Consider the following 144179-nt stretch of genomic DNA (forward strand, 5'->3'; position numbering starts at 1 on the left):
TAAAACCATGAAGTCCATTTGATTAAGAAGCAAAAAATTTGGGGTGCCTGGGTGGCTTAGTCGGTTAAGCATCTGACTCTTGGTTTCAGCTCAGGTCATGATCTCATAGTTCATGAGATCAAGCCCTGAATTGGTCTCTGCACTCATAGTGCAGAGCTTGCTTGGGATTCTCTCTCCCTCCCTCTCTCTCTGCCCGCCCCCCCCCCCACTCATGCTGCCTCTTTCTCTTTCAAGATAAATAAACTTAAAAAAATAAAAAAAAATAATAACAAAAAGGAAGTAAAATATTTACATTAAGGAGATAAAAATGTTTGGATGTGGGCCTCCCGGATGGCTCAGTCAGTTAAGTGTCTGACTCTTGATTTTGGCTCAGGTCATGATCTCACCATTTGTGAGTTTGAGCCCTGTGTCAGGCTCAGCATTGTGTTTGGAGGCTGCTTGTGATTCTCTCTCTCTCTCTCTCTCTCTCTCTCTCTCTCTCTTTCTCAAAATAAACTAAAAAAAAGTTTGGATATGGTTATCTGTTGAAATCAGTTATATGTATGCACTTGGTCTGTTTGTGGAGGAAAAATTAATCTGAAAGAATTAATTAAACAAGTATGAAATAATTGTATGTGGTATCATGAGAACATAATTGAATCTTGATTTCTATGTTTGGTCTATGACCCTTTATTTTGTGATGCTTCTTGGGTTTTTCTGAGGGACTGAGAAATATTATCTGATAATTTTTATGGGCCTGATGTCTACTCAAAGCATGCAGAGATTTTGAAGTAATGATATTTTAAAAAGATTTCAGGCTAGATAATAAACTGAAAAGATGGAATAAAATGACAGGCATTGCAGTTATTAGAGAATGGCAGGTTAGAAAATAAAATACATCGTTTCTTCGTCAGTTTGGGCTGCTATAACATATTACCATAAAAGGGTGACTTCAGCAACAGACTTATTTCTCATACTTACAGAACCCGGAAAGTCCAAATCAATTTGATTCTTGGTGAGGACATCTTCCTGGCTTACAAGAGGAGGGTTATCTTCTGGTTATAGTCTCATATGGTGAAAGAAAGCTCTGGTAATCTTTCTCATTTTATAAAAGTCACTAATCCCAACATGGCAGATCCACTCTAATGACCTTACCTAAATGTGATTACTTTCCAAAATCCATCTCCTAATTACCATTACATTAGGGTTTACAGCTTTAAGATGTGAATTTGGGTGGATACAAACATTCAGTCAATAATAGGTTTACTGAAAAGAAAATGGTTGACAAAGAGGCAAGACTAAAGTCAAAGGGAAAGATTTTGCTTGCAGCTTGTTGACATCAGGAAACTTTTTTTTTTTTTTTAATTTGTGGAATTTGGGGATGAAGCAGTCTACTCAAAGTCATCTAGTTTTGAACACATTTTAGTGTGCCTCTACTTTAATCTCTAGTGGAACAAGATGTCCTAGTTTTATGATTGAAAGCATAATTATAAGAAGAAGCGTGAATTGATTAGTATATGTCCTGGTGTTTAAAACAGTATTCTTGATTAAGAATATCTGGAATGATAATTTTAGATCCAATTCTGCACTTGGTATTTTTTGATATTGTTCCTCTGTATTTATTCTGTCTCATAGTTACATACAATATGGAGATGTATCCAGTAATGCATGTCCCTTTTGGAAATGAAACATTATCCCTTGGGTGTATGGCTATGGACAAGGTACTAGTTTTCTGACAGTATCTGAAAAGATCAGAATGAACAAATTCATAATCCATCATGGGAGGTTTCAAGCAAAGAATCTGGTCTCTGTAAGAATTTCGCATAGCAATTATTACAGGGATTTTGAAGTACTAGTTTTTTTTTTTTTTTTTTAGAGATAGTATAGAATTTTGGGGATTTTGTATAGTTTTGAGTTTAAAACACTACTGTGTCCTTTTTTTATGCCCTCCCAACTCTATGAAATGAAGTAGGCTTGAATTATCTATTCAATAAGAGTATTTTACATGTTCCTTTTAGTATGTTGACTATAAAATGAGATTCTTTTTAATCTCCAGAAAATATTAAAGGTGTTCTCCAGGTGGAACAAACACAATAATATTTTCTGGGGTGTGAAATAATTACAAATTTAGCCTTTGACAATGGCAAGTTTTAATTCAATTTGAAAACGTAACAACAAAATAATGAGCACTAGGTTTTGTATGTAAGTGATGAATCACTGAATTCTACTTCTAAAACCAATATTGTGCTGTAGGTTAACTAAATAAAGTTTAAATTAAAAAATAAATAAACAAAAATAAAAACTTGAAACCTTTAAAAACATTTAAACAACTAATTAAAGGTCATTTGTTACTGTGGAAATTACCATTGTGGTAGAGATTTAGAGTCTTGCTTTACTCAATTTCTCAATTCGTCTGGGTTATAAAAATGACACACAAGATAATATTGGGTGTCCAAATAGTTTTGGGTATAGTACTCCACATTATGCTTGAAATGTTCAAGGTAGTTTATTCTGCCACATTTGGATTTTTATTGTTGTTGTTGTTGTTGCATAAAAACAAGTCAAAAGATTATTTTAACAATATTGAGTATATGAGAGAGATTGAGATAGCTGATATTTTAATTGGTGAGATCAGTTTGGTGTCTTTTGAAAAATAATCATTTATATTAAAGAAATCATAGTAAACAACAGTTTTTATAATATTGTCTTCAAGTTAGTAAGAGCTTTTTACTTTTTATAATAAGAAATTTCTTTAGTATAGACTTTAATCTAAACCTTGAGTTACTTTGGATATTTGTTTCAGGGATAAGAATCATCACAATTAACAGAATATTTATAACAAAATGCCTGGTAGGCACTACCTCTACTTAATAACTATCCCTTGATCATACTTGTGATAATATAATCAATTAATAGCTTGACATATGATAACTCCAAAGACAGTAATCTTTAACATTGAATATGAGCTAAATTAGAAAAAGGCATGCGTTATATTTTAGTATGGCCTTTATATATACTAAAAAGAACTGGTAGGTGTAACCTGTAAATGTTACACAAATAAGCATTTATGCAGAAAAAGATTTTTAGCACATTAGTGATTAGTTGGAAAGGTTTTGATGCTTTTCATCACTCAGCTATAACTGGTAAAAAAGTAAAATGTGTTTAACTATTGGTCAAGAGCACTGTCAAGAAAGGCAGTTGTCTTATAATAATTCTTTAATTTTGAGTAAGCCTAAAACTTAACATTGTAATGTAGGCACAAATATTTAAAAGTGATTAGCATGTTATAAATATTTAGTCAGATATTGTAAAGTTTGCATAAGAAAGCTCATTCAGCATGGAGAACAGAAGGAGTATTGAGTAAATAAAATATGGAGAATACCAAATAGATATAATTATGTTAGTACCATAATTTTTCTAAACTAAAGGAAAAGGAAAAAAAAAAAGAAAAAAGAAAGAAGCCATTTACCTATCAATAAGTTCTTTAAATAGAAATGGATAAAACCCTCCAATCAAAAACCAAAAACTGGCTGGATCAAAAAACAAAACAAAACAAAACAAAACAAAAACCATCAACTATATGCTGTCTACAACAGAATCACCTTAGACTTAAGAACACACATAACCTAGGGCACCTGGGTGGCTCAGTCAGTTAAGCATCTGACTCTCAGTTTGGGCTCAGGTCATGATCTCATGGTTCGTGGGATTGAGCCTTGAGTCAGGCTCTACGCTGGGTGTAGAGCCTGCTTGGGATTCTCTCTCTTCCTTTCTCTCTGCCTCTCCCCCAGTCTCATTCCCCATTTCTCTCTCAAAATAAATAAATAAACATTAAAAAAACAATACAAAACACACATAAGCTGAAAGCAAAGAGATGGAAAAATAGTCCAGGCAAACTATAACCAAAAGAGAACAGTGGTGGCTATATTTGTATCATACAATATAGACTTTGAGTCAAAATCTGTTATAAGGAATAAAGAAATTTATTTAATTCATATATAAAGCAAATATTGCCATATCTGAAGGAAGAAATAGACAGCAATAAAATAATAGCAGGAGGCTTCAATATCCTAGTTTCAATAATGGAAAGAATATTAATAAGGAAATAGCATATTGAACACTATAGACCATATGAACCTACGAGACATATAAAGAACATTCTAACAGCAGCTGAATATATATTCTTTTCATTTGCACACGAACAATCTTCAAACCAGATCATGTGTTAGATCACAAAATAAGTCTTAATATACTTAAAAGGATTGCCACAATGAAATGACTAGAAATCAGTAACAGAAGGAAACTGGAAAAGTTATGAACTGGTGGAAAATAAATAACACAATCTTGAACAACCAATAGATCAAAGAAAAAAATCAAAAGAAAAACACACATAAAAATCTCAAAACAAATAAAAGCCAAAATACACATGCCAGAATTTGTGGAATGTAACAAAAGCACTACCAAGAGGAAGTCTATAGAGGTAAACATGTTAAAAAAAAAAAGAAAAATCTCGAATAAACTAACTTTACACATCAAAAAAATAGAAAAATATGGACAATCTAGCCCAACAGAAAGCTAAGAAATAATGATTAGAGTATCAATAAATTTAATAGAAGTAGAAAAAATTTAAAAATCAATAAAACTAAGAATTGTTTTCTTTGAAAGATAAGTGAAAGATTAGTAAATTCTTTAAAAGATAAGTAAACCTATAGCTAAATTAATAAAGAAAAAGGAAATAAAATTCACATAAATGAAATCAAGAATGAAGAGGAAGCATTACAATTGATGCAACAGAAATTCAAAAAGATCACAAGCAAGTAGCATGAACAATTATACAAGCAAATTGGGTAACCTAAAAGAAATTGATAAATTTCCAGAAAAGTATGACCTACCAAGACCAAATGATGAATCAATAGAAAATATGAATAGAACAATGATAAATAATAAAGTGGAACCAGTAAACAAAAACTTCCAAACAAAGAAAAGACTAGGACCAGATGGCTTTATGGGTGAATCCCACTAAACATTTAAGGAAGTACCAATTCTTCTCAAAATTGTTCAAAAAAACAAAACAAAACAACAACAACAACAACAACAACAACAACAACAACAAAACCCAGAAGGAATGCTTTCAAAACTCAAATTATTAAGTCAGTATTAACCTGATACTAAAACCAGAAATACACTACAAGAAAAGTAAAAGCCAGTATTCCTGATAAATATAGGTGCAAAAATCTCAACAATATACTAGCACATTAAAGGGATCATAAACATGACTATGTGGGATTTACCTCAGGAATACAAAGATGACTCAGTATACACAAATCAATTACTATAATAATCCATTAATAGAACAAAAGATAAAAATCACATGCTTATCTCAGATGCAGAAATTTTTTTTTGATAAAATGAAACAAACTTTCATGATAACAAACTGTCAACAAACAAGGTAGAGACGGAAATTACTAAAACATAAGAAAGGCCATACAGGACAAGCCCACAGTCAAAACCATACCAAGAGTGAGAAATGAAAGTCTTTATTTAGGAAGGACCAAGGTCATGATGCCCACTCTTAGCACTTGTATGCAACTACTGCTGTTAGCCCTACCTAAAGAAAGGGATTAGGCAAGAAAAGGAAAGAAAAATAACCAAAACTGAAAGTCTGAAGTAAAATGATCTCTGTTCGCAGATGACATAATTTACTATGTAAACATAAAGACTCCATGAAAAATACCGTTAGAACTAATAAATCAAATCAATAAAATTGGAGGATCCAAAATTAACATACAAAAGTCAATGGCATTTCTATCCATTAACAATGAAATACTTATAATGAAATTAAGAAATTAAAAACAATCACAGAGGTGCCTGGGTGGCTTAATCAGTTGAGGGTCCAGCTCTTGAATTCAGCTCTGGTCATGATCTCACAGTTTGCGAGATCCAGCTCATGTCAGGCTCTGTGCTAACAGTGGGCAGCCTACTTGGGATTCTCTCTCACCGTCTCTCTCTGCCCGTCCCCTGCTCATGCTCTCTCTCTCAAAACAAATAAATAAACATGAAAAACAAATTTGAAAAACCAATCACAATTATAATATTGCCAAAAAGAATAACATATTCAGGAATAAACTTAACGAAGGAGATGAAAGACTTTAACGTTTAGAAAACAGGCAAGTAAGACTTCATTAAACACACACACACACACACACACACACACACACTTCTGCACATTAAAGGAAAAAATCAAGGATATTATATAATGGTCAAAAAATATTTGCAAACTGAATATTTAATGAGGCTCAATAACCAAACTATATAAGGAATTCCTACAACTGTGTAGCAAGAAATCCCAAATGGTCTGAATAAAAAATGAGCAAAGACTTGAATTGACATTTCTCCAAAGACATACAGATGACCATCAGACACATGATGCTCAACATCACTAATCATTAAGGAAATGCAGATCAAAAACACAGTGAGATATTACCTTGCACCTTGGTATGGTTATTATTAAACATAAATATATAACCATTAGCAGGTGTTGGCGAGAATGAGATGTGGAGAAATGGAAATTCTAGTGTATTGTTGGTGGGAAAGTAAATTGGTGCAGTCACTATAGAAAATAGTATGTAGGCTTCTCAAACATTAAAAATAGAAGTACCATATGGTCTAGCAATTCCACTTCTGGATATACGTACAGATGATTGAGGTCAGTATCTCAAAGAGATAGCTGCACTAACATGTTCATTGCAGCATTATTCATAATAGCTAAAATAGGAGAATGACCTAAATGTCCATCAACAGATGAATAAATAAGTGTGGTATGTACATACAATAGAATATTATATATGGTTAGAAAGAAAATTCTGCTCTGCACAGCAATATGGATGATTCTGGTGGACATTATGCTAAGTGAAATAAGCTGGTCACAGGAGGGTAATTTCCACATCATTCCAATTACGTGAGCTATTTAAAACAGTCAAACTCATTGAAACAGAGAGGGGGATGGTGGTTTTCAGGGGCTGGGGGAAGAGGCAGATAAGGCATTGCTGTTCCATGGGTATATACTTACAGTTATGCAAGATGAGTAAGTTATAGAGATCTGCTGTATAGTGTCAGGCCTCTATTTAACAATACTGTATTGTGTGATTAAAAACGTTGAGAGGCTAGATCTCATATTAAATGGTATCAGAAAATAAATAATAATTGAGGGAAATGTGAAAAAAAAAAGTACGTGGGGCACCTGGGTGGCTCAATTGGTTAAGCATCTGGCTTTTGGTTTTGGCTCAGGTCATGATCTCACGGTTTCATGGGTTCGGGCCCCATGTCGGGCTCTGTGCCGGCAGTGCATAGCCTGTTTGGGATTCCGTCTCTCTGCCCCTCCCCCCACTCAGACTGTCTCTGTCTCTAAATAAACAAACAAACAAACTTAAAAAATAAAATAAATATGTGAATAAAAAATGAATAAATTTCTAGAAAGTAGAAAAAGATAAACTAAGAAAAAAGTTCCATAATGTAGACTATTATGTTAAACTTATTTCCACATGCTAAAATGAGAACGTGAACATTTATTATTTAACAGATCCATTTTTGCCAATGATAATCTTCTTTAGGAATACTGTATTAGTTTCAACTGAAATGGACTATGAAATGTTAAATTTTTATTTTGCTTATAAATATTTCCCAGTAATGCTTTTACAATTCTTATCTTATAAGCTAGTAACCTAGGGCATAAATATTATGAGAGCTAAGCCACTTTCTCCCCCTGAGTTGCTTATGCTTTAAATATTTAAAGCATAAGTTGAATGTATTTCTAGAAAGCTTGTTTCCTTTATATATATCTGTGTGTAAATGATTATTAATTTTTTTATAAACCAATCAAAAGAATTTTATCTATGAAAATTTAACAAAATTTATATTTAGATACCTTAATTCCCCCCAAAATAGAAAAAAATATGGAAATTTATTTAAAAAAATAGTTTATGCTCTCCAGACAGAAAGCTGTTATCAAATCTTGGGCACAGTGTCAATAAGCTACAAGTTTTAAAGTTGAAACAGAAATATTGGTTTTCATTAAGAATGTTGATTAGTAGAGTAAATAAGGATATAGTTAACATCACTGGACCTTTCAGAGCAGCATCAGTGGTAAAATATGAAAGTTCTATAAAGTTTCTCGTGAATCCACCAGAACAGTTATTTTTCTAATTGATGGGGAATTGTGAGATACCCCCAGCTGACAGACGGTAATAAATTAGGACCTTTAGACATATAGCTGCAATAAATGAATTGTGCTGACAATGTGAATAAGCTTGGAAATGGATTCATTTCCAGTTGAGCCTTCCCAGATGAGAATACAGACTGATTTGTGAGGCCCTGAGTAACAGACCTAGTGTTGCTCTACCCAGATGCCTGATTCACTGAAACTCTGAGATAAATTTGTATTGTTTTAAGCCAATAGATTTGGAGTGATTGCTTACACAACAATCAGTAACTGTGTTGTACTTTTTAGAACACATTTTTCCTATCTCTGCCATCTTTAGTCTTAAAGACTCTTGAGAACATAACAATGCTGTGTGCTGTTTGTTTTTGATATTAACTACTACCACCACTACAAAACCAAAACCAAAACCAAACAAAACTGAACAAAGCAAAAAACCCTGACCACTTTGAGCTAGAGATTTGGTTTTCTTTTTTTTATTCTAAAGTGTTACGTAAGTATGTTACCGTGCTAGATTCCAAATGTTCCCACAGTGGATCATTTTATATAAACATCATCTTTTGCCTAAGATTTCTTTTTGTTGGTATTAACTATGTGGTCCATAATGAGTAGATTTAGAACAGAATGAAATTTTGGACCTCACACCATTCAGAATGGCTAGTATCAAAAAGACAAGAAATAACAAGTGTTGGTGAGGATAAGGAGAAAAGGGAACCTTTGCGCACTGTTGGTGGGAACATACATTGGTGCAACCGCTGTGGGAAACAGTATGGAGTTTCCTTAAAAACCTAAAAATAGAAACACTATATGACCCAGTTATTCCACTACTGGGTATTTACCAGAAGAAAACGAAAACAGTAGTTCAGAAAGATATATATACTCCTGTGCTTCTTGCCGCGTTATTTACAACAGTCAAGATGTGGAAGGAAGCCATGTCCATCCATAGATAAATGACTGAGAAAGATGTGGTACATATACATAATAGAATATTGCTCAGCTATAAAAAACAGTGATTTCTTGCCATTTGAGACAACACGGATGGACCTGGAGGATATTAAGCTAAGTGAGAGAAGTCAGATGAAGACAAATACCATATGATTTCACTTAAATGTGGAATCTAAAAAACAAAACAAAAGAAACAAACAAAAGAACAGACTCTTAAACACCGAAAATAAACTGTTAGTTGCCTGAGGGGTGGTGGGTAGGGGGATGGGCAAAATAGATAGAAGGAATTAATAGTTACAAACTTCTTAAGCCAAACTGCTTGTATGGCTCAGTTGGTTGAGCATCCAACTTCAGCTCAGGTCATGATCTCACAGTTTGTGGGTTGGAGCTCTGTGTCAAGCTGACAGCTTAGAGCCTGGAGCCTGTTTCAGATTCTGTGTCTGCCTTTCTCTCTACCCCTCCCTGCTCACACTCTGTGTGTCTCTTCCTCAAAAATAAATAAACATTAAAAAATTTTTAAAAAAAGAGTTACAAAGTTCAGTTATAAAATAAGTCACAGATGAAAGGTCAATATAGGGAATATGGTCATTAATATTGTAATGACATTGTATGATGACAGATTGTGACCACACTTATGGTGAGTAATGTATAGAAATGTCAAATCAGTGTGATGTATACTTGAAATGAATATAACATTGGATATCCATTATATTTCAATAATAAAAAAAAGAAAAAGCTATCTGGGAGGTATGTAAAGACATTCATTTGGGTTAAAAGTCACACTTTCACCAAATGTAATAGAAACACAGATGTCTCTATGATCGGAAATTCAAGATATTAATGGCTTCTATAACATGTAGACTCAAATATCAGTAAATATCTGAATTCTATAGAAATGTACAAATAAACTAATAACATGAAAAATATAAATTCACACTCATTTGCCACTTGAAAATTAATAGAGCATCTACTATTAAGCAGAAATCTCTAAATGAATGTACCACATAACTAAAAATCAGAATCCACACTAATGTGGCAAATGAAGACAAATAATTTCTCAATGTTCAAACCAAAATCAGAACCAAAATTATTCTTGGATAAGAAGGCATTTGGCACATAGAGAATTACTGACAGTATTTTAGAGTTCCTGGAATGTCAAGGCACCTGTTTGGATAACATATTTTGTTATTATTATGCAAGTGAAATCTCCAGATGTATGTCAAGGAATATACTAAAAACTTCCAGAAGTATCCAGTCAAATATTTAAAGTAGATTTTGTGAAGTGAATCTTAGAGACATTCTTGGCCCAAAATCAAGGAGGCATATTTCTTCTTTTCCAAATCGAAAATTAATTGTGAAATTTTTCTGAATTTGTTTTGATAGTAAGGAGAAGATTCAAAATCCCAAGATTAGCCATCAGTCAGAAACAATTTTCAAAACAGCTCCTCTCATAATCACATATAACTCACATTGATTTCCTCAGAGATATGCTAACGAGGTTCTCTTTAGCTTCATGAGTGTTTTCTATATTACAGTAGATCTGGAGACTCCTCTATCTTGGGATGGGAAAGCAAAGAGAAGGTTTGCCCACAGAAAAGCTTACTGGACACTATCTGTTCAGGTTATTTATAGGTAATTAACAAATTATGCTGATTTAGTGTTTTAAACCAAAACACATTTTATGAAGTTTTACAAATATATAGACCAAGAATTATGCAGGACTTGTTTGGGCAATTATTTTCCTCCATGTCATGTCAATTGTTCTCCTGGTGGCATTTAGCTGATGGTTTTGCTGGACATGACAGTCTGTGTTACTTTCATTCATGTCTGGTGCCTTCACAAAGATTGACAGAAGACTGGGCTTGTTGGATCTGTTTAGTAGAGAGCCTGGAGCATAGAGCTATCCTTACTCTAGAGTGTTCTGAGTACCAACATTTCAGGAGGCCCAGGAAGGGATTGAAAGGCTTCTTACCACTTACCTTTAGAAGAGCCAATATGTCACTTTTGCCACATTCTATTAGTCAAGAAAGTATAAGTCTATTCCAGATATACCTGGGGATGGAAAGATGGTAAGAAAGAAGACAAAGTAATTCCATCTCATAATGAAAAATGATATTTATGTAGAGGAAAAGAAGACATTAATGACACTCATAGTGGATACAAGATACTTCAGTTCTCCCACTAACTCCAAAAATTAATCTGGAGTGCTAAGCTATTTTTTAAGATAAACCTGATCTTTTGAGCAGTTTAAGGTTTACTATGAAAATAAGCTGAAGATACAGAAATTTCCCATAACCTCTTTTCTCCACACATGCATAGTCTTCCTCATTTTTCATTCCCACCAGCAATAAATGAACATTTCACCCAAGAGAGCAGAATACACATTCTCAAGTGCACATGGAACATTCTCCAGGATCACATTTCCATATGCTAACAAATCTGAAAGAGAAAGAAAACAGTCTTAAAAACAATAAAATTCTTACAATAAATTTAATTAAGACATGAAATATCTGTACAATGAAAATGAGACATTGATTGAAGAAACTGAAGAAACACAAATAAGTGGAAAGATATCTCAATTCATGGATCAAAAAATTAATATTTTAAGATGTCATATATCTAAAGCTATGTATAGATTCAATAAAATATTAAAATTCCAATAATATTTTTCACAGACATAAAGTAATCCTAAAATTTTATATGGAGCCACAAAAGACCCCAAAAAGGTAAAGTGTCCTGAGAAGGAATAATAAAGGTAGTCACCACATTCCTGACTTTAAATTTTATTAAAAACCTACAGTATTCAAAATAGTATGATACTGCATAAAATCAGACACATAGACTAAAAGAACATAATCAAAAGGATAGAAATAAACCCATGCCTGTATGGTCAACTGATATTTAACAAGGGAATAAAGAATATACAGTGGGGAAAGAATAGTCTCTTCAATAAATGATGTTGGGAAAACTGGATATTAACATCCAAAATAATGAACTTGGAAACTTGTATTATACCAGACACAAAATTTAAATCAAAATAAATTTAGGATATAAATGGAAGTCCCAAATTGCAAACCCCTAGAAGAAAACAGGAAAAAAAGATCTTTGACTTTGGTTTTGGCAACATTTTTTAAAATATGACAATCAAAAGGATAATCAACAATTGACAAAATAAATAAATATGATTACATCAAACTACAAAGATTCTACAAAGCAAAAGAAATAATCAACAAACTGAAATGCCAACCAAGGAAATAGAAGATAATAGTTGCAAACCATTTATCTGATGAGAGATTATTGTGTAATTCATATAAAGAACTCATACATACCATTTAAAAAAATCTGATTAAAACATTGGTAAAGGACTTGAATAAACATTTTGTAAATGATCAATTAGTACATGAGAAGAGAGTCAACATCACTTATCATCAAGGAAATACAAATCAAAACCACAGTGAGATATCATCTCACACCTGTTAAAAGGGCTATCATCAAGAAGATAAGATATAACAAGTTGGCAAGAATTGGAGAAAGGGAACACTAGTGCACTGTTGATGGGGATGTAAATTGGTACAGACACTACTGAAAACAGTATGAAGGTTCTTAAAATTTTAAAATAGAACAACCTTATGTTCTAGCAAACTGATTTCTGGGTATAAGTTGGAAGGAGATGCAATCACTATTTTGAAGAGATATCTGTGCTCTCGTGGTTCTTTCTGCATTATTCACAATGGCTAAGATATGGAAATGACCTAAGTTACAAGTGTCCATTAATGTATGAATGGTTAAAGAAGATTCAGTGCATATATAAAATAATAGTATTCAGTGAAAAGATGAAATCAATCCTACCTTTCTTGACATCATGAATGAACTTTGAGGGTATTATGCTAAGTGAAATAAATCAGAGAAAGACAAATGCTGTATGATATATCACTATATGGAATCTGAAAAAGCTACCCTCATAGCAAGAGTGAATAGGGTGGTTGGTGATTGCGCCTGAGAAGTGGGGGAAATTGGGGCATGTTGGTCAAAGGGTATGAACTTACAGTTATAAGATGAATACGTTCTGGGAATCTAACATACAACATGGTCACTATAATTAACAAAACCATATTGGATACTTGAAAATACTTAAGAGAGAAGATCTTAAATGTTAAATCACCATACATATACAAAATAAATAGATACATCAGGGGATGGAAATGCCAACTAACTTATTGTAATTATTTTTCAATATATACATGTATCGACATCACATAGTATAGCTTAAATTTGTGTATTTTATATTTCAATGATAGTTTGATTAATTTGGGGAGAAAATAAAAAAACATTTTTAATTTCAAAGAAAATTTTAGAAATTATGTATCTTTGACATCCATTTTATATCTTGACAATCTAAGACCAATATGCCATAGAAAACTGTCCCAGGTCATTTATGAATAGAAAAGAAAACAAAATAATAAAATTATTATCACTGGGTCTCAAATAAATGCTATGCTAAAAATCATTTTACCTTTTTTTACTTATATTGTAGAGAATTTCTGTTTAATGTATTGTGATACAACCTCTCTAGTTAAATCATATACTACATGTGAATCCTGTGACTCCATAAGATTTCATTGGCTTCTGGTGTGCCTGGGTGGCTCAGTCAGTTGAGCGTCTGATTTCGGTTCATGTCATGATCTCATGGTTTGTGAGTTTGAGCCCCGTGTCAGGCTCTGTGCTGACAGCTCAGGGCCTGGAGCCTGCTTCAGATTGTGTCTCCCTTTATCTCTGCTCCTCCCCTGCCCACACTCTGTCTCTCTCTCAAAAATAAATAAAGATTAAAAAAAAAAAAGATTTCATTGGGTTCTTCAGCTTTACCAGGACAATTTCTATCTTTAAATATCATTACAATATTGCTTACTTAAAACATATAGTGTGTTTAGTATTGCTTTCTCTCTATTAAGTTAATGATTATATTTTAGGTGGTGCCATTTTTCAGAGAAGCACTTGTTTTTCTGTGTGGGAAGTGGTGGGAAAATCAGCTTTGAAATAACAATTAGGAATTGAGATCAATCCATAAAGCTTTCTTGGCATATATTATTTAATTTCATATGTAAAGTTTCATTTGATATAATCAAATTTTGTCATATCAAAGTAGAAAGTTCAAAAATAGGAAAACATTGAGTTCTTATTCACAATAATTGTGTTAATCATGATTGCCTAATAATTTCAGTGCAGAGAAATTTCATTTTGATAATTGATTAATGTCATCAGTGGGAAACTCATGACATGAAAAATTAATTGCTGTACTTCACCAATAGAATCAGTTAGCTATTAGCACCTAAATATATGCATTAACTTCAGCATCTGCAAAAGTGACACAACCAATTTTTGTGTGCTTCCCGATACAATTTAATATTAAGCAAATGGAACAATCTATTATGTAATCTTTCTAAAAAAAAAACTTGGTCTGTATCTTATCAAAACTTGACGGTCTAATTGAACTTAGATGGAAGTCAAGTGATAAAAAAAATTTAGTATACCTCCAAAAACACTTATCCAAGAATGATATTTTCTTCAGGTCAACCAATTTAGTTTCTGTAATAAAGTAAAGATAATAACAACACCAAATACAAAAACAGTATGCAGAGAGCAACTGTTCTAATACAAAATAAACTTAAGAAACACAACCAAGTCCAATGCAATGTGAACCTGGGATGGATCTTTATTTACATAAATGTGTGGAGTGATATTGTTATGTTGTTATAACATCAGAGAAATTGATTATTATTAGCTGATATAAAAAAATCTGTTTAGTTTGTCTGATATGATAATGGTTTAATGGTGTCTGTGTTTTGGAGTTTCAGGTGTAGATATAATTTGTGGTTTTCTCTCAAGGTTTTAGCAAAGAAAAAGAAGAAAAAGAAATATGTAAACCACATATAAAATAAAAGGGAACCCTGACAATTTAAGTAATAAAACCTTTCACTATATTTTCCTTCATCCTTCAAATATATATATGTATATTTTTCCCAGTTTTTATTTAAATTCCAGCTAGTTAATATACACTGAGTGTTATATGTAAGTGATTAATCATTAAATAAATTTAAAAAAAAAAGAAATACTGAATCTTGGAAAAGAAGCTAAAAGTAATTTAGTTCACCTCCCTTATGGAATATTTAAATTTTGTTTTTCTTTTATATATGTATATGCAGACATATACAGACATACTACAATGGACAATATTATAAATTTGTGAGGCCTGTATAAATATATGGTAAATATGATCATTCCTTATTATAAATATAATATTAATTACTTGAATAAGCAGTCCATGCCAAAAACAAATTAATTAATTAATTAAAAGTACCCAATATGCAGATCAATGTAGATATAGACTGATGTGAGATATGGGCTGGGGATATACCAATGACTGATACACTGATGACATTAATAGCCATGATATCACAAAAGGAAGGAGGAAGAAGGAGAGGGAGCAAGAAAATAAATAGGGACTAGGAGAGAATCAAAAACTGGGGCAAACTAAGTGCATTAATTGTGGATAAGGAGAGTAACCAGCTAAGAATATGCAGAAGGAATAACCAGTGAAATAAAAGGTAAACACTTTTATCACTTATGTAGTATGTAGTTATGTAGTATGTAGTATGTAGTTATGTAGTATCACTTATGTAGTATGAAGGTTAAAAGACAAAAATAGTAAAATCAGTTATATCTACAAAAGTTATTTAAGGGATACACAAAATAAAAAGATATAAAATATGTCATATTCATATAACACGGAGCAAGGGAATAAAAACGTAGTTCTTTCAGAATGTGTTCAAACTTAAGTGACCATCAACTTAAAATAGACTACTATGTAGATAGGATGTATATATGAAACTCAGTCAGTTGAATTTTTTGGTTCCCCCATACAAAAGTTTACACTACAGTGTAGTCTATTAAGTGTGCAATAGCCTTATGTGTAAAAAAAACCAATGTCAATAACTTATTTAACAAATACTTAATGCTAAAAAATGTTAACCATCAAAGAGCTGAAATACTTTTGTTGGTGAAGAGTCTTACCTTGATTTTCTTGGTTGCTGACTGATCAAGTTGGTGATTGCTGAAGGTTAAGGAGGCTGTGGCAATTAAAAAGAAATAATGTTTATTTATTTTTGAGAGAGAGAGAGAGAGCGAGAGCATGAGTGGGGAAGGGGCAGAGAGAGAGGGAGATACAGAGTCAACACAGAGCCCGACACGGGGCTCAATCTCATGAGCTGTAAGATCATGACCTGAGCTAAAATTGGACACTTGACCTACTGAGCCACCCAGGCATTCCTGTGGCAATTTTTTAAAAGAAAACAACAATAAAGTTTATCACATTTATTGGCTCTTCCTTCCACAAATAATTTCTCGGTAGCATGCCATGATGTTTGATAGCATTTTACTCACAGTAGAACTTCTTTCAAAATTGGAGTAAATTCTCTCAAACCAGGCTAGTGCTTTGTCAACTATATTTATGTAATATTATAAATTGTTTGTTGTCATTTCAATAATCTTCACAGAATCTTCATCAGAAGTACATTCTATTTCAAGAAACCACTTGCTTTGCCATTCCATTTGAATCAACTCCTCATTGGTTAAAGTATTATCATGAGGTTACAACAATTCAGTCACATCTCCAGCCTCCATTTATAATTTCAGTTTTCTTTCTATTTCCACCACATCTGTAGTCACTTCCTCCACCGAAGTGTTTAATCCCTCAAAGCCATCAGCAAGGGTTGAATCAATTTCTTCCACATTCCTGTTAAGGTTGATATTTTGACCTTTTCCCATGAATCATGAATGTTCTTAATGATAATCAGATAGTGAATCCTTTGCAGGAGGTTTTCAATTTACTTTGCCCAGATCCATCGTAAGAATCACTATCTGTGGTAGCTAGAGGCATATTAAATGTGTTTCTTATAATAAGACTTGAAAGTCAAAATTACTCCCTGATTTATGAACTGCTGCATGGATGCTGTGTTAGCTGGCATGAAAACATTACTCTCACTATACATTTTCATCAGAGCTCTTGGGTGAACATGTGCATTGTCAATGAGTTTTGAACGGAATATTTTTTTCCTGAGAAGTAAGTCTCAACAGTGGGCTTAAAATATTCAGTAAACTGTGTTGTAAAGGGAAGTGCAGTCATTCAGGCTTTGTTGTTCTCTTTATAGAGCACAGGCAAAGTAGATTTAGCATAATTCTTAAGAGGCCTATTGTTTTCAAAATGACAAATGAATGCATTGGCTTCAACATAGCTTCCTTAGTTCACTGTCTTATATAGGTACTGATCATGGCAATCCAAAACAATAGCAATAGTAAAATAAGTGATCACTGATCAGAGATCACTATAATAAATATACTAATAATGAAAAAGTTTGAAATATTGCAAGAATCACCACATGGTAATATAGAAAAACAAAGTGAGCAAATGCTGTTGGAAAAATGGTGTCATAGATTTGCTTAACACAAGGTTGCCACAAATGTTCAATTTGTAAAATAATGCGATATCTGTAAGAAGAAGAAAAAGCATAATAAATGAGATATAAAGACAAATAGAAAATTCTGAAATAAGTTGATGGACAGGGACACCTTACAGAGGAACCAGGTAAAGAAGTACACTAAGTTTCTTAATAAACATAAGCACTGCCAACCTATAATTCTACACACAGAAGAATTCTCCTTCAAAAGTGAAAGAAAAATATCTTCTTACTAAGGAAAATATACAGATAGCAAATAAACACATGAAAAGATGCTTCAGATCATATGTTCAGAGAAACACAAATTAAAACAATAATAAGATACCACTGCACATCTATTACAATGGCCCAAATCCAAATCACCATTTGACAATATCAAATGCTGGTGAGGATGTGAAACAATAGGAACTATTGATAAAAATGAAAACTGATATACAGCCACTTGGAAAGACATTTTGGCAGTTTCTTACAAAACTAAACATACTGTCATCAAACAATCCAGCAATTATGCTCATTGGTATTTACCCTAAGTATCTGACAATTATGTACACAAAATCCTGCATGTGATGTTTATAGCAGCGTCATTCATAATTGTCAAAACTCAGAAGCAATCAAGATGTCCTTCAGTAGGTGGATGGATAAATAAACTGTGGTACATCCAGACAAAGGAATATTATTGAATGCTAAAAGGAAATGAACTATGAAGGCATATTACTAAGTGAAAGAAACCAATCTGAAAAGGCTACATACTATATAATTCCAACTGTATGGCATTTTGGAAAAGACAAAACTATAGAGACGGTAAAAAATTTAGTGGTTGCCAGGGACAGTGGGGCAGAAAATAATGAGCTGGCAGAGGGCACAAGAATTGAAGCCCAGTGAAACTGTATGATACCAGTATAGAGAATATCATTGTACATCTTTCAAAACCCCTATGATGTATAGCACCAAAGGTGGATCCAATGTCAATTATGGACTTTGCATGATAATGCTGTGTCAGTGTAGGTTCATCAGTTATAACAAATGTACCACTCTGTTGGGTGATGTTAATAATGAGGGAGGCTATGTGTATAAGCAGGGATAATAACGGGATATGTCTATAGCTTCCTCTTCATTTTGTTGTCAACCTAAAACTTCCATCTAAAACACTTTATACACTTTTAAATACCATTTACAAAACACGAAAAATTACTTAGTAATAAATCTAACAAACTATGTGCAGGAATTATAAGTAGAAATCTACAAAAAAATTGATGACATAAATAAGAGAAGACATAAATACATGGAAATTGTATTTCATATTCACGTATCAAAAAGACTCAATATTATTAAAATTTCAGTTTTTTTTAAATATGATCTGTAGATGTAGTGCATGCCTCATCAAAATCATAGCAAGGTTTTTAGAAATAGCAACAAACTAAATCTAATATACAGAAAACAGAGGAACAAAAATAGCCAACACAATTCAGAAAAGGAAGAACAAAAGTTTCAGACTCACATTAGCTGATTTTAAGAGTTACTGTTAAGCAATTTTAATCCAGACAGTGGTTCTGGCAAAAAAAAAAAAAAAAAAAAAACAAAACAAAAACAAAAAAAAACAAACAAACTAATTAAACAATGGAACATAATATAGTGTCTATGAATGTACATAATATACGTCTAGAGGTACATACACAAATATTGTCATACACAAATATTGTCAACTAAGTTTGGTGAAATCACAAAGACAATTTGATAAAGGAAAATGATGCTGGATCAATTGGAAATCCATAAGTAATCATCATCACCATCATCATCATCATCATCATCCAGAGACCTTATGCCTTACACCAAATCTCAAAATGAATCATAAAGCTATATGTAAAATGCAAAACTGAAAAACTTCTAGGAGAAAATATGGATTTTCATGGGTTTGGTGATAAATATTTAGATACAACACAAAAAACACAATCCAAGAAAGAAAAATTGATGTTAAAACTTTATTTAAATTAAAAATTTATATTGGGTGCCTGGGTGGCTAAGTCAGTTAAGCATCCGACTTCAGCTCAGGTCATGATCTCCCGGTCCATGAATTCAAGCCCTGCATCAGGCTCTGCGCTGACAGCTCAGAGCCTGGAGTCTGCTTACGATTCTGTGTCTCCCTCTCTCTCTGCTCCTCCCTCACTTGCACTCTATCTCTCTCTGTCTCAAAAATAAATGAATATTTTTTAAAAAATGTGTAAGAAAGGCAATGTTAACATAATAAAAACACAAATTTAGGACAGAGAAAAAAATTTGTATATCATATGCCTGATAAAAGATATATTGATTATATACAAAGAACTCTTACAACTCAACAATAAGAAAACAAACAACCCAATAAAACTGGGCTAAAGATCTGAGAAGATACCTCATTAAGAAGATATGCATACTGCAAATAAGAGTGTAAAAATGCACACATTAATTTTATTGGGAATACACCTATTAAATTTATTTTATACCTTACCACACCAATCATGCTTCTAGATATTTAGCAAACTTAAAACATATGTTCACACAAAATTCATTCGTATGTTTATTGCAGCTTTATTCATAATTACCAAAACCCAGAAGTAGGTTTGAATAGGTGCCTGTTTAAACAAACTATGGTACATACATACAATGCAATACTTTTCAGTGATGAAAGTAATAATCAATCCATGAAACATGGATGAAACTTAAATTCGTAATGTTAACTGAGAAAAGGAAGTCTGGAAAGGCAACACATTGTGTGATAGTCCAGTCTAGTTTGTGATATTCTGGCAAGTCAAAATCATACAGATGGAAAACAGAGCAGTGGTTTAAAAACCCTAAGGGTTAGATAGGATTGGAGAAATAAAAACATGAAGCATAGGGGATTTTTTTAAATAGTGAAACTACTCTGTATGATATTATAATGGAGGATACATGATACTTGAATGTATCAACACTCATGGAACTTTATGACATGAGTAAAACTTAATGCATGTAACTTTCAAAAATCAATATTAAGATGTAGAATTCTATAATGGAATACAGACAGCAGCAAAAAAAAAATAATTGTATTGCAAACTGACATAATTTGACTGAAGTGAGAAGGAAAACAATGGTGGTGACCCAAATAACTTTTGAAAAGGGTGGACAAACAATAAGACAAACACTGTGTGGTAAATTTGTTTCTTAATGAGGATAAATGTTATTAATCCTGAAACCACTGTGTATACAGTGATTCTGTATTAACTGTATTAACTGTATAAACAGTTAATAAACAGTGAATGCTATGAATGAGATCCCTCAGTATTGCATTGGTTGAGGTGAGAGAATACAGATAATCAAGAGGTAGAGATTAGAATAAACCATGTGGTAATAGAATACAATGAGACACATCAGCACCTCAGAATGAACTCATTTGTAGCTTAATGTGGATTAAGTTAATACATCTTTACATTCGTGTGTGTGCGTGTGCATGTGTGCATGTGTGTTTGCAAACCCAAAGCCTATATCTTAGTTTCTTTTTATATATATATATATATATATATATATATATATATATATATATATATCTTAGTTTCTAATACTATTCTGCAATAAAAGAGATTATGATTTCTTGGAAAGATGACTAATTCTAGGACTGAGACAGGTAGTATACAAAATGAGCTCAGTGCATCTAATAATGCCAGAGAGTAAGGGAGTGCTCAAATAAAACATGGCATCTTATGTCAAAGGGACATAGCAACTAACTGAAAATCCCTCAATGGCTAGAACAATTTGAGTGACAAAGTGTAAAATAAATATCCTTGAGAACATACTGATAGGAATAAATTACTGAAGAAAGAAATTGGGAGAAGACCAATCTCCTATACAGAATAGTTCTAAATAATTTATATAGATATTCCCCCAAGGAGTTAGAGTGTGTTTCCTCACCCTGTAACTGTGGGCTATGTATAGTTTTCAAAGAATACAGTTTAGAAATAGGCTAAAAGAGGGGTGCCTGGGTGGCTCAATCGGTTAAGCATCTGACTTCAGCTCAGGTCATGATCTCATGGTTTGTGGGTTTGAGCCCTGCGTTGGGCTCTGTGCTTACAGCTCAGAGCCTGGAGCCTACTCTGGATTCTATGTCTCCCTCTCTCTCTCTGCTCCTCCCCTACTTGCACTCTGTCTCTTCGTCTCTCAAAAATAAATAAACATTAAAAAATGTTCTAATAATAAAAAAATTTAAAAAAAGAGATAGGATAAAGGAAGTAACATTATATGTAGAAACCAAACATTAAGTCAGCAAGGTAATTAAGGTTAACATCATCATTGATAAGTCTCGCTGATAGCATGTATTCTTGACAGCATCATAATGAAAATGGCAGTTTATTTCTGTGGTCTAAAACCGATAATCCTGGTTGAATCACGGAAAAACATTAGAAAAACCCAAACTGAGGGACTGTCCACAAAATGATAGACCAATACACCTAAAAAATTTCAAGGTCATCAAAAATAAGGGAAGTCTGAGAGTCTCAGCCAAGGGGAATTAAGAAGATACGACACTAAATATACTGTGATATCTCATCTAGAAAGCTGGAACAGGAAAAAAAAAGTCAGGCAAAATTAGATTTTTTTAAAAAATATATGGGCTTTAATAAATAATATTGTATCAGTATTTTTTTTAATTAATTGTAACAAATCTACCACAGTAATGTAAACAGTTAATGACAGTGTAAACTCAGTGTAGGATTTTGTTTCCAGGAACTCTAACCAACTTTGCGATATTTCTCTAATCTAAGGGACGCCTTGGGTGGCTCAGTGGGTTAAGCAACCCAACTTCAGCTCAGGTCATGATCTCAGGCTCTGTGCTGACAACTCTGAGCCTGGAGCCTGCTTCAGATTCTCTGTCTCCTTCTCTCTTTTTCTGTCCCTCTCCCACTTGCACTCTGTCTCTCTCTCATAAATAAATAAACATTTTTTGAAAAATGAAATAAAATTAATTTTAGGGGCGCCTGGGTGCCTCAGGCGGTTAAGCTGCCAACTCTTGATTTCCGCTCAGGTCCTGATTTCATGGTTCCTGAGATGGAACTGTACCTCAGGCTCTGAGCTGACAGTGCTAAGACTGCTGGGAACTCTGTCTCCCTCTCTCTCTCTGCCCCTACTCTGTTCTCTCTCTCTCTCGCTTTCAAAATAAATAAACATTAAAAAATAGAATAAAACAATTTTTAAATAATTTATTTAAATAAGCAAAAAAAAAAAAAAAAGAAAACAAAGTTTACCTTATCACTCTAACATAGAAGTAGGGAGTTAGATCAATTTTACATTTAATTTTTGTTCTCAAGACTGCCTCAGGGGAAAATAACCGACAACTTTTAAGTTACTGCTTAATACCACGCATGTTCAGAAATGACACTGGCTTTTAATCTCTCCTTTATATACTCTTGTTGTATGATTTTTGTAAGTTTAAGTCTCCTTGTATGATTATTTTAAACTAAGTTCCAATAATAGTTTTACAGAATTTGTACTTTCTCCTGTATGCTTCTTTGAAATCATAGCTATTATATTTGGTATAGAATTTTAGGGTTAAAGAGAAATAAAGTCACAAGATTAATACCTGTAAAAATAATTAACATTTATTAATGGAGTTATAAAATCATACACTGATGCTGCATTATTAAAGGAAATACAGATGTTCTTCTTACAAACACCGAGTCTATATGACAAAAAGTAAAATAAAGACTCACAACTATTTTTCTTTCATCATTATTAGTATAACAAACCAACAAAAAAGTTTAGATCAATATTGAGTTAGGCAGCTGTGATCTGAGGTAAGCATATTCCTAAGTCAAATAGTGAGATTATCAGATTTTCATCTCACATTTTGCCTAATGGTCCCATGTTTGATTATAATTATTCCAAGTACAGTTGACCTTTGAACAACATGGGAGTTAGGGACCCTGACTCTTGTGCAGTAGAAAATACACACATTAACATCTGATTCCCCAAAACGTAACTACTAATGCCCTACTGTTGACTGGAAATCTTACCCATAAGTAGTCGAGTAGCACATATTTTGTGAGAAAAGAGAGCACATATTTTGAGAGAAAAGAAAATGTTATTAAGAAAATAATAAGAAAGAGAAAATTATAGGTATTACATTTATCAAAAAATCCATGTAAGTGGACCCATGCAGACCCATGTTGTTCAAGGGTCATCTATACTGCATCTTCCTCTTCCTTCTAATTTTCCTAATGAAATTCACATTAAATAGCTATATTATTAAGTTATGTTGATTTAATCATGCTGATTGATGGTACAAAGAATGTCTTCTGTAATATTATTGAATATAGAACACATAGGATTTATTAATTGCTGGAGTAATATGCAATGATTAATTTCCCCTACTTACAATAAAAATGATTTAAAAATTATTAGCAAATTTTCTTTTTTTGTTTATTTATTTGAGAGAGAGCGTGAGAGAGCAAGGGAGGGGAAGAGAGAGAGAGAGAAAGACTCTCAAGCAGGCTCAGCACTGCCAATGCAAAGCACAATACAGGCCTCGAACCAATGAACCATGAGATCATAGTCCGAGCCAAAATCACAAGTCAGATGTTTAAATGACTGAGCCGGCCAGGCACCCCAGAAAATTTTCCTTTTATAAAGAGCTCCTTTCCCAAGTCGATCTTTATTTCAAAATATCAGTGCTATTAATAAGCTTTGAATCCTGCTAACTAAAAAGGCTTTTGTTCTTAATATTCAAAAGTTGTCCCCTCTGCACTAATACAATTCCCATATATGTTTAAAATGAGATTCACTTTCATTCTATAAAAGGAATTTCCCAATTGATTTTGCCTTTTTTTTCTTAGTTTTTCCGTTTGTTTCTTAAAATTTTTTTATTTTAATACTTAAAATAATATATATACAATAGAATAAAACAGGCAAAACTTCCTGTCTACCCTAATGAAACATATGCTTTAGTATTGAAACCATGTATTAAGGGTAAAAATTTTGACTTTTATTTATAACTAAACCAAACAAAGGCGAGAGGTTAGTTCCATCGAGCTTGGCCATGAAGCTAACAGAACAGTTTTCAGAAGATTTTGTTTTAAAACTCTTTTAAAAAAATGTCTAAGACTTTGAGTGCATTGAATTATTGGTTTTAATTTTGTTTAAAGTATAATATGCATGAAAAAATGAACATATCACAGCAATATAGGACAAAGGATTTTCATAGTGAAATATGCCTATTTAACCAATATTGAGTTCAAGAATCCTAAAATTACCAACATGCCAAAGACATATTTTATATTCCTCCTTTAAAAAAATTTTTCTTTAAGTTGGTTTATTTTGAGAGAGAGAGAGAGAGCATGAGCGTGTGCACAAGTAGGGGAGAGGCAAAGAGGGGGGAGAGAGAGAATCCCAGGGTCTGACACAGGGCTTGAATTCAACAAACCATGAGATCATGACCTGAGCCGAAGTCAGATACTTAACTGACTGAGCCACCCAACCTCCCCTTTTCTTTCTCCTTGGAGAGTAGTCTCTATGCTGATTTCTAAGAGCATAAAGTAGTTTCACTTATTTTGTGACTCATATAACTGCAATTCTACAATATGCATTCTCTTGTGACTGGTTATTTCATTCATTTTGTTTGTAAAATTCATTCACATTTTCACATGATTTTACGTCATTCTTTCTCATTCCTGGATATTACTCCAGTATTTGAATATAGCACAAGTTGTTTACCCAGGCTACTGCTGATGGACTTCTGGTAGTTTCTAGTTTTTTGGCCATCATAATTAGTTTTTCTATGAATGTTTTATTACATGTCATTCAGGAAAATATGGAAACATTTCCATTGGGCCTATAACTTGAATTGGATTGCTTAATCCAAATGTGTGCAATCAAACTTATTAAATACTTCAAAGCAATGTTCTAAGTGGAGGCAAAAATTTATATATCTAGCATCATATATGAGAGTTCTAGTTAGTCCATATCCTTACTAACATTTGACAGTTCCAAAATTTTTATTTTAGTCATATTGGTGTGTGTAATGTGGTATCAGTTTTAATTTGCAGTTTTGTTTCCATTTCCTTAACTATTAAAGTTAAGCACCTTCTCATGCTTATTGGCAATCAAGTGTCTGAGTTATTTGCCCAGTTTTCTATTGGGTGATCTTTCTTTTACTTCATTGGTTTGAAATACTTCTATATTATGAATATATACCCTTTTTATATACATGTTTTGCAAATATATTTTCCAAAAATGCTAATGGCATGTATTTTCATTGGTTTAATGAAACCTGTTTATTAATTAAAAAGAGAACTTCTTAATTTCAGAGTCTGATTAAGTTTTTCTTTTAAATTTACATATTTTCTTTTTGTTTGAATAATCTTTGCCATTACCAATATTATAAAGTTCACCTATGTTATTTTTTTCTAATATTTTTAAAATTTCTCTCTGGCATTTAAATTTGAAATTCATCTGGAATTGTTTTAAGTATTTAGTGTGAGCAGAGAAAAAGATACATCATTTCTATATGGATAACCAATTAACCCAGAACAAGTTATTGAAAAGACTATTTTGCTCTCCATTCTGTTTCATCAGTCAGTGCCACAATCTCTTAAATTCTACAGCTTTATCATGATATCTGGTAGTATAATCCCCTGCTTTTTTCTCTTTCAAATTACCATAGGAGTAGAAGTTTTGGATTGATTGTATCAGAAGCTCAGGGTACCCTGTTTGCCAGCCCACCAACCACTTAACTGGTAAAAGTTATTTAAAAAAAAAAATGTCTGTTACCTATAACAAATGGAGAAACATTTACCCATAAAACATACTAAATCTTTAGAAGAACATCAATAATCTATGGCCTTTCAACTACAATCTTCTCCTATGCCTCTCAGGTTCTATGTCATGTAAATTCTATTCTGAACAGGTGTGGCCAAAATTATGGTGCCTATTTCAACTCTCAGCTCCACCTCTGGAACTCTTCATGTAAGCATGCAAAAGGTGCAAGGAACTCTGATTTCATGACTCAGCCCAACCACCCATCTTCCACTCCTAGGCTATGGGTTCTGTTCTAGGTACAGCAGACCTAAAATATTGAAGATGTAATTTTCCCAATCTGTCCCAGATTGCTCATACCAAGATTTTATGTCAGGACTAGTAAACTAAGAAGATATGGTATACCAGGCCCTCTTGTAGAGTGGAAAAGTCACTTCAGAAGAAGTAGGTCACATGGGGCGCCTGGGTGGTTCAGTTGGATAAGTGTCTGACTTCGGTTCAGGTCATGATTACCCAGTTATGGGTTCAAGACCCATATGGGGCTCTCTGCTGACAGCTCAGAGCCTGGAGCCTGCTTCAGATTCTGTGTCTCCCTCCCTCTCTGCCCCTCACCTGCTCACACACACTCTCTCTCTCTCAAAAATAAATAACAATAATTTTTTTTTGAAAAGAAGAAGAGGTAGACCATTATTCCAAACATCCAAACATCAAGGCATAGATGTACTTCCCAGGCAAGAACTTGGCCATAAGAATAGCTCTTCTTGAAGAGACTGGCTTTATTTGGAACAGAAATGTTTATGACTAAGGGCATTGTCAAAAACAATGGAGATTTTGGTAGCAAGAAATTAAGAGGGAGCTAGTAGCTCAATAAACTGAATAGCTATAAGCAAAATGGCAGACCAGGCAGAACTTTAGCAGAAAGAACCAGAGAAAGGAATAGTAAACAAGATTCATCCTGAGATCACACTCATCCTTAGGTGTTTATTTGTTAGATTGTGTATTTATGTAAGCCTGCACCTATTCAGTAGCAACCAGAGTATGACCTGTGGTAGATCTGAAGCCTTTGCTAAGCTATATATGTTTCCATGGATGAGTGTGGCAATAGCTTCACCATCTGAGGAGCAGCCAAGAAAATAACTGTAGTGCTACTAGTCCCTAGTTGAATACAGGACAAAATCACAAATTACCTGAACTGTAAAAAGTCTTCAAATAACACACACACACACACACACACACACACACACACCCCATAGCAGAGTGAAAATCTGAACCAAGGGTCTTGGGTACAAACTTTTATTTAATAATAATAATAATAATAATAATTCCAGTATAATGAACATACAATGTTTTATTAGTCTCAGGTATACAATATAGTGAGTCAATATTCATACACATTACTTAGTGCTCATCACAGTAAGTATACTCTTAATCCCCTTCACCTATTTTACCCATCCCCCACTCACCTCCCCTCTGGCAACCACCAGTTTGTTCTTTATATTTAGGAGTCTGTTTTTTTTAGTTTGTCTCTTTTTTCCCTTTGTTTGTTTTGTTTCTTAAATTCCATATATGAATGAAGTCATAGAAGACATACAGATAGCCAAGACACCTGAAAAGATGGTCAACATTACTAATTATCAGGGAAATGCAAATCAAAACCACAATGAGTATTGGTGAGGATGTGGAAAAAAAGGAACCCTTGTACACTGTCGGTGTATATATATGTGTGTGTGTGTGTGTGTAAATATATATATATATATATATATATATATATACACATATATATATATATGTATGTATTATATAACATTTGCAACAACATGGATGGATCTAGAGACTATAGTGCTAAGTGAAATAAGTCAGAGAAAGGCATAAACTATTTTAACTAAATGTCTCCTTTTGACTTGGATGCTAGAATTAGCAGAGAATTCTAAGCAGCTATTACAAATCTGTTCCAAGAACTAAAAGAAACTACTTTTATGAAAAGAGAAAAATGTAATAATAATAAAAACTCATCAAATAGAGAATATCAATAAATGATAAAAATTATTAAAAAGAATCACATGTAAATTCCAGAATTAAAAAGGTAATGAGCCCAATGAAAAATCCCTAAAAGAATAAAACAGTAGATTTGAGTTGGCATAAAAAAAATATTTACAATATGAACAAAAGAAATAATCAAAAATGAAGAAGAATAAGGGCTCCTGGGTGGCTTAGTTGGTTAAGCATCTGACTCTTGATTTCAGTTCTGGTCATGGTCTCACAACCATGAGACTGAGCCCCACATTGGACTCTGTGCTGGACATGGAGCCTGCTTGAGATACTCTCTCCCTCTGTCCCTCCCCTTATCAAAAAAATGAAGACAAATAAATATTGCAATTAAGTCATATAAGACATTATTAAATGTACCAACATACCCACAATGAGAGTTTCAGAAGCAGAGGAGAAAAAAAGAAGTGGGGAAAATAGATATTCACAGTAATAATGACTGAAAACTCTCCAACTATGATGAAAGCCATTAATCTACACATATTAGAAATTCAGTGAACTCCAAGTAAGACAAACACAAAAAGTTCCATATGCAGACACATCATACTAAAACTTCTGAAAGCAAAGGTAATAGAGAAAACCTTGAAAACAAAAAGAGAAAAAATGACTTATCACATCTAAGGAAAGCACAGTAAGCTTGACAGCTGACTTCTCATCAAAAACAATAAAATTCAGAAGGTAGTGGAATGACATAGCATGCTGACAAAACAAAGGCGAATAAATATCCTACATCCGTCAAAGATACCCCTCAAAATCCAAGGATAAACAATGATGTCTTCAGCTTAAAAACAAAACAAGCAAAATAAAGCAAAACACACAAAAAAGTGGAGAGAAATTATTTTCAGGAGACCTGCCTTAGAAGAAATACCAAAATGAGTTCTTCATACTGAAAAGAAATGATAGCATCAATAGTCATTTCCATGTGAAAAAAAAAAAAAAAGAATACTACTAAAGGTAATTTTTCAGATAATGATAAAAGATAGTGTAGTTACATATTTTTCCCATCTCTTCCATGATTTAAAAATCATTTGCACAAAACATAAATAATAAAGTTGTATTGTTAGACCTATAAGGTAGAAATGTAATATATTTGACAATAGCAACACAAAAAAGAAGAGTAAGACTGACATTGTGTTAGAATAAGGATAGACATCGTTTAAAATATGCAGGAAACAATGAACAAAGCCAGAAATGGAAATAATGTTTATCAATTACCTGTTAGTACAAATGTGTGCTAACATTTTTATGGCCAGCAAACTAAAACTTATGGCGTGGGGAGATTTATTGGGTTTATTTTCTATACTCATAAATTTGTTCTCTTCTTTCTTAAAATAAATCTGAACATGTTTGCTTTTCTTCCTCTGGTTGTTTCATTCACTTTTTAAAAAGGAAAATAAACATAAAAGAAAGAAAGGAATTAACCAAATGGTAAATGGTTACCAATCAGCAGGCAACTCTGCCTTCTTTCTCTGGGGACAGGGTCTGGGGGCAGGGGAGGGCCACTGTCAGCACTATCTCCATTACCTTTCTTGTCACTTGGAAGGGCCACTGGACATTGCCTTGATATTTATTGCTTTAGATCTCCCTCATATTATAAGTCTGAGGAAAACAACCCCTTTTCAAAAAAGACATATGGACCTTCATCATATGGATGCAGATATATTCTGGACCACATTCTGTGCCGTCTTTCACTTCACCAACATCATCCCAAAATGGTAGTCTGTATCTCAGCATTGAAGTGAATCCAATTAAAGCCACTGAAGTGAGTCTAATGCACAGTAGAATGATCTCTTAAAAAGTGAATTCCTTTTTTCTCATGCTGACCTCTTCAATACAGATATCTTAGATATCACATTTTACATATGTAAAACCACACATACCACAGTGACCAATTTGGGGCATTTAATCCCTGCTGCAACTTTGAGTTGCACTCTGTCCCATGGCCAAAAATCTCCCTACATTATTCATCATGGCTGTTACATCTCTTTTTATAACAACCCCTGCATGGGATCCTGTCCTGCACATAGACATCTTCTGGCCACTGATAAGATGTCCCATTGCACTGCTCTGGAAAGCCATATTTATTGTCTTCATTTCTAAAATTTCATCTGATGGTATGAATTTGCAGTATTTGCAAAAAAACTCAAAAGTGCAATCAGCCTCAGGACTCAGTGCAGTTTGAAAGAACACATATCCTTTTCCCAATGTTATAAGGATCTGCCGTCAAGATTCTCTCCTTCAACCACACTGTTCCCACTGTGCTTCCATAGAAAGATGTCCCCTGGATTTTAAGAGTTGTTCATGCATTCTTTTTACGCAATAGTGTTAAAATCAGCATAACAGCATTTACTGAATCGACTGGTCTTTAACTTTGTTGGATATGTTACACACACTGTTTACGCATATGTACACATTTTTTCATCCTGTTTCATACTCAAATTATGATTGAACTCATGAGTCACAGTGAATGCAAAATCTCTCAAATTGACCCCTTGGAAACTTTCAAATACACAATCAACCTGATGCTTACATATCCCTGCATGTAAGTGATACTCAAAGTAATGTTAAAATATTTATTTACAAAAAGATGAGCCACAGTAGGATGCAGGTGAGAATTAAAGATGATTGTCTTCCAAGTACAAAGATTCTTCCATAGTCGACTTTGTCATGTATTCCATGGGATTTTCTTGACTCTAGATCACAAACCCAAATAAAACCACATCAATTGTCAATGAATCAAAATAAGAATTGCTATATTGGCTACAGTGCAGGTTTCCTCTTGCATCTATGAGATATTACTTTCTGAATAAAGAAATCAATTGTGGTCTACCACCACTGTCTGTTTAACAAGATATATGTGGTTCCACCATCCCTCATAAGAACTATATTTCAAAGAGGAATTATCCCTTTCTTAAAACTTCATTTGTTGTTCTTCTCCTTCTGTTAAGCCACAGTTTGTGGGTAGAATTTTTGTCTCTTCACTGGCAATAGTATACACCAGATGTTTAAATGTAAAAAGCCTTTTGGGCTCGATTTCATAAGCAATATCATTTATCTATAACATTTCTCAAAAGCGACCAAAACAGGAGTTGAGGGCAACCAAGGGTTCCAGGTCCTTTGTCACATAACCACAGTAGTAAGTCATTTTGGACAAAAGTCTAGTCCTTGAAAAAAAGAACTTTGATCTGTGTAAGTGAACACTGGGAGGTGTCTGGACAGCAAAAGCTTCTCGACTTTCAAATGGAGAACATGTCTCTGACCCCCAAAACACAGACTGTAAGAGTGCCAACATGGAGGCTTCATGAAGCCCCTGCCCATTCCCTTTACCCTCAAGGGAATTACCACTTCTGGAGACCATGGTATTGGGAGCACCCAACCAGAAAGGACCAAAAACACCTCCTGCCAGAACGGGAGAATAATCTCACATGCACCAGGGTCTTATGGAGCAATCATATGGATCCATTGATGAAAACAAAAGAGGACAGGTCAGGAAACATCACTTTTCATCTTCTCCCTCTGAGCTGGCTGTATGCAGTGCTGATTTTTAAGGATGTTTCTTTCGAAAGATTAAACTATCAGAGGAGAAACACTATAAAAATTAAAAGAAGTATAGAATGAAGATGGTTATAAGCATACTGGAGTAGAGAAGAAAGAGAAGGATCCAAGATAAAAGTGATTAGCGTTTGGCCCAAGACATCGCTCAATGTATTGCTTTGGATATGTTCTTAACATTCATGAAGCTGAATGATATTGGAAGAGTAGGAGAGAATGGTGATTAACTGGAGATCGATAATTATTAAATCTGAAAAATGAACACATATGGATTATTTTACTGCTCTCTAATACATAAATATCTGTGAACATTTCCACAAGTAACATTTAAAGCAAAAAGGCCTTGGGGAAAAGATGAACATAAATCTTAATTTTCTGGGGATATTTCAATTTACATATGTTGACTTCACATACATATTAATAGTTTTTCCTTTAAATTTCAAATGATAAATTACTTGGTCACACTACTCAAGAGATGTATATGCAAAAATTAATCATAAATTGTATTACAAAATCTTTCATGGTAGTTCACATATACTATATGGCACAATTATGTATTTACTTGTTTTCCCCATGCTCTCTCTTCTAACGCTGTCAAACTGTAAGGTGTTAATTGCAAAGTGTCAACTATTAGTATCCATTGTAATGCTTGGTTACTTCAAGTAATAATAAACAAAGGTAGAATTTGAATGGGAAATATTTTGAGGTGTTAGATGTGTGTTACCAAACTGTGTTTATGATTAATTTTATTCTTTTTTTTAAGTTTACTTATTTACTTTGAGAGGGGTGGGGAGGGGCAGAGAGAGTGAGAGAGAGAGAATCCCAAGCAGGCTCTGCACTGTCAGCAGTGAACTCACAAACAGGAGATAATGACCTGAGATGAAGTCAAGACTCAGACACTTAACCCATTAAGCCACCCAGGCACCCCATATGATTGATTTTATTCTTAAGAAAAATAACATGTTTCATTTTACAATGAATATGTTTTGCTCTTGTAATTAGGAAAAAGTGTTTATTTTTTATTAAAAATAAAACCTATGATTCTCTCCTTCTGCCACAAAAAAAAAAAAAAAAGAAAAAAGAACATGTTTCAAATCCTCTGGCCATATGAAATATAAAACAAACGAACTTAGTTAAGAAAAATTGGAGGGGTGCCTGGGTGGCTCAGTCGATAAAGCGTCCTAATTCAGCTCAGGTCATGATCTCACAGTTCCTGAGTTCAAGCCCTGAATTGGGCTCTGTGCTGACAGCTTCGAGTATGGAGCCTGCTTTGGATTCTGCCTCCCTCTCTCTGCCCCTCCCCCACTCATGCACTGTCTCTTGCTCTCTCTCTCTCTCTCTCTCTCTCTCTCTCTCTCTCTCTCAAATATAAATCAACATTAAAAAAATTATATAAAAAAAGAAAAGTTGGAGATTGAGGGATAGTGTAGACAAAAGGAAGTGGCTTTAAAACTGAAGAGAAAATTAATGAATCCAAAAGGAGCGAGGGAAAGTTGGGGGAAGGTGTGGTTGTCTTTCTGGGGCAAAATCATTAAACTCTAGCATTTTTCAAATTGCAAGCTAACCTGCTCCAGAGATTGACTTTCAAATGCGTTTATCTCATATTTGTGAAAGTGAGAAATCTGGCACTGGCACAACATTAGCTGGAATATTCTCTCATTACATTCTTGCTTTGTGAAAGAATTAATAAAAGCCACAAAATGGTGCAGACACTGTTACACCCTTGGGAAAAACAAATGAATGATATAGGCCTAGCATACAAATTTGGGCAGAGTAATTGGGATATGAATAGACTTGAAGGGCTTGTAAAATTGTGTTCAATATTTTACCTATATGGTGCCTGTTTTATTTTTGTAGTGAAAGGTTCCACAGTCTTTATCAGGTTATAATGATATGTGATTATTTAAGGTAATGACTATAAGAATCTCTAGCCCAGTTAAAAAAAAAAAAAAGAAAAGTCTGTTATGAGAGATCTAACACACCACTCAAAAATCACTTCTCATAGAAGGTGATATAAAAATGAAAGATGCCTGATTCAGCACCTACCATCTCCTGAATGCTTTATTCATGTCTGCTTACTTTTTCTACCTTGATTCAGTGTGCCTTGACTTCTTCTCTCTCTGAAATCATTTTCCTGTCACTTCCTTTTATGAAAAGCAACAATTGCTTCTTTATTCTTCGTGGAGAATTCCTTATTCCTACTTAATCCTACTAAAACTTATATCTCAACAATCTGAAGCCCTGCAGAGGGAAAGATTCCCATAGTCAGAATCCCCATATACCATACAGAGTAGACAGATGGTCATAATTTTCTTTGATTACCAAAGCCACTTGCAAACCACTAAACTTGGTAGCCATCTCATTAAATCACTATTTACTCTTTAAACAACAACAACAACAACAACAACAACAAAATTCTTACAGCTCAAGGAATTTTATCCCTGTTTTATAGATTTCTTCTCCACCATCTTATCCATATTCTGACTATGTTTAGCAAGCAAGTGGACAACGTATATAACATCTAGCTTATTCTACCTCCAAAACTCAATTTCATTGATCCCTAGCCATCAACACATGGCCATGACCTATATTATATTATCACACTCTCAACTCTCCTGGTTCTTCCATCTTAAATAGCTTACCACGATTTTTATTTTTAATCTAAAGTAACTCATCAAATTCATAGAGGACTTAAATAACTGCTCTTTCCATTTTATTGCACTGTTCTCAGGAACACATTATTTTCCCTTCCATTTTCACAGCCTTTTGTGGAGTCCATTAATTCAACCACCATTTTCCCAACTCCTCAACCTAAAACGAACTGATTCCTTCACTACTACAACAAACTGCCATCACTCCTGGGAAAATGTCATGCTATGTTTAGGAAGATGCTTAAAAGAAAGTAATGCAATCAGAATTAGAATGATACCTTGATACCCCAGTCAAAAGGTTGAAATTATGAATATTTATTTCAAAAAACTCTTATACATTAATACTTTGTCTTTTGTTGTCCACAAGTTTTTTAACTTCCTGAATTTCTAAATTTCTTCATTAATGCACAGAGTGCTGCACTGAAATTCTACATTTTTTTTTGTCTTCACCACTTATTACTGTTGGCTTTTGATCATGGTTGTTTAAATGTTTAAGCCAAGAATTCCTCATTACCCTTGTTTTAAATACAGGATTCAATATTTGTATTAAACTTTACTATCAGATTGTAGATAGGAAAAAAGGATGTGCTTCAGGTAAACATCATCCTCATCATTAAGGTGACAAAGTGCCTAGTTTACCCAAGTACTTTCCAAGTACTAATGTGTAGGCACCATACAAAATGCCAAGAACACATAAAAATAACTCAAGATCATGAGCCAGAATCTTTGTCCTCATTAATTATTGTATTTGATGACTCCAGAAACCAAAGCTTCTGAAGCAGTATAACATTTTCATTAGTAAGTGTAATAATGACATAGTATAGTGACTTCACGTTATGCTGCTAGATTTTCTATTCATCTTGTATAAATGCTTTTTCCTTCCAACAGTTTCTTCAAATTCATCAATATCTGTACTCTAATTACCACCCCCCTCTTATTCTCATTCATAGCCTAAATCAGTGTTTTCTAAACTAACTCCTCCTAAAACACATTTTTGCCCATCTCAACAAACTAAAATACAACTGAATAAGATACATTAAATGGCATGAATCCTAAACGGGATGTCACCACTTGGCAAGAAAGAATACTGTTGTTTGTGTGTATGTGTGCATGTGTTCATATATTCATATATGCACAAATATATTCATGCATGCATATATTCATGCATGACCAAATACTGGATGCTTCTCTCCTTCACAGCTAAACTTCTTACATAACTTAGCAGAAGAAAAATTAGTGAGGTTTTCATGATCCCTTCCAACTATAGTCCTTATACTTAGTTTGTCTCACCAATCTTATGGACAAAGATTTTTATTGGAGACCTCACATGGCAAAGGGAAATATAAATATCTTCCCCTGTGCCTCTCATTTGATTAAGATCAAGATTTAGCTGCTTAGCAACAAGACTTTCTCAGTTTCACACACCATGGCAACTGGCTAAAGTCCCTCCCAATTGTGACTTCACCACCCCCATCCAAGCTTTACTTCTAATTTCTTCTCAATATGAATAAATCCAACTAACTTTCTTACCCTCATCTTATATGCTTATTTAAGCACTTCAGTTTAGTGCTTTCACTCATACTGTTCTCCTATTCCCAGATTGTTTCCTTAAGATTAAATAATATCATAAAACACTTGAAGGTCTAGAAAAAAAGTTTGCCCCCACTATTAAACTTTCTCTAAAGAAAACAGACATCAATAATCTTCTCTACTTTTCTTTTTACTCTCAAACAATATTTCAGAGACATTAGGTATCTGCACACAAATATGCTTCATCTCTAAGGAGAACTGTTGAATTGTCAGCAAGAAAAACCAAAAATAAAATTCAGAAGAGAGGCGAACAAAAAAATAGTGTGGGAATAAATTTAATAGGTAAATGGACTTGCTAGCAGTTAAAAATGCTAATCTGGGAAGTCTACATTTAGCAATTTGGTTGGATAAATCACAGAAACAAGTTTAGCTATGCCTTATCTTTGAGGGTTTAGCTTTGAGACAGAGAGGAGGTTTTCTCTGGTATTCTCTGCCAGTATGATTTGAGAACCTCAGAAATATTCTGGGTTCAGTTCCAAACTGCCACAATAAAGAAAATATCCTTTACCATTCCATCTAAATAAGTATGGACGTATACCTTTTCCATAAGTGGAGTTTCTCATTTTTCCATAGCTTTGGTCACAACCAGTTTGCAAAGAGACAAAATTTGACCAAGAGGGTTTTATCAAAGTCAATTTAGCCATTTTGAGTTTAGTATTTCTTTTCTTCATATATATAATAGATCCAGTTTGTTAATTATATACCAAAAATCTTACTCAGCAGATTTGCTGTTTATCTTTTCTATCACTATTAAGAGAATTGGGTTAAAATTTTCCCTCTTGTTTACTATGGATTTCTCTACCTCCATATTTCTCCTTATATCTTTGTTTTTTATTTGTCCTTTAAAGTTTGAGAGAGAGAGAGAGAGAGAGAGAGAGAGAGAGAGAGAGAGAGAACCTGTGCAAGTGAGGGAAAGGCTTGGGGGGAGGGAGAAAGAATCTCTCCAGAGCTGGACACGGGGCTTGATCTCATGACTATGAGATCATGCCATAAGCCAAAGCCAAGAGTCAGACACTTAATCAACTGAGCCACCCAGATGCCCCCCCGCCTTATATATTTGAAGTTATATTAGTGGGTGCTCACATATTAAGGACATCCTACCTCCTAATGATTTGCCTTTTATCATTAGAAAATATCCCCCTTTATTTGTAGTAATGCTTTGTTCCCCAGTCTTCATTATCAAATAAGAGAATTAACACTAAATTAATTTGGTTAATATTGCGTAAAAAATTATTTTTCAAGTTTTTACACCCTCTAGGTCTTTATTTTTAAATTGTGTTTTTAGTAAACAGCATACTACTAGGTTTTATAATACTAGATTTTTACACTCTGAAACATGTCAGTCTTTTAATTACTTAATGTAATTCATTTACATAGGCCTTACATCTACCATAGGTTTTTTTTTTCCTATTTTCACATTACCTGCATTATGTTTGTTTCCTTCTTCACTTGCCCATATCTTTAGTAATCAAATACCATTTATTTTGCCTTTTTTTCTTTAATTTCTTATATTTACGTATCTTATCATTTTAATGGTTCCCTTTCGTTCTTGTTTGTTTTTGAGAGTGAGAGACAGAGCTCAAGAAAGGAAGGGGCAGAGAGAGAGGGAGACAAAGAACCCAACCCAGGCTCCAGCCTCTGAGCTGTCAGCACAGATCCTGACAAGGGGCTCAAACCCACAAACCGTGAGATCATGACCTGTGCCTAAGTCTGACGTTTAACCAACTGAGTGACTCAGGCACCCCTTAATGGTTACTTTAAAGATTGCAGCATGTGTTCTCAATGTCATGTACTACTATGCATATCATTAATTTACCTCTTCCCCGTACTGTTAGATGCTTAGACCTGTTAACTATTTGCATACCTCCCAGCTTTTGTGATATATTTGCATTTTGTTCTGCACATCTTTATAATCCATAAGATACTATTAGTATTGTTTGGTACATTATTTTAAATTATTATATCCACATATTTAGTGTCTTGTGCATTTTATACCCACCTGCACATTCATGCTTCTTTCTGGTATTATGTTTCTACCTACCAAAAAGAAATTTCAATATTTGAGTGCTAACTGCTGCCAATGATTTGTTTGCCAAAGGAAAGTTTTGTTCTCCTTCATTCTTGAAGGTTGTTTTTACAAAGTAATTCTAATTTGGTAATTATAGTTACCAAGTAAATATCTTATTCCATTATCTTCTACATTCAAACATTTTGTTCAGGTCAGCCATCTATTTTATTGTCATTCCTCTTAAGAAATATATATCTGGCTGCTCTTAAGATTTCTCAGTGTCTGGTTTTCAAGTTACTCTTAGGTGTGAGTTTGTGTATTTACTGCTTGAAATTCATTCAGTTTTTTGAAGTAATGAGATGGTATGTTTCCATGCTTTTAGGAAATTCTCTGACATATCTTTTTTATTATTTCTATTCAATTATCTTTCTCCTCCTCAACTGGGGCTCTATTTTACTAATTTTAGGTTTATTGATCTGTTTCACATATCACTAATCTGTATCCTAATCTTTATTTTTCAATATGTGTGTAATTGATATTTTTTCACTGACTGCTCTTCTAGTTAACTAATGCAGTTAATTGAAGAAAGCAGTCTATAATGCAAAATGTTCGCTAATTCCCTGCATTTAGTTACTTTATTTTTTTAGTTCTAGAATATCTTTTTGATAACTTTGAATAGGGTTCTAATTTTCTGGTGAAATTTATCTATCTTCTTTCACATAGTTTATTTTTCTTCTATTTTCTCTAAAATAGTAATGATGGTGGGGTTTTGTTCATTATTGTCTTTTCCACTCTCTGAATCATCTTTTAGAGGGCTTCTAGCATCTCTTTTACTGTCATTGTTGGTGTTTTCTCTTTACCATTGGCCATAATTTTTCCCTCTTGATATGTGTGATAATTGTTTTTTATAGTCTGCTCCATGTTATGTATAAAGAACCCTAGAGGTTCAGGGTAAACTTTGATATTACCTTTGACTTGAGAAGTTTTCATCTGTTTTACATTTGGAAGACAGGCTGACTGATAATTCCAATACAATTAGCAACTGAGTTGGTCAGCAAATAGTGTAGTTTTAGTAAGACACATATATCTTGCTGTACTTTCTTTTGAGAGCCCATATGCCTCTATTTTTTCAGCTCTAAAAGCAATTGGTGCTTATGTTCTGATATTCAAATCTTCAAAACTCAATCCTCTAACCTATTTCCAAACTCCTTCAAAATCAGGCTAACATTGTAAAGGGAAGGTAGGACATGTCCTAAGGAAATCCTCCTTTTCCACCAAATCTTTGATTCTTGAGTACAACAGATTATAGAGATTTCTTCCTTTAAAAGCTTCAACCTGTCTCCCCACCCTCCCAGAGAGGACCTAAATCCAGCAAATGTGTTATAGAGAAAACTGATTTTGAATTTGATGCTCATTTAATGTCTCATCTATCAATCTGGTCTCCTATATACACTAAGAAGCTTCAGGCTTCTCGTTCTCCAACAGAGGCTTTCTAACTGGGATGGCCAAGTTGATCCTTAATTTGTATTCAGAATCATCACATTACAGGGAACAGTCACTTTTGTTCCCAGGGAAAAAGTACTGATATGTCTCATTGTTTTCCTTTCCTTGTAGTTTTTAAGTCTTTTAATCTTCATTTCCTTCATAGTTTTCTGATACTTTAAACATATAATTAAAAAATGTGTTTGGTATCGCACAATTGTTTTTATTGTTGTTTTCAGAGGGGAAAAAACTTATCTACCAAGACCTACCTAAAAAATGAAAGCATTTTCTTTATCTCATTTTATAACCAAAGAAACACCAAAGGTTGAGAGACAATTCTTATTATCATCCTGTTCTTTCTTTTTTTGGTTGGAAAATTGAGGTACATTTAAGTAATTTTAAGATGGGAAAGGTCAGTGGTAAAGAAAAGCTCAAACAAACAAAAACTGGCACCTCCTGACTTTCACTTTCCTCATTACACAAAGATTAGTACTGTAACAGTCAGGATTGAGTCAGAAAAAGTAAAACCACATCAGCAATTTTAGGGGCACCTGGGTGGCTCAGTCAGTTGGGCATCTGACTTCGGCTCAGGTCATGATCTCATGGTCTGTGGGTTTGAGCCCCACATCAGGCTCTGTGCTGACAGCTCAGAGCCTGGAGTCTGGTTTGGATTCTGTCTCTCTCTCTCTCTCTTTCTAATCCTCCCAAGCTCACACTCTGTCTCTCACACTTTCTCAAAAATAAATAACATTACAAAAAGAAAAAGTAAAAGCACATCAGTAATTTTAGAGGGATAGAATTAAGTACAAGAATTGGGTAAATAGATATTGAAGAACAAGAAAAGGGAGTCATGTGCTACTAACTTGTTAGTAGGCATGAAATACTAACTGTTAAAAGGTGATTTCTTTCAAGGAGCTAAGGAGCAAAGGGAAGAGCTTGAGGGTTACTGAAATCTAGAAGACTGTAGGTCTGACTGCGTGGATCTGAGACCCAGAACTCTACTGAGACAGTAGGTAGTGCTAAGCTGGTGCAGAAGATTTGGGATACTGGTAGGAAGCTCAACGATCTGCAACTCGGGACTGTCAGGATAACACACTGATGCTGGATGACAGTGAAGTTGGTCTGCAGTGAATTTAAAAAATATACATAAATAAGTAAAGAAATAAGTATTTTCAATAAATATTTTAGTGAAAAAATATGTAAACGAAGTATAACTGACAGTGTAAAACATGTTATTGAGGTGATATTGACATACAGGAAGCAAACAGATCTCCCAGGTTTCCAAACTCTCACTCATTCCCCTTACTGCAGATCCCTATAGGAAGAGGGCCTGGTACAGCAGAATATGGTCCCTGTGATGAAGTGTACAAAATGGGAAGGGGATTTGAAGCTGAGTAACTTGAAAACTGGTACACAACCCATGTGCCATGCTTTTTCCCAGAAAATATAAAGAAAGAAATTTTAGGCAAAATGGATCTTCTAATTGTTTAAAATAATGGAGAACAAGGAGAAACATTCCAGGAAGAACCTTGTTTAATGCATACTTATTTGGGTACATTTTTTACTAGTGATGGCCTTTGTTTCCCACCTTTACCCTGTTGAAGCGATAGGCTAGCTTGACTCTGAAGTTTTTGTGGTGGTTTTGAGGGTTGAGCTTTTTGTTGTTTTGCAGATTGAGTCGAAACCTTACTCACTTGTCTTGAAGGAGCCCTACTCTCTTGTCTTAAAGTAGCCTTACTCTCTTGTCTTGAAGGAGCCCTACTCTCTTGTCTTGAAGGAGCCCTACTCTCTTGTCTTGAAGGAGCCCTACTCTCTTGTCTTGAAGGAGCCCTACTCTCTTGTCTTGAAGGGGGCCTACTCTCTTGTCTTGAAGGAGGCTTACTCTCTTGTATTGAAGGAGCCTTACTCTCTTGTCTTGAAGGAGCCCTACTCTCTTGTCTTGAAGGGGGCTTACTCTCTTGTCTTGAAGGAGCCTTACTCTCTTGTCTTGAAGGAGTCTTACTCTCTTGTCTTGAAGGAGCCTTACTCTCTGGTTTTGGAGGAACATTTTGTGCTGGTTTTTCAGGTTGAGTAGGAACATTTAGCATCTGTTTTGAAGGAACCTTTTGCACTTGTTTTAAAGGAAACGTTTGTGTTTGTTTTGCACTTTCAGCTTCCTTTTCCTTTGATTTTTTCTTCATGCAAAGACAAATAAGACAACATAATAAGAGAAGCAACCAAAGAAGTGAGAATGCTAACAAGTAACCCCTCTTTATTTTTTCTCTCTTCGGGGGTGGTCCACTATCAACACTACCTCCATTGCCCCGTTTTAGGCAGTTGGGTGGATCCCACAAATAGTTGCAATGGCAGTGATGTTTATTGTTGCAAATTCCCCTCAAGTTACAGAACTTAGGTGAACAACTACTATCCAAGCGAGATATATGGACACACTGCCTGTCAATGCAGAGATGTTCTGGGCCACACTCTGTGCCATCTTTCACTTCACCAATATCAGGTATGGGCATCCCAGAGTGGTAGTCAATACCCCAGCAGACGCCGTCATTGGAGTGAAATTGATGCACAGTATAATGTTCGTGCAGAGTGGGAATTTCTGTCACATTCTTACACTGAACTCTGCCACACAGGCTGTCTGAGATATTACATTTTATATATGCAGCATTTTTGAGACCACAGTTACCAAAACGATCACCAAGAGTGTTTATTTTTTTGTAGCAACTCTGACTTGCACTCGTTGCCTCTTGGCCAAAAAGCTGCTTACACTGTTCATTGCGGTCATTACAGTTCTTCTCATAGCAATAGGCACTTTCATTACAAGGAATTCCATCCTCCACATAGACATCATCCGGGCACATGTGGGATATGCCATCGCACCACTCTGGAAGATCACATTCATTGACCTGCTTTCTACATATGTTTCCTGATGGTAATAACTGGCAGTCCTTGCAACAAAGCCCAAAAGCACATGTAGACCCAAAGCTCAAAGTGCAGTTTGACAGACAGCAGGCATCTTTTGCACAACTCTGTAAAGGTCCACAGTCACACTCCTCTTCATCTTCAACAATACCATTCCCACAACGTGTCTGTGAAAATATGTCCTTTGTGTGTATAGTGTAGAACAAACATTTTACCTGGTGTATAGAATATCTCCAAAAATAAGAATAACTACAATTGCTAAATTTAGTTATTGGTGGGTTTGAAAAGTGCATTATGCATTTAGGCACTGCACATGTACAAAAGTCAGTATCGTGAATCATACCCAAATTATGACCAATATGATGAGCCATTGCAATTGCAACAGTGCCCAAGGTTTTTTCTACATTAGTAACAATTGCACAATTAATGTGTGATTGACACAGTCCTTGAACGTAGCCTAAGCCACTCATTCCTCGTACTGTCTTATTTATAAAAAGATGTATAGTATCATGTGGTAGGCGGATATCAAGGTTTTCCTTTTTCCAAAGGCAAAAATATCTCAGAGATCTCCTTATATCATTTACTTCAATGTAGTTTTTTTCAGTCCAGAACTCCAAACCAAACAATAGCAATTTAAGACCCAAGACGTCATAAATGGAATCCACTATATTTACAATAGTATATAGGTCTTCATTAAACTTTGAAATGTTCTTTTTTATATGAAGATATAAACTATGGTCCACCACCACTGCTATTTCAATAACAAACATATGGAGCCACCAGCCCATATAAGAACTTTGTTTCTGAGTAGAATTATCAATCTCTTGAGACTCCCATTGGGGTACAATTTTCTCTCGCATAAAGTCAGAATTCATGATTGGGAATTGGGCTTCCTCACTCTCCATTTTATATACCAGATGTTCAAAGTTAGTAGAAAAAGTCATGGGCTCAATTTCATAAGCAATGTCATTTATCTGTAACAATCCTCGAAAACCACCGAAACAGTAACTGAGGGCGACCAGGGATTCTGGGTCTCCCTCCACATAACCATGATAGTAGCAGTCATTCTGAACAAAAGGTTGGTCCTCAAGGAGAGCACCCTGGTCTGTATAGGTGAACACTGGGAGGTGTCTGGACAGCAAATGCTTCTTGACCTTTATATGGACAATGTGTCTCTTGCCCCCAAAATGCAGGCTGTAAGAGAGCCAGCCTGAAGGCTTCATGCCTCTGCCAGTGCCAGGTATCCTCAAAGGAATCACCACTTCTGGAGGACTATTATACTGGGGGTGCTCAGCCTGGGTGTGTCCACAAAAGAACAGACACACCCCAAACCAGTGTAGCAGAAATATGATCCTCATGTATAGCAGACCTTTAATCACAGTCATTACGAAGCCACCATTATGGAAATATTGGTCCAGATGCTCTGGCTTCTTATCCTGAGCTGGTCCATATGAAGGGCTAATCATTTGGGATCTGTGTTCTGGCAGAGTTGAACCATTACAGTATCACCCCTATAAGGAAAACAAAAAGCAACATGTGGATGGAAGTGGTTATGCCTGGTGAAGAAAAAGAAAAAGGCATGCAATAAAAGTAATTAGTGTTTGCTCAAGGAATAACCCAGGAAACTTCCTAGAATTGCTCTTAAGAATTAATACAGCAAAAAGGGACTCAGGGTATATAGAAGAATGAAAACTGGCTACATATTTATAGTTATTAAACCTAGATGATGGGAAAATAAGGATTTATTGTACTATTCTATAAATATGCATATGCATGAACATTTCCAAAATTAATAGTTAAAACAGAAGGGTCTTAGAGTTAGGTGACCTATATTGCTGAGATTGTCTCAATTTACACATGTTAAATTGGCATAAATAGTAATACCTCTTTCTGTTTTTCAAACTCAACTGATTAGTTAAGAGACTTTTTTTTGTAAAAAGCACTTATAATATTTTTTAATATTATGATATTTTAATATTAATTTAACATAAATATAATTTAATATTAATTTAATATTAATTTTAATATTTTTCATGGTGCTTACCACATACCTCCCTGAAGCAAAAAGGTTTATTTCTTTTTTCTTCCTTACATTATTCTTACTAGGCTTATCAGACTAGAAATACTCAAGAGCATTATTTGTGCCTTTCACAAATGTTGGTATCTCCTATAATGCCTATCTTAATTCTTTACGTAATAAAAAATGGTTGACTTGACTTTTATTGTTCTTTGGAATGTTACTCAATAGTGTTTATACTTTATTACATTTTTAATATAGAACATCATTCAAAAAAATTGGCCAATTTAATTTCTGCAACAAGGTCATATAAACTCAGTTTCTCTGCTTGTTCCCTCTAAATGTAACTAAATACCCTGAAAACATTCAATGAGAGGGAGAAGGCAGGCCAACATGGCAGGGAAATAGAGGTATCTGTACTTCCCGCATCTCTCAAACAAAGAAGTACTCAAGCCAAAGGACTTTGAACCCCAGAAGTCTGGGAGGAAAAGAGACTGAGTCTTAAAAGGAGATACCGGGACATCCTTGATGGAATATAGGTGGGTGATTGTGAACTGGAGGAGATAAAACGGGCTGCATAGGCATCAAGGGGAAGGATCCCCTTTTGAGGAAAGACAAAGGGAAGAGAAAGAGCGGCTGGGGAAGCATAGGACTGTATCTGGACAAGAGATAAACCTTGGACTGGGACTGAGAGAGATCCCATAGTTAACTGTGGGACTTTCTTTGGACTGGGGCCAGCTGCCCCATTCGCGTACCTGGGGAGGGGAGCCAGGTTCTGTGGTAGGTTAGGGTGCAGGCTGCAGTAGGAGAAAGTGGTCCCCTCCCTGGAGTGCTGTGGGATAGAACAAAGCCTGCTGTGTCTGCCACCCCCAGGCTTGGCAGCTATGTCAGCGGTGCAGTCCACAGCTGGAAGTGCTCCCTGAAATGCTGCGGCATAGAAAAAGCCAGCTGGGACCACATCTCAAGCTGCACAGAGAGGCACCTCCCCAGTGCGAGAGTGCACAGAGTGGGACTTTGAATCCTAGCAAAGCACAGGGTCAGGGGAGTCAGTGAAACCAGAAGGACTGCCCCCTCTGCACCTGCAACACAGTAAGGACAATTTGAATGGAGTCCACCAGGTCGTGGAGAATGGACTGGGTATCATCATTTCCCCCCCTCCACCCCCACCACCACCAAGGAAGGACCTATAGTGGAGGTGGGACCAGCCTACACCAAACCACTCCCCTCCATGCTGGGTAACTGTGCATCTCCTGGAGCAGATAGATGCTGTGCAACCAGATGGCTCCATCATCCAGACCAGTGATGCTGCCTAGCCTGGATTAATTCCAGGACAATTTTTGTTATTTAGATGTATTCTCCCTTCTTTTTTTTTTTAATTTTTTTTTTAACATTTATTTATTTTTGAGACAGAGAGAGACAGAGCATGAACAGGGGAGGGTCAGAGAGAGAGGGAGACACAGAATCGGAAGCAGGCTCCAGGCTCTGAGCCATCAGCCCAGAGCCCGACACGGGGCTTGAACTCACAGACCGCGAGATCATGACCTGAGCTGAAGTCGGACGCTCAACTGACTGAGCCACCCAGGCGCCCCGAGACGTATTCTCCCTTCTTATCTCTTCCCTCCTCTAGCTGGTTACTCTGGTTGTTGGTTTGTTTAAGCAGACATATTTAATCCATTCTCTTCATACATGTTCTACACCTCCTTCTCTGCTTTCCTTTCTCTCTCTCTGGAATAATCAAGCCGTATAGTTTCTCTGTCTGGGTACCTTTATCTTCGTCCCTGCCCCCTCCTTCTTTATTTTCCTTTCTCTCCCTGGTTTAAGCCATTTAGTCTCTCGGCCTGTCAATGTTTATTTTCTCTTTGTCCCTGCCCCTGTCATTTCTCTCTTTCTATGTGTTCTTCCATCAGCACCGCCTCTACTCTGTTCTTTACTTGTACTTGTTTCTGGTTTTTTGCTTTTGGATTGTTTTTGTTTGTGTGTGTGCTTTGTGTGTGTGTGTGTGTGTGTGTGTGTGTGTGTGTGTGTATCTGTTTACTTGTTTGTTTTATTTGTGTGTTTGCATGTCTTTGTTTCATGTTCATCTGTTTGTTTTCCTTTCCACGGTTACTTCAAAGAAAAGAATCAAAGCACACCTCGTGGTGGATCCAAAACATCATTACGAGTAAAGAAATAAAATAACCAAAGACACAACAACAGAAAGAAAGTAACACTTTCCAAAAAACACCTCCTAAAGGGCTGGGTAGTAGATGACCACCCTTTAATATAGCATTGCTCACAGATGCAGAGCACATAACAAGCTTTTAAAACTCATAATGGACAGAAAACTAGCCAAAATTATGAAATGGGAGAATTCCCCTGAAAAGAAATTCCAGAAAGAAGTGACAGCTAAAGAAATGATCAAAGCAGATATAAGCAATATAACGGAACAAGAATTTAGAATAATAGTCATAAGATTAATCATTGGGTTTGAAAAAGGCATAAAGACAGCAGAGAATCTACTACTGCAGAGATCAAGGAACTAAAAAATAGTCATGATGAATTAAAAAATGCTATAAATGAAATGCAAAATAAAAGGGAGGCAGGCACAGTGTGGATTGAAGAGGCAGAGGGGCAAATAGGTGAATTAGAAGATAAAGTTATGGAAAAAGAGGAAGCTGAGAAAAAGAGAGATTAAAAAAATCCAGGATCATGAGGAGAGAATTAGAAAACTAAGTGATGCAATCAAATGGAACAATATCCGTATCATAGGAATTCCAGAAAAAGAGAGAGAAAGGGGCTGAAGGTGTCCTTGAACAAATCATAGCTGAGAACTTCCCTGATCTGGGGAAGGAAAAAGGCATTGAAATCCAAGAGGCACAGAGAACTCCCTTCAGATTTAACTTGAATCGATCTTCTGCATGACATATCATAGTGAAACTGGCAAAATACAAGGATAAAGAGAAAATTCTGAAAGCAGCTAGGGACAAACATTCTCTAACATATAAAGGGAGACCGATAAGACTCGTGACCGATCTCTCTACTGCAACTTGGCAGGCCAGAAAGGAATGTCAGGAGATCTTCAATATGATGAACAGAAAAAATATGCAGCCGAGAATCCTTTATCCAGCAAGTCTGTCATTCAGAATAGAAGGAGAGATAAAGGTCTTCCCAAACAAACAAAAACTGAAGGAATTCGTCACCACTAAACCAGCCCTACAAGAGATCCTAAGGGGGATCCTGTGAGACAAACTACCAGAAACATCGCTACAAGCATGAAACCTACAGACATCACAATGACTCTAAACCCATATCTTTCTATAATAACACTGAATGTAAATGGACTAAATACACCAATCAAAAGACATAGGGTATCAGAATGGATAAAAAATAAGACCAATCTATTTGCTGTCTACAAGAGACCCATTTTAGACCTGAGGACACCTTCAGATTGAAAGTGAGGGGATGGAGAAATATTTATCATGCCACTGGAAGTCAAAAGAAAGCTGGAGTAGCCATACTTTATCAGACAAACTAGACTTTAAATTAAAGGCTGTAACAAGAGATGAAGAAGGGCATTATATAATAATTACAGGGTCTATCCACGAGGAAGAGCTAACAATTATAAAGGTCTATGTACCGAATATGGGAACCCCCAAATATATAAACCAATTGCTCACAAACATAAGCAACTTTATTGATAAGAATTGGTAATTGCAGGGGACTTTAACACTCCACTTACAGCAATGGATAGATCATCTAGACACACGGTCAATAAAGAAACAAGGGCCCTGAATGATACATTGGATCAGATGGACTTGACATATATTTAGAACTCTGCATCCGAAAGCAACAGAATATACTTTCTTCTCGAGTGCACATGGAACATTCTCCAAGAGAGATCACATACTGGGTCACAAAACAGCCCTTCATAAGTTTACAAGAATTGAAATTATACCATGCACGCTTTCAGACCACAATGCTATGAAGCTTGAAATCAACCACAGGAAAAAGTCTGGAAAACCTCCAAAAGCATGGAGGTTAAAGAACACCCTACTAACGAATGAGTGGGAAAACCAGGCAATTAGAGAAGAAATTAAAAAATATATGGAAACAAACGAAAATGAAAATACAACAATCCAAACGCTTTGGGATGCAGCGAAGGCAGTCCTGAGAGGAAAACATATTGCAATCCAGGCGTATCTCAAGAAATGAGAAAAATCCCAAATACAAAATCTAACAGCACACCTGAAGGAACTAGAAGCAGAACAGCAAAGACAGCCTAAACCCAGCAGAAGAAGAGAAATAATAAAGATCAGAGCAGAAATAAACAATATACAATCTAAAAAAACTGTAGAGCAGATCAATGAAACCAAGAGTTGTTTTTTTGAAAAAATAAACAAAATTGATAAGCCTCCAGCCAGGTTCTCAAAAAGAAAAGGGAGATGACCCAAATAGATAAAATCATGAATGAAAATGGAATTATTACAACCAATCCTTCAGAGATACAAGCAATTATCAGGGAATACTATGAAAAACTATATGCCAACAAACTGGACAACCTGGAAGAAATGGACAAATTCCTAAGTACCCACACACTTCTAAAACTCAATCAGGAGGAAATAGAAAGCTTGAACAGACCCATAACCAGCGAGGAAATTGAATCAAATCAATCAAAAAAATCTCCCAACAAATAAGAGTCCAGGACCAGATGGCTTCCTAGGGGAGTTCTACCAGACGTTTAAAGCAGAGATAATACCTATCCTTCTCAAGCTATTCCAAAAAATAGAAAGGGAAGGAAAACTTCCAGACTCCTTCTATGAAGCCAGTATTACTTTGATTCCTAAACCAGACAGAGACCCCGTAAAAAAGGAGAAGTACAGGCCAATATCCCTGATGAATATGGATGCAAAAATTCTCAATAAGATACTAACAAATCGAATTCAACAGCATATAAAAAGAATTATTCACTGTGATCAAGTGGGATTCATTCCTGGGCTGCAGGGCTGGTTCAACATTCACAAATCAATCAACGTGATACATCACATTAATAAAAGGAAAAATAAGAACCATATGATTATGTCAATCTATGCAGAAAAAGCATTTGACAAAATTCAGCACCCTTTCTTAATAAAAACCCTCAAGAAAGTCAGGATAGAAGGAACATACTTAAACATCATAAAAGCCATTCATGAAAAGCCCACAGCTAACATCATCCTCAATGGGGAAAAACTGAGAGCTTTTTCCCTGATATCAAGAACATGACAGGGATGTCCACTGTGACCGCTGTTGTTTAACATAGTGTTGGAAGTTCTAGCATCAGCAATCAGACAACAAAAGGAAATCAAAGGCATCAAAATTGGCAAAGATGAAGTTAAGCTTTCACTTTATGCAGATGACATGATACTATACATGGAAAATCTGATAGACTCCACCAAAAGTCTGCTAGAACTGATACATGAATTCAGCAAAGTTGCAGGATACAAAATTAATGTACAGAAATCAGTTTCATTCTTATACACTAACAATGAAGCAACAGAAAGACAAATAAAGAAACTTATCCCATTCAAAATTGCACCAAGAAGCATAAAATACCTAGGAATAAACCTAACCAAAGATGTAAAAGATCTGTATGCTGAAAACTATAGAAAGCTTATGAAGGAAATTGAAGAAGATTTAAAGAAATGGAAAAACATTCCGTGCTCATGGATTGGAAGAATAAATATTGTTAAAATGTCAATACTACCCAAAGCTATCTACACATTCAATGCAATCCCAATCAAAATTGCACCAGCATTCTTCTCGAAACTAGAACAAGCAATCCTAAAATTTGTATGGAACCACAAAAGGCCCTGAATAGCCAAAGTAATTTTGAAGAAGACCAAAGCGGGAGGCATCACAATCCCAGACGTTAGCCTCTACTACAAAGCTGTCATCATCAAGACAGCATGGTATTGGCACAAAAACAGACACATAGACCAATGGAATAGAATAGAAACCCCAGAACTAGACCCACAAACGTATGGCCAACTCATCTTTGACAAAGCAGGAAAGAACATCCAATGGAAAAAAGACAGCCTCCTTAACAAATGGTGCTGGGAGAACTGGACAGCAACATGCAGAAGATTGAAACTAGACCACTTTCTCACACCATTCACAAAAATAAACTCAAAATGGATAAGGACCTGAATGTGAGACAGGAAACCATCAAAACCCTAGAGGAGAAAGTAGGAAAAGACCTCTCTGACCTCAGCTGTAGCAATCTCTTACTTGACACATCCCCAAAGGCAAGGGAATTAAAAGCAAAAATGAACTACTGGGACCTTATGAAGATAAAAAACTTCTGCACAGCAAAGGAAACAATCAACAAAACTGAAAGGCGACGAACGGAATAGGAAAAGATATTTGCAAATGACCTATCGGACAAACGGCTAGTATCCAAAATCTATAAAGAGCTCACCAAACTCCACACCCAAAAAACAAATAACCCAGTGAAGAAATGGGCAGAAAACATGAAAAGACACTTCTCTAAAGAAGACATCCGGATGGCCAACAGGCACATGAAAAGATGTTCAACGTCGCTCCTTATCAGGGAAATACAAATCAAAACCACAGTGAGATATCACCTCACGCCAGTCAGAGTGGCCAAAATGAACAAATCAGGAGACTCTAGATGCTGGAGAGGATGTGGAGAAACGGGAACCCTCTTGCACTGTTGGTGGGAATGCAAACTGGTGCAGCCACTGTGGAAAACAGTGTGAAGGTTCCTCAAAAAATTAAAAATAGACCTACCCTATGACCCAGCAATAGCACTGCTAGGAATTGACCCAAGGGATACAGGAGTACTGATGCATAGGGGCATTTTTACCCCAATGTTTATAGCAGCACTCTCAACAATAGCCAAATTATGGAAAGAGCCTAAATGTCCATCAACTGATGAATGGATAAAGAAATTGTGGTTTATATACACAATGGAGTACTACGTGGCAATGAGAAAGAATGAAATATAGTCCTTTGTAGCAACATGGATGGAACTGGAGAGTGTGATGCTAAGTGAAATAAGCCATACAGAGAAAGACAGGTACCATATGTTTTCACTCTTATGTGGATCCTGAGAAACTTAACAGAAACCCATGAGGGAGGGGAAGGAAAAAAAAAAGAGGTTAGAGTGGGAGAGAGCCAAAGCATAAGAGACTGTTAAAAACTGAGAACAAACTGAGGGTTGATGGGGGGTGGGAGGGAGGGGAGGGTGGGTGATGGGTATTGAGGAGGGCACTTTTGGGATGATCATTGGGTGTTGTTTGGAAACCTATTTGACAATAAATTTCATATATTGAAGAAAAAAAAAAAGAAAGCAAAGGAGAAGAAGCAACAAAGCAGACAATGGATTAGTAATGAGAGAGTGTGTTTTAATGAAAACCAGGGAAAAAAAGTCTTCCATGTCAGGAAGATGAGGAGTGGACTGCCCCTTTGACATGATGGATTAGAAATTATGCAGTACCTTGATAAGAAGAGTTTTACCTTTTTGATAGGCACCCTAGGGTATGAAAGAAAGAAGAGAGCACATGTGTAAAGATATCCTTTAGAACAATTGTACTGTCAAGGTTATGAAAGACTATAGGAAGAGGAGTGTTTGTAGTAAAGGCTGTGATTTTAGATGTTGGAGACACAGCATAGTGTGTACAGAAAAGATTGAGCCAGTAGAGAAAGGACAAATTATAATGTTGGACCAGGGAGCCAGTAAAGTGGAGAAGGGGATGAGGGGGTCAGAGTCATATACTCAAAGGAAAAAATCTTTGAAAAAAACTGGAGAGGATATTGGAGAAAACCAAACAAAATGATGTTTTAAAATGAAATATCAAACCAAATGAAATAAAATGGTTTTTGCTAGGGTGGGTGAAGAAATCCTCAGACCTTTTATTTATAGATTTATCTGTGGTACTATGAGAGATTTTCTTCTCTGTTGGATTATATTTCTTAGTAAATTCTGAAGCAAGGTTGTCACCTAACAGAGAACAATGAAGAGAATGTGGGAAGTTCAAAGAGGCTAAAAACATTATTTAGATACCACATTGGTGACTTATTTATCTCTTTCACCATAGCCTCTCTTGTATAGCAAGGTTTACATAATCTTATTTAAGCAAATAAGTATAAACTTACTTAGATCTATAACCTTATCTCTCAAACTAATTTATATTACATGAAGTAAAAGATCATGATTTTTATTTCTCCCAATTAAGGTATCCTTTTCCCAGAACCATTATGCCACACAAAATATCTTACAAATAACAACTGTCTAGAAATACATATGAATGCACTGAGTTGGGCTGAGTCACACCTAACATTTACATGTCTGTTTATTCTGTCAATTACTTAATTAGTTGTTATGAATTAAGAAGCTTGAGTTACTAAGCACAGTCTTATTATACTTGAGTAACTAATTTTATGCCGTGGACAAGAAATGATTGCATCAGAAAGTCTGATAATTGCCTATCTTCCCAGAAAATTATGGTATAAAGCCTAGAGGGTTATCTCAAAGCTAAGTGTAGAGCATGGAGAGGTTGCCTTGACTCTGTGATTCTTTAAGTGTGACCTGCATATCTATATCTATATCTATATCTATATCTATATCTATATCTATATCTATATCTATATCTATATCTATATCATCTATATCTATCTATATCTATATCTATATCATCTATATCTATCTATATCTATATCTATATCTATATCTATATCTATATCTATATCTATATCTATATCTATCTATATCTATCTATATATGGAGATATATATAACATACATTATATATAGATGTATAATAATATATAGATGTAATATATAAGAAAACCAATGCAATTACAAAAATTTCTTAGCATCAAAGATATGACAATAGTTTCTACACATCAATTGGAACATCTAGAATTAGAGGAACAGCAGAGAATCCCTTCTCTGACACTTGATGACTTTCAATTAAGGGCTGAAGAACCATCACTGTCCCAGTTATTAAAGAAATTAAAGTGACAAAAATATAATTCTTTTCAGACAGATGTACACTAGTCTGTTGGGATTCAAGTATGTGTTAGTCTGCCAGGGCTGCCATATTAAAGTACTACAGAATGGGGGCTGAAACAATGGAAATTTATTTTCTCACAGTTCTGGAGGCTGGAAATCTGAGATCAAGGTATTGGCAGGGTTGATTCTGCTGAGGGGCATGAGGGAAAGTTCTGGATCATTTCTCTCCCAAGCTACCTTTAAGCTCTCTTCTGGCTGAATTTTCACATTACCTTCACTCTGTAAATGTCTGTGTCAAATTTCCCTTTCTTATAAGGATACCAGTCATATTGGATTAGGGCACACCTTAATGACCTCTTTTCAAAGATCTTTAAGGATCCTTAAATGATCTCCAAATATAGTCACATTATGACGTACTTGGAGTTTGGACCAACGTATGACTTTTTTAGTGGTGTAATTCATCCTACAATAGTATACTATCATGTTAAGAACAAGAATGTAAATTCTGAAGCAAAAAAGATAATAAACAGATTGAGCTTATATGCAAATTAACAGGTTATTTATTACCATTTAGTTATGTGTGTGTGTTTGTTTACACACATGTATAAATATGTTACTTGTAAACATATAACAAATTGATTTATACCATATAAAACACTTTTTTCTTCAGCACGAGTACCATTTTCCTTCCCATATACAACATTTGGAGTAATTTCCATTGAAATAATTGGAAAATAATAAAAAGAATATGGATAAAAGTAAAATTTTTAAAATTATGATAATTCACTGATTATGCAATGAAAACAGGAAATATAAAGAAAAATGAGAAAACACAAATTTAGAACTCCTCCCATGTAATTTGCCTGGAAAAAGCATACTTACTATATGGAAATAATTTAGCATAATGCAACAAACATAGTGCAATTAAGCAAAAAAGGAAATAAAAGGCATTTATATTGGAAAAAAGAAGTAAAACTTCTTGCGAATGGCATGATCCTGTATACCAAAAGTACTAGGAAACACACTAAAAACTTACACTAAGTACAGAAATACCACAGGATACAAGATCAATATAAAAAAATTAAATACATTTCTATGAGCAATGAACAATCAAAAATTCACATTAAGAACACAATTTGTGTAATAGTAGCATAAAAAAATTTAAGTATTTAGAAGCATTTAACAAAGACAGGAAAAAAAATCAAGATTTGTACACTAAAAATTACAAATCTTTCCTGAGTGAAGCAAAAGAAGATTTAAATAAAATAGATATTCTATGTTCATTCGCTAGTAGATTCACTACTATTAAGGTGGAAATCATTCTCAATTAATGTATAGAGTCACCTCAATCCCTATCGAAATTTCATCAGGGATTTTTTTTAGATATTGAGTAATTCTAAAATTTACATGGAAAAACAAAACACCTGAAATAGTCAAAACAATTTGGAGAAAAAACAAGGTTGGAGGATTACCACTTCCTGATTCGAAAATATAAACCTGCAGCTATCAAAAAAGTGCGGTAAAGGTGTGAGGATAAACATGTAGGTAAATAAAACAGAATTGAAGATGCAGAGATAAATATTAACCCTTATAATCCTTTTTTAAAGGTTTATTTACTTTTGAGAAAGGGAGCACAGGATGGGAGGGGCAGAGAGAGAGGAAGACAGAAGATATGAAGCAGGCTCTACCCTGACAACAGTGAGATCAATGCGGGCTTGTACTCAAGAACCATGAGATCCTGACTTGAGCTGAAGTGGGATGCTCAGCCAACTGAGTCACCGGGTGCCCCTACCCCATAGTCATTTAATCTTTGATTGGCAAGTAAAAGTTGCCAAGGCTATATATTCAGAAAATGATATTAGAACAATAGTACACATACAAAAAGGTGAATTTAAACCCTTACTGCACACTATATACAAAAGTTATCTTGAAAATGCATTTTAGAGTCTGATATTATTAAGTGGAGACATGGGTTGTTTCTGACTTCGGCTCCCCTCACAGGAAAACCACCTAGCAACTATCCAAAGACAAAACACCATTGCAAAAGTTTCAGAACCAAGGGCTGAGGCTGAAGCAACCCCTTAGAACACAGAGACCAAGAGAGACTACATTATAAAACAAAGAGCAGTGACTACACTCTTACTAAATTACCTTGACCCTTGGCCAGCAATCCTTACCCTGGGCCAGCACATTTTCCAGAGAAGGCCCACTTGGGCCTACATTTTCTCTAGTAGGGATTAAGGAGTCCAAGGTATACATCAAGCTCCACAAGCATTGCAGGGTAATTCCCAGGAAGCCACTTTTGTCTTACCTCATAAGGATCACTGGGGAAATCTGTGGGACTTGGTCACTGAGGATAAGATCGAAATAGAGAAGGGAGCAGGGATTACAGCAACCAGTACTAAGACCTTGGCAAAATACATTCCTCTAGGCAACTCCATTTGAGCAGAGATGCCGGTTAGCATCTCATCCCATCTGTAGAGCCAAGCCAGTGGCTGTATCTAGCCAGAGAGCTCAGTGTGCAATTTTACCTGGTTTGATTCATCAGATATGACAGATATGGATCTTGTGCTATGGCCCCACGCAGGCAGTAAAATACATTTCAAGTTCCACCTACTGCTGGAGACAGCCCCAATCCACCCGACCAAAAAACTTAACCAGAGAATCCAGGCAACTGTGTAGTCCATTCTACAGCTACACTTGTGGCAGCACCCAAAGAGAGAACTCAATCAGTAGTTCTGTTCATCTGTAGGGCCAAGCTGGTAGCCCCATCTAAACAAGGATCTTTGGGCAGTTCCCATTCACATCCCCAGCAAATGAGCTGTAGTGGCCACAGAGCCCATCCTACGGCCTTGCACAGAGAAGCAAATTTGAAGTCTAGCCTGACTGCTGAATATAACTTCCAGTCTCACTTGACCAGAAAGTATGACCAGAAATTCTGGGGTAGCCACAGAGCCAATCCTATAGTCACACTTGGAAAGAGAAACAAACCAGCAGTACCCTGCCTGAAAACAAAACCCAGTCACCATGCCCATCCAACTATGGAGCCCAGCCAGCAACAGCCCCCCTGGCTCAGAGAATGGGCAATAACCTCACCCAAATGAAAACTACAATAGCCAGCCTTGGCTGCCCAAGGACATGATCTGCTGATGCATATAGAGTCCCAAGCTAAAGTAACTGGTGAAGGACTATCCCTGCCAAAGCAAATCTGTGAAGTCTAGAGGAAGAGATTGCTTACTCAAGTGTGAAGATACAAGTGCAAGGAATTAACTCATGAAGAATCAGATAAACGTGACATCAACAAAGAAAACTAATAAATCTCCAAAAACTGGTCATCTCCAGAAACACAGATCCATGAACTATCTGACAAACGATAAAGGGTGTTCTTCAAGTGGAAATAAAAAGATGTTAATTATTCTTACAAAAATATAGGAATGTGTAAAAGTCACTGGTGATATATATGTAGTCTAAGACATAAACTCTAATATTGTAATGATGGTACATAAATAACTTACAAATCTATAAAGTTTTTTTAATATTTTTTCTTTTCCTGCCTTTTATTTATTTATGTAATTTATTTATTTTTTAAAATATAATTTATTGTCAAGTTAGCTAACATAAAATGTATACAGTGTGCTCTTGGCTTTGGGGGTAGATTCCCATGATTCATTACTTACGTACAACACCCAATGCTCATCTGAACAAGTGCCCTCCTCAATGCCCATTACCCATTTTCCCCTCTCCCCCGCAACCCCCACCAACTCTCAGTTTGTTCTCTGTATTTCAGAGTCTTTTATGGTTTGCCTCCCTCTCTGTTTGAAGCTATTTTTCCCCTTCTCTTTCCGCAAGGTCTTCTGTTAAGTTTCTCAAGTTCCACATGTGAGTGAAAGCATATGATATCTGTATTTCTCTGACTGACTTATTTCACTTAGTATAATATCCTCCAGTTCCATCCACACTGCTGCAAATGGCAAGATTTTATTCTTTCTCATTGCCAAGTAGTATTCCATTGTATATGTAAACCACATCTTTTTTATCCATTCATCATTGATGGACATTTGGGCTCTTTCCATACTTTGGTTATTGTTGAAAGCACTACTATAAACATTGGGATACATGTGCCCCTATGAATTAGCACTCCTGTATACTTTGTATAAATTGCTAGTAGTGATATTTCTGGGTTGTAGGCTAATTATATTGTTAATTTTTTGAGGAAACTCCACCCTGCTTTTTAGAGCAACTGCACCAATTTGTATTCCCACCAACAGTGCAAGAGGGTTCCTGTTTCTCCACATCCTTGCCAATATCTGTTGCTTCCTGAGTTATTGATTTTAGCAACTCTGACAGGCATGAGGTATTATCTCAATATGGTTTTGATTTGTGTTTCCCTGATGGTGAGCATCTGGATGTCTTCTTTGGAAAAGTATCTTTTCATGTCTTCTGCCCATTTCTTCACTGGATTATTTGTTTTTCAGGTGTTGAGTTTGGTAAGTTCTTTATAGATTTTGGATATTAACCCTTTATCAGATATGTCATTGCAAATATTTTCTCCCATTCTGTAGGTTGTCTTTTAGCTTTGTTGATTGTTTCCTTGCAGTGGAAGCTTTTTATCTTGATGAGGTCCTAACAGTTCATTTTTGCTTTTATTTCCCTTGCCTTCGGAGACGTGTGGAGTAAGAAATTACTGCGGCTAAGGTCAAAGTGGTTGTTACCTGTTTTCTCCTCTAGGGTTTTGATGGTTTCATGTCTCACATTTAGGTCCTTCATCCATTTTGAGTTTATTTTTGTGTATGGTTTAAGAAAGTGGTCCAGTTTCTTTCTTCTGCACGTTGCTGTCCGGTTCTCCCAGCACCATTTGCTAAAGAGACTGTCTTTTCTCCATTGGATACTCTTTCCTGCTTTGTCAAAGATTAGTTGGCCATACATTTGTGGGTCCAATTCTGGGTTCTCTATTCTATTCCATTGGCCTTTGTGTCTGTTTTTGTGCCAATACCATACTATCTTGATGATTACAGCTTTGTAGTAGAGCTAACATCCAGGATTGTGATGCCTCTTGCTTTAGTTTTCTTTTCCAACAATACTTTGGCTGTTCAGGGTCTTTGGTGGCTCTATACAAATTTTAGGATTTTCGTTCCAGCTTTGAGAAGAATGCCGGTGCAATTTTGATTGGGATTGCATTGAATGTGTAGATTGCTTTAGGCAGTATTGACATTTTAACAATATTTGTTCTTCCAATCCATGAGCATGGAAGGTTTTTCCATTTTTTGGGGTCTTCTTCAATTTCTTTTATAAGTTTTCTATAGTTTTCAGCATATAGATATTTTAAATGTTTCTATACATTGATTTTGTATCCTGCAGCTTTGTTGAATTCATGTATCAGTTCTAGCAGCTTTTTGGTGGAGTCTTTCAAGTTTTCCATGTAGAGTATCATGTCCTCTGTACAAAGTGGAAGTTTGACTTCTTTGCCAATTTTGATGCCTTTTATTTCATTTTGTTTTCTGATTGCTAAGGCTAGGACTTCCAACACTATCTTAAACAACAGTGGTGAGAGTGGACATCCCTGTCATATTCCTGATCTCAGGGGGAAAGCTCTCAGGTTTTCCTCATTGAGGATGATATTAGCTATGGACTTTTCATATATGGCCTTTGTGATGTTAAGGTATGTTTCTTCTATCCTGACATTCTTGAGGGTTTTTATTAAGAAAAGATGATATATTTTGTCAAATGCTTTTTCTGCATCTATTGACAGGATCATATGGTTCTTATCCTTTATTTTATTTATGTGATGTATCACACTGATTGATTTGCAAATATTGAACCCATCCTACAGCCCAGGAGTGAATTCCACTTGACCATGGTGGATAATTCTTTTTATATGCTGTTCAATTTGATTTGCTGGTATCTTGTTGAGAATTTTTGCATCCATGTTCATCAGGGCTATTGGCCTGTGAGTCTCCTTTTATGTGGGATCTCTGTCTGGTTTGGGAATCAAGGTAATGCTGGCTTCACAGAGTGAGTCCAGAAGCTTTCCTTCCATTTCTATTTTTTGGAACAGATTGAGAAGGATAGGTATTAACTCTGCTTTAAATATCTGGTAGAATTCCATTGGGAAGCCATCTGGCCCAGGACTCTTATTTGTTGGGAGATTTTTGATAATTGATTCAGTTTATTCACTGGTTATGAGTCTGTTCAAATTTTCTGACTCTTCCCATTTGAGCTTTGGTAGTATGTGTATGACTAGGAATTTGTCCATTTCTTCCAGGTTGTCCAGTTTGTTGGCATATAATTTTTCATAGTATTCTCTAATAATTGTTTGTATTTCTGTGGTGTTTATTGTGATCTCTCCTTTTTCATTGATGATTTCACCTATTTGGATTCTCTCTTTTCGTTTTGATAAGTTTGGCTAAGGGTTTATCAATTTTATTTATTTTTTATAAAAAACAAATTTTTAGATTCATTGATCTGTTCTACTCTTTTTAAAAAATTATATAATGTTTATTTCTGCTCTAACCTTTATTATTTCTCTTTTTCTGCTGGCTTTGTGGTTTCTTTGCTGTTCTGCTTCTAGTTTCTTTAGGTGTGCTTTTAGATTTAATATTTGGGATTTTTCTTGTTTCTTGAGATAGGCCTGGATTTGTTGTGTTTTCATTTTCATTTACTTCCATATATTTTTAAATTTCTTCTTAAATGTCTGGTTGGCCCATTCATTATTTTAACCTCCATGCATTTGTAGGCTTTCCAAGTTTTTTCTTGTCATTGGTTTCAAGTTTCTGAAACTGTGATCTGAAAGTGTGTATGGTAAGATATCAATTCTGTTATATATATTGAGGGCTGTTTTGTGACCCAGTATGTGATCTATCATGAAAAATGTTCCATGTGTACTCGAGAAGAATGTGTATTCTGCTGCTTTTGGATGAAAAGTTCTGAATGTATCTGTCAAGTCTATCTGGTCCAGTGTATCATTCAAGGTCATGGTTTCTTTATTGATTTTCTACCTAGATATGTCCATTGTTGTAAATGGAGTATTAAACTCCCCTGCAATTACTGTATTGTTATCAATAGATTGCTTATGTTTGTGATTAATTGATTTACATACTTGGGTGCTCTCAAGTGGGGGGAATAAACATTTATAAATGTTAGATCTTGATGGATAGACCCTGTAATTATGATATAATGCCCTTCTTCATCTCTTGTTACAGCCTTTAGTTTAAAATCTAGTTTGTCTGGTATAAGTATGGCTACTCCAGCTTTCTTTTGACTTCCTGTAGCATGATAGATGGTTCTGCATCCCCTCACTTTCAATCTGAAGGTGTCCTTAGGTCTAAAATGGGTCTCTGGTAGACAGCATATAGATGGACTTGTTTTTTTTTTATCCATTCTGATACTCTATGCCTTTTGATTAGGGCATTTAGTTCATTTACATTTAGAGTTATTACTGAAAGATATGGAGTTAGGGTCCTTGTGTTATCTGTAGGTTTCATGCTTGTGGTGATGTCTCTAGTCCTTTGTAGTCTTTGCAGTATTTCACTCACAGAGACCCCTTAGACTCTCTTGCAGGGCTGATTTAGTGGTCATGAACACCTTCAGTTTTTGTTTGTCTGGGGAAGCCTCTATCTCTCCTTCTATTCTGAATGACAGCCTTGCTGGCTAAAGGATTCTTGCTGTCTATTTTTCCCATTCAGCATATTGATTATTTCCTGCCACTCCTTTCTGACCTGACAAGTTTCAGTGGACAGGTCTGCCACTACCCTTACGTATCTAACCTTGTAGGTTAAGACTAATTTTTCCGGGGTGCCTGGGTGGCTCAGTCAGTTGAGCATCCGACTTTGGCTCAGGTCATGATCTCACAGCTTGTGAGTTCGAGCCCCACGTCGGGCTCTGTGCTGACAGCTCAGAGCCTGGAGTCTGCTTCTGCTTCTGTGTCTCCCTCTCTCTCTGCCCCCAACCCACTCACATCCTGTCTCTGTCTCTCTCAAAAATAAGTAAACATTAAAAAAAATTTTAAATAAATAAATTTTAAAAAAGACTGATTTTTCCCTAGCTGCTTTCAGAATTCTCTTGTTATGTTTGTATTTTGCCAGTTTCACTAAGATATGCCATGGTGAAGACCTATTCTTGTTAAATCTTAAGGGAATTCTCTATACCTTCTGAATTTAGATGTCTACTTCCTTTCCCAGATTAGGGAGGTTCTCAGCTATAATTTGTTCAAGTAAACCCTCTTCCCCTTTCTGTCTCTCTCTTCTTCTTCTGGAACTCCTTGATACAGATATTATTATGTCTCACTGAATAACTTAGTTCTCTAATTCTTCCCTCATGGTCTAGTATTTTCTTATCTCTCCTTTTCTTGGCTTCATAATTTTCCATAATCCTATCATCTATTTCACTTATCGTCTGTTCTGTTTCCTCCATCCTTGCTGTCAGTGCAACTAGTTTATTTTCTGCCTCATTTACAGCATTTCTTATTCATGGTGACTATTTCTTAGTTCCTTGATCTCTGCAGCAATAGATTCTCTGCTATCTTCTATGCTTTTTTCAAACCCAGCTATTAATCTTATGACTATTACTCTAAATTCTTGATCAGATATATTGTTCATATCTATTTTGAGCAACTCTCTAGCTGTCATTTCTTCTTTGAACTTCTTTTGAGAAGAATTCTTCTGTTTCATCATTTTTGGCTAGTTTTCTGTCCTGTATGTATTTTAATGTTTTGTTATCAGTCCTGCTCCTGTGAGTACTACTATAGTAAAAAGGGGTCATACACAGTTTAGGGCCTGGCCCTTCAAAAGGTGTTTTTGGAGTCCATTGAGTGCTCTCTGTTGTTGTTGCCTTATCTCCCTACTTGTAGTGGTGGTTTGGACCTTCCACCAGGTGTGCTTTGATTTGTTCATCAAAGTAACCCTGGAAAAAATTTTTAAAAGGGTGGTGGTGGAAGAAGTCTTATCTCATACAAAGAGAGAAATGACAGGGGCAAGGGAAAGGATGAGAAAAAAAAATTGACCAGGCAGAGAATCAGAGAAACTATACAGCTTAATCCAGAGAGAAACAGAGAGGGAAAAAAAGAAGGAGATACAGAAAAGGTGTAAAAAGAATAGATTAAAAATGTCTATGGCCAGTCAAGTTATTCCTGTGGGTCCCTGGAGATGTTTCTGTTACTCTGTAACTCAGATTCCTGGAATTCTGTCTTCTGGTCTCAGTACTACTGTGTTTGAGGAATGAGGGAACTTCAAGTCCCCCTACTTCTCCACGGTGTTGATTCTTTGATCTAAAAATTGTTAATATTAAAAGTAAACATAACAACAATACTTTGTTGCTCAATCTATAATATAAATAAAATGTAAAATGTAGCATCAATAACCTAACATATGAAGGGGTAGTGCAGACATGAAAGTATAAAGTTTCTGTATGCTATTAAAGTTATTATATGATTAAAATAGAATGTTATAGTCTACAGCCATACCACCCTGAACATGCCTGATCTGGTCTAAAATAGAATGTTACAAGTATATTTTATGTAAGCTTCATGGTAACCACAAAGGAAACACCTGCATATACACAAAAAGATTATGATAAAGGAGTAAAATCATACCACTAGAAAATGTTATCAAATCACAAAGGAAGAGAGCAAGAAAGAAGGCAAGAAACAAAGGATCTACAAAAACAGAAGACAATAAAATGGCAACAGTAAATTTTTACTTATCAATAATTGCTTTAGTATAAATGGATTAAGTTCCTAATTAAAGAAATAGAATAGCTGAAGTTATTTAAAAAAAAAAAGATTCAATGGTATGCTGCATACAAAAGACCTTCTTTAGCTTTAAGGACACACATGCACAGAGTGGAGGAATGGAAAAATATATTTCAAGCAACGGTAACCAAAAGAAAGCAGGGATGGTTATGCTTATATCAGAAGAAATGGACCTTAAGTTAAATTTTTTAAAAACAGACAAAAAAATCATTATATAATGATAAAGAGGTTTCCATTAAAAAAATAAGGAGAGAAGATTCAAGTAAATAAAATCAGAAATAAAAGAAGAGACAATATCACTGATACCACAGAAATACTAAGGATCTTTAAAAATCACCATGAATAACTCTACACCTACAATTATATAACCTAGAAGAAATAGATACATTTGTAGAAACATACAATCTACCAACACTGAATTATGAAGAAATAGAAAATCTGAGCAGACCACTAAATAAGGATAATACCTAATTACTAAAGCAATAATCAAAAACCTTCCAACAAAATAATGTCCCAGGGCCAGATGTTTTCACTGGTGAATTCTAGCAAACATGTGTAGAATTAATACTAATCCTTCTCAAAGTATTAGAAAAGTTGAAAACCAGGGAATAGTCCCCAAATTGTTTTACTAGGCCAAACTTGATATCAAGGTCTGGTGGGACACTACAAGAAAAGAAAACTCTAGGCCAATATCCCTGAAGTACAGAGTTGCAAACAGTTTCAAAAAGATACTAGCAAATTGAATTAAACATCACATTGAAAATATACACCATGAGCACAGTGTGTTCATCCCTGGGGAGCAAGTATGGCTCAACAAATGCAAATCAGTATATGTGTAACATCACATTCATAAAATGAAAGAGAAAAGTGACACAATCCTCTCATGATGCAGAAAAATAATTTAAGAAAATTCAAGAATGATTCATAATAAAAGCTGTCAATGAACTGGGTGTGAATGAGCATAAATCAACATAATAAAAGCTATAAGGTTTGGGATTTCACCAGTATTAAATCCTTGTGATTCCATAAATCAAAAAATGTGTAGTTGAATTTTAATTAAAGGGACTAATGCTTATGTAGAAACTATATCCTTACAAAATTGTCTCTGCTATTACAAAAGACTCACAATAACCATAGAAACAAGTATTTTAAATTATAAATTATAATGGAATATTTTGTTTATTATTTTCATTAAGATCAAATTGAACCATTTTATCTTTTTTGCTATTTTAATAGTAAAACCTGAGAAATAGATTAGTAGGTTAAACCTGAGAAAGCTTTTAATTACATAATTATTGGAAATTTACAAAACCCTTAGAAGTCATATTTAAGAGCTCAAATATCAGTTTTACAGTTCATGAGTTATTGTCATCTAAATGATGCCTAACTGAACTACATTTTAGATTCATTTCTAGTTATCAATATATTTTTTTGCCCAGAGATTTTAGAGTCAAATATATTCTGGATTTCCAATAAGGGATGGGGTAATTATGCAATTTTACATTTACCCTAATTTATGCTACAGAAGAAAACATTACTGTGACTAATCTGAAAGATTGGAGAAGCCTAAATTAATAAACTAAAATGAAATAAGGGAAAGAGATAAGGAAGTTCAAATGTATGTGAAGAGCAATAATCTAAATCTTAAGGAGAAGTTAAGTGTTAAAAATATTCTGGGTACAACTATTGGAGAAAGCAGCTAGGGAACTAATAATTCTTAATGTAGTGGTCAAAAAAATCTTTCCATAGCAAATTCTTCATCAGTTCTTCATCAGTTAAGGCTTATAAGTATCATTTTCAAAATAACTCAAACCAACGGACAAAATGTCCCTAGATGCCAAATCTTTCTGTATTCTACACACCACAGTAAGTCCTACTGATTGTTAATTTCGGTGTAGTAAAGAACTTCCAAATAAATGTAGCAATGATAATATGATCTTACCAGATAGTTAATAATTAGAATATTTTCAATCATCAGTTTTTTTTCTTTTGTTAATATGGTTACATAAAAGGATACAGACTTCCCTTTTTTTGAAGTTATACTTTTAATTCATGGATGGGATGTTTTGAGGGGAATATGTAGTTTTCTTTCTAGGACTAGGAAGATTGTATGTAGAGACAGCATATATATCTAGAATATTCTGAATAATATAGACTGATAATCCTTTCTTTTCTGATTTTGGTGAAACAATGGTGCTGTAGTTTGTAAAATCACATATATATATATATACTGTCAGATATAGAAATCATGCTCCCTGATAAATATACTTAAATTATCATAGATGTCCAGAAGGATAAATACATGAGGACATTTTTGTGATAGGAAAGAGTGGGATTTATATGATGCCAAACATGAGAAGGATGGGATAAGTATAGTGCAATGGAAATATATTATGGAAAGTTTTGTAGCTTTGCACGATAATCTATTTTGAGATCATTTGATTACCAATTTTCATTGCATATGCAACCTTACTTTTCCTTTCCTAAGTAGATTAGCATATTTTCAGGCTTCAGAGATTAAGACACAAATATTTTGGGAGGCAATTATTCTACCCACCACACTCTTCTTATTCCATTCATCTTTCTAGGAACTCATTCCATTATCTTATAATCTGTACCTATTCTCTTTCTTGGTGAATTTTTCTTCTTGAAATGTAAAGTTCTTATCATTTTTCTCTTGTACCCGTCAAAACATCATACAATAAAAATGATACCACTCAGCTTCCAGGTTATTGGTCAGATGGAGGTGGAAAAGTGGCATGGCCAGAAGGGACATGGAAGCTCCATGCAATTCTCCACATACTTTGCCTTACACAGCTCTTCAATCTGACAATTCCTGAGTTATATCCTTTATAATAAACTCATGACCTAGTAAGTGAAATGTTCTCCTGAGTTCTGTGAGTTTCTTTAGCACATAAATCAAGTACAAGGGGGTGTCCATGGAAATTTCTGATTTATAGTCCATTGGTCCAAAACACACATGATAACCAGAACTTGAGATTGGTGTTGACTATGAGGAGGGTAGGGAGGGGGATGTCTTGTGGAACTGAGCACATAATCTGTGGGATCTGATACTATCTCTGGGTAGACAGCATCAGAGTTAAGTTAAATTGGAGAACACTCAGTTGGTGTTGCAGCATCAGAGTTAAGTTAAATTGGAGAACACTCAGTTGGTGTTGCAGAGTTGCTTGGTGTGAGAATTAAGCCCACATATGTGATGATCAGAAGAAGTGAAATAGACTATTCTGTGAATAGAGTATTGATGGTAGGGGAGTGTTTTGTTCTGTTTTGTTTCCTTTACATTTCATATCAGAGAGGTAGTGTTTATTAGCATGGCCCTAGCTAACAGAAATATGAGGTTTGGGAAGAGAAAGATAAAAGGGCAAGAAATGAGGAATCTTTAATTCCTGGGTGGCCACGTGGTTCCCCCCCCCCTCCCCGGGTATACAGCACCAGCTGTGCAGCAATCCATAACGGATTACCATAAAGGTAAAAGTTACTAATCAAACTTAGAGATGGATCAGACTCCTGGGGAGTTGGTTCACCAGATGCCTAAGGAAATGCAAAATAACAAGAAAAAGGAGAAAAATTTAATCCCTTGGTTACTGGTATCCATAATAGCTAAAATGAAATTAAATGAGAGTGTTGGCTCAAATATGGATGCTAGACCATATTCAGATTTTAATATAAGCTTCAGCCACTAACTTTAAAGCTGGCTTCTGTGGGGAAAAAAAAATTATTAGGGTCAAAAGAATGTATCCGTAAGACCAGGAAAATGGTCCACGTCAGGTGGGATCAAAACCAACTATTAAAATCAGGGATATGGTGTGAAGGAGTTGTTTCATTTTGTGTATTGCAAACGGAACTTTCACCAAAATGGATTTTAAGAGTAATTCAGGGGGATTTTCTCCAGTGTTGAATGCTTCAGGATGGAAGAGTATGTTTGGGTTGATACAAGATCCACAGCTCATTATGGAACAATCATAGATGGCTTTACATGATCTAGGTATAGAGCAGGTTATTCCCAAGGAAACAGCCAGCTTGATAGGCTGGACAAAAGCCACCATAAGGTCTGTTTACCCTGAGAGGGGAAACTGTCTACCCCTATAAATGCCAAGTGGAACACTCCAGATGAAGCAGCTGATATGGTTCATATGTAGCAAGCCAGGTGTACCAGGCTCTGTGATAATTGGGATAATCACCCACCAAATATGCCCATTACACAGGCCACGGCAAATGCTGTGGTTAAGAGAGACCCCATGAAACTTTACAGCACAACTGAAAGGCAGTTCAGGAAGCTTTATGAAAGTTTCTCTCTGAGCTTCTCCTGGATCTTCAGATACCAACAAAAACATTCAGTTGATTAACAGGAGAAAAGAGAAAGGAGAGAAGAAAGTCAAGGGATTGCTTTTAACAATGTGGAATAAAACAGTTATTACTAACGAAAGTGAATAAAGCAAATACTGGTAAGAATGTAGCAAAGAGGAAACAGAAAAGGAATAGTCAGGAGTCTTACCCCAGAAGGATGGAAACCTTTAGATAGTTATTAAGAAACGCGATGAGGGGTACCTGGGTGGCTCAGTCCGTTAAGTGGCCGACTTCCGCTCAGATCATGATCTCCCAGTTGGTGAGTTCCAGGCCCACATCGGTCTCTGTGCTGACAGCTCAGAGCCTGGAGCCTGCTTCCGATTCTGTGTCTCCTTCTCTCTCTGCCCCTCCCCTGCTCTCTCTGTCTCTCTCTCTCAAAAACAAACATTAGAAAGAGAGAAACGAAGAAAGAAAAAGAAAGAAAGAAAGAAAGAAAGAAAGAAAGAAAGAAAAGAAAGAAAGAAAGAAAGAAAGAAAGAAAAATGTGATGAGTGGGGTTCCTGGGTGGCTTGGGTGGTGAAGTTGATTTTGGCTCAGGTCATGATCTCAAGGTTCTGCTCCTCCCCAGCTTGCATGCGTATGTGCACGTGCGTGCTCATGCTCTCTCTCCCTCTCTTCAAATAAATATATAAACAAACATTAATTTAAAAACAAAATAATGCAATGAGTAATGCAGACATTGATGGGGTTAAAGCAAATGTTTTAATACAGCATTAACAAAGGTTGGACAGGCCTCTAACAGGTTCCCTAACATTAAGGGTTCCCAAACAAGTCTGCTATTTTTACCCCAGCTTGGAGAAATTTAAAAAGCCAGAGGCAGAGATTACAATGAGAAACCTGACCAGCACTTGCTTGGGATAGTGGTAGGACAAATTGACCAAATAAAGATTGACAAAAGAGCCAGGGTCTCTTGGCTCCACCCCTAGCTGGGAACCTAAAGCCTTTTTCTGGTGAGAGGATTAAATGGTCAGGGGATGGAGAAGAGAAGTTCCCAGGATTCCTTGATATACGAGCTCCATGCACTGTGGTACAAAATCTATTGTATGCGCCTTGACTCAGGCTACGATTAGGTTAAAAGAACCAAAAATTATATGGGTTGATAGCATTACAAAAGTGGGAATGTTTAAATAGGTTTTATGTAAACATGTAGTGTTTCTTTTACCTGAATGTATGGAAATAAGTTCTTATGGGAATGGATATTATGTCTGGCTGAAGAGCATTTCCCCTATCTCCTACTATAAAATGAAAATCTATCGATGAAGTTCTATTCTATAGTTAGGAATGTAAGGATTAATGGAATTTAGGTAAGGTTTGTAAGATAATTGGTCATGTGAACAGGCTTTATGTGAAGTAATTGTGTCTTTTTTTTTTTTTTAACCTAATTGTATTATGGGGATAGACAATGCATGTGACTGGGGAATGATTCCCTTACCTAGTATTATAAAACAGAAGGCATGAAGTCTGCCCTTCAAGCAATATTAATTGGACATGCTAAATGGGAACCAGTATAATTGCCTGAGCCCAAACAGAATAAAAGCTGGCATGCTGGTAGGAACAAATTCTCTGTGATAGCCCTTTGTGGAGCTAAGAATGGGGATTACAGCAAATGCTTGCTAGTGTCTCCCAACAACGATCAATCGCTGGAACTCTGGACTAAAGAATTTCCATTTGATGGACATTTATTACCTTGCTATCAGACATTAATTGAAGATGCCCTTATGACTGAAGTACATAAATTATCTTGAAACCTGAAATACCTATAATATTTTGGGTGATGTCAGAGAAATGCTCTCATAGGAATGACAATGCCTAGAAGAGGTACAAAATAAAATGGAAATGGTCTATACAGTCTCATGGAAGGTACATACCTGGGAAATGCAAAAAGGAGAAATTCAAAAGCAGGGAGACTCTTTTCCCCTGGGACTGACTTTGGAAGAGCACCAGGAGCTATATGACTATGCAGTTCACGCCAAGTTGGGGAGGACACACGTATTATAACAACTGTTTTTTTTTTCTTTCTCCCCTACGTCACCTCAACTTCTAAAATTTCCTCCTACTTGAGGTGGTGCTCACAGGACCAGGGCTGCAACTACAAATGTTGGTGGCAGAGATGATTCCTAAGGAAGAAACCCTAACTGTAACTGTTTACTATTTTTAAACCTTCATGTCAGATTCTAAAGGGCCTCATGGAAAGTATTATGCCTTCACTCCATCTGGCAAAATTGGAATTAACAATGAATGAGAGTCAATTTCAATTTACATGGAAAAAACAGATGAACAGGAAAAATTTTAAATGCACCTGAAAAAATTAACAGCACATGCAGGATGTGAGATATATATATATTTTTTTTGCTTCCTTTCTTTCTTTTTTTCTTTCTTTCTTTCTTTCTTTTAGAGAGAGACAGAAAGTGAGTGGGGCAGAGGGAAAGAGAGAATCCTGAGCAGGCTCCACACTCAGCACAGAGCCCAATGTGGGGCTTGATGCAGGGTTTGATCCCACCACTCTGAGATCATGACCTGAGCTGAAATCAAGACTCAGATGTTCAACTGACTAAACCACTCAGGTGCCCCAGGACATGATATATTCTATAGGACAACTGTGTTGGTTTCTTCAATAAATCAATGGCATTGACAGCAACAACACCAAAAGTAGGGAGGGGAGACAGAATTAAAATACAAGAAACTTAAGAGATACAACCTAATGTAAATATAATATATGGACCACCATGGGTCCTGATGCACATAAACAAATGGTGTATTTTTACGACCTCAGAAAAATTTGATTATTGATTCAGTATTAGTTCAAATCAACGAACCACTTGATAATTTTGTTTGAAATAATACTAGTTTTACTGTTGTATACGAATATACACTTTTTTCAGAGTTCACTTGTAAACTGATGTGTGGAATTTGTTTAAATGCTTTAGAGTAAAGAAAGGTATATGTAAATTACATATAACAGGATCTTGATAATTTGGGTAATAAGGGGGTACATCGTACTTATATCACTGTTTCAAATATACTTTTAAAACTGTATAATAATTTTGTTAAATATGATGTTTTAAATGGCAGAAACAAAATGAAAAAACTTGTTTAGAGAAAAATAATAAAAATTAAAACATGATTTGGTCTTATTTATTCTTCCCCTTCAACTACTTCTTGTAACTAAATTAGCAGACTATCTGATGGAAGTGGGATGTAATATGTTATTTGTTGATTAAATACTAGTATTGTCCCGTATAATATTTTTTCCATAAACTATGTTTTTAAAAATTAAAGGAACTTGCTATAAACTGAAATATGTCTTCTCAAAATTCACATGTTGAAGTCCTAACCCTCAGTACCTTTGAAGGTGATTATATTTAAACATTTGGCTTTTAAAAACTTAATTAAGATTCTGTATTTTGGTTTGTCTCTTTTTTCCCTTTGTTCATTTGTTTTGCTTCTTAAATTCTGCATGTGAGTGAAACCATATGGTTTTTGTCTTTCTCAGACTCCAGAGGGGAGGTGGGTAGGTAGATGGATGAAATAGAAGGGAATTAAGAGTATACTTATCTTGAGGATCTCTTTTGCATTGTTGGTGAGAATGCAAGCTGGTGCAGCCACTCTGGAAAACAGTATGGAGGTTCCTCAAAAAACTGAAAATACAACTACCTTACGACCCAGCAATTGCACTACTAGGTATTTATCCAAGGGATACAGATGTGCTGTTTCGAAGGGACACATGCACCCCAATATTTAGAGCCGTACTATCAAGAATAGCCAAAGTATGGAAAGAGCCCAAATGTTCATCGATGGATGAATGGATAAAGAAGATGTGGTATATATATACAATGTAGTATTACTTGGCAATCAAAAAGAATATAATCTTGCCATTTGCAACTACGTGGATGGAACTGGAAGGTATTATGCTAAGTGAAATTAGTCAGAGAAAGACAAAAATCATATGACTTCACTCATAAGAGGACTTTAAGAGACAAAACAGATGAACATAAGGGAAGAGAAACAAAAATAATATAAAAGCAGGGAGGGGGACAAAACAGAAGAGACTCATAAATATGGAGAACAAACAGAGGGTTACTGGAGGGGTTTTGGGAGGCGGGATGGGCTAAATGGGTAAGGAGCACTAAGGAATCTACCCCTGAAATCATTGTTGCACTATATGCTAACTAATTTGGATGTAAATTTAAAAAAAAATTAAGTTAAAAAAAAGTACACTTATCTTGATGAGCACCAAGTAATATATGGGAGTGTTAAATTGCTATATTGTACACCTGAAACTAACTCAACACTGTTAACTATACTGCAATTACAATTTTTTAAAAAAATTTAAGGAGTTAACTAAGTTAAAATGAGGCCCTTAGTGTGAGTCCTAATACCATGTGATTGTATGTATAAAAAGAAAATAAATAGGACATACAGAAAAACCATGAATGTACATGCATAAATAAAATGTCATGTGAGGAACAGCCAGAGGTAGACATCAGCAAGTTGAGAAGAAAGCATATGTTAAAACAGAAATAAAGAAGAAAAAAAAAAAAGAGAGAGGGAGGGAGGGAGGAGGAAGGAAGAAAAAAAAGAAAGAAAGACCAAGAAAGAAAATGTTCACACCAAATAGTTCCACAGTTTAGTCCTGCAGAATCTAGAAATCTTGCAGCCTTCATGCATTTTTTTCTCTTAATCACTTCTCGGCCTTTTGGCTAAGATCAAGTGCATTTTTTCCCTTAATCCTGTTCAGTTCAAGTGGCAATGTTACTGCTTATATGACCTCATAATCTCCTTATCAAGTGATATTCCAGCCACACTCCAAGTGTTTTCTGAAAATGTTGCCTCATGTTTTTGCAATATGTACAGGCTGAGAATTTTTTAAATATTTATTTTATTTTTTTTCAAATGTTTATTTATTTTGAGGGGAACAGAGGGAGGGAGAGAGAGAATCCTAAGCAGGCTCCATACTCAGTGCAGAGCCCAACTTGGGGGCTCAATCCCACGACCATGTGATCATGATCTGAGCCAAAATCAAGAGTCAAACATTTAATACACTGAACCACCCAGGTGCCCTGAGAATTTTTGAAACATTTAAATAATGGTTTCTTTTTGCTTAACAATCTCTTCTTCCCTTAATAGTCCCTCTTCTCTTATTTTACTTAAGTAGTCAGGAGAAACCAAGTCACTCCTTCAGTGCTTAGAAATGCTTATAACTCTGTAGGATAAATATCTAATTTCATCACCCAAGTTTTACCTTCCAGTAAACACCAAAATACATAGACAATTCCATAGAGATCTTTGCCACTTTATAACAAAATTGCCTTTCCAACAGTTTTCAATAACGTTTCCCATTTCCATGTAAGACCTCACCAGAGTGGCCTTTAACATTTGCAACTATATTTCTAACCAACATACTATACATTATTATTTATGTATTATTGAGGAAGATGGAAACTTTCTCTTTAATGCTTTTTATTGATTGATAAATGCATGTATGTTGAGTTCTCCTCAGGCTCTCTCTTAATGTCCACATTTCTAGCATGGTTCTCAAAATTCTTCCAGATTCTAATCATTTCCTGGTACCAAAGCTGCTTCCACATTTTGAGGTATTTTTTTTTAGCACTCCTACTTCTCAGTACCGAAATCTGTCTTCCCTCAGGTTGTTAGAGCAAAATACCAAAGACTGGGTAACTGAAATAAGAGAAACCAATTGCCGACAATTCTAGAAACTAGGAAGTCTAGGATCAAGGTGCCAACATGTTCAACATGGTCAGAGCTTTCTTCCTGGCTTGCAGAAGACCACCTTCTCACTGCGTGTTCACAGAGACAGATCAAAAACATGCTCTCTCACATCTCTTCTCATAAAAGCACTAATCCTATCCTGAGAATCCCACCCTCAAGAACTCATCTAAACCTAATTACCTCCCAAGGGCTTATCTCCAAGTACCATCACATCTGGGATTAGGGTTTCAACATATAAATTGGAACGTCAAAACTCAGTACATGTAACAGTTATATGAATGGTTATGATTCAACGTCTTGTTGTGATTTAACCTACTTGTGAGTCTCACTCTGGAGAAAGGGAAATCCCAATGACCTATGATAACATAAGATTGAAAAGTAATTTAAAAATGAGTAAAAGTACATACATATCAGCTATTATCTCAATGACATTGATGTATAATGCAAACATACCCTTTTAAAAATTTGGACTTTGTTGGGATGCCTGGGTGGCTCAGCCGGTTAAGCGTCCAACTCGATTTTAGCTCAGGTCATGATCTCACAGTTCATGATCTCGAGCGCCGAGTCAGGCTCTGTGCTGACAGTGCAGAGCCTGCATGGGATGCTTTCTCTCAATCTCTCTCTGCCCTGCCCCTGCATGCACTCTCTTTATCAAAATTAAATGACATTAAAAAAACTTTGGATTTTATTTAAAAGCTTGTAATCTTGTAAGTTTTCCCTTTCAAATCTATTAATCAATGTTATCTATAAATACAAAATATATAAACAATAGATGGATATAGAAATAAAACAGAAATAAAAATTATTTTGAAAAATAAAAATAAACCTTAATAAATTACACTTTCATGTTTAAAACATTAAGCTGCCTTTTTATACAGGAATAATCAATGACTAATCAAAACATTTAGTTTTTAAAACTTTATAATAGATAAACCTTTTTCTTCAAACTTATATATTTTCTAGTAGATATTGCCAAACATGAATTTGAAAATCCCTGATTAGTAAATTAGAATACATGAGTGAAAGGCATAACAGTTATTACATTTAATAAATAATAAATACTTTTCTATGAAGGTTTTCCCTAAACTACATCAACTATTTTCATTACAAAAGCTCTATTTCATAGACTCTGAAACCAGTATTTCCAGAAGTATCTTCTGTTGTCATTTGAAAGCCTATATTATCAATTGCAAAATAATAATAATATTATTATAACATGTTTCCCCTGTTCCTTTCAAAATTCACCATTTTCCTCCTATATAGTTATTTCCTAAAGAATTATATGAATAGTATTAATATTTACATACCACTAGCTGACTAATTATCTAGATTATTAGCCCAAAGAAGATCAGCAAATATATCTTGCTATGATCAGCCTGATAGCCACAAAATCATAAAATATCTGACAGAGCCTGATGTTAACTATGCCTAGATTTAATTAAATTTCCCACAATTTTATTTGATTATTTATGAAGTACTAAAATTGGGTGGGAAAAAACCTTAAGTTTATCTAAATGTTAAGGGTAAGCTCAGAGAGACATTACAGCTGTGCAAACTCTTTATGTAGTCATTAAAATACTACACAAATGCAGTGGGAAAAAATGTAAGCTAGGATGGTGGCAATCTTTCAGAAAAAAAAACTCATGGTAGCTACAGAGAAAAAAATTGATAGTAAATACACAAAAGAAAATGAGGAAAGAATCTAAACATTACACTAAAGAAAACACACACACACACACACACACACACACAAGAAAATGGGCTGGATTCTATAATGAAAAGACAAAGTGGCTGAATGAATAGAAAACAAGACTCTCAATATGCTGTCTATAAGAAATTCACTTCAAACCTAAAGACACTAGCAAACTCAAAGTGAAAGAATGGAAAAATATATAGTATGCAAACATAAATCAAAAGAAAGCTATAGTCCTAACTCATTTTCACACACTCCCTCCCCATATTTTTAAAGCACTTTTTTTAAATGTTTACTTATTTTTTGAGAGAAAGTGACAGAGCACGAGTGGGGAAGTCATAGAAAGAGAGGAAGATACAGAATCCAAAGGAGGCTCCAGGCTCTGAGCTATCAGCACAGAGCGGGAGGAGGGCTCCAACCCACCAACAGGACATTATGAGACGTTGGACTGAGTTTGGACTGAAGTTGGACGTTTAATCGACTGAGCCACCCAGGTGCCCCTAAAACATTTTTATAAAGGTATATTTATTTAGAGAGAGAAAGAGAGAGCATGAGCAGGGGAGGGGCAGAGAGAGAGGGAGAGAGAGAATCCCAAGTAGGTTCTGAGCTGTCAGCACAGAGTCCCACGGCACTCCCCATTTTAAAAAACATATATGGATTTGGAGAGATTTATCTATGGGCATTTTTTCTTACTGGGTCTTATATGTCACAGTAAATAAAATCTCTTTTTAGAAATTTGAATACATATTTATGAAAATATTAAACAAAAGCACAAGTAAATATATATTGAGATCAAATTGATTCCTGAATGCAATATATACAAATGTTGAAGAAGCAACCGTTAATGTAGCTGCAGAGAACTGGTAAGGGAAAGATGTGTGCTTAAGTTTGAATGATGGAATGACTTTCGAAGAATGAGACATTGAATATCCATTGGGAGAGGTTGAGAGAAGGCATTTGGTTGAGAGGAATGACTTCTAGTACAAAGGGGATGCTGAAGAGAATGTTGAGGTGAGTCTAAAGGTAATTGGCTGTAGAATGTGATACTAGATTATGACATGCCTTAAGAAATGGTCTAAAGCATCAATAGTTAGTCTTGGGCACATTAAGGAAGAAACTACCAGTTCTAAATAGAGAATAGAGAATATCAGAGTCAAGAACATTTCAAGGTGCTCAGTTAGGTAGAGGATCTATTTTCATTTAGGTTCTGAGTTTTGAAAATTGGGGTGGCAGTTACTGTGGTATCTCTCCCGATCAGATGGGGGCCCCCAAATGTGGAGCTACCCAATCAGGTGGAAGCCAGCAATGAGGGCAGTGAAAGAATTCACTGGAAGCAGAACAAAGGAGATAGAGGTTTATTAAATACACCATGAGGGAGCAGGTGGGCAGGATAGCAAGGCTGAGATTGTCTACTAGGAGGCAGTGGTAAGGGCCACAGTTGTAGGGGGGAGTGAGGGAGTATGGGAAGGTATAGAATTTTCCCTATTTTTGTAACTATGTCTGGTTGTAAGTAGCCCATTGGTTAGTTAGGTCGTATGGCTATTTCCAGGTAGGTCACTTATTCAGCCTATTTGCATTCAGCTTGGTGGTCACTGTGGGACCTTTTGCCTTGATCAAGTTTCCATTGCTCAAGCCTGTTGCCTAAAAGCTGCCTCTACAGTTACACCTTCAGGACCCACTGGGGTGGGAGATTTTTGATGTTTATAACTGCATTTACAATAACCAAATTATGGAAAGAGCCCAAATGTCCATTGACTGATAAAAGGATAAAGAAGTGGTGTATATATACAATGGAATATTACTCAGCCATCAAAAAGAATGAAATATCACCATTTGCAATGACATGGATGGAGCTAGAGTGTATTAGGCTAAGTGAAATAAGTTAGTCAGAGAAAGACAAGTATCATATGATTTCACTCATATGTGGAATTTAAGAAAGAAATCAAATGATCATAGGAGAAAAAGAGAGGCAAACCATAAAACAGACTCTTAAATGTAGAGAAAAAAAAAACTGATGGCTACCAGAGGGGAGGTGGGGGGGGGGTGGTTTAAATAGGTGATGGCCATTAAGGAGGGCACTTGTGATGAGCACCAGGTGTTGTATGTAAGTGTTAAATCACTAAATTGTACACCTGAAACTAATATTACCCTGTATGCTAACTAACTAGAATTTAAATGAAAACTTACTTAAAAAAGAAACAAAAACTTATTTTAAAAAAGACCAAAATAATAAATTTTTGAAAGACAGAATGCATACGTAGCCATAGTGTTATAGCCAGAACTCAAAGAAAAGTCAAAGTGGGCAATCAAAACCACACTCTCATTAAAAGTTCCAGAAAGAGGAAGAAAAAAAGTGAAAATTGAGATAGAAATAATAATGATATGTAAACAAATATCTATCTGTATATGTGTTCCCAATAACTACGGGCTCACTTCAGTGTGAATGGGGGAATATATACCACAGGTTGGAACCAAAGAACTGGTTGAAGACTGACTGACCACATGGTAAGGTCAGGACACCCTAATGTGGATATAATGCCCGGAGTAAGTCTTCCATGATTTAACATGTCAAAGCTTTCCTTTTTATGCCTATTGGTTTTCTACTCACACTAGAGTTAAGTTATGAGTACATTGTTGTTGACATATCAACCATGCAATTGTACAGTGAAGAAATTTGATAAGTGTCTACAAAAATAACCCTTTAAAACTATCTGTACTGAACTTATATATCCTGCATTCAAAAGTAAGTACAGATAACTAAAGGTGACCTGAGGTATGAGAAAAACTTACAATACTAAAAAAGACCAATGTGGCAACAGTTGATAATGCTGAAGGGAATTGAGATAATTCAGTAACAGAAGAAAACTTTTAAAACAATTCTAACTAGTATAGAATTCTATATTAATTCAGAAAAATATTTAGTATTCAGAGATGGATTGCATTCATCAAGTTCAAGTGCTTATCTCAACCAAAAACAAGTACAAAAATGCTTACAGCAGCATTATTTAAAATTGCCCCAACTGGAAAAAAAATTTTTTTCTCACTAGTAGAGTGGATTAACTATAATATTTGTGGGGCACCTGGGGGCTCATAAAGCTATTTGCATGTAAACATACACTATTCTTCAAGGCAAGAGAAGGATGCCAAAGGTGATTCAGAGATCATCGTGGCTGCCATTCCCATCAAAGACCTAGAGTACACAGTCCCCAGGTACAGGGCTACGTCCATCTTAGTTTCAAAGGATGGGGCCAACATCCAAGGGAGCTATGGGGATCCAGCTCAACTCCCATCCTGACAACAGAAGCATGCAGGGGTGAGGTCACCTCAGAAAACCACTTCATGGGAACGCCATGGTGGCTCAGTCAGTTAGGCATCTGACTTTGGCTCAGGTCATGATCTCCAAATTTCTTGGGTTTGAGTCCTGCTTGGGGCTCGGTACTGACAGCTCAGAGCCTGGAGCCTGCTTTAGGTTCTGTGTCTCCCTTGTTCATGGTCTGTCTCTCTCTCTTTCTCTCTCAAACATAAATAAACATTAAAAAAAGGTAAAAAGAAAAGAAAAGAAAAAGAAGAAAAGAAAAGAAAAGAAAAGAAAAGAAAAGAAAAGAAAAGAAAAGAAAAGAAAAGAAAAGAAAAGAAAAGAAAAAAAAGAAAACAAGAAAATCACCGCATGAACAGCACCCCATTGGGATGTGGGAGTGACATGCTGTCCAGTGGGTCCAAAAAACAGGTTCTCCACTCCAGTGGGTCCACAAAGTGGGATCTCTGCCCCACTGAGTCTGAAAGGCAGAGCATCTAGACAAAGAGGATTGTTTTTGAGCCTTAAGTTTTAATGGAAGTTAGTAGAATTTCCTCTATTAGGTTTTAGATTTACTTGAGATCCATGATCCCTTTCTTCTTTCTTATTTCATCATTTTGGAATGGGAATGCCATATTTTATGCCTGCCGCACACTGTATTTTGGAAGTACATAACTTGTTTGATATCATGCATTCACAGCTGAAGAGAAAATTTGCCTCAGGACAAATCATGCCCTGAGTCTCACACCATCTAACTTAGATGATATTTAGATGACATTTGGAAATTTAGAGTTAATGCTAAAAAGAGTTAAACGTTTTGGAACTACTAGAATAAAATGAATGTATTTTTCACGTGAGAAAGAATAAATTTGGGGGGGGGAGCTATGTATGGAATGTGATGGATTATTTGTTTCCCCAACATGCATATGTTGAAATCATAGCCCCTAATGTGATGGTGTGTAGGAGGTAATTAGGCATTGGAAGTGGAGCCCTCAAGAATGGGATTAGTGCCCTTATAAAAGAAACCCCTGGGAGCTGTTTTTTTCCACCATGTGAGAACATTAAGGGAAGACACCATCTGTGGAACAGAAAGCAGGCTCTCACTAGACACTGAATCTGCTGGCATCCTTATTAAACTTCTCAGCCTCAAGAATTGTGGGAAATAAATATTTGTTGTTTAAACTGGTAATTTTGTTCCAGGAGCCCAAATGGACTAAGACAAATCTCTTAAGATAGGTATTTTAGACCATTCATTTTAAACAATGTGTATGAAGGCTTCTTCAGTAATTCACATTTGAGGAAATGTACAAGAGGAGTTATAAGAACAAAGAAGAGAAGACATTGCCAAGAGATATTAAAAATTGATTTAATTTTAACTAGTTGGTAAGCCCAGTAGGGAATTCAGAGACTTAAAGAGTTCCTAGGTGTAGGTTGAGAGACTAGGCTAGTGATTGTGCCACTAACAATACATAGAAGGCAAGTCTCTAGTTAGAGAACGTGAGCAGGGAGATGAAGTGTAACTTTGAAATGAGTCCAATGTAGGTTATTGAATTGATTCTCCCAGGCAATCTTAAAAGTTCTATGACTATGCCCAACTTCCAAATGATGAAACTAAGTCTTCACATTACTTCACATAACTATGTGATTCATACAGTCGAAAAGCAAACCCAAATATCATGACTCAGAAGTCCATTTTTTTATCAAAGTGCTATACAGCATTTCTAATAATTATTGAATGGATGATGAAGCAAAGTAGTGTATTAGACATTCAAAGAAGGGAGTAATCAACGGGACTGCCACACTGTGAACCCATTTAATAAAAACCTCTATATGTATTAGGACAAGCAGATTAACCTGCCAAATTTTGTAAATTTTATTTTGTTTCCCAGATACCCTAATCTTCAAGTGTATTGGAAAGTAGCAAAAGGGAAAAAAAAATCTTATTTCTAACTATGCTTAAGGTAATAGGCTTATTTTAAGGGAAAACATTTTAATTCAGTAAGAAGTATAAGCAAGCTCCTTAAGAGGTGGGCCTACATCTCATTCATTTCTGATGCTCCCATTTCAAAGGGAACACAGGTATTCAACAAAAATACATCTGTGAGTATTGACATGGCTTTTGTCCCAACATATTTGCATACCTAATATTGAAAAATCAATATGTGCTTCTCTGAAATGGAGAATTGACACTACAAAATGTATTTTTAATCATAACGTTAAATCCTGTACTTATTCTGTGCTTGCCCACTAATCAAAATGTAATTTTTATAAGAATATATTTTTTGTGAGAGATAAACTCCAACTGTAAGATTTTATTTATAGTTTTTTGTTGTTATTTTTTGTTTTTGTTTTTGTTTTGTTTTGTTTTACTATGTAGAGTTTTAGTGATAATGAAGCATGTACTTTAATTCTCTGGAATACTGCTCAAATTCCATGCTATATTACTCAGCCTGCATTGTTCTCTGGGGTCTGGTTTTTCACAAAAGACGTAACTGTTATCAACGTTAGATTGTATTATATTACATTTGAATAAAGAAATATGACAGAAAGGAAATCCATTTGTAACCTCTTCCAAGAATTGTTCCCTGTGGTTCCAAATCTCAAAGCGCCTTAAAAATGTACTGTGTGTACATGTGCTTATTTTGCTTATTTTTTTTCTTATTTACATATTTTACTCTCGCTATGAACTGAATTTCCTATGGGAAGGTACCTTGGCATATAATAGGCATTCAATGCATTTCTTATGATATGTCTTGTACTACATGCAGACACTTCTATTATGTATGTGTTATAAAACTGTTTCAGTTGAGAGGTGACAAAATAGAGACCTTATCCAGGAGATTAACTGGCTTTTCCAGATAAGGACGCCTTGCGGTGTAGCTGAGGTACTTTGGAAACTAAAGAAAAAAAAATCCACAGATCCAGCAATCCTTTCTCTTCAGGTCTATGAAGCCTCTGATATGCAAATATATTTATAAACTATAGTATGTGTGTATGTATGTATGTGTCCATCTATTTTTCCTTACCTATATATTCAAGTAATTTAATATATAGTAAATAGGTAAATTGAAAGGATTACTTCTACTTAGCAGGTACATCTTTCTAAGGAAATAGGCTATTGTTCATGTCACTTTTAGCCTATCTTTTTGCATCTACTATCAGAAACGTTAGTTGTGGGCCAAGCTGAAGATCTCATTTCCAAAGAACAGACTCACTAGATAAAATGCTGATAAATTGAACTCTAACAATGGCTTCCAATTTTATCTATGTGCCAACATCTCCCGTAGAATACATAAAACCCTAGAACTTCTGAGTGAGAATCTCTGGAGATGAAGCTTAACTAAATTATCTTAAAACATCTCAACAGTTGTGCAGCCCACAGTAAAAAGCAATGGGTTAGAATGAGGCACATTAATCAGACTTTTCAAATGCATCTCTCAGGTGCAAATTTGATCAGACCCAAGTAGATAGTATGATGTGGAAGACAAACTTTATAAAGGGAAATGCTATGTGTGTATAGATTGCTCCTTATAAGGGAGTCCAAAAAGTCTGTATTACAAGGCGAAGAGAATGTTTCTCTTTACAGAAGCCACTTTTAGCACATGTACAAAAATAAGTTGATCAATTACTTTTTTGTAGCCAAAGATTATGAAATGGAATATAAATATATGAAAAAAGAGAGATTAACTAAAAAAGAAGAGATATGTTCATAGGAAACTGAAACGCAGTATCTGAATTAAAATTTGCAACAGTTGAAATTACAATTAGAATTATTCTGGAAAAAGCCAAGCAAGTGTTTTAACTATAGTAATGCACATTTTTTTTAAAAATGGAAATAAAATGCAAAGAAAGAAAATGGGAAATATGGGAGAAATAGAGATAAAACTAAAACTCAAGTAGAAATTTCTAAGAAAGAAAATATCACATCTGAAACTAAGCAACTCTGAAAAAGGTAATTAAAATTCTACTGAGCTGACAAAAGACCCTTGGTGATTCATAAAAATATGTTTCACTATAACCTGCAGGTCCTTTAAGAAAAATTGGTGTGGAAAATGTTAAATTGCCAAAGTTAAAATATTCCTTAAAAATCTAGATTTTCAAGATCTCTAAAAAGGACAGAATGTATAAAGAAAAATAAAATAATGCTGACCTTAGTGTTCTCTAGAATTTCAAATTCCCAATTCAATTGAGAATTGTGGGGACTATTACACCGAAAAATGTTGAGAACCAAGAATTTCATTCATTTGTGGACCAAGTTAACAGGAAGATTTCTGAAATATGTAACATTTCAGAAGATACATCATCTTACCTGTTTATTTTAAAATTATTTTTCAAAGATGTGCTCTGATTACTAGAGAGATAATTTATGATTGAGAAAAATATAAGAAAAATCATTTGAAAGTCTCTGGGATTATAAATGAGCAAAACTCTCAATCCATGAAAGTAAAAGTCAGGTGAAATCTTCAGATTAGACCATCACAAAGGGTTGCATTTGTGCACTTATAAGAATGTAGTGCAGTTTCAATGACTCTCATGGCATTTAGATGCAGCTCCATATAAATAACTCTTGGAATATGGTAGAGGCACAGAATAAGATTATCTCCCCTAACTTCCTTGTAAAAACAGAGCAGCTAGGATAGCAAACTCCAAAAGCCATGATAAATATCTATAAAAAAAAAAAAACTAAGTGACAAAATATCTCATATACATCCCTGTATAACAAGGTAGGAAAATCACCAATGGCTGTTAAGACCTGTGCACTGTTGCCTCACCTCTGTGCAAAAGCAAGCAGAGGGGTGCAAAAGGAGATTCTATGGTCAAGGGAACAGGAGAATCCCAAAATATTCATCAGGTTCTCACTGAATGGTGAAAATAAAAAGTAATAAGAGCAAATGCTTGAGAGAATGTGGAGAAGCTGTCTTATATATTGCTAGTGGAAATGGAAAATGGTGCAGCCACTCTGGAAAAAAAAATCGCAGTTTCTTTTGAAACTAAACATACAATTACTATATGACCCAGAAATTTTGCTCTTGGGCATTTATCCCAGAGAAATAAAAACATATTCATATAAGCACCTATACAGGAAGGTTCATACAAGCTATTTTTTATTAGAGCAAAAAATCAGAAAGGTCCAGATGTCTTTCAAGGATGAATTGTTAAACAAAATGTGATATATATAACTCCACAATACTATTTGGCAATAAAAGAACAAGACTATCAATTAACAATTCACACGACTTGAAAGTATCTGCAAGGAATTATGCTGAGTGAAAAAAGCCAATACCAGAGGCTTCATGCTGTATGATTCCACTTCTTCAGTATTTTTGAAATGACAAAATTCTAGAAATAGAGAGCAGATTCGTGGTTTCCAGTGTTTAGGGACTGGGGTAGGAGGGGAGGGATGGGGCAGTGACGGAGGGAGAGAAAGTTTGATGTGGTTATAAAAAGGCAACATGAGAAATGAGTACAGGTCATGGAACGATTTTCTGCTTTTTATCTGTATTTTTTTAGTACGGTAAACTATACATAACATAATATCATTTTTAGCCATCTGTAAGTACACAATCTGGTGGTATTACTTTCACAATGTTGTATAACCATCACCACTATCTATGTCCAAAATCTTTTCATAATCTCCAACATAGACTCTGTACCCACTAAATAAGTAACTTCCCCTGGGGCTCCTGAGTGGTTCAGTTGGTTAAACATCTGACTTTGGCTCGGGTCATGATCTCGCAGTTCATGAGTTCAAGGCCTGCATGGTGCTCTGTGCTGACAGCTCAGAGTCTGGAGCCTGGAGCCTGCTTCGGATTCTGTGTCTCCCTCTCTCTCTGCCTCTCCCCTGCTTTTGTTCTGTTTCTCTCTCTCAAAAATAAATAGATGTTAAAAAAATAATAATAATAGTAACTTCCCTTTTCCCCAGTCCCAACTTACGGTAACAGTCTACTTTGTCTCTATGATTTGGCTATTCTGAGTTCTTCATATAAATGGAATCATAAATATTTGTCCTTTTGTGTCTTAGCTTATTTCACTAAGCAAAAAATGTTGTTATTGTAATTTTTTTATTTTTTATTGAACTATAAAATACAGTGTTATAGTGCTTTCAGATATACAACATGATTCACCAATTCTGTACATTACTCAGTGCTCACCTCTAATAAGTGGAGCCACCGACCATTATCATTACAATATTATTGACTGTATTACCTGTGCTGTACTATTCATCTCTGTGATTTACTTTTTTTTTTTAACATTTATTTATTTTTGAGAGAGAGAGAGACAGAGCATGAGCAGGGGAGGGGCAGAGAGGGAGGGAGACACAGAATCCGAAGCAGGTTCCATGCTCCGAGGTGTCAACACAGAGCCCGACATGGGGCTCGAACTCACAAATTGCAAGATCATGACCTGAGCCAAAGTCGGATGCCCAGCCGACTGAGCCACCCAGTGGAGTGATTTACTAGGAGTCCCAGTGATTTACTTTTTTAATAACTGGATGTTTGTATGTCTTCATCTCCTTTATCCATTTATTTTATTTTTTTTTATTTTTTTTCAACGTTTTTTATTTATTTTTGGGACAGAGAGAGACAGAGCATGAATGGGGGAGGGGCAAAGAGAGAGGGAGACACAGAATCGGAAACAGGCTCCAGGCTCTGAGCCATCAGCCCAGAGCCTGACGCGGTTCTTTATCCATTTAACCTATGCCCCTACTCACCTCCCCTCTGGCCACCACCAGTTTGTTCCCTGCTTTTAAGAGTCTACTTTTTTGTTTGCTTGCTTGTTTGCTTCTTTCTTCATTTGTTTTGTTTTTTAGATTCCACATATAGATGAAATCATATGGTATTTGTTTTTCTCTGAAATAGTTCATTTAGCATAATACCCCTCGTTCCATCCATGCTGTTGTAAATGTTGTTGTAGATCTCATTCTTTTTTCATGGCTGAGTAATATTCCATTGAATGTATATACCTCACTTATTAGTCTATTAGTTTATTGATGGACTTGGCTTAATTCTATATCTTGGCTCTTGTAAATAATGCTGCAATAAACATAAGGGTGCATGTATCTTTTCATGTATCATTTTCTTTGGGTAAATACTCAGCTGTGGAATTACTGGATCGTATAGTATTCTGTTTTAAAATTGTTGAGGAAACTCCATACTCTTTTTCACAGTGGCTGCACAAGTTCACATTCCCACAAACTGTGCACAAAGTTTCCTTTTTTTCCATAAGCAAAATTTTGTAAAGGTCCATTTATGTTGTAACATATATCAAATAAGGAAGTATGATGCTTCTTGCTTTGTTCTTGAGATTTGCTTTTTCTTGCTTTTTCTTGAGATTGCTTTATCTATTTGGGGTCTTTTAGCGTCAGATGAATTTTTGTTTTCTTTCTATTTCTGTAAAAAGTGCCATTGAAATTCTGATAGAAGCTAAGCTGAATCTGTAGATCACTTTGGCTGTTTTGGAATTGAAAAATACTAATTCATTCAAATCATAAACACAGAATATCTTCCCATTTATTTGTGTCTTCTTCATCAATGTGTATAATTGTCAGTGTACGCATCTTTCACCCCCTTGGTTAATTTTATTCCTGATAGTTTATTTTGGCAGGTGCTATTATAAATCAGATTATTTTCTTAATTTCTCTTTCTGATCATTTATAGTAGTGTATAGAAATACAACTGATTTTATGTATTGATATTGTATCCTTCAACTAACTTTACTCAACTAGTTTATTAGCTGCAACAGTTTTTGGTGCTGTCTTTATGGTTTTATGTATATAATGTTATGTCATCTGCAAACAGACAATTTTACTTCTTCCTTTCCACTTCGGATGCATTTTGCTTTTTTGTCTTGCCTCATTGCTCTAGCTAGGACTTCTAGTACAATGTCAAATGGAAATGGCAAGGGCGACATTGTTGTTTTCTTCCTGATCTTAGAAGGAAAACTTTTAGCTTTTTATTATTGAGCGTGTTGTGGATTTGGCTTATATGGCTTTTATTATGTTGAAGTACATTCCATCCATATACAACTTATTGAGAGTTTTGTCATGAAATGGTGTTGAATTCTGTTAAATAATTTTCTACATCTATTGAGATGACTATATGATTCTCATCCTTTGTTTTGTTAATGTAATATATCAGTTTTATTGATTTGTATATGTTGAACCATCCTTGCATCCGCTCTCCCCCCAGGAATAAATTCTGATTGGGTGTATGATCGTTTTAATGTATTGTTCACTTCTATTTGCTAATATTTTGTTGAGAATTTTTGCATCTATGTTCATCAGGAAAGTTGGCCTGTAATCCTCTTTGCTTGCAATGTCCCTTTCTGGCTTTGATATTAGGGTGATGCTGCTCTTGTAAAATGAGTTTGACAGTGTTCCATCCTCTCCAATTTTGGGGAATGACTTGAGAAGGAATGATATTAATTCTTCTTTAAATGATTGGTAAAATTCACCAGGGGAGCTATCTGCTGCTGGGCTTCTCTTTGTTAGGAGGTTTTTGATTACTGATTCAATCTCCCTCCTTGGAATCAGTCTGTTTTGATCTTATATTGCTTCATGATTCTGTGTTGGTAGATTGTATGTTTCTAAAAATTTACCCATTTCTTCTAGGTTGTCCAAAATATTGGTGTATAATTGTACATAGTAGGGTACTTTTTTATGATTCTCAGTATTTCTGTTATTTCAGTTGTAATGTCTCCTCTTTTATTTATGATTTTATTTGAGTCTTCTCTTTTTTTCTGTTAGTCTTGCTAAAGGGTCATCAATTTGGTTTATGTTTGAAAAAAAAAAAACAGTTCCTAGTTCCAGTAATCTTTTCTATCACCCTCCTACTTCATTTATTTCCACTCTGTTATTTGTTATTTCCTTAATTCTGCTGACTTTAGACTTAGTTTGTTCTTCTTTCTCTAGTTCCTTGTGGTTTTTTAGATTATTTATTTGAGATTTATTTGAGATTTATTTATTTAATGTATGTATTTGATGCTACATACTTCCCTCTTAGAACTCCTTTGTTGCATCCCATTTTAGTGTGTTATGTTTCTGTTTTCGTGTCTTAGGGTTTTTAAATTTCCCTATTAACTTCATCCTTGACCCATTGTTTATTCAGGAATATGTTGTTTAATATCCATGTATTTGTAAATTTTTCAATTTTCCTCTTGCCTATTTCTAATTTCATACCATTGTGGTCAGAAAAGATACTTGGTATGACTTCAATCTTAAATTTGTTAAGATTTGTGGCCTCACGTACAACCTACCTTGGAGTATGTTTTGTGTCTACTTCAGAAGAATATGTATTCTGCTGCTACTGGATGAAATATTCTGTGTGTCTGTTAGATTAATCTAGTCTAACACATAGTCAAGTCCACTATTTCCTTGTTGATTCTCTGTCTGAATCATCTATCCATTATCAAAAGTTAAGTATTACAGTCCCCTATTATGTATTGTTGTGTATTTCTCCCTTCAAATCTTTTTTTTTTAATTTTTTTAACGTTTCATTTATTTTTGAGACGGAGAGACAGAGCATGAACACGGGAGGGTCAGAGAGAGGGAGACACAGAATCTGAAACAGGCTTCAGGCTCTGAGCTGTCAGCACAGAGCCCCACGCGGGGCTCGAACCCACCAACCGCGAGATCATGACCTGAGCCGAAGTCGGCTGCTTAACCCACTGAGCTACCCAAGCGCCCCACCCTTCAAATCTTTTAATATTTCCTTTATTTGTTTAGCTTCTCAGATGTTGGATGTATACATATTTGTAATTGTTAGAATTGACACTTTTATCATTATGTAATAACCTTCTCTGTCTCTTATTACAGTTTGACTTAAATTCTATTTTGTCTGGATAAGTATAGCTACCTCTGCTCTCTTTTTGTTTGCATTTTCATTGAATATTTTTTGCATATTTTCACTTTAGTCTATGTGTGTCCTTAAAGCTTAAGTGAGTCTCTTGTAGGTAGCTATAATTGGATCTTGCTTTTTATTTTTTTAACCATTCAATCACTCTGTGTATTTTGATTGGGGAATTTAGTCCATTTACTTTTAAAATAATTATTAATAGGTGTGGATTTACCGCTGTCATTTTGTTAATTGCTTCCTGGCTGGTTTGTAGTATTATTTTTTCCTTTCTTCCTCTCTTCCATGATTTCTTTATGATTAGATGATTTTTTTCATGTATGCTTTGATTCAGTTCTCTTTATCTTTTGTGTATGTATAGAGCTTTTTATTTTAATATTCGGATGCTTACATAAAACATCTTATAACAGGCTATTTTAAGCTGGTAACAACTTAATTGCCTACAAAACTCTACGTTTTTATTTTCTTCCTCATTTATGTTTTTGATATCACAATTTATATCTTTTTATATTGTGTCTCTATTAACAAATTTTGTAGCTATTGTAATTGCATGCTTTTGTCTTTTAAACTTTTTATAAATTATAAGTGATTTCCACACGACTATTCCAATGTTAGTGTGTTCTAAATTTAACTATATATTCACCTAATATTCTTAATTAACATCCTTTTAGTTTCAGCTTAAAGAACTCCCTTTACTCCATTTGTTGTAAGGCTGGCATATTGGCGATGAACTCCTTCAGCTTGTTTTGGGGAAAGTATCTAGCTTTCTTTCAATTCTGAAGGACAACTTTGCTGGGTAAAATATTCTTTTGGCATTCCCCACCCCCACCCCCAGCATTTTGAATATAGCATCCCATTCCCTCTCACTTGTTAGGTTTTTGCTGAAAAATCCACTGATACTCATCTTATGGGGTTCCTTTGTACATAGCAAGCCACTTTTTTTCTTGCTACTTTTAAGATTGTCTTTAACTTTTGGCAATTTAATTATAGTCTGTGTTTCTATAAGTCTCTAGATTCTTTTTTTTTTGATATTGTTTGGTCTTCCTACATTTGGATGTCTGTACAGTTTTGGGAAGTTTTTAGCCATTACTTCTTTGCATAAGCTTTCTGCCCCCTTTCCCTCTCTCTTCTCTTTCTGATAAACCTGTAAAGCATGTATTATGTCCCATAAGTCCCTTAAGCTGTCATCGCTATTTTTCATTCTTCTTTTCTTTTTGATTTTCTGATTGTATGACTTCTATTCTCTTATCTTTAAATCCACTGGTCTTTTCTTCCATTTGACCTAGTTAGCTGTGGGACACTTCTACTCAGTTTTTCACTTCAGTAATTATATTCTTCAACTCTATGATCTTTGGTACTTTTTAATATTCTCTGTCTCTTGGTGAAATTCTCATTTGACTTATATACTGCTCTCCTTATCTCAGTGATCATCGTTATGTTATTTATTATGTTTATATGTATGTTATTTTGAACTCTCTTTTGGGTAAAGCACTCATCTCTGCTTCTTTATGGTCAGTTTCTGAAGATTTATTTTGTTCTTTTGTTTGGAACATGTTTCCCTGATTCTTGATTTTCCTTGACACTCTCTGCATTGGTTTTTACCCATTACCTAAAATAGCCACCTCTCCCAGCCTTGACAGAGTGGCTTCTGTAGGAGATGAACCTCGTCAATCAGCCAGCCTACGCTCTCAGTTGTCTCTCCAACCTTTGTGTCTGTCCAAGATGCTGTGTCTGTTCTTTGTGGCTCTTGGTAGATTAGAGTGTGCTAATACCTGTTACTGTCCCAAAGGTTTGGGAAATATCCACATACCTGTTTGCGTTCCTGTACAGCAACTAATTGCCTGCCTTTAGCTCTCTGATACAAACTAATTGGGATCCTGACCTTCAGTCAGCAGCTGGGAAATTCTAGATGTTAGCTATGCAGCCTAACCCTATCAGGGAGAAATCAAGAGCTGTGTGGCTTTGCTTCCTCATTCTATGCTGAGCCAGAGGCCATAGTTACTGGGAATGCTTGTGCACCCATACAGACTGCCTCTTTAATATGCCAAGTTCCATCAGCTACCAGAGCTAGGGGATTGAGGAACCAGTTTCTTGTTTGACAGCCCTAACATTTGGGGTGCTAGGTGTGTAAAAAAGCTTCTGCTAGGGAGCAGCTGGAAACTTGGTTTGGATGCCCACCAGCTCTTTCGTGTTCCTAGAAGGATCCCAGTAAGCTCTCACATGTAGGCTTATTGGAAGCCAGAGCTTCAGGCAACAGATGAAAAAGTATGCACCATGTCTCTTCCAGAGAGAAATTGGGAGATGGGTGTTTTTATCTCCCTCCTCTTCTCTGAGCTCAGTGTTTATCTGCAGGGAGTACACATACTCCCATTTAAACACTGCTTCTTTGTTTGCTAGAGTCCCACAGGTACTGAATTCAAGACCTGTCGGTGGTGGGAGCTAGCTGATTTGGGAGCCTGTCCTTTGGATGGCAGCCATTAAAGTTGGGGTGCTGGTTGTGTGGACATCCTTTTGGGGAGAAGCTGGTGACTTTGTTTTATTGTTGGAAGAAGCTGGAGAGAGATTATGGGCGAAGTGCTTATTAGCGTTTTCATGCTCCCAGGAAGATTCCAGTCAGCACCCATATAGGTAAAGGCTAATTAGAAGGCAGATCCTTAGGCAGAAGCTATGAAAGTAGACAGATTCCTTCCACAGAGAAAGGGGTGATGAGTGGTTTTGCCTGTTCTTTCTACACTAAGACCAGGTTATAGGTGTGAGAATTGTTTGCACACCATTCAAAAACCTCTTCTTTGGATAGTTTGGTCCTATGGCAATTGTGAATACTGAGCCTTATCACAGCTATCACAGGTAGGTAATGGAGGCCCATCCATTCCTTCAAAGCCTTAGAAATTGGATTATAAATGTGTGATCCAAACCCTTCACTACAAAGAAAAAAATTGGAAGTTAGTATTCCCTTCCAACTGTAAGGCACTGTGCTGGGGTCAGGTTTAGAGTGTATCTCAACCTTTCTTACCCATTTCAATGTGGGTGTTTTCTCAATTACCCAATATGTTAGAATGATTCCACTAGTTTCCAGATTTCTATCAAACAGAATTGATTCATGTATGGCTGCATATTTAGCATCAGTCAGGAGGAGGAGGGAAAGTCAGGAACCTCTTATCCATCATCTTGACTCTATTTATTGACTCTGATAATGAATATATAAATCTGCACATATGATAAAATTGATAGAATTAAATACATCTACACACATGAATGAGTACAAATAAAACTGAAAAAATCTGAATAAAATCATGGATTATATCAGCATCAATATTTTGTTTGTGCCATTGTTCTATAGTTTTTGTAAGAAGTTACTGTTTGTGGAAACTGGGTAAAGGGTAAATGTGATCTTTTTGTATTTTTTTATAATTATATATTTATCTACAATATTTTAATAAATATTGTAGTTAAAAATATATATAATCATATTTTCTTTATCCATTCATCCATGGATGGGCACTTTAAGTTGTTTCCATATATTAACTATTGTAAATAATGCTGCAACGAACATGAAAGTGAATATTTCTTATCAAGATAGTGATTTTGTTTTCTTCAGATAAATACCCAATAGTGGAATTACTGGATCATATTGTCATTCTATTTTTAATTTTTTGAGAAAATTTCATACTGTTTTCCATAGTGGTTGCATCAGTTTACATTCTCACCAACAACATACAAGGGTCCCTTTTCTCCACATCATTGCCAGTGCTTTTTATTTCTCATCTTTTGGATAATAGCCATTCTAACAGGTTATGAGGAAATAATATCTCACTGTTGTTTTTATTTGTATTTCCCTTATGATTACTGATGTTGGACACCTTGTCAAGTACCTGTTAGTTATCTGTATGTCTTCTTTGGAAAGGTATGCATTCAGTTCCTCTACCCATTTTTTAATTGAACTACTTGGATATTTATATATTGAGCTGCGTGAGTTCTTCATATATTTTGCATATTAACCCCTTATCAGATACATGATTTGTAAATATTTTATACCATTCAGTAGGTAATCTTTTCATTTCGTTGGTTTCTTTTGCTGCTTACTGTAATATAGTCCCATTTGTTTATTCTTTTGTTGCTTTTGCTTTTAGTGTCAACCCCCCCACACACACACCCCAAAATCACTGCCAAAACCAATGTGTAGTATCTTACCCTCTATTATTTCTTCTAGGAGTTTTATGGTTTAAGGTCTTAGAGTCAAGTGTTTAATCTTTAAGTCTTTAATCTTTAAGAATTCAGTCCAATTTGAGTTGATTTTAGTGTTTGGTATAAGACAGGATATGGTCCAGTTTCACTCTTTTGCAGCTGCCTGCCCAGTTTTTCCAGCACTGTTTATTAAATAGACTATCCTTTCACCAGTGTATTCTTGGGACCCTTGTCACAAATTAACTTCGCATCTATGCTTGGGCTTATTTCTGGTCTCTCTATTCTGTTCCACTGATTTAGGTGTCTGTTTTTATGACAATAGCATAAACTTTTGAATACTAAGGCTTTGTAATACAGTTTGAAATCATGAACGTAATACCTCCGGCTATGGTTTTTCTTAAGATTGTTTTCACTATTTGGGGTCTTCGTGTTTCTATACAAATTTTAGGATTGTTTTCCATGCCTGTAAAAAATGCCATTGGAATCTGCTTGGGATTGCAGTGAATCTATAGGTTGCTTTGGGTAGTATGGACATTCTGATGATATTAATTCTTCCAATCCATGAGCATGATATCTCTTTTTTTATTCGTGTCCTCTTCAATTTCTTTCATTATTGTGTTCTGGTTTTTAGAGCATAGGTGTCTCACCGTCTTAATTAAATTTATTCCTGGGTATTTTATACTTTGTGAAAAAATTACAATTGTTAATTTCTTTTTCTAATAGTTCATTGATAGTGTATAGAAATGCAACTGATTTTTATATCTTGAATTTCTATCTTGCAATGTTACTGAATTCATTTATTCTAACAGTTTTTTGATGGAGTCTTTAGGCTTTTCTCTATATAAAATCAGGTTATTTGTAAATAGTGACAGTTTTACATCCTCCTCTCTCAGTTGGATTCATTTTATGTCTTTTTTATGCCTAATTGCTTCTAATATTATGTTGAATAAAAGCGGCAAAATGGACATATCTGTCTTGTTCCTGATTTTAGAGGAAAAGTGTTCAGTTTTTCACCAAGTTTGATGCTCGCTATGGGCTTGTTATATATGGCCTTTATTATGTTGAGGTACTTTTCCTCTATACCCAGTTTGTTGAGTTTTTATAATGAATGAATGTTAAACTTTTTCACATTCCTTTTCTTCATCTAAGTTAATTGTATGATTTTTATCTTTCATTTTTTTAATGTGGTGTATAATATTGATTGATTTGTGTGTGTTGAACCATCCTTGCATCATAAGAATTAAGTCCACTTGATCATGGTGTATGATTCTTCCAATGTATTGTTGAATTTAGTTTATTAATATTTTGTTGAAGACTTTTGCATCTATGTTCATCAGGGATTTTGGCCTGTAGTTTTGTTTTGTTTTGGTTTGGTTTCTTGTAGTGTCCTTATCTAGTTTTGTTTTCACGGCAATGCTGGACTTGTAAAATGATCTGGGATATGTTCCCTTTTGCCTTATTTTTTTGGAAGAGTGTGAGAAGGATTGGTATTAACTCTTTAAATGTTTGGCGGAATTCATCAGTGAAATGATCTGTTTCTGCACTGTTGTTTGTTGGGAGGTTTTTGATTACTGATTCAATCTCCTTACTACTATTGGTATATGCTGATTTTCTGTTTCTTCATGATTCAGGCTTGGGAGAGTGCATGTTTCTAAGAATTTATCCATTTCTTCTAGGTTGTCCAACTTGTTAGTGCATAATTGTTTATAGTAGTCCCTTATGATCTTTTGTATTTCTGTGGTATCAGTTGTAACATTTCCTGTTTCATTTCTGACTTTATTTACGTTCTTTTTCTTAGTGAGCCTACTAAAGGCTTCTCGATCTTATCTTTTAATAATTCCAACTCTTATTCTTTGCTGTCTTTTTCAATCTTTAAGTCTGCTATATATGTCTGCTCTATCTTTAGTTCTGTTATCTTTAGGTCGTTTTATGTTTTTAGGTGGATGCATAAATATGTACAAATATCATGTCCTCCTGGATTGAGGAAAAGTTTTTCTGTAGGCTAAGTTGTCTTGTTGACTTATGACTAGAGGGCAAAGTAGGCATCCGTCTGAAGCATTATTCCTAAATTCTAATACCAGCACTTATACATAGTAGATATGTAGGTAAATGATCATACATTTGGTTTCTTTTTTTGTAAAATAAGAATGAAATAAAATAGTAATGTCTGTGCCCTACTAAGGTTTTGATGGTTACATGGGATATCCCAGCTTAAATATTTAGGGCAATGCCTTCCATACCCTATGTATTTAATAAATGATAGTTATTATTATTTTTAAAGACAACAAATGGTTTCTTTAATTTTCAGTTTATTCTTTTTAACCACAAAATATATTTTCTTCTACACCGAACAGGAAACAATTTTCTAAATAAATGGGTTTGGAGGGAAGCTGAGTGTTTAGAGTGTTTGAAACAGTGTTTCTTTGTGCGATCCCATATCTTTAGAAACATGTGTATGGTAACTTTGCTTTCATTTATCTCCCAGCAAGCAAGAAAAACAGAAAACACACCTCATGAATTTCTAGATTTTTTTCTAAGTCTTTCAAAGTAATTTTTGTCATCAATTTTAATCTAACATTTTATCTTCTGTCTGATTCACTTCTGTTTTTCGGGAACACAAGCCTTTGCATAGGAAACTAGATAACCACTTCCTTTTTCCTTTGAAATGGATACCTTTTCTGGCTCCTTAATTTTGGCATTAGTATAAGAGGTATGAAAACACTTTCAGATTTAATAATGTAAAACAAATTCTGTCAGAGAACATTTGTACTGAATAGTTTAAAAAAGAAAACTGCATAAAGTCACTTCCTTGTAAGGTGTTTTCTTTCTTCCTATCTTTAACAGAAGAGCCATTTCATTAATTCTATATTTAGTAGCATTGGAAGCATAAATATATGAAAGGGGCAAGATTGCCATGATATTTTAATCGTTTTCTTAATATCAACTTTTTTTTAGGCAAGGTTTAGATTTACAGAAAAATTGCAAATACGGTGCAGAGAGTTCCCATATACTCCCATGCCCATGTTTTCCCTATAACATCTTGCATTATATGGTATATTTACATGGTTAATGAACCAATAATGACAGGTTATTAAACAAAGCCTATGCTTTTTTCAGACTTTAGCATTTTTATCTAATGTCTATTTTTAGTTCCAAGATTCTATCCAGGATTCCACATAACAATAAACCCCCATGCCTTCTTAGGGTCTTTTGTCTGTGGGACTTTTTTTCTAAGTTTATTTATTTGTTTTGAGAAAGAGAGAGTGGGGGAGGGACAGAAAGAGAGGGAGAGAGAAAATCCAAAGCAGGCTTTGCACTGACAGCTCAGAACTGGAACTGACTAACTGTGAGATCATGACCTGAGCTAAAGTCAGACACTTAAGCAATGGAGTCACCCAGGGGCCCCGGTGGGATTGTTTTTGATGACAAAAACTTTCGTGTATTTCTGGTCAGGTGTTTTGTAGAATATCCTTGAATTAAGGCTTATCTGATTCTTTTCATGATTAGACCGAGAGTATGCATTTTTGTGAGGACAGCCACGAAAACAGCGTACCATTTCATCATATCATGTAAAGAGTACCTACTATTAACATGACTTATTGCAATTGATGTTGAATTTGCTCAACTGTCTTGATAGCATTTGTCCAATTTCTTCACTGTAAAGTTACTCCTTCCCCTTTTTTATACTGTGCTCTGGCAGTATGTCCCTTTGCACAGCCCACATCTAAGAGATGGGGAACAATGACTTCCCACAAATTCCTACCACCCACTAGTCTTCTTATTGTCTTTTTCCTGCCTTCTCCAGAATCTCATTTAAACGAAGTCAAATACTATGTAAACTTTTCAGACTGACTTCATTCACTTAGCAGTATGTACTTAAGGTTCATCCATGTCTTTTCATTGCTTAATAGTTTTTGCTTGTTTGTTTTAATTACTGAATGATATCCCTTATAGTGATATAACGCAGTTTGTTTATTCATTTACATATTGAAGGTCATTTCTAGTTTTTGGTGATTAAGAATAAATCTGTTTGCCACATTCATGTGATGGTATTTATACTGACAAATTTTCAGATTGTTTGCATAAACACTCAGGAGTATGATTGCTGGATTTTATGGCAAAATTATATTTAGCTTTGTAAGAAACTTACAAAATACCTTTCAAAGTGTTTGTGCCATTGTCCTTTACCAGTAATTAATGAGAGTTCCTTTTGCTCTGCATTCTTACCAGCAACTGGTAGTGTCAGTTTTTGGATTTTACCTTTGTTTGTTTGTTTATTTACTTTTTGAGAGACAGAAAGAGTGAGAGAGCATGGGAGGGACATAGAAACAGGGAGAGAGAGAATCACAAGCAGGATGCATGCTGTCAGCACAGAGCCTGATACAAGGCTTGGATTCACAAACCATGAGATCATGACCTAGCTGAAATCAAGAGTCGGATGCTTAACAGACTGAGCCACCCAGGTGCCCCTGGATTTTACCCATTCTTAGATGTATGTAACAGTATTTTTTTGTTTTCATCTGCAACTTCCTTTTTTTTAAAAATTTTTTTCAATGTTTATTTATTTTTGAGACAACGTGAGAGACAGAGTGCAAGCGGCAGAGGGGCAGACAGGGGGAGACACAGAATCTGAAGGGGGCTCCAGACTCCGAGCTGTCAGCACAGAGCCCGATGTGGGGCTGGAACTCACAAACCCTGAGATCATGACCCTAGCCAAAGTCAGACGCTTAACCGACTGAGCCACTCAGGCACCCCAATCTGCAACTTCCTAATGACAAGAGTTGTTGAGAATATTTTCCTCTGGTTGTTTGCTATTTGTATTTGCTTTGATGAGACTGTTCAAATATTTTTTTCCCATTGAGGCTTTGACAGTGCAGAGCTTGCTTGAGATTCTCCCTCTTTATCTGCCCCTCCCCTGCTCGCACTTTCTCTGTCTCTCTCAAAATAAGGCCCTAGAATTCATCAAAATTACTCTTAAAATGTTCCTACCAGTTTATGGCTTAAGTAACTTCTGCTCCAAGTAAGCAGATCCTAGGTGTGACCCCCTATATTTGCCTGTCTCTAGAGTTCAGATGACAATTTGTTCTGTGACTCCAACTCTCTGATGGCTCCCAAAAAAGTCACTGATTTCAGTTTGTTTATCTTTTTTTAATATTTTTTCTTGTTGAAAAATCGTGTGTGACAACTTTTAGGTTCTTAATATGCTAGAAACAAAGCCACAAGTCTGCCATGATATTTTTAGAACTTTAGCTGGTTATGATCTGATCTGTAGGGACATTTCAACTAATTAGCTACCACTGTTAACAGACTTAAATGGAAACATTGTGTTTTATTTACATTGTGTTTATTAATATTCCCTGGTGACAGTTACATTTCAGTTCTTTATTTAAAGTTTATATATGGTTTGAATTTGTCTTCACATTTTGAAATATTTAAGGAATTTGATACTTTCATTCACTTCTACCAAATCAAGGTCCTAAACGTTAGAAAGAAGAATCATGGGTTAATGTATGAGTTGGACAATTAATAGAGTGATCCCATTTGGGTCTCATATTCAAATTAATTGTTACCATAACTGCTTGAGTCTGGCTATCTAGTGGATTTATTTATTTCTATTTTTATTGTATATTTAGAACTCCATGTGAAAATTAAAATCCTTTTATTGAAACCTTCCTTTGACTCTTGTAGCTTAGAAGCTCTTTTAAAATTTGACCACAGGGGAGCATGCACACAAACACACAGATAGGAATTAATTCCATATATATCCACTATAACAGCTAATAACATGCCTTCCACACATTGAATATTTAATAAAGGTTTGTTAAATGTTCAATGCATATAAAATATCCCAAGAAAATATATTAGTATCACATAATTTATAATATATGATATGGAATACTATTTCTTGCCAAATAACAGAATCATGCTATGTGCATATCCAAATTAGATGTAAATCTAATTTAAAAACTGTATTATATTTGGGGCGCCTGGGTGGCCCAGTCAGTGGGCATTTAATTTCAGCTCAGGTCATGAACTCGCTTTCGTGGGTTCAGGCCCCACATGGGGCTTTGTGCTGACAGCTCAGAGCCTGGAGTCTGTGCTTCAGATTCTGTGTCTCCTTCTCTCTCTGCCCCTCCCCTGCTCATGCTCTGTCTCTATCTCTCTCAAAAATAAATAAAGATTAAAAAGAATTTTTTTAATTAAAAAGCACTGTATTATATTTAAGTATTTGCTTAGTTTATTTCAAAATTATAACTAAGGTTATTTTAGATATCACATATATATGTCTCTAATGATTACACTCATAAAATGAAGCACCAAATACTATGTAAATGTTATTTATACATGTACATTCAAAATCTCATTTTATCTCTGCTATTTGTAAAATTATCTGCAATTTTACATGCACTCTCTAGAGAATTTACATTTTCTACTTAAAAATTAAATATAATTAGGAAAAATTAATAAATATCTCATATAATGTCTGGGAACAACATATAAATTTTACATATTTTTTAAGGAAAAAATATCATCCTGGGGCAAGCATTTTAGACAGAAATATAAGCAATCAACTAATTTTAAAACATATAATTTTATTGTTACAAAAGAAATTTTTTTTTTACATTTAATGCTTTAATTTTAGCATTTACCAATTAATTTTAGATCATGGATCCTACTTAAATACTATAACAGGGTAACATATTTCTTCAATTATTTTTTCAAAAACATATCCATTTACTATTTATTTGAAAACAACTTTAGACTTCAATATTCTAAAATACTCAAAACATCAGCAGGAAAATACAATACTGAAATTCTCACACTGTGTTCTTTATGGTTTGACTAGAAGTTGCTCCATCAAAAATGAATCACATTGTATACTTTTGGTTCATAGAAATGACCGATGGACTTTACCATTTTATTTCTTTAAATACAGAATACTTAAGCACTTTACAATGTGACTAACAAAACCAAAAGAACAATTTCAATTAACTAAGAGTATTATTCTCAAAATGCAGAAAAGCTATTTATTTACCATATTGGATTGAAGATTTATAATAATCTTCCTTTTAACCTAAAGTATATAAATGATTTCATGCTCTAAAACTTACATAGAGAAAATACATATTGTTAAAAAAATATCTTACATCAAGAAAAGTTTCATAAGAGGGGCACCTGGGTGGCTCAGTCAGTTAAGCGTCTGACTTCAGCTCAGGTCATGATCTCACTGTCTGTGAGTTCGAGCCCCGCGTTGGGCTCAGTGCTGACAGCTCAGAGCCTGGATGGAGCCTGTTTCGGATTCTGTGTCTCCCTGTCTCTCTACCCCTCCCCCAGTCATGCTCTGTCTCTCTCTCTCAACAATAAATAAACATTTAAAAAAATTAAAAAAAAATGTTTTCTACAATACAGAAAAAAATATATATATTGTTTGCACAAGACTGGGTTAGATTCTACCAAAATTCTACCAGGTTGGAAAATGAAACTGGCTTGACTCCAGATATAAACAATGAATGTAAAACAGAGTACTTTCTAAGTAACTTCTGTGATTTAAATTGATAATTCATTGGAGGACTGGAGGAAAAAAAAGTTGGGGAAGAAAAATTTGGAAACTATTTCATAAAATGTTACCTCATGATTATCTTCATAACTTCTTTTCTTGAAAGTGTCTCAAGATAGGATCAAAGAGATATCTTAGGGAAGTGGTGGGAGGAGAGCTGAGGAGAGTTGCACCACTCTATGAGGAATAGATAAGAACATTTGGTATGAAGCGAGATATGTATAGTATGTAAACAACACGTTTTAGGGTAAGCATTATGTGATTTTCTCTACAAACCCAGCATATTTGGGAAAAGGGAATAGGAACATATGTTGTGCATAAAGGAAAATATCTACCTCACTGGGCTGGCAGAGGTCCATGAGAAGGTCTTGTGAGAGCTATACTATAAAGGAACTGATTCCTATACAAATGGGTTTTACAAGAAGAGCATTTAAGAGTGAGAATAATGCCATTATTCTGTGTTTTTGTTCAGAACATTAACTACCTATATACATATCACAGTGCCATGAGACAAATCATCTTTTGTATACTGTATGTCAATATCCTCTGCTTCTACGTTTCAGAAGGTCAGATACAGATGATCAGCTTTCAAAGACTGTTTCCCCTTCTTACTTTATAGAAACGATCTACTATCTTTTACTTTATCTTTTATCTCACTTCCTCAGTTAGTACCTTTTACCTACTATTTTGTCTCTTCTTTTTTATTGTTTCTTTTCTTATCTAGTTTATTCATTTTTCACTTTAAAAAAAAATTTCCTTGAACTTCCATCCATTTTGGATGACATGTAATCATCATTTTTTTCAGAGCTAAACTGTAAAGTTATTTTCTTGTTTGTTTTGTATGAGTGTTATAGTTTTTATTTTTAAATATGCTACCGTTGCATATATAACAAGGACTTTTAAATTTCTAAAAATTTTTTAAAACTTTTTTTAAAGCAAATTATGAAAAATATGACATAACATTCCATATACTTTTATAAGCATCTCTGAAGAAGTGTTTTCCTACATAGTCAAAATAACATTAGATCTAACAAAATCAATTATTATTATTTTTAAACCATCTAATATCCAGTGCATATTCAAATTCCCACTTATCCTCAAAATGTTCTTTGTAACAAGCTTGTCGAAACAGAATCTAACAAAAGTAGTCTTTGTAGAATGGTTTTAGAACCATACAAAAGTCTTTTTTTATTACAAATCATTCTTCTAATAGTTTTTGGACTTACTGATAATCCTTTCTGAACCAATAATTTCATTATATCTGGCAAAATGGTAGTTTTTATTTTTTTTTTACTTTGTGTTCTCTCACACACAAAAAAATTTAAAAAAAGAAAAAAAGGAAAGAAAGAAAGAAAACTTTATGGGATAACGATAACAACAAGGCTTATAGAGATGTCAAAAGGAGAAAAGGGAGAGAAAGAGACAAAACAAAACAAAACAAAACAAAACAAAACAAAACCAACCTTATCTGAAGAAATAGTGACGGAAAAATTTCCTAGTCTGGAGAAGGAAACAGACATCCGTCCAGAAAGCCCAGACTATTCTAAATAAGATGAACCTGAGGAGATCCACACCAAGACACCTTATAATTAAAATGTCAAAAGTTAAAGACAAGGAGAGAATCTTAAACCAGTAAGGGAAAAATAATTTTTTATGAACAAGGGAAAGGTCATAAGGCTAATACCAGATTTTTCAGCAGAAACTTTACAAGCCAAAGTGAGTGGCACAATATATTCAAAATACTGAGAAAACAAAAAACAAAAAACTTCCAGACAAGAATACTCTACCTAGAAGAGTTATCATTCAGAATTGAAGGGAAGATAAAAAAAATTTTCAGACAAGCAAAGTTAGAGGAGTTCATCACCATTAATGTTAAAGGAACTTCTTTAAGCTGAAAAAGAAAGGATGTTAACTAGTAACAAGAAAATATATGAAAGTATAAATCTCATTGGTAAGGGTAAATATATAGTAAAGGTAGTAAATTAATTACATATAAAGCTAATATAAAGGTTAAAAGATAAAAGTGGCAAAAATAACTATAACTACAATAATGAGTTAAGGCAACCACAAGATAAAAAATGCAAAATGTGACATCAAAAACCTAAAGTGTTGGAGAGAGTAAAAATGTAAAGCTTTAGATTTCATTCAAACTTAAATTGTTATCAATTTAAAATGGACTATAATAAATGTTATACATAATCCTCATGATGATGACATAAAACCTATAGCAGTCACACAAAGATAAAATGAAAGGAATCTAAGCATACCACTAAAGAAGGCCATAAAACCACAAATGAAGAGAACAAGAAGAAAGAAACAGAGAGAAACTACAATACATTCAGAAAACAATGAACAAAAAGTCAGTAAGTGTATACCTATCAATAATTACTTTAAATGTATATGGGCTAAATTCTGCAATCAAAAGACATAGTGCAGCTTAATGGCTGGAAAAAAAAGAAAGACCTGTCTATATCTATATGCTGTCTACAAAAATCTCACATCAGATTTAAGGACACACACAGACTGAAAGTGAAGGTATGGAAAAATACCTTCTATGCAAATGAAAACCAAAAGAAAGCTGGGGTAGCTATACTTACATCAGACAAAATAGACTTTGAAACAAAACTGTAATAAGAGACAAAGAAGGATATTATATAATGATAAAGCTGTCCATCCAACAAGATGATATTACATTTGTATACATTTATGCATCCAACATAGAAGCACCTACATACATAAATGTTAACAGGACTAAAAAGAGAAAAATACAACAATACAATGGTAGTATGGGACTTTAATATTTCACTTATATCAATGGAGAGGTAGTCCAGATAGATAATCAATAAGGAAATATCAGCCTCAAATAACATGTTGGACCAGATAGATGTAACAGATATTTACAAAACATTCCATCCCAAAGAACTGAATATACATTCTTCTCAAGTCAGCCTGGAACATTCTCCAGGATATATCACAGGTTAGGCCACAAAGCAAGTCTTAATAAATTTAAGAATCCTGAAATTATATTAAGTATCTTTTCTGACCACAGTGGTATGAAAGTAGAAATCAGTTCCAAAAACAAACAAACAAACAAACAAAACTGTAAAATCTAAATATATGTCAAAGTCAAGTCAAAAGGTAAATAAAAATACCCTAAGACAAATGAAAATGGAAATAAAACATACCAAAACTTATGGAATGCAGCAAAAGCAATTCTGAGAGTTACATTCATAGCAATAAACGCCTGCCTCAAGAAACTAGAAAAATCACAAATAACTTTACATCTAATGGAAGTAGGATAAGAACAAGCAAAATTCAAAGTTGGCAGAAGGAAGGGATTAACAAAGATTAGAGCATAAATATACAAAATAGAAACTAAAAAAATCGATTAAACTAAAAGTTGGGTCTTTTTAAATTTTATTTTAAATTCCAGTATAGTTTACAGTGTTATCTTAGTTTCAGGCATACAGTATAGTGATTCAACAATTCCATACAACACCCAGTGTGCACCATGACAAGTGTAGTCCTCAATCCCCATTGCTTATTTCACCCATCCGTTCTCACCAACCTCCCCTCTGGTAGCCGTCAGTTTGTTCTCTATAGCTAAGAGTCCATTTCTTGGTTCTCTCTCTCTTTTTTCCTTTGCTCATTTGTTTGTTTATTCTTAGATTCCACATATGAGTAAAATCATATGGTATTTGTCTTTCTCTGACTGACTGACTTTGCTTAGCATTATACTCTCTAGCTCCATCCATGTCATTGCAAATGGCAAGATTTCATTCTTTTTTTGGCTGAATAATATTTCATTACGTGTATATATCACATTTTCTTTATCTGTTCATCTATCGATGGAGACTTGGGCTGCTTCCATAATTTTGCTATTATAAATAATGTTGCTATAAACATAAGGGTACATGTATCCTTTTGAATTACTGTTTTTGTATTTTGGGGGTGAATTAGTGCAATTGCTACATCATAGGGTAGTTCTATTTTTAACTTTTTGAGGAACCTCCATACTGTTTTCCAGAGTGACTGCACCAACAGTGCAAGAGTTTCTTTTTCTCCACATCCTTGCTAACACGTACTGTTTTGTGTGTGTGTGTGTGTTTGATTTTATCCATTCTGACAGGTGTGAAGTGATATCTCACTTACATTTCCCTGATGATAAATGATGTTGAGCATCTTTTTATTTGTCTGTTGACCATCTGGATGTCTTCTTTGGAGAAATGTCTGTTCGTTTCTGCTGCCTATTTCTTAAGAAATTGAAGACGACACAAAGAAATGGAAAGATATTCCATACTCATGGATTGAAGGAACAAATATTTTTTTTAAATGTTTATACTACAAAAGAAATCAGGTTTAATGTAATCCCTATCAAAATACCAACAGCATTTTTCACAGTAGAACAAAAAAAACACTAAAATTTATATGGAACAACAAAAGACCCCAAATGGCCAAAGTGACTTTGAAGAAGAAAAGCAAAGCTGAAGGTGTCACAATTCCAGACTTCAAGTTATATTACAAAGCTGTAGTAATCAAAACAGTGTGGTACTGGCACAAAAGTAAACATATAGGATCAATGGAACAGGATAGAGAACCAAGACTCTTGGCGAATCTAGCTAGAGGCTTGTCAATATTGTTTATATATATTTAAAAACAGCTTTCAATTGGATTATTCATTTTTTGGAGCATTAAATTGTATAAGTTCTTTATATATTTTGAATGCTAACTCTTTATCAGATATGTCATTTGCAAATATCTTCTCTCACAAAAGACTCCAAATAGCCAGAGCAATCTTGAAAAAGAACAAAACTAGAGGTATCACATTCCTTGATTTCAAACTATATTTGCAAATCCATAGACTCAAAACAGTATGATATTGGCATAAAAATAGGCACATAGATCAATGGAACAGAATAGAGTTCAGAAGCCCATGCATATATGGGTAATTAATTTATGATTAAGGAATTAAGAATATACACTGAGAAAAGGACAGTTTCTTCAATAAATGATGTTGGCAAAGCTTGGCAGCCAGGTGCCAAAGAATGAACCTGGACCCATATCTTAAGCATACACAAATAATTCATGATGGGTTTAAGACTTGGATGTATATTTTGAAATCATAAAACTCCTAGAGGAAAACATAGGCTGTAAGTTCTTTGATATAGTATTGGCAGTGATTTTTTTGGATCTGACTACACAAGTAAAGGCAACAAAAGCAGAAAATAACAAGTGGAACCACATCAAACTAAGAAGCTTCTTCACTGGAAAAGAAAACATCAACAAAATGAAAAGGAAAACTGGAATGGGATGAAATATTTTTTTATATATTTGATAAGGAGTTAACATACAAAATATATAAAGAATCCATACAACTCAATAGCAAAAAACAATCACATTTAAAAATGTGCAGAAGACCTGAGTGAACATTTTTCCAAAGAAGACATACAGATGGCCAATAGGTACATGGAAAAGTGCTCAACATCACTAATTATCAGGGAAATGCAAATCAAAACCAAGAGATATTACCTCACACCTGTTAGAATGGTTTTATCAAAGTGACAAGAAATAAAAAGCTGTTGGCAAGGATGTGGAGAGAAGGGAACCCTTATGCATTGTGGGTATGAATGTAAACTGGTGCGACCACTATAGAAAAAAAATGTGAAGTTTCCTCAAAAAAATTAAAAATAGAATTACCATATGATATAGCAATTCCACTTCTGAACTTTTATCCAAAGAAAACAAAAACACTAACTCAAAAATATTCATGCACCCCTATGTTCATTGTAGTATTATTTATAATAGCCAAGATATGGAAACAGTCTAAGTGTCCATCAATGAATAAATGGGTAAAGAAAATGTGGTGTATATACATATACACACATTGCTATTTTTAACAACACGGATAGACCTTGACAGCTTTATGCTAGGTGAAATAAGTTAGACAAAGAAAGATAAGCCATATTATTCTCATTTGTATGTGGAATAATAATAATAATAAACACTAACAATAATAAAAATTTAAAATCTCCCAAAACAAACAAAAAAGCTCATAGATAAAGACAACAATGGTTTATGGAAACCAACAATGGTTTATGGAAACAATGGTTTCCAGAGGTATGGGATGGGTGAAATGGATGAAGTGGATTCAAAATTACAAACTTTCAGTTATAAAATAGTCATGAGGCTGTAATGCACTGCATGGTGGTTATATTTTATAACACTGAACTACACATTTGAAAGTTGCTAAGAAAGTATTTCTTAAAAGTTCTCATCACATACACACACACACACACTCACACTAGTTTGCTTATGCATGGTGACAGATGGTGACAGATGACAGACTTATTGCAGTGGTTATTTTGCAATATTGAATCATTATATTGTACACATGAAACTAACATAATGTTATATGCCACTATACTTCAATTAAAAAACTGAAGAAATTTTTCCACATTTAAAAACATAAGAATAGCTCATTGGAAATATTTAAGTATGGCAATACAAAATGCATGTACTAAGCATAAAGAGAGTTGCTACTGGTGTATGAGACAAAGATACATTTAGGGATGGCCCTGGTTGTTCTATGGCCCGTGTTAGTTACTAATAAATAATTACCAAAAACACCACAGCTACTCCTGCAGGAAAATATATGTAATTATTATATAAATTATTATATGTAATTATTATATAAATATATGTAATTGTTATATAAATTATTATATATGTAATTATTATATAATATATAAATATTATACAATTATTATATAAATATGTAATTATTATATAAATATATGTAATTATTATATACATAATAAATAATATATTATTATTATATAAATAGTTTCTGTAACTCTCCTTTTTGATGTCGCTCTGTATATACCTTTTAATACTCTGTGGAAAAGCATCATTTAACATTTTTATCTTTTGTTATATATTAAAATGAAAAAAGAGGTATTATAGTTAAGTGTATAACAATATAACACTACATAAAATGAATTTTAAGGACCATTAATCATTTCTCCTTAAAGTGGCTTCTGGGAGTTAAAAATCCTATGTTTGAAAATGATCTCATATTACCATTCATTTAAGCACTTTTTTACTCTTATTTTACCCTTATTCTTCATAATTCCATTTGCAACAATGTTGTACTTTTAACTTTATAATCATCCCCATTGTGAAAAAGATAAGTTTTCTTCCAGAGCAATTCTCATGTATAAATCTTATTTTCATAGGAAATAATTTCTGGATTGTATTCATTTATACCATTGAAAGCTATAAAAATATTAGAGACAAATTTAACTGGTTTTCAAACAAAAGTTTCATAATATAATTATTTTGTATATGTCTTGAAGATTAAGAAAAAATCTTTTTATTTAGTGTGTGTGTGTGTGTGTGTGTGTGTGTGTGTTCAGAGAGAGAGTGATAGAGACAGACAGAAAGACAGATATTGCGTTGATTTTTATGGTATTTAACAGAGATATCTTGAGAGAACATGAATAGGGGAGAGGGGCAGAAGGAGGGAGAGAGAGAATCCCAAATAGTCTCCACACTGGGCATAGAGCCCCATGAGGGGCTCCATTCCATGACCCTGGCATCGTGACCTGAACCAAAATCAAGATTCAGATGCTTAACCTACTGAGCCACCCAGACACCCCTAACACAGATATCTTTTTAAGTTGACTAAATATTTTCTTGGAACATTACCAAGTATCTATGTAAATATATTTGGGTATCTAAATCGTAATTATATTTTAATTGTCATTAAAATTTTAAAAAGTAACTCAAGGATACATGCTCATTTTTAAACAATTCAGATTTCTTAAGAATGAAAACTCTTTTCTTATCCTTAATCTCATACTTCTTCCCAGTAGTGACAATTATTAACAGGATGATGTGTACCTATTCAGTTATTTGTCCCATAGATTATATTTGTATAGTACTTGTTTTGTGAGTTTTCATACCTGTCAAAGATTAAATATAGATCCTAAGTTAACATAGAGTATACAGGTTGAATATACAACACTCAGACATGAAGTTTGTACTTCACTGATCACATTGGTAGTGATATATATCTTTATTTTATTCTTATCTCCTATGAGTATCATTCATTTTAATGTGATAGTGAATGTTCTCCTTTTACACATCTGTGATGTAAACATAATGTTTAAGTGTCAATGTTTGTTTATGATTGAAGGGAATCCTATATATTAATGTCTATTGATATTTTTGTCTATATGTTTTCTAAGATCAATCTATAGATATGCACTCTGTATATACATAATTATTATTCAACCCCTGTTCCACAGCCTGTCATTTCATGGCCCATTGAAATATCTTTACTTAATTAGATAACAATTTTGGATATTCTATTATTGCAGAAGACCATGTCAAGTATATATAATGTATACCCCAAAAGTTTTTTTCTTGAAAACTAGCAGAGCAGTTTACATTTTTAGAACATTTCTTTGATGTTTTTAAGTTCACTTTTACATTCTAAAGATATAGACATTGATTACTTAGTTATTTGTAATTGCTTATATTTGATTTATCTAAGTTGACAAAATTGATCTATTGTCTTCCTCACTTTTAGCTTAGTACATGAAAAACAATGTACTGTTGTTGATATTGCTAGAGTATAAAAGGGCAATAATTGCCTTCTGTGGAAAAAAAAAAACATTGTTATCTTTTGTATACCAATGATCCTCAAACTTGTTTGCCTACTAGTCCCTTATTAAACTTGTTAAAAACACAAAATGATGGGTACTACTACCAGAGATGCTAGTTTTCAACAATAGTTCTTTAAACACTGTTCTCTACTATTATGCTTAAGTTGGGTAGTTACAACAGCACTTTGACAAATATACTCCTGGAGCAGGATCTAAGTTGTTGCTGAATTTCGTGCTTATGAACAAACAAACAATTGTGTCATCATCAATATGCAACTACTCACCTCATTGTTTCCTAATCCAAAGAGTCTGAAGAACCAATATGGGAGTTTCAACTGAAGTACCCAATTTAATAATTCCTTGTTCCCCAGAACATTCTTAGTAATATTAAAAATGCCAAAGAGGTAGACAAGAGGCCCTTGGAAGAGGGTAGGAAGGGTGGAGAGGCTGTGCGTCCTACATGGACTGGTGGGAGGAAGCCGGGTGGTGGAGGGGCAGCCCACGAAGCAAGGCAGAGCCCCGGAGTCTGGCTTGCAAAAGCGGAGGGGCCAGATGGAGTGTGTTCTGATAGCCAGCGGGACTTAACATCTGGAATGTTATAGTCAACAGCTCTGCTCTGAGAGAATGGGGAGGTCGAGAGGACGCCAGGAGGGAGAGTTGTTGAGACACTGAAGACAGAGCTCAGCTCGGCTGGGGAACAAAGGTGCTGGCAAGCACCATCTCCCTCTCCCATTCCCCAGCAGAACATCCAAAAGAAACCAGTTCCTGTCACCGAACTTGCTTGCGCTGCGTGAATGCCCAGTGCTGTGCTTCTGTGGGTCAATCCCTCCCACAGGTCTTCCTCCTTCCTAGTGCTGCAGGGCCCCTCCCACAGGGGACCACTGAAGGCAAAAGGGGCTAAGCCTGTCCCTCCTGTCCCTGTGCACCTTGTGGATCCACCCTGGCTAATACGCCAGATCCCATTGAAGCAGCACCACAAGCCTGGCAGTGTGCAAGTAGCCCAGACAGGGGCCACACCACTCCACAGTGAGTCCTGCCCCTGGGAGAGGGGAAGATAAGGTGCACCCAGTTTGACTGTGGCCCCAGTGTTGGGCTGGGGGAAGACATTGGTCTGACTGTGGCCCCGCCCACCAACACAAGTTTCTATGGACAGCACAGGGGAAGGGCCCTGCAGTTTGGAGCCACTGCAGGGACTACCCAATGACAAAACAGAAAAATTCTCCTCAAAAGAAACTCCAGGAAGTAGCGACAGCTAACAAATTGATCAAAAACTATTTAAGCAATATAACGGAACAAAAATTTAGAATATTAGTCATAAAATTAATCTCTGGGCTTGAAAAAAGCATAGAGGAAAGCAGAGAATCTATTGTTACACAGATCAACGGACTAAGAAATAGTCATGAGGAGCTAAAAAAAAAGCTATAGATGAAGTACAAAATAAAATGGAGGCAGCCACAGCACGGATTGAAGAGGCAGAGGAGAGAATGGGTGAATTAGAGATAAAATTATGGAAAAAGAGGAAGCTGAGAAAAAGAGAGATAAAAACATCCAGGACCATGAGGGAAGAATTAGAGAACAAAATGATGCAATCAAATGGAACAATATACATATCCTAGGAATTCCAGAAGAAGAAGAGAGAGAGAAAGGGGCTGAAGGTGTACTTGAACAAATCATAGCTGAGAACTTTCCTGATCTGGGGAAGGAAAAAGGCATTGAAATCCAAGAGGCACAGAGAACTCCCTTCAGATGTAACTTGAATCGATCTTCTGCATGACATATCATAATGAAACTGGCAAAATACAAGGATAAAGAGAAAATTCTGAAAGCAGCTAAGGATAAACACACTCTAACATTTAAAGGGAGACCGATAAGACTAGTGGCAGACCTATCTACTGAAACTTGCCAGGCCAGAAAGGAATGGCAGGAAATCTTCAATGTGATGACCAGAAAAAATATGCAGCCGAGAATCCTTTATCCAGCAAGTCTGTCATTCGGAACAGAAAGAGAGATAAAGGTCTTCCCAAACAAAGAAAAACTGAAGGAATTCATCACACTGAACCAGCCCTACAAGAGATCCTAAGGGGGATTCTGTGAGTGAAATGTTGCAAGTACCAGAGACATCACTACAAGCATCAAACCTACAGACATCACAAAGACTCTAAACCCATATCCTTCTATAATAACACTGAATGTAAATGGACTAAATGCTCCAAACAAAAGACATAGGGTATCAGAATGGATAAAAAAAACAAGACCCATCTATTTGCTGTCTACAAGAGACTCATTTTAGACCTGAGGACACCTTCAGATTGAAAGTGAGGGGATGAAGAGCTAACTATCATGCTACTGGAAGTCAAAAGAAAGCTGGAGTAGCCATAGTTATATAAGACAAACAAGACTTTAAATTAAAGTCTGTAACAAGAGATGAAGAAGGGCATTATATAATAATTACAGCTCTATCCATCAGGAAGAGCTAACAATTATAAAAGTCTATGCGCCAAATATGGGAGCACCCAAATATATAAAACAGTTAATCACAACATAAGCAACCTTAGTGATAAGAATGTGGTAATTGCAGGGGACTTTAATATTCCACTTACAACAATGGACAGATCATCTAGACACAGGATCAATAAAGAAACAAGGGCCCTGAATGATAACATTGGATCAGATGGACTTGACATATATTTAGAACTCTGCATCCCAAAGCAACAGAGTATACTTTCTTCTCAAGTGCACATGCAACATTCTCCAAGATAGGTCACATACTGGGTCACAAAACAGCCCTTAATTAGTATAAAGGAGATCATACTATGCACACTTTCAGACCACAATGCTATGAACTTGAAATCAACCACAGGAAAAAGTCTGGAAAACCTCCAAAAGCATGGAGGTTAAAGAACACCCTTCTAAAGGATGAATGGGTCAACCAGGCAATTAGAGAAGAAATTAAAAAATATATGGAAACAAACGAAAATGAAAATACAACAATCCAAACGCTTTGGGATGCAGTGAAGGCAGACCTGAGAGGAAAATACTTTGCAATCCAGGCCCATCTCAAGAAACAAGAAAAATCCCAAATACAAAATCTAACAGCACACCTAAAGGAACTAGAAGGAGAACAGCAAAGATACTCCAAACCCAGCGGAAGAAGAGAAATAATAAAGATCAGAGCAGAAATAAACAATATAGAATCTAAAAACACTGTAGAGCAGATCAATGAAACCAAGAGTTGGTTTTTTGAAAAAATAAACAAAATTGATAAACCTCTAGCCAGGCTTCTCAAAAAGAAAAGGGAGATGACCCAAATAGATAAAATCATGAATGAGAATGGAATTATGACAACCAATCCCTCAGAAATACAAGCAATTATCAGGGAATACTATGAAAAGTTATATGCCAACAAACTGGACAATCTGGAAGAAATGGACAAATTCCTAAGCACCCACACACTTCCAAAACTCAATCAGGAGGAGATAGAAAGCTTGAACAGACCCATAACCAGCGAGGAAATTGAATCAGTTATCAAAAATCTCCCAACAAATAAGAGTCCAGGACCAGATCACTTCCCAGGGGAATTCTACCAGACATTTATAGCAGAGATAATACCTATACTTCTCAAGCTATTCCAAAAAATAGAAAGGGAAGGACAACTTCCAGTCTCATTCTATGAAGTCAGCATTACTTTGATTCCCAAACCAGACAGAGACCCAGCAAAAAAAGAGAACTACAGGTCAATATCCCTGATGAATATGGATGCAAAAATTCTCAATAAGATACTAGCAAATCGAATTCACAGCATACAAAAAGAATTGTTCACCATGATAAAGTGGGATTCATTCCTGGGATGCAGGGCTGGTTCAACATTAGCAAATCAATCAATGTGATACATCACATTAATAAAAGAAAAGAAGAACCATATGATCCTGTCAATCAATGCAGAAAAGGCATTTGACAAAATTCAGCATCCTTTGTTAATAAAAACCCTCAAGAAAGTCGGGATAGAAGGAACATACTTAAACATCATAAAAGCCATTCATTAAAAGCCCACAGCTAATATCATTCTCAATGGGGAAAAACTGAGAGCTTTCCCCCTGAGATCAGGAACACGACAGGAATGCCCACTCTCACCGCTGTTGTTTAACATAGTGTTGGAAGTCCTAGCATCAGCAATCAGACAACAAAAGGAAATCAAAGGCATCAAAATTGGCAAAGATGAAGTCAAGCTTTCACACTTTACAGGTGACATGATATTATACATGGAAAATCTGATAGACTCCACCAAAAGTCTGTTAGAACTGATACATAAATTCAGCAAAGTCGCAGGATACAAAATTAATGTACAGAAATCAGTTTCATTCTTATACACTAACAATGAAGCAACAGAAAGACAAATAAAGAAACTGATCCCATTCACAATTGCACCAAGAAGCATAAAATACCTAGGAATAAATCTAACCAAAGATGTAAAAGATCTGTATGCTGAAAACTATAGAAAGCTTATGAAGGAAATTGAAGAAGACATAAAGAAATGGAAAAACATTCCGTGTTCATGGATTGGAAGAATAAATATTGTTAAAATGTCAATACTACCCAAAGCTATCTACACATTCAATGCAATCCCAATCAAAATTGCACCAGCATTCTTCTCGAAGCTAGAGCAAGCAATCGTAAAATTTGTATGGAACCACAAAAGACCCCAAATGGCCAAAGTAATATTAAAGAAGAAGACCAAAGCGGGAGGCATCACAATCCCAGACTTTAGCCTCTACTACAAAGCTGTCATCATCAAGACAGCATGGTATTGGCACAAAAACAGACATATAGACCAATGGAATAAAATAGAAACCCCAGAACTAGACCCATAAAAGTATGGCCAACTAATCTTTGACAAAGCAGGAAAGAACATCCAATGGAAAAAAGACAGTCTCTTTAACAAATGGTGCTGGGAGAACTGGATAGCAACATGCAGAAAAATGAAACTAGATCACTTTCTTACACCATACACAAAAATAAACTCAAAATGGATAAGGACCTGAATGTGATACAGGAAACCATCAAAACCCTAGAGGAGAAAGCAGGAAAGACCTCTCTGACCTCAGCTACAGCAATTTCTTACTTGACACATCTCCAAAGGCAAGGGAATTAAAAGCAAAAATGAGCTATTGGGACCTCGTGAAGATAAAAAGCATCTGCACAGCAAAGGAAACAATCAACAAAACTAAAAGGCAACTGATGGAATGGGAAAAAATATTTGCAAATGACATATTGGACAAAGGGCTAGTATCCAAAATCTATAAAGAACTCACCAAACTCCACACCTGAAAAACAAATAATCCAGTGAAGAAATGGGAAGAAAACATGAATAGACACTTCTCTAAGGAAGACATCTGGATGGCCAACAGGCACATGAAAAGATGTTCAATGTCACTCCTCATCAGGGAAATACAAATTAAAACCACACTGAGATACCACCTTATGCCAATCAGAGTGGCTAAAATGAACAAATCAGGAGACTATAGATGCTGGAGAGGATGTGGAGAAACGGGAACCCTCTTGCACTGTTGGTGGGAATGCAAACTGGTGCAGCCGCTCTGGAAAACAGTGTGGAGGTTCCTCAAAAAATTAAAAATAGATCTACCCTGTGACCCAGCTATAGCACTGCTAGGAATTTACCCAAGGGATACAGGAGCGCTGATGCATAGGGGCACTTGTACTCCAATGTTTATAGCAGCACTTTCAACAATAGCCAAACTATGGGAAGAACCTAAATGTCCATCAACTGATGAATGGATAAAGAAATTGTGATTTATATACACAATGGAATACTACTTTGTAGCAACATGGATGGAACTGGAGTGTTATGCTAAGTGAAATAAGTCATACAGAGAAAGACAGATACCATAGGTTTTCACTCCTATGTGGATCCTGAGAAACTTAACAGAAGACCATGGGGGAGGGGAAGGAAAAAAAACCAGGGAGGCAGGGAGCCAAATCCTAAGAGACTCTTAGAAACAGAATAAACTGAGGGTTGATGGAGGTGGGAGGGAAGGGGAAGTGGGTGATGGGCATTGAGGAGGGCACCTGTTGGGATGAGCACTGGGTATTGTATGGAAACCAATTTGACAATAAATTTCATTTAAAAATAATAAATAAATAAAAATAAATAAATAAAAATAAGTAAAATTAAGTACAATAAAATAAAGTAAAATAAAATAAAATAAAAATGCCAGAGAAACCTCTAGGCATGCAAGCACTATAGTCTTCTCCTAAAATTACATATATTCACTCTCAAAAGTCAGTATTATATCTAAAATGGGTCTATTCTGAACTACTGCTTCTGTCCAATTAAGTAATAATTTTGACCAAGAGTTGGTGGCATTGTCTAGCTCTTCCTGTCTAGTCTCTGAACCACAGCATGTAGAATCCACCCTATTTCAGGTTCTTTTATTTAAAAATGAAGTGAATAGGCTTGAACAGAAAACAAAAATCCAGAATTTCCTTTAAGTGGTTAGGATTTGCTTCCTAAAATTAAGATCTAGTTTATCTCGTTTATTTTATTATTATTTTTTTTTTTGAAAGAGAGAGTGAGAGACAAAGTGCAAGCAGAAGAGGGGCAGAGATGGAGGGAGAGGCAGAATCCGAAGCAGGCTCCAGGCTCTGACTGTCAGCACAGAGCCCAACGAGGAGCTCAAACTCACTATGAGATCATGACCTGAACCGAAGTCAGACCCTAAACCAACGGAGGCACCCAGGCACACCTAGTTTATCTCATTCTTGAATTCATTTAACTCTTCTTTTGAGAGTTAAAAGTGATGGGAGAAAATGGATGATGTCCCCAGCTACTAACCTTAAGGTAGATAACCATTTAACAGGGTAACACATACTTGTCTAGCTTTTGGATAATAGCCAGTAAGCTTTTGTACTGCCAACTGAATATCAGTTATTGGGGACCACCCAATGATCTGTTTTTGGTTAAAATTTCCTCACAGGTTTGTCAACAGTATCGTACATTTTTGGCATCACTCATCAACAATAGGCAATGAAGTCTGTTTCTTCACTAATGTTGATTGAGTACAGTGAGCAATTTGTCCTAAATGTGTGGGTAGTGACATGTAAAATTTTTTCAAGATTTCATTTGAGGTTACAAGCAGCCATTAATAAATGTCTTTTTGTAACTCTGGAACAAAAGGATGGCAGTGTATAATATTTTATAATATTCTTTTTGAATTTCTGCATAGATGTGTGTGTGTGTGTGTGAGAGAGAGAGAGAGAGAGAGAGAGAGAGAGAGAGAGAGAGAAGTGAGATTTTGGTGAGGACAGGCTGTTTGGCATAATGATTAACCAGGGCATTTTCTTTTGCTTTAATATCTTTTTGAAGGGACTTCTATCTTGAAAATCGCCAGTTTATTGAAAACCATTAGAGCTATTAAATGCCTACAATTTGCTGACCCTTCTAAATTAGGATCCTTTCTTAGGTTAAGCACTTTTATTTTCTCTAAAGCTTTCTGAAATGATAAACCATCCCAAAATTTTTTCTACTATTGTGTACATAAAAACCCTCTTCTTTTGACCTAGCCAGGAAGCTATTGGGACCACAACAAATTCCGTCACTTGGGCATATTTTTGCCTCTGGGAAGTAGTCATATTCTAGTGGTGAATTGAGATCTGTTACAATGTATCCTGCCTGATGTTTTCTGGTTTTCATCTTAAGATTTAATTAACAAACACGATTAAATCTAGATGTCTAGGGATATTGTAATACACTTTTTAATGGGTGTTTTAATAAATCTATTAGACACTTAAGAAGCAGTGTTTAAGGAGTCATAAGCTTCCCTTCTTCTTTGGAAGCTGCCAGTGGGTAGCAGCAGCTTTTAAAAGCAGAGGACCTCAATGCGATAACCACGAGGAACTAAATTCTGTCAATAACCTAATGAGCTGGGAGGAGCATCTCAAGCTTCAGAAGAGAACTGTAATGTGGCTAATGTCTTGATTTCAGTTCTCAAAGTCATGAGCAAAGGGCCCATCTAGCCTTGTCTGGACTTCTGACCCATGGGCATTGTGACATATGTGTATGTTGATTTAAGCACCTACATTTGCGCTAATTCGTTGTGCAGCAATAGGAAATGAACACCCTTGGAACACATTGCCTTCCAGTGAGACTTAGGAATCATCTGTGTGATCTCTTAGTTACAAACCTAGGACATTTCTGACGTGTTACAATTTTTCAGGAGTGAGAAATATCTCTCTTTGGGATAAATTATGTTCCAAAGAATAAACTTTAACAAAATACTAACTTCTCTTCAGAAAGTGTATAGCGGGGCGCCTGGGTGGCTCAGTCGGTGAAGCGACTGACTTCAGCTCAGGTCACGATCTCGCGGTCCATGAGTTGAGCCCAGCGTCGGGCTCTGGGCTGATGGCTCGGAGCGTGGAGCCTGCTTCCAATTCTGTGTCTCCCTCTTTCTCTGCCCCTCCCCCGTTCATGCTCTCTGTCTCAAAAATAAACATTAAAAAATTAAAAAAAAAAGAAAAAAAAAAAGAAAGTGTATAGCCTACTAGAGATAAAACAATAAATAGATAGATAGAATTGGTTCCAGAGCTCAAGTGAATTTTAGAGTACAACAAAAGATAATTGATACATGAGATAAAAAATAAAATATTGGAAATACTCTTGAAATCCTCGTTGAGGACTTTGGCTTTCCCAGGAGGAAGGAAAGAAATGACTCTCTGACTAAAAAAACGATGCTGAAAGAACAGAAAACAGACTTATAGCTATGAAATATGCAGCCTTATGGTACACTAAAGATAAGAGAATATTTGGATTTGGTACTATAGGTAAGTAGGAAATGATTATTACATTTATACTGCAGAGATTCTGAATAAATATATATCTCTGACCTTTGGATTTTTTTACCCCCAGACAATACAAGCATTATAAGGAAAAGTACAAGGTATCCAATGACTAATCTCTCTATTAGACTTTCATTGCATCGATTTTGGTGCTCTTTTGTTTCTGGTGTTAGAGGGAAGGATGCAAGTAGATGTTAGCAGGGTTCGGTCTGAATATTTGGTTCAGTCCAAATATGTTGGAAAACCAGCATAATTTATGCCCAGAAATATGATTACACATTAGACTTTCAACTTCCATTAAGAATACAAGTAAATCAATGTTTAAATTATCTATGACCTGATTATGAGAGTCCTCAGGAATGTTCAGGAGTAGGCCATCAGGAGAGTATCTGTTTTACAGTAAATCTCCTACACCACCCTATTTAGTTAGTGGATGTGATGTCACAAAGGAGGAAAGAATGTTTCTCAGTTAAAGGTCTGATGGTAACAGTTGGGCTGGGACATACAAAATGTTTGATGGTTATTACAGGTACCCGGCATATGATAGTTGCTGGCTCCCAGGGGGAAGTTGAGTAAGAGTGTTAGGATAGATGCCAGGTGTCATAGGGCATATCAATCAAAAACTTTCAAGATTTCCTTAACTATTTAGAGAAACTGGACCCTATGAGGTAAAAGAAAACTGGTCACTTGACTTCCCCTTGGAGAAACTTCATTAATTCCTGCCCCCCCCCTTATTTTTGTCCCTGTTATTTCTGAGCTAACAGAGTGCAATTATTTATCTAATACTCTTTCTGTTCAAAGTACATATAATTGATGAATTAAAGAGTCTGCAAGAAAGATTTTTTTTTAATTTTTTTTTCAACGTTTATTTATTTTTGGGACAGAGAGAGACAGAGCATGAACGGGGGAGGGGCAGAGAGAGAGGGAGACACAGAATCGGAAACAGGCTCCAGGCTCTGAGCCATCAGCCCAGAGCCCAACGCGGGGCTCGAACTCACGGACCGCGAGATTGTGACCTGGCTGAAGTCGGGCGCTTACTGACTGCGCCACCCAGGCGCCCCGAGAAAGATTTTTAAGGACAGCCCTCTGCCTTTGCTAAGTAGGATTTAATAGTTTCACTGTCAATTCTAGCTTTACTCTTTTCCTACATGAAATTTCACATTTTTTCTCCACTCTGTGCTGCTCAGCCGAACAGATCTCTCACATCTTTCCTAAATATATTCCACTTTTATTTTTACTCAAATCTTGTTAGTGTGGTGGTCAGGAGCTAGAGAGGTGGGGGTCATTCTCTGAAGTTCTGGTTAAGTTGCAATTCTAGTTAGGTACTATATAAACACAAGTCCCAGATGTGAGGCCTTCACAAAGGTCCATGCCCCTCCTCCAGAGCTCATGTTGGGCTGAGTATGTGTTTTGCCCTTGGGTAAGGGCCTTATTCTCTCACAACTGCATTGGGTTCCCACCTGTACCCTCAGGCAACAGGTTTTGCATATTAAGGCTTTGCTTCCGTAAGGAAACAGAGAAGATGAGACTGGGTGACCATTAGTCAGTGCATGCTTTTTCACTCCCCAGACAGCACCATCAGGGAAGCTTTCTTAAGAAAAAACAAAAATATATATATCTCATCTCCAATCATCTCTGTATGTATCTGGTGGGGTGTGTGGAGGAAAAGCTTATAAAGGCGTGTGAACATATTTGTCCCATGTGGCTTACAGCTTTCATGCTCACCCGCACTCGGATGTTAGCAATCAGTTAAAATCTTCTAGCTGATCCTTTTTACCAGCTTACGCTCCGTTCAATATTTTATGTCTCAAGTAAGCAAATTCCTGGATCTTGTTTCTCCCTGAGAGTGCTTCCAACATTCCTGATTTTATTTTAATTTTTTTTTCCCTTTGCAGCTTTCATTATCTGATGGGAACATTGTGAGCTTGCAGTTTTTCAAGGTGTTTTTCTTATTGTAAAGTAAGAGGGAACACTATCCAATTCTCCACATTTCTGATATGACATCAGAGCCCAGGAGCTGTTTTTGTATGCAGTTTTCCTACCATTTTGGTTGAAGTAAATCTAAAGTGTTTTTCAATACTGTGTCTTTTTTTTTTTTTTTAAGTTTACTTATTTATTTTGAGAGAGAGAGGGAAGGAGAGAGAGCATGAGTAATGGCAAAGGGGCAGACAGAGAATCCCAAGTAGGCTCCATGAGCCTGATGCAAGGCTCCATCACACGAACCATGAGATCATGACCTGAGCAGAAAACAAGAGCCAAAGGCTTAACAGACTGAGCCATCCAGGCACGCCTCCAACCCTGTGTCTTAAACAAAGCCATTTTCTCTGGAAATTCCTTGACCACCAGCTGTGTAAGAGAGTTGGGGGATGTAATAAATCACAGAGTTAATTAGAAAGTAAAGCTAAATGCTAAGCTCCTATTTCCACTTTTGCATAATTATTGTAATCAGTTTTTATGAACAAAATGCTTATAAGTCAAAACAATAACTCGTGTGTCTTTTATTATATGACTCACAACACTAATTTCAAAAGCAATTGCTTTGTTTAGATGGAACTAGCAATAATAATTTTATGCTTTAATTCTGTGGTTCATGTTTGGTTGTGGATAATTTGTCAACAGTGGTCCTATTATGAGAATATCTGGCCATATAATAAATCAACTTTTAAAATTAATAGCACTATAAAACTAAGAGTTTGACTAAGATCCTAACCTCAATAATATATATTCATATCAGAAAGGAAAATGCCATTTCAGGTTAAAATCACAGGCAAGGCACTGAAAGCTATTCCCACTGATCCTACCAGTGAATTTATATACATCTGTATCCATATATAAATATCTACAAACCTGTAAGTCAATCTCTGGTTTATTTGGTGGTGTTGGATGGGGAGGTTATTCTCAGGTTAAACACATAGTAATCCAAATAGGTTTATATTTCCTTTTTCTTAAATAATTCAAAGTCTAAGAAGTAGTCCTCAAAGGAACTAAATTCTGCCATTTTACTTCTCAAACTTGACCAGCCCACAAGCTTATATAAAAAGTCAAAGGGAAACATAAATGCGTGTGTGTGTGGGGGTGTGTGTGAGATCATCTATCTCAAATTATCAAATCATGTCCAATGTTGGTTTGTGAAGCTAGGGGATATTTATGAAGCCAAATATCATTTTAGTTAATACTGTTATGATATTAAATGATATGGTTTATACAAAGTTCCTTCTTTGTTATAATATACAGCCCAGAATAACACTGAGTATAGTGAGAAGTATAGTTTATTTAAAATGTGCATCTTGGGGCACCTGGGTGGCTCAGTCAGTTAAGCGTCTGACTTCGGCTCAGGTCATGATCTCACAGTTTGTGGGTTCGAGCCCTGCATCAGGCTCTGTGCTGACAGCTCAGGGCCTGAAGCCTGCTTCGGATTCTGTGTCTCCCTCTCTCTCTGTCCCTCCCCCACTCATGCTCTGTCTCTCTCTGCCTCAGAAATAAATTAAAAAAAAATTTAAACGTGCATCTTGTGTTACCAACTTAGTTGAAACAAATCCTCATTTATTTAAAAAGGATTATTTTTAACGTTTATTTTTGAGACAGGGAGAGACAGAGCATGAACAGGGGAGGGTCAGAGAGAGGGAGACACAGAATCTGAAACAGGCTCCAAGCTCTGAGCTGTCAGCACAGAGCCAACGCGGGGCTCGAACTCACTGACTGCGAGATCATGACCTGAGCCAAAGTCGGCTGCTTAACTGACTGAGCCACCCAGGCACCCCAACAAATCCTCATTTAAATTCTAGATAAAATGTGCTTGTGTTAAATTATTTTTGTGTTAAAAATTCACAGTGTGTATCCTACAGGAAGACAAAACTTCAGAGGAATACAGTTTTTTTGGTCACAATTCAATTAATGCATCAGTGCTCAGTTATCATTATCCTAATAAATAAAAAAAAAAACACAAAAAACACAAAAGACAATTCTCTTCCTGTAACTGAAAGTCATCCTCAGTATTGAAAATATTCAAATCCTTCAAAAAATAAAAGCATAAATGTCCAGAATGATCACAAGCAGAATGACGAGGCCTACAATGAGCGGTGCATCTCTTATTCAGTAGCAACTCCAACAATTCACTTCCATGACCCAATTTTACATTCTATCTATTTCCATCTCTTCCTCCCAATTGATTTGCACCTGCTAACTCTTAAGTTTATTATTTAGCAGGGTCATTTCTCACAGATCAACTCAGATTTCACTTTATGGAGAAATAAGATTGTACAGTAACAATTAATATTCAGAATTTTTTTTTTTTTTTACTTTCAAACCATATTTGAGCATTAGAGAGCCTCCCAACTGGGGAAGGAAAGAGATGGAGTTAAACTGAGAAGAGGTGTTGCTCATAGCAGTAATAAAAGGATCTGGCCTGGCCTAAATCTCCCTGGCAGGAGAAATGCTTGGTTACTATCAGGGAACTGTAAAGTCCCGAGTACATTCATTGCTGAGGATCAATCAAAATACTGAGGCCAAGACACTGCTCTTAGAGACTCTAATTGGCCAAAGATCATCCTGTTTTGTTTGTTGGGGCAGCCACATATGAATTCTTCTTCTGTTTTGTCTCAAAGTGTAGGTTTTCTAAGAACAACATTTTTGCGTATTGACCATGGATCCTTTAAAGTAATAACTTTCACTTCCTTCCTATATTGACAGCTCCACATGGACAGCTGCAATAATAAAGCTCACAGCTCCTAGGTAACAGAGAACAGGGCCTTCACCCCGTACATAAGTGGGAGTATGAAAAAGCATAAGCTCCAACATGACTTGATGGCACTAAGCTGACTCAGTATCTTGGCAATTATTTTACACACATATTTACATGTGCACATATGTACATATGTGATCATGTATTTTGAAATAGCAAAAATATTTTGGTCCCTGTAATAGAAGGTCTCAGCAGATATTTCATGAGCATAAGTAATTAACCAAAATTTTGCAACCATGAGAACTGTAATAGTCATCACAGGGAATATTTTTTCATCTGCAGTGATAAGAGACAAATTTGTAAAAGTTAAAGATTTTTATAATGAAGTTGAGTAATTGTAAATGTAAATGTGAAAGAGTAGCATTTATTGAAACTTTATAATCTATTTTTTACTTTCCTTACCTTTAATTTACTTATTGCAGTAGTTCAATGTACTACTACAATGCAAAGTATTGCAGAGTAATAACTTAACATCATCTAGAATGATTTTAATGTGGGAGCAAAGATAAAGAAACTTTTGAGTTATAAAATGAGCTTACAAAATATGGAGAGAAATGTAAAACATTTAAGCTTTATTATTTTATGTCTGTCACCATTAGTGTTTATTTACAAAGTCTAATTCAAATGAGTTCTATGTCACAGGTATGCTTTCTAATCTATAGGTCTTTTTTTTTTTAATTTTTTTCAACTTTGTTTTTTTGTTTGTTTTCAACGTTTATTTATTTTTGGGACAGAGAGAGACAGAGCATGAACGGGGGAGGGGCAGAGAGAGAGGGAGACACAGAATCGGAAGCAGGCTCCGAGCCATCGGCCCAGAGCCTGACGCGGGGCTCGAACTCACGGACCGCAAGATCGTGACCTGGCTGAAGTCGGACGCTTAACCGACTGCGCCACCCAGGCGCCCCTCTATAGGTCTTTTCAATGAAGAATCATTTCTTAAATACATTTGAATAAACTGAATTTTTATCATATGTCAAGAAAATACAGCCTTATTATTAACCTAAAACATTTATTTTAAATTAAGTTTTTGAAAGTCTTCTATAATTTCTTTAAATGAGCATCCTATTATTTCAATTACTTATTGAAATATTACTTTTTATTTCAATATTTGCTTATTAATATTGCAATAACATATCATCATATAAATATACATTATTCTCTAAAAAAAAATGCCTCTCAAATAACCAGAAATAGCTGTTAGTTCAGGAATGGTATGATTTCCTAAACAACACCATTTATTTTTTTGAAAAGCATATTCACAATATTTACTGAGTAAATACTAAAAAAGCCCAAATGGTTGTAGTTATGTGGGGCAGGACAGTGAATGAGAAAAATAAATTATTTACAGAGAGAACAAACTTGTAGAAAATAAATGAATAAAAAGATAATTTAAGTGGAAATAAATGCTATAAAAAATAATACCCTTAATTGAATATTTGATATAAAATGTCCCAGAACTGAGTACTTGTACTAGTTAAAATTGAGTGCCCAGTAAAGGCCACTATTACATTTGAGCCATTACCTGAATGCAATAGTGTAATGCTGTAATGCAAAGATCTTCGTGAAGAACTTTTGGGACAAGAGGAAAAACATGTAATATGACACTGTGTTGGAAATAACATATTCTGAAAACAGAAAAAAAGGTGATTTGACTAGAGTATAGTGAACAGGAGGACAGATACAAAGTAAGCCTCGAAATAAGCAAAAGCCAGATTTGGTAGGAACTGGTAGGCCCTGGTAAAAGGAATTACTTTGATTGTAAGTAACATTGGAGGTTTTATCCTGTTTCTTTTAGGAAGGAGCGTGAAATTACTTCATTTATATTTTTAGAAGCTCTATCATTTTTATGATATATTTTCTCCTCACTCTGTCATTATTCATTATTCTGGAAAGACTAGATAACACTGTTGTTACATGAGAGTGGATAGACCAGTTAAAAAGCTATTATAATGTTCTAGGTGATAATGTTACACTACGTACTATTTGTAACGATAGTGAGAAGCAATGGAATTTAGAGTCTACTGAAAGTGAAATTAACTGAGTTTGCTGATGGGTCTTATGCTGGGGTCCAGAGAAAGAGAACCAGAAGTATCTTTTAAGTTTGGGATATTAGATGGTGCCATTGTCTGAAAGGTGATCAAGAGAAGAAACAATTGGCAGGGATGGGGAAGGTAGTTAACAGTTGTGTTTCTGGACTTGTTAGCTTTTTTTTTCTTTTTTTTTTAAGACCAACCTATATCTAAGAGGATATGTCAAGGAGTCTGACAAAATATGATTCCAGATCTCAGTTGGGAGATCAGGCCCAAAAACATAAATTTGAAAGTCTTGGTCTTGAGGACTAGATGACATTGCACAAAGACTATGTGGTTAGCCGAGAAGGTGTCTCATTAGGAATCTTGGGGAATTCCAATACGAAGAAATCAAATAGAAGAGGGAAATCCAGCAAGAGATGGAGAAGAAGGGAAATCAGCTAAGTCTTGTGTCACTAGAATTAAAGATGTTTCAACCACAGGAATCTACCCCCAAAACCAAGAGCACACTTTACACGCTGTATGTTAGCCAATTTGACAATAAATTATATTAAAAAAAAAAAAGATGTTTCAAGAGGAGATCTGGGGACTATATCAAATTTTTCTGAGAAGCTGAGTAATATCAAGATAAGGCCGCATCCACTGTATTAGAATGACAGGAATTTAAGCCAATTACAAAGGGTTGTGAGCAGACTAGAAGTGAAAGAGGTAGAAAGGAAAAGCATTTTACTCTATAGCTTTGATAAGTTTATCAATTTTCATTATACCCATTTTCATACTTTTTTTTTGTTAAACCAGAAATAAATAACAAATGTTGGTCTATTCTTACATTAATATACTCCACAACTCCATTTCTCTATCCTTTTAATTTTTTTCAATATCAGTATATGTACTTTTGATTAACTATCAGAGTTCCACATACAATGCCAGATTGGGGTTTGGTGTTTTGTACCACATGTGATTGAATTCTTTTGATGCAGAAGCAATTGTCATGCCGTTTTTGGTTCAATGGCTCACTCTGGCCAGAATCTCTTGGACGTGATCTACAGTCACACGTCTTCTGTTGGGTCACATTGTATTGCTCGGCTCCTTCGATCAATATGGAGCATTTTAAAAATTATTTTTACCAAAATGCAGTGTTTTGCAGTTATTGAAACTCATCTGCCACTTTGTTGCCCACTCATACTCTTTTTCTATGATCTTTCCCATTGAATTGACATTTTGCTGCAGAAGAAGCCTGAACACTCAGTGAAAACTTTTAGACAGCACTGTGTGCTACCAATAAACACTTTGGAGACACTGGAGTCTCTTCTTTTGTCACTGTGTAGCAAGGAAGTAGTTGTCCTTGTAGCTAACCAGCAAAGTTCTGTTAAATCCTAAATTCCTTGACAAAGTTAAAGATACAGGAGAGAGAGTTATGGAAGTACTTTGAACATAAAAACCGTGTGATTCGTTCCAGTTTACATGGTGAAAAAAAGGTGAACTTATGGTTTGCACTATAATGTGTTTTTTTAAACATCAATTATGACTTTATTTTATAATTCCCAAGAAACAATTTTTAACAATTCTCTTTTATCTCTAGGTGCTCTTTCGCTGCTACCAGTTGGCTTTTTTTTTTTTTTTTTATTGGTCTCTTTACTGAGGGGTCCTCCTTTTCCTCCAATTTTTTTTTTTTCTTTTAGAGAGAGAGCATGCAAGGAGCAGGGTACAGGGGCAGACGGAGAGAGAGAGAGAGAGAGCATATCTTGAGCTCTTAAGCAAACTCCTTGCTCAGTGCCGAGCTCAACGCCGGGCTCGATCCCACGATCCTGATCCTTGATTTTGAGCCAACATCAAGAATCAGATAGATGCTCAACCGACTGAGCCACCAAGGCACCCCTTCATTTCTTTATTACCTCTTGGTTACTTAGAGCCAAGGCCTAGCATGATACTCTTAATATGGTTGTGTGACATTTTTAGTTGCCTCTTAATTTTCCTTAAAAAAACTCCCAAACATTTTATGACTTAAACAAATTACAAAATTAGATTAGTAAATAAAAAGCCATTTGTTTCCCCCAAAAGATAGTCAGTCATCCACTGAATGGAAGCTAATCCATGTCTGATACACATTGAATTCATTCAGTGTTTATTGACCATGTACTATGTATCAAGAATTCGGTCACGTGGTAGAGACATAATGGTAAGGATAAACTCTCACTGAACTAACAGCTAGCTCTAACTAGGCTAAAGGAGGCAGACTTTAATCAAAACATCACAATGTGTTTTTATTGGTTAATGCCAATTTTGTGTGTTACAAAATGCTGTGTTAATCCCTGCTGATTCTATTCAGCGCTGATATAAGCTTGCCAATTTACAACAGTTTTATTAATTAACATCTTTACTAAGAGCAGTTAGATGGGCCTTGAGGTTGTTCATAATTTCAGCACATTATTAAGGAAAGGTTTTGTTTTTTTTTTTCTCTAATTTTTTAGATATCTCAACACATTTAAAAGTAAATATTTACTTCTGGGATATAAAGTAATATCCAAAGAAACTCAGTTATTTAGCTTAAAGACTATATTCAGAACAATGTCCTAGCTAACTATTAAAATCAACAGCCCTCATGAGGTGCCTGGGTGGCTCAGTCGGTTAAGCGGCCGACTTGGGCTCAGGTCACAATTTCGCGGTCTGTGAGTTCAAGCCCCGCGTCGGGCTCTGTGCTGACAGCTTGGAGCATGGAGCTTGTTTCAGATTCTGTGTCTCCCTCTCTCTCTGACCCTCCCCCATTCACGCTCTGTCTCTTTCTGTCTCAAAAATAAATAAACGTTAAAAAAATTTTTTTTAAATAAAATAAAATAAAATCAACAGCCCTCAGTAGTTATGATATAGTTGATATATAAAGGAAGTTGCTCGCGCTGAATTCTGTTTGAAAAGGATTTATTGAAAACAGCAAACTCTCCTCAAAAGCTAAAACATACTAGCTATCTCAAACTGTCTCATGATGATGTTTGATGCTGCCCAATAACCTTCTGTAATATTTACAGAATATTGCAGAGAATAACGAAAGTTCTAACATTACTTGGTTGGAACATGACAAATACCTTGTGACAAAATTTTACCAAAAAAGCCTGGGGCATCTGGTGGCTCAGTAAATTGAGTGTCCTACTCTTGATTTCAACCCTCTAAGATAAATTTTTTAAAAAGAAAAAAAGTGTGGTTACCTAATCCAGTTTTAGCTCTAATTTTTATAATTCAGATGAAACCCAGTAAGATAAGGCTCTAAACTTTTAACTGCATCTAATTTAAGATAGAATCTGAAGACTGCTTTAAATTGTCTCCCTCTCTCTCTGTCTTTCCTCTGCTCACATTCTGTCTCTCTCTCTTTCAAAAATAAACATTAAAAAAATTAAAAAATAAAAATAATTTCCCAAATCTTTTTGGTAATCTGAAAACTTAAAGTTATAGTAAATTAAGTTAAATGATGAACATTCATTAAATATCTAGGTCATCTTTAAATAAAGAAAATATTGAAACAACTTTTGAATTCAAGTTTATCTAGTTTTGGTGTCTTATTACAAAGAAAATAAAGGTATTTCATCTATCAGTAAGCATGTCTTGTGCCACATGGATAAATTTACCATGAGAAAAAATATACTTCTAGAAATTATGAAATGCATTCATAAACCTGCAAATCCATAGAATTCTAGTGTAACAGCAGTCCATATTGCTTACTTCTTATTTTTCAATAGAAATTAAAGTTTCTAAGCATTAAGAATTCTAATCAATCCATGTAATTAAAACTATCAGGAATAGCAAGGCTAAAAGAAAGCTGTATATGAAAGTAGGTAAGGAAATTAAATTGTGTTTTTTGGATAAAGAAAAGTATTAAGGACATATTTTTGTTAAGGGAAAAAGACTAATTTGGCCTAATGAAGGATAACTATTTTGCTTTTTGTTTTTCTGCAGAGTGAGAAAGAGGAAAAATATAGGAAAAACCTGAATGATTATTTTAAGAAGTTGTAGATTTGTGGGAAAGGAATCTTGGAAAAGGAATTTCATGTATGGTCAAGCTGACTAGGATTGAAATGGGTTTATTTAAGTGTTTAAATAATGAGTCAATATTGAAAGTACACTTATGTGAAATTAGAATTTGTTTTCTCTCTGTTAAAAGGACAATGTTTTTTTGGACTATTTTGATGTGATTGTGGTAAGAGGTATAAAAAGTTGTTCTTTACTTTTTGGGTAATCTGCCTGGAAAGCAAAGATTTTAGGTTTTAGCAAAATAATTTCCTATGCTTCCTATTGTCTTTATCAGGTCTTTGATTACTCGGGAAAACTGAGTTTTCTCAGTATTAAAAGAACTAAGTTTTTGTTCACACTCATGTAACTTTCCATTTGCCTTTAAAATCTTCTATTGTCACTCTGGTTACATAGATAAGTATTATTTCATAATGATCTGTGATTCAATTTAGTCAAATGTTCAAACCTTTTGATGTTTTGACAACTACCCAAAATCAATTTCTAAATGGGGTCTTTTTGACCTCAAACTAACTTTGAGATTTCCCAGATGATCCCTGGAAAATTACAAAGAATTTGTCTCTCCACCTTGTAAAAGAGAAGTGTTAAAATTAATTAGGTTTATTTAATATATTTAATTACATGGGAAACATTGCCAATAAGAAGTGGTCTTAAACCTCAAGTTATATGTATATACACATACATTACTAATGTAGGTATTGCAGAAATTGTTTGAAGTTCATAGAGATTTATCAATACTTATATGGTCCAATTGTTATAAATATGCTACAGAAATAATGGCATTTCCTTACCAAATAAACTATCATCAGATCTTTAATTATGGCCATTTGTCATTTGTAGATAGTTATTGTTTTTATTGTTTTTGCAAAAGTGCTTCATATTTAGAGGGATTTATGAGAAGGATTCTGACAAGTACTCTAGAATATAGATTTCTGATAACTGTAAGATCATGCCACTGAAATGGGCGAGAATCTCGAGAACAAATGGAAAACCAGAATTCAGGTGGAATAAGAATTAATAACATGGGACTTAATAAACTGGTAAGCATGATTATAGATTTTCTTACAACTTTTTCCTTGAGGGGCACTTGGATGGCTCAGTTGGTTAAGCATCTGACTCTTGATTTTGGCTCAGGTTATGATCTCACAGTCATTGAGATCAAGCCCTGTGTTGAGACTGTGCTAAGAGTGGAGCCTGCTTAGGATTCCCTCTCTCCTTCTCTCTCTGCCCCTCTCCTGCTCTCTCTCTCTCTCTCTCTCTCTCTCATAATAAGTAAATAAACGTTAAACAAAACAAAACAAAACAAAAAAACACAAAGGCAAACTTACCAAATTGCTGCAAGTCATAGTCGGCTTAAGAGAAAAGAGAAAAAGGTTTCCTTAAATTTGGAAAAAACAATACATTAAGGAATGAGCGATGTTTCAAGGAAAAAGTTGTGTTTTTTTAAATTTTTTTTAATTTTTATTTATTTTTGAGACAGACAGCATAAGTGGGGGAGGGTCAGAGAGCAAGGGAGACACAGAATCAGAAGCAGGCTCCAGGCTCTGAGGTATCCAAAGTATACTTTGGGAATAGAATTGAAACATTTACTTTTTCTCCCTATCTGATCCCTCCAGAATTTAGAAACTCATTGAGTTGTCTTACTTTCATGACAATATTATTATTTGCATAAGTTCAACAAGAATTTTCTCTACTTATAACAGGACACAATTGGAAACCAAGGCTTTAACTGGAATGTCATATTTGGGGATGTGCAAAAAATGAGATATAACCATACAGTTTTAAAAAGATACAGATGACTTTATGGAGCTAATAAAACCTCTTGTAAAAAAAACAGACTGGTACCTTGTTTATAGGGTTCCTGGCAGCCTCATCAGGTGAGTTACTTCTTGGTAGGCCCAGGAACCTCAGGGCATCTTGAGGACCTCAAGATGAAAGGAATTAACCCCAAATTGTAGACATTACAGGTGAAGTCTGATGACAAGTCTTTGGCTTGGCTTCTTAGTCTGGAGAGGCTTTAAAAGTCCAATCTAAAATTCCTTATGAGAAGCTCCAGCAAAGCAGATTTAAAAAAAACCTATATGGTCAATAAGTATTCTTGCTGCATTTATATAAATTATCAGACCAAGTTTAATGAGACTAGACTTTTTTTGTAAAATTAGGTTTATTTGTTTTTATTTGTTTTTTTGTAATTATATTTGCTAGAAATGAGGTCTGGATGCTGACTTCTTTCAGTTTCCTCAAATATCTGGCTATGAGTCTCTAAACCACACTTTTGATTTTCTCCCAGCTTTCTGATTTGGGATCTTTACGTACAAAGACTGTCTTGAACCTTCTTAGAAGGGGCCATCCCAGGCCCTTCACACTATCCAGATAGCAGCCAAATTACAGGGACTTGAACCTTGGATTCACATCTCCCGATTAACAAGGGTCCTCCAGACTCCTGGAACTTCACACCACCTAGAGGCCAAAAACTAAAATTGACCCTAGGTTCTTTCCCAGAAGCAGATGGCATCTTGAGGTGAATGACTCTCCAAAGATCATGGATCAAGATCTTCATCTCCAATATTAAATCTTTACTCCTTTTGTCTTTTTACTACGTGTTTTTTCTCTCTGTTAATGCACAGGAAGACAATGCTCCTTAACTCTGGTAACTATCGTTGAATCTACTTTAAAGGCTCTGACTGCACAACAAAAGTCCTAGCTTTTCTTGCTAAGGTAGCTTTAGATAATAGAATTGCCTTAGATTACTTACTGGCTGAAGGAGGAATCTGTGCTATAACAAATACCTCCTGTGGTGCCTGGAACAACACCTCCAGTAGTCTAACAAATGAAAGAAATTAACAAAGTCAGTTGGCCAAAACAGGTTGGTACTCCTTCCGGTACATTCTTTGATTTATTTGATATCAGCCGGTTTAGTTCATGGGAGCTCTGACTAAGGAGTATCCTAAAGTCTCCTAGTGTTATCCTCCTAATAGTCATTATTGTAGTCATTCTGGTGTGCTGTGTTAAAACTCAAGGATCTTAAATGCATGTTTACAGACATCAGTAGTACCACAGATGGTCTCGTTGTGCTTGGGAGAAACAGAAAAAAAGATAAAGAGCAAGATGGACAGCAAGACCGTTTTCTCCCATGATGAAACAAGAATAACTCAAACTTGATGGTGACCAAGCATAGTGCTTATACCACTATGAATTTAATTATTAAATTAATTGAACAAGACCATTAGACTGAGGTATCTCAAATACTATGGTGGTCAGTATAGACAAACTGACATCTAAGACTGTAAATATCTCAAGGTTAAAAAATCAAAACCTAAGGACAACCAATCACAAACAGCTAACTGGTCTTTGAGCGATAGCCAATCAGATAATTATTTGCATTTGCCCCTTCTCCCCATAGAGGTCATTCCCCTTGCTCTTCTTGGTGGAGCACTCCTGACCACTCCTGGTTTCATGCTCCCCAACTAGAATTTATTTGCACTCAAGTTCTTAAAAACAAACAAACAAACAAACAAACAAAAAAACTCTTCAAATTTTTAGAATGCCCCAGTTTATCTTTTAATGCAGCTTTATATATAATAGCCATAAACTGGAATCAACCCAGATGTCCTTCTTCAGCAAAATGGTTAAAAAAAGCTCTGGTCCATACGTTTCAGAGAAGCCCATTCAGCAATAAAAAGTGTAAATACAATCACTTGAATGATTCTTCAGGGAATTATGCTGAGTGAAAAAAAACAATCTACAAAATATACATACTGTATGACACCATTTAAATAACATTTTTGAAATATTCAGTTGGGGAGCAGTGGGAGAGGGTGGAAGAGAAGTGGGTGTGCTTATAAAAGGGCAACATGAAAGAATTTGTGAGGCTGGAGCTGTTAAGTGTCTTAACATGAGCCTACACATGTGATAAAATTGTAGTAAACTAAATGCCCCCCCCCACACACACACATGCACACACACATGCACACACACAGATGGGTACAAGCAAAACTGGAGAAAATTGAAAAAAAATGGGTGGTTGTATCAGTGTTAATATCCTGGTTGCGCGATAATAACGCAGTTCAGCAAACTGTTACCATGGAAGGGGACAGTAAGAAAGATTAAAAAATAATAGAGAAATATTTGTTATTCAAAGTTTACAAAAGGGGCGCCTGTGTGGTTCAGTCAGTTAAGTGACCGACTGACTCTTGATTTTGGCTCAGGTCATGATCTCATGATTTATGATTTTGAACGCTGCTTCAAGCCTGCTTGGGATTCTCTCTCTCTGTCTCTCTATGCCCCTCCCCACTCTCTTTCAAAATAAACAAATATTTTAAAAATAACATTTACAAAGCTAATTATTTGTTAATAAAATATAATCTCCATAATTTTTTTTGTAAATTATAGGATTCACATTTACTTTAAAAAATTTTTTGGGGCGCCTGGGTGGGGCAGTCGGTTAAGCGTCTGACTTCAGCCAGGTCACGATCTCGCGGTCTGTGAGTTCAAGCCCCGCGTCAGGCTCTGGGCTGATGGCTCAGAGCCTGGAGCCTGCTTCCGATCCTGTGTCTCCCTCTCTCTCTGCCCCTCCCCCATTCATGCTCTCTCTCTCTCTGTCCCAAAAATAAATAAAAAAGTTGAAAAAAAAATTTTTTTTAATGTTTATTTCTTTTTGAGAGAGAGAGAGGGAGAGAGACAGAGCATGAGCAGGGAAGGGGCAGAGAGAGAGGGAGACACAGGATCGGAAGCAGGCTCCAGGCTCTGAGCTGTCAGCACAGAGCCCATTGCAGGGCTCAAACCCACCAATTGTGAGATCATGCCCTGAGCCAAAGTTGGACGCTTAACTGACTACGACACCCAGATGCCCCTAGCATTCACATTTCTGAAGCTTATTAGAATTTAAATGAATATTTATTAATGTGTAAAGTTACCCTAAGGCTTTTAGCAAACATTGTTTCACTCTCAGCAAATTTTCTGCAAATGGACTTCCATGTGAATTTATATAGGAAATCACTCAAATATCAGAGGGCAAAATAGCTAGTAATAGAAAATTTTAATGCCCTTTACCTGTACTTTTATATTATCTATTTTTATTCACATATATACGTGAGAAATGTACCTTATGCAGTGATAAATAATTTTTAGTTACAAGATGACCAATAATGTTAACACAATTCAATGTCTTACTGAACTACTTACTATCTGTTAAATTTGTGGGTTTTATAGCCTAACATCTCATACCACAAAATATTTTATTCATAAGCCATGTGATCACTGTTTCACCGAGATTATTTAAAATAGCAGTATTTATAAAGATTTCTTTATTTTTAAACAAAAACTTTTGAAAGATAATAATTCCAATCAAATGATTTGACGTTAGCAAATTTCCTCACTTTGAAGAAATGTCCAAGGTAACATACTTCCAACTACAATATTTAATACTGAACAGTGTTGGTGTTCAATGACATTAATTCTGTGATGACTTTTTGTTTATTTCTCAATTTGTTTTTTTTATAGACTTTCACAGGAACAAGGGAAGTGGTTGAATGTGGTTGTTTCAACTCTTCAATGAGGTTTTGTCTCAATAAATGCATTGATATCAAAGCCATGCAACTGAAGGAAAGCACTGAAAGATTACCAAGCAAAATATTTGATAATCTAACCAAAATAAAGAGCAATTTTGGATAGAAAAAATAATGTTTCAATTATGATATTCAATATTGCTTTGTAGAGTTATGTTATGTAATAATAGCAACTGCAGTGTTTTTTCCCAAATTAGTAAGAATGTGCTTGAATGAAAATTATAGAATATAAACAATATATCAGATAAAAACAGAAAATTGCATTTTATAAAAAGAACACTAATCAAATAACTGGATAAAATATAAAAATATTAAAAATGTTTTGTTTTTTGAAAACGACATAATTTCAGAATAAGACCCACAAAATTCACACCCGCAAATAGCAAACCAACCAATGAATGAGTTATAATTTTAAAAAGTAATTTCTCTTGAGTTCTTGAATTCTAAAGAATAGATGAAACTGTTAAGAAACAAAAATTAAAAACACATCAGATTCCTTTAGCCTTTCATCACTATGTGTTAGGCTTGAAGTGAGATGTATATTCTGTGTTCTAATAGGAAAAAAAAGTCATCAGAAATCCACAAAATAAAACACACTATATTTAGCAAGGTTCCAAATACACAGTGAGTGTTCATTAAATGCTACATAATAATTACCACGACAATGATCATGCTATTGAATAATAACTCTGCCTGATACAAGCTTATAGGATACATTTAAATGCTAATTTAAAAGCATTTAAATTTGCAAGTAGAAACTTCCTGTTTTGGAATGAAATATTGCCTTAGCAGTTGCTCATTAGTGGAAATTTAATGAAGAGAATAGGCTTAGGCTATGATTAAATCTTTGTTTTGTACTAAGCAGAGTTTACTGTTACTACCAAAACACTGTTACATAATAGAAACACTTTTTAGAAATTATCTTAACTTCCAAATGCCTGTAAGCTTGCAAAGCTCTCAATGTTTGTCTTCATGGTTTATCAAGAATGTAAGATAACTTTCAAATATAGACATACATAAAGATATTAACAACATTTGTATTCTTGGTTTAAAGATTAAGCAACTATGTAAGCATCCTCATTTTTTGGATTTGTTTTTCCCTGCTATTTTATACCACTTAGATCTAGTGATTATAAATTGTTCTGCTAATGTGACTGAGGTCACTGTCTCTATCCATGTGTATATGAGGCACTTATGAGAAAGGGTAAAATAATAGTAAACCTGAGTAGCACCATGAGGTTTGATAAAATTTTTTCCTTTCTTTATAGCATCTTGATGAAAATTTACTATTGTTATATAATAATTATGACAGTTCACAAATGTATTTGGCTAATTTCATGCTGAGTTATTTCAAATTCTATGACCTTTCCCAAAATGTCACATCATCCTCTTTCTGGGAAGTTGATGTGGTGACTGTGCAGTATACTAAATGTAAAAGGAGCACATTTATTTATTTTCATTTAATGCATCCTTGTATGTGTAAAATAGCAACAATTCAACTGAGTAAATTTGAAGATCAAGTTGGCTTTATTGAATGATTAATGACTCAGGCAGCATTCCATCCAAGATGTAGAAATGAGGTCCAAAGAGCTACAGAAAAGGAAAAGTTTAAAGTCTGGAAAAGGAAATCATAAATGCAAAAGAGAAAAAAAAATTCAGGTATAGGCAACCTACCTAGGGGGACAGAAGGAGACTATGTGGCAGATTACCTCATTAGTGCTAACCAGAAAATTCCAGACTGACCAGTTAAGACTACTTCCTGGAGAAGATTGTAACTGTGATTAGGTTAGGTATTAGGTCATCATGGGCTTAGCACAGGTGACTCCATTTGGGGCATGTTATTTCTGTTTTTAAAATTTCCCCCTTTTGATCAAACTCACAGCTTAATTGAAAGATGTAATCAAAATTCGAGGCATTAACACCACTCTCAGTTACCATTTTGCAGTTCTCATAGTTCTGGTGTTCCTTTATGTGGTATCTATAGGTTATGCTGTTTTTACTTAACCCCCGTGATATTCACAGGTCATGGCTTCAAGTTCACAATCTTTAAGTTGGTCATTCTCTTTGCTTTTCTAATGTTGTAGTCCTAAGGAAATAATTCACTTGGTGGTTAGGGGCTGCAAACATGAATTCGAAGCTTTTGAGAGAATACAATGCCCCAGGGCATTATTTTGATTATAATAAGCAGGATAATTCCCAGTGTTTAGTGAACACTTTGGAGCCATGGTCTCCAAAACCCAAACCAACCAAAATCAAATAAGTCAAAGAAAGACCCCTGTTGAAGGAATAGCATTAAATATATATAATTTAAATATATATATATATAATAAATATTTATATATTTATTATATATATATATATATATATATATATATATATATATATATATATTTAAGAGAGAGACAGCACAAGCATGGGCAAAGGCCAAAGAGAAGGGGGGCAGGCTGGGGGGGTGGCGGGGAGAGAGAATCCCAAGCAGGTTCTGCACTGACTGAAATCAAGAGTCAGATGCTTAACCAACTGAAGGAATCAACTTTTTAAGCCAAATGGCTTGCTTAGTGATGTTTTGTAATTGAGTTTGACATTCCCTATGTTAATCCAGGGGCAGCAGGTGGTGTTGACCACAGCACAGACTCCTCCTTACTCGGCTAAAAGATAATCAAGAGTAATTTTGGCCAGAGTCTAAGGATCTTTGTTGGGCAGCTATCATCTTAGCAATACAATCTGCAATCTCTTCAAGTATTAAGGAGAAGTTTCTGAACATATTCTCATTTACATTTACTTGTAAGGAGGAAGTATGACTCTGCCAAAGGAAACAAATCTTGAATCGTCCCCCGTGGTAGGTCCTTTCTAACTCAATAACGTAAATCCAGGGGAGTTTGACCGATGGCATGTCTTAGTTCACTTGTGAAAAATTAGGGGCACAGTTAGATAACCTAAGAGCCACGGTCTGGCTGTGCACCAGCTATTCAAGCACTCATAGGTCCAAGGAAAAGGATAACCACCAAAAACAAAGACAAACCCTGCTGGGACATGAGCCATTCCTGTTAAGGAGGTACTGTTAATAGATCCATTCACAAGGATTGCTGAATTTACTCATTCTAGCCAGAGGTCAGTCAGGTTTTTAGCACATAAGGGAAGAAAATCTCTAGCCTGAAAGAAAGAGTCATTCCAAATACCTTGTGAAGATGGGTGTTGCTGGTGAGATATCTTAGTGAATAGGGGCAGATCTGATCTAAATAATCATGGGAACATGGGGGTGCAAATGTACTAAGATTTACATAAGTAATTGTGTCTAATTTAGGATGTACAGTTATAAATCAGAGAAAGTAAAAACAGGGTACTGGATATTCTGGTTGTATAAGTTAAACTCAATGAGAAACTTCTCAGAGGGGTCAATTGTAGTTTGCAGTGACATTGGAAATAGAAGAAATATTGATCACAGGGAGGACCCGAGGATCTCTTGAATCATGGGTAGATCAGAATTTTCGATGACAAATCCAGCTACTGGAAGGTAGTCCACTTGAGCAATTGCCTGGGAAATAAGGATGAGGGCATTATTTTCCCAGACCAACGCTAAAGGGAAGAAGAGAAGAAAGAGTTTCACATTTAGTTAAAATATGAATCCGATGTCTTGGGTGGAAGCAGTGTACCTTGATGTCAGCTACTTCTCTTTTTCATCAGTTTGGTTCCAAGGTCTCTAGCTTTTGTAGACAGCTGGATGTCAGATGAAGACTCTTTAGCTGTAAGATGTGTGCCCAAGATTCAATGCCATCTAGTTTTACAGCAGTGTCACTTGTCAGGAGCACTTGGCAAGGTTCCTTCTACAGGGGCTCAAGGACTGTTTCCAGAATACCCGATTACTAGGCTCCATCTGTGACCAACAAGAGTCTTTGAATTGGGATCCAGGAAACCTTTTAAAAATAAATATTTTTTCATGTTTATTTAATTTTGAGAGAGAGAGAGAGAGAAAGTGGGGGAGAAACAGAGAGAGAGGGAGACACAGAATCTGAAGCATTCTCCAGGCTCTGAGTTGCCAACACAGCCCAACGTGGGCTCGAACTCACAGACCGCAAGATCATGACCTGAGCTGAAGTCAGGCACTTAACCAACTGAGCCGCCCAGACGTCCCCAGGAAACTCCTTTAAACTGTTAATGATAGGCTTTAGCAGAGGACGTTAAAGACTCACAGTAGCTGGTCATACAAGCATGAGACACCAAAGATAAGCAGAAAATTGTATACCAATAAACATTGTTCTACCAGTGACTATCTCATGTGGAAGGAGTTTATGTTTTCCAAAGGGGACACCGAAAATAGTCATAAAAACCAGAAGCAGTACCTTAGGCCAAAGGAGTCTAGTAATTCCAGCAAGTTTAGAGATTTTTTTAAGTTTATTTATTTATTTTGAGAGAGAGTGAGAAAGAGAGAGAGAGACAGAAAGAGAATCCCAAGCGGGGTCTGTGCTGTCAGCATGGAGCCCTGCACAGGGCTTGAACTCATGAACTGTAAGATCATGATCTGAGCTGAAACCACGAGTCAGATGCTTAAACTACTGAGCCACCCAGCTGCCCCAGCAAGTTTGCAAACTTTAAGTTTGAGGATCCCATTAGTTCTTCTGACCTTGCCTGATGATTGAGGGTGATAGGGACAGTGTTAATTCCAAGAAGTTTCTAAAGCTTTTGCTAAGGCTCATATGCTTTTCCCAGTGAAGTGCATACCTTAATTGTTGGAGATTATGAAAGGTATACCTCAAGTGAGACACACATTTTCTAACAGTTTCTTTGCCACTGTGAGGGCATCAGCCTTATGGCAAAGGAAAACATGCACACACAGTAAGAATATGTTATAACCTATCCTAAGTGGCAGTTAAATTAAGTCTAACTGCAAGTGCTCAACCACCCTTGAGGGAGGTCTGAGGTCTACACGGACAAAAATAGATTTTTTAGGATTGTGGACCTGACTGGTAAGGTTGATAGTAGACTGTCTTAGCAATTTTATAGAAATGTCCCCACCATTGTCTGTTCATAATTTGAGTCATCTTTAATGCACCATAGTGTGTAGAAGAATGCAAAAACCAAAAGATAGGTTTTGCCAGAGAGCTAGGAAGAACAAAGTGGCCATCTTGGATTCTCCATAACCCCAACTGTTTATCTAATTTACAATCATTCTTTGTCCATCTTAATTTATCTAATTCGAGAGTAAACTGTCACCATGTTGCAAGGATGTCAGGATGGCAGAAGTCTGACAGTAAGAAGTCATTTTTTACAGAAGAAGAGTGGACTTTATCCACATGTGCCACAACCTTTATGGATTTTTTTGTTGCTGCCTTTGAATAAAAGTCAGCTAGGGCATTCCCCTGATACTCAGATTTGGTCCTTTGAGTGTGAACCCCAGTTTTGATGACAGCAACTTCAGAAGGTAAGACATTGGCAGTAAGAAAATCATTTATTTGTCCATTTTTACTGGGGTCCCAGAGGACATAATAAAACCCCTCTGTTTCCATAAAATCCCCAAATCATGGATGACCCCAAAGGCATACCAGGTATCAATATAGATAGTAACAGTTTATCCTTTTGATTACTGGTGTGCTCTGGTAAGGGCCTGAAGCTCTGCTTGCTAGGCTGACATAGCTTGTGGAAAGTTTCTTTTTTCAAGTAGTTCATATTGGGTAGTCATAGCATAACTAGCTTACAAATTCTCTTTCCCATGTCTCAGTATGACTTACCAAAAATCAGGATCAAATTCAGGTTAATTAAAGTAATGCCTTGTAAATCAAGACATGGAATCACAAAATTGGATGTTAGCACCTCACAATTATTGGGCCTGCTTATGTCAGGTAGAGGTAGTAACATAGCAGAATTAAGAATTTTGTAATATTGAAAGGCAGATTAGGCGGTAAAAGGATCTCATAGGAGGTAAGTCAGCTTTCAGAGAAATGTTGATTCAATTCAGAGTTATGAGTTTGAACAGTTTGTGGTTTCTAAATGCCATTTCCTAAGATTAAATCTGCTGAGGCTTCTACTAACTTTGTGGCTACAGCCTTAAGACAACTGGGATAGGCAGGAGAAACTGAATCAAGTTATATGCTGTTATAGGCAACAAGCCTATATTTATTACCATGTTCGTGTGAGTCTTCCAAGGGCTTGGTTATCTCTTTCACACATAAATAAGGTGAAAGGTTTTGAATAGTAAGGTAGCCCTTGAGCCAGCAGTTCTTACAAAGACTGAAGGCATGTTCATGTTCCCAAGGAAAGAGTTCAGGGACTGAAATTTTAGTAAGTTCTTAGAGTGGAGAAGCCAATGAACAAAAAGATAGGAACCCATGGTCTGCAAAAACTAGCCAAGAATGGAAGAGCTGTCACTTAGTTGTGGGTCTAGGAAAACTTTAGATTAGCTTAATCCTTTTTGGATAGCTGGATTCACTCAGTGCTTAGATCATGACCTAAGTAATGAACAGTATCTGGAGATAATTATAATTTTTCCTTAAAGACCTTATGTCCCTCTTCAACTAACTATTGCAGCAAATGATTGCAATCTTTTATGAATGTCTCTTTGGTAACAGCACAGCAAGAGGTTGTCTACATATTGCAGAAGGGTCTATTTCCCAGGGAATTGGAGGGTGCTTAAATCTAGGTGGAGTACTTGGAAGAAATAGAGTCCTCTGTGAACCCTTGAGGTTTGACTATCCAGGTATATCATTAATTGTTCCGGGTAAAAACAGATATTGCCTGTGGAGGCCTAAGTGATGCTAAAAAGGCTGAACAAAGAACCACAACAATTAAGCATTGTGAGTCCAGTGGAATTTGAGACAAAGGGGTGTTTAGGTTTGGAACAATTGGGAAATGGAGAATAACTATGTTGTCAGTAACTCTCAAGTCCTGGAGAAGTTACTTTCCCTTCACTTTAGGTTTCTCAACTGGCAAGATGGGTCTATTACAGGAGCTGGTACAGGGAATGATTAGCCCCTAGGCAATTAGGCCTTGTGTTATTAGAGTGAGACCTTGTGTAGACTCAGGCTTTAATGGATATTGAGGCAATTTAGAAAGAGATTTAATCATATTTATCTAAAACTTTATGGACTCTGCAGTTTTTATTCTCCCCAATGTCAGTATTAGAAGCAGCCCACAGATTTTGGCCCTAACAATGACTCTAAATTCTTCACCTCCAATAATTCTAAATGTGGAAGATGGGACTGGGGAACAGATTGAACCATCAGACCTAAACAAATGAGGATTGCAGACTGATTCTAAACAAATGGAGAACTGCAGAAAGCAGTTTGCAATGTGGAATCTGGGGACAGAACCAAGGGCTGGGCTGTTAGATCAAATGGGGAATTGTGGTCCAAACTACCAGAAGTTCCCAATGTGGAGCCAGTGATTCCAAACAAATGGACAACTGATTAGAAAGCCAAATGGATAAGGAGCTCGATGCAAATAGAGCAGAGCTCAGAACTAAGAAGAACTTAGTTACGGTCCTCAGAAATGGTGAGAGAGACAGGACTGAAAAGGGAGTTTGTGTGGGTCCCATGCTTGTGTTTCTCATTGCCCCTTAATGTTGCCAGATGTTCACTTCACATCCCAACGCTGCCACCAAATCCATTAAATAACAAAAATTCAGCCAAGTAAATTTGAAAATCTGATTGGTTTGAGTGAATGATTCACAAATTGGTTAGGATTCCATCTAGCAAATAGAAAAGATCTCCAAAGAGCTACAAAAAGGGAAAGGTTTTTAAAACCTGAAGAAGGAAGTCATGAACAAACAAAAGGATTATTTCAGACTTAGGTAACCCACCTACGGCAGACAGAAGGGGACTAGTGGCAGATTACCTCATTGGTGCTGACTAGAAGAGTCCACACCAACCAGTGAAGATTACATTCCTGAGGGTAATGTAACTACATTTAGGTAGGGTAGTAAGCCTCAGTGGGCTTAGTGCAAGTGATTGAATTTCTTTTTTTTCTTTTCCTTTCCTTTTTTTAAATATGGATGTTATTATGCGTCCAGCACTATTTTACATGCATTGAAAGTGTTATCTCATTTGCCGTATAATAACCTTATGACGTAGATGCTACAATCTATATTTTATAGATGAGCAATCAGAGGTTAATTAACTTTCCAAGATCAGACACTAATCGGAGCTTAAACTAGAATTAGAAACCAGAGAGATTGGCTCTAGAGACCATGCTCTCAGTTTGCTGAGCTGACTCTTAGAGCACAATGTGGAAGCCACACACAGCCTGCAAACCCCACTCCCACCATTCATGACATGTTTACCTTATGTAGGTTTAAGTCATCTCCAAAATAATAATAATAATCATAATCATAATCATAATAATAAAACAAAACAAAACAAAAAATGAACTGAGACAGAGACAGGAATAATCATGAGGATTACTTTAAATTGCCTAATTATTCAAACTCTATCAAACACGTGTTCCAGTATATACTGTTAATTAAACAATTTCATCTCTTGTTAGTCTCCAATTTTTCCTTGTTTCTCACAGATGTTAACAAAGACATTTATTTTCTTTGAGCTTTATAAACCTATCTATGCCTTGATAAAATATGTGTTTTCTGCTGTGAATGTCTTCTCCTTCAATCACTTCCAGTTCAATTCTGCACTGGCTGTCATGGCATATATAAAATCTCATAGGAATTTTTTTACTGATACAAAGCAAAACAAATTTGTATATTGTAAACATTCTTGCTGATATCTGTATTTCTGTTTAGTTGTATTTTGGGGAAAAAAAGCACCAATGCATTCTATCATTCTCAATAAAGTGAAAAAAATCAGCATAGAGCAAATGTGTAAGATAATGAATTAGAAGTTATAAGGGATACTCCAGGGCACCAGGGTGGCTCAGTTGGTTAAGTATTAAACTCTTGATTTCAGCTCAGGTCAAGACCTAATGGTTCGTAAAATCAAGACCCAAATCGGGCTCTGAATTGACAGCATGGAGCCTGCTTGAGACTCTCTCTCTCTCTCTCTCTCTCTCTCTCTCTCTCTGTGTCTGCTTCTCCTTCACTTGTGCTCACTCTAAATAAATAAGTCATTTTTTTAAAAAAAAGATTATTTTAGAAGCTATAAGGGATAGTCCATATAATTAATATTTAATACTTCTGAGTTTCTAGGATACCTCAGGTATTTTACATGATTTCTGATTGATTGACCTTACCTGGAAACTCAAAATCCTTGTTTTATTTTGCTATGTTTTGCATCAGCATTGCAATTTCCAAAGGTCATTTTATTTTATATAGCATACTGACTGACTTTCACGGACAAATAAGTGAGGTTTTCTGTCATTTGATTTATTCCTATAAATATATGTAAAAAATAGCCACTGATATGGCCTAAAAGTAATGGATTATGTTTAAGGCCATCTGGTTCTCCCACTGACTCGTTGTGTTACCTTGGTAAGTCACTCTAAACAGTTATTATTCCTATAATCACAAGACAGGAGATTTAGGGGGTAAAGTCAATGAACAAAGTGTATGCATTCAATGTTCCTTTCAGACTAGTTATTGGCCATAGAATTTTTAAAGATAAAAGATAATCTAAAAGTAAAGGTTTATGGAAAAGCAAACAAAATAAAACAAAAAAGATATATAAGTAGACTGTAGGATTGAAAATTATATATATAAATTGATATAAGTAGAATATTGTATACCTACTTATAAAATTAGAACAAATAAAATAATACCAAGTTTTCTTTTTGTTTAAAACATTTTTATTGTTTATTTATTTTTGAGAAAGAGAGAGTGAGAGATATAAAATGCGAGCAGGGGAGGGGCAGACAGAGAAAGAGACACAGAATCTGAAACAGGATCCAGGCTCTGAGCTGTCAGCACAGATCCCAGCACCGGGCTCGAACTTATAAACCGTGAGATCATGACCTGAGCTGAAGTCTGACACTTAACCAACTGAGCCACCCAGGCAGCCCCCAAGTTTTCTTTAAACTATGTCTATAACAAATGAGAAAGCAAAATATTTTTCTTGAAACAAGTAGACAATTTTATCTGACTCATAGCTGGGTATAACAGAAACTACACATACACACACTCAATTGCACTCATTATGCAGGAAAATATTGGTAATTAAAACATAAAATAGATATTTAAACATTATTACTTCTGATATATATGAATAAAATAAAGTATATGAAAATAGAAATCAAGTATTTCATATGCTCATAAAGACCACTAAGAAATGTCACAATCATGTTGATTAT

General features: G+C 35.4%; 1 protein-coding gene across 3 annotated transcripts; it reads right to left on the reverse strand.

The window, feature by feature from the left end:
- Positions 1-41244: 41244 nt before the first annotated feature.
- ADAM29 (ADAM metallopeptidase domain 29) lies at positions 41245-118038 on the reverse strand. Of its 3 annotated transcripts, none has more exons than XM_006930770.5 (3): positions 117935-118038; positions 100150-100255; positions 41245-44153 (listed from the first exon to the last, which is right to left on the reverse strand). In XM_006930770.5, the coding sequence occupies exon 3, from the start codon at positions 44106-44108 to the stop codon at positions 41274-41276; it is 2835 nt and encodes a 944-aa protein (XP_006930832.4). In that variant the 5' UTR covers positions 44109-44153; positions 100150-100255; positions 117935-118038; the 3' UTR covers positions 41245-41273. The 3 variants fall into 3 exon arrangements, with proteins under 3 accessions (XP_006930832.4, XP_044911602.1, XP_011279867.3); XM_045055667.1 differs by lacking the exon at positions 117935-118038 and adding an exon at positions 117045-117063; XM_011281565.4 differs by lacking the exon at positions 100150-100255 and having other exon boundaries at positions 117935-118033.
- Between the last annotated feature and the right edge of the window lie 26141 nt (positions 118039-144179).

The sequence above is a fragment of the Felis catus genome, chromosome B1 (assembly GCF_018350175.1).
Source record: "Felis catus isolate Fca126 chromosome B1, F.catus_Fca126_mat1.0, whole genome shotgun sequence".
Lineage (NCBI taxonomy): Eukaryota > Metazoa > Chordata > Mammalia > Carnivora > Felidae > Felis > Felis catus.

Coding starts and splice junctions, on each gene's coding strand:
- ADAM29 (XM_006930770.5), bottom strand. CDS start 44,108: ATGATTAGCCCTTCATATGGACCAGCTCAGGATAAGAAGCCAGAGCAT.